This window comes from Helicoverpa zea, chromosome 2, assembly GCF_022581195.2.
Source record: "Helicoverpa zea isolate HzStark_Cry1AcR chromosome 2, ilHelZeax1.1, whole genome shotgun sequence".
Taxonomy (NCBI): domain Eukaryota; kingdom Metazoa; phylum Arthropoda; class Insecta; order Lepidoptera; family Noctuidae; genus Helicoverpa; species Helicoverpa zea.
The window spans coordinates 3532840-3655591 of NC_061453.1; the positions used below are offsets into that span (position 1 = coordinate 3532840).

The following is a 122752-nucleotide window of genomic DNA, read 5'->3' on the forward strand; positions in this document are numbered from 1 at the left end:
CCTACATACTTCAGAATTCGTGTGTGACATAGAAAGCTTCGATCTTGATGAGAATCTAGTGGCTATCTTAACATGGATCATGTTTATCTTTTAATGCGATAATGCTAGTGTAAAGATCAGAGATGACAATCTATTATGGCCATAGATCAGTTGTGGACATAAATATTTCTTGTTTTTACCTACGTTTGTCGATTGGTGGCAAAGGCGGAAGGTAATGCAGGGCGTAGATCTTTAGAGTACTTACAATGCTTTGAAAAGTACGATATACCGTTGGCTGTCGTATGTCAGATTAAAAAAAAAAGAAAACCCGTCTATTTCATTTCAAAATTGTAGTACACTTCAAAACTACAATTTAACATTCGACCTGTGGTTTGTCAGAAAAAATATAAAAATAAAACCAAAACTGAAGCAGAAACTATTTTATTGCAGAAAACCCAAATACAGATTACATTTGAAGCACCGAACAAGTGAATACGATTAAATACAGAATAATTTATCAGTTACAAGCAGTGTTACATTTCAGATTAAACATCGCGATAATAATGATTACAACGCAGCCTCGAGTGAAGGGATGTTCGCGCCGAGTGACACGGCCTTGCCCACTGAACTATATCATGTGCACGACAATACTTAGATAAACTTTTGAAGGATATAATATGCATAAAAATCTATATATTTTTTCTATAGAAGCTACTGTAAATTTTGATAATTCACTTGCAGTATTGACCCCTAAATACTACTACATATTCAGAGGTCAATATTACAAGTTAGCCTATGTAAAATTAGTGTAGTTAGCTAGCCATGCACCCATTGTAGCTAAGGCATGTGGGCACGAAGGCCCTGTCTCAAGGCTGCTCATCTATCAGGACTTGAAGGAAGGCGTCAGGGTCAGGGATGTCTTCCAAGAAGCCGGCAGCGTCACAGAACTCCGCGAAAGAGGCGCAAGGTAAGAGTTCGTCGGTGAGAGTCGTGACGATGCGCTCAGCGGCTTTGCCGTTCGCTTCGTCGTTGTGACGTATGTATTCGGCTAGTTTTATCGGCCACTGGTCTACTGTTGTTGCGCTTACGTTCTGTAAAGAAAGGATTTATTGAAGAAATTTCGATTCAAATACTAAGATACAAAATATAACGGCTTATTTCTATTTGAAATGTAGTTCAGTTTGTTTAGTATAGCCTAGGTAAGTATTTAAATTCTAAATACATATTATGTTCTAGATACTACAGCTTAACTTAAATATTGATTTGTAAAGGGGTACCATTATTGTTCTATAAATATAATAAAAAAGACACCATAGCAATATATAGATAGATTAAAGTCGAAAAATAGCAAGCTCTCAAGGCAAATATAATAGGCCTGAGTATCTAAAATCGCAGTTAATACATATTTCAACCTACCTTAAACATAACAGTATACAGCTGATCGATGATAGCCACGAACAGCGCATACGGCTTGTAATCAGCCCACGCGGCCACCGCACGCAGATCAGCCGGTAACGCCCGTATGGCGGGCCCGCCCGGCGCCGCGCCGCGCACATGACCAATCACGAGGAGACGTTTCAGCATGTCTAGTTTTACTGAGCGCCATCTAGTGGGGAGAAGTGGTTTAAGTGTAAAGAAGAGGTGTATGAAGAGGGTTTTCTTCTTTGTTGAGGCATTAGAAACGAAAAAAAATCAAGACACAGCCCCATAGTTTTAGTGCTGCTCGCGACTAACTTATCAGTATATGAACGTCCATCGTCACAGTCATAAAACGTTCACTGTTGGACAAAGGGGATTCTCCCACAAGCTTGGAGGATTTGCCTGTACAACACTGGCTAGGCGAGCTGTTGAGCGCAGTGTGAGATATTTTTAGCTTCAGAGATGCTCAATACAATGCCGTGGCTAATACACCCTGAATCGCAAATCTTCGTAGCGTCGATGTTCCCATCCGCCATTAAGTTTGGCACGACCTAAAACGTTGATAGATGACTCACTTGGCATGCGGATACAGCATAAGCATGAGCGTGGCGAAGTACAGTGGCCCCTCAGCGTCGTGCGCAGACTCCAGCAATCGCGCCGGCGCCCACGCTAATGCTGCCTCTAGCGCTGACACCTCGCGGGCTGCTACACGGCTCCTGTGGAACAAATATTGTGTTAGTATGGCGTAATTTTTGAAATAAATGTCAGCTTCGAGTGTTGAAAATGAATCGTTGATATTGATATATTTACAGGCAATAAAAAAGAAACAACTAGGTAAAAAATCACGTCACTTATTTAAATATCCGTTGAAACCTGTCTTATTTATTTTATATTTATACGTACTTATTAAAAAAAAGGTTACACATATTATTTTTGAAGTCGTGGTGGCCTAGTGGGCAAAGAACCAACCTCTCGAGTATGATGGCGCGGGTTCGATTCCAGGTCAGGCAAGTACCAATGCAACTTTTCTAAGTTTGTATGTACTTTCTAAGTATATTTTAGACACCAATGACTGTGTTTCGGATGGCACGTTAAACTGTAGGTCCCGGCTGTCATTGAACATCATTGGCAGTCGTTACGGGTAGTCAGAAGCCAGTAAGTCTGACACCAGTCTAACCAAGGGGTACCGGGTTGCCCGGGGAACTGGGTTGAGGAGGTCATATAGGCAGTCGCTTCTTGTAAAGCACTGGTACTCAGCTGAATCCGGTTAGACTGGAAGCCGACCTCAACATAGTTGGGAAAAGGCTCAGAGGATGATGATATTATTTTTGATACCTAACGATATATAATTATTTCTACGTATGACTTCGTTCTTTCAATAGAAAATACGAAATATCTTCTGCTGGGATAGCGTTCTCCGTGGCATCAACAACCGCAGCATGCTAAAATGTGCCTTAACAAACGAATGGAAAACACATACAATTGAAATTGAACAATTACATGGATTTACAGTCTGACAATATTACTTACGTATTAATAACATAAAGTGCCATATGTATGAGCGCGGGCACGAGCTGCATGTTGGACAGTGGGCCGCCGCCGCCCGTGTCGTCGTGGAACGTACGGCCACGAGCGAAACGCAACAGTAACAACTTCAGATCATGGAGAGTGCAAGTGTGACCGATGTCGCGGTGTCCGGTGCATTCCTGTGGCAGGAAAATAATTATTAAGTCAAGATCAGCTTAGTATTTTTTCAACTATGTAGGGGTCGGCTTCCAGTGTAACTGGATGTAGCTGAGAAAATAATCATTAAGTGTGTGTTCCGAAATAGAGTCATGTAAACTGGACAGTACCCATGACGCCATGATTCATGGCAGTATACATAACGATGCGTTTCGAAATACACTGGCCAGTATTGCCATCATTTAACGGTCGCACCATTTGAGAACAGTTTTTTATGGCTTGTGTTTAAACACCACCCAAAAAAGTACCTATTTTACTACCAAAAAAATTCTAAACGGTTACCAAAATGGATAAATGGTCACCAAATAACGTTTCCAAAAATATTATTAGGTAAAACCATTTTTTCGTATTATTGACTACTAAAAAAATATATGGACGCCTTTAAAATACACTTTAGACCAAATATTATATATTGTCACTACTTAGATGTTACCAATTATGTAATACCATGACTCCTAATTTGGTCATTTTTGTTAGACTAAAAAAGCTAACGATCGCTAGAATATTTCCCAAATACCAATTAATATACTGGGGTTCCCAAACGTACGTCGCTTATTTATTGTTATATGAATTTGTGTGTAACTCAGTAGTAAAATGTAAGCACGCAACATGCAGCAAGCATGGCTTCTGTCACGGCTCCGGCACTGCGGGGCTCCGGCGGTCCCATGCGAGCATATCGTCGCAGATGGTTTTCACGCTCACCACCGCAGCTACGGCTTGCTGGCCGGCTCTGCCGGCCAGCCTCAGCCGCGGCGGCGAGCCTTAAAAACTACCTGCGCCTCAGCTCGCAGGCCGCCTCGCCCCTCTGCGCCTACGCGGTTTTGAATTGCACTCTAGGGGTAGGGCAGACAAGACTACGTGGAGTCGGTTTTGCAGCGATTCGTTTTCGTCACTAACTTTGATTTTGGTAGTAATATTAATCTTTTAGTTGGATAGAATTTGGTGACCATTAATCCATTTTGGGAACCAAAAATAATATTTGTGCGAGATTTGCGTTTTTTCTGATGTTATTTTATTTTTTTTGGATCATAATATTATATACTTTAGTGCCCTTTTAATAAAGTCAATTTATTTTTTTTGGAGTTGTTTATTTTATTTGATGCCTCAGCTTAGAGTCTTAAAAATATTTTTGGTGATCGCCTAAATTATACCCGTTTTTTATTTGTATAGCCAATACATGCGTCACAATATTATGACGTCTGATACATGACGTCATACAGCCAGTATACAGAGTTATATTTCGGAACACTCGCTAAAAGATATACAAAGTAAGGCCACGTCCTCATCATCACGTCTCTCAAATAAAAGTTAATCAAACCTGTAAATAAGTAGTGTGCCTGGCTAGACAGCTAGCGAATGCAGACTCTGGTACATGCGGGCCCCACAGCGGCAGCAGCCCGTTGCAGCGAGTCGACGCGTTCTGTAGCGCCGCGCTCTCCCATTCGTCTCTGTAATATAATTGTACTGTTAGAGGACATTTATGCTACACATTATTAACATGACTGAATATCAAATCAAATCAAAAACCTTTATTTTCAGGCTATATGGGCCCATGAGATATACCTTAAAGACTGACATACATATTATATTATACAAAATTGTTATTGAATAGTTTTATGGTAATGATGACTAATGATGTAGTCTTGAGGTAGGTTGCACCAATTAACTATAATGCCAATTGAACCATTTTCAGTTGACAAACTGCCGTTTTTTCCAATCATCGGCAATTTCGACTGGTTATGTTTTTACATTATCCTACTAATATTATAAACGCGAAAGTTTGTATGTATGGATGTATGGATGTTTGTTACTCTTTCACGCAAAAACTACTGAATGGATTTTAATGAAACTTTACAATAATATAGCTTATACATCAGAATAACACATAGGCTACAATTTGTAAACATATTGTTCGAAATACTAAACCTGCGCAGACGAAGTCGCGGGCACCAGCTAGTATTGTATAAATAAATGCTTGCAGAGGCCATAGGGGGTAATCACTGACACTACGGCTTCTTGATTAAATCTGTAGCTCACTTGTCAAATATAAGTTATCAATATATTTTGCGGATTATTTACAAAGTTAGTTACGAATGTTGGACATAAGTTTAAGTTAAACCTTTGGACACAACAATAAGACTCTCTCTACTTCGTCAAGAGTATAAAATATTACGTACCTAGCACGAGCCAGCCTAACAGCAGCCATATGACACTCGACGTGCACAATGTTGTAGTGCGACACGGTGGTGTAGCCGAGCGTCTTGCGTGCGCGCACCTCGTACTCCTCCACGGGACAGCGCTTCGTGAACGTGTAGATACCCAGCACCTGAGGTAATGGGGGATATTAGTTCAAATTCAATGTACTGTATTGTCAAACAAAAACTTGGAATTGAAATTAGATGTCGTATTTTGACAAAAAATCGGCAAAAGCAATTTTCACAAAAGTCGATGGCGTTATCCAACTTAATTTCGAGCACAAATTCGTGCATGTGGGTATAACCACCCCCACCACTCGCCGACAGCCAATATCGGCACTTACGCAGCAACTCGCGCAGTGTTCCCTAACAACAAACAGTTTGACGAAAATATACCAAGCGTCTTTTGAGCACCTGTGACTCTTGAGCAACTTGAGCGTCCAGTTGCCAGTGACGCATTGCCGTGGAAAAGCGATTCTTCTTCTATTGAAATGTTGTATAATGATTACCTTGGTGGGCTGGTACTTGTATCCCTCGCGACAGATACAGCACACGGCACCGTTCTCCTCAGCCAGGTCGGCCACCTGCTGCGTGAGCGAGCACTGCGCCGTCACCTGCCCGCGCTCGTTACTGCGCATGCCCAGAGCGCCCAGTTGTCGCTCGCGCACTGCCATAGCGAGGCGTTTCTTCTCCTGTGGAACGTTTGAATTTAGAACAGTCGCAGCAATTATTGTTAACTGCCAGTGCTGCTTCTATAACGAAGGCAGCAGAAACGAAGCAACCATAGACACCCCGCCATTCAACCGTGCACCTCTGCTTGGAAGATTCTTTTTTCGAACGTAATTGTGACAAGACATGTTATAGAATGATTTTGCCGCGCTTAAGATTAATTTTAGTTGATTTTCATATTAAAAACAGTTCTTGTTATTTCTGCTGGATCTTAAAAATATATTTTTTTACTACTACAAAAATGTCTACAATGAATTTTGTTGCAAACAAAAGTGCTTGAGAAGATAGACGTGATTTGTTTTTTTTTTTTTTTTTTTTTAATATAAAAAGGCCAGAATAACTTAACAAATTCCAAATAATATTTACCAAAATTAGTCAGAAGTGCGTGGTAAAAATTCAGGTGAAAACATAAATACACGCGTTCAAATTAAAATCCCTGTTCAGACAACTTTGGGAAGTCAGACAAAAAGACCAGTTTACACAACAAAAAAGCACTGAAGAAAAACGTGACGGTTTCTTACCTGTCTGGTGAAGTCCCGGACTTGCTGCACTTTAGCAGCGCACTGCGGCTGCGAGCGCAGAGCTTCTAGAAGGTTCTCCGCGAGAGAGCCCACGTGCTCGCCGGATGATACTTGTTCGAGACGGTGGACGATCGGAATTACCTTCTCGCATACTAACATCTACGAGGAAAGTAGAAAAAACATATGTCATGTAGGCCCATTTTCACAACCTAAAAGTCTGTTCTTTTTAAAACAATTGTTTACTTTTAAAATTGAAAATTCTTAGTATACAGCCGTTTTAATCAAACTGATGCTTATGTTTTAGGTGCTCCTGGGGCTTAATAGTAGTTTGCAGTAACAGTTATATTTCGGGCACACGTTTTTTTACTGTCCTTGAATTTTAGAAAGACTAAGAAAAAGTTTAAGTTTTTATTTTCAGTTCTAGCTAAATTTTCAATCGAAAGTATGTGATATTAATAGTAATTTCCGTAGATTGTCACATAATTTTCTACCTAATTACAATAAAAAGTTTTCTTCGCGTCTAAATTAATCTTTCAACTTATTTTACATACATATTGCCATCAAGTTTCATATACTTCCGTAAAATATTTACCTGTGTGGGTTCGTGATCAGCGGCCAGTCCGGTGAGGAAGCGCAGAATGTACTTGAGTGCAGGACGACTGATGAACTCCTTAAGCTCGTCAGAGTCCGTGCACACCAGTGTCGGCTTCACACACGGCGCGTGTTTCTGTACCACAAACATATTCACAATATTAATACAACTCAATAAACAAAGCTCTTATTAAAAGTTAGTATCAGTAACAGTAAGTTGTAGTAAGCGAAAGATAATCTAAAAAATAATACAATGATTAATGCAGATTTAAAAAAACAGTCTGTATCAGTAGCCACTACTCTAATTTATTCATGCTTTATAATTATTTCATTCTTTTATGTACTCCCTTTAAGTACTTCCTTAAGTATTACTCCTATTTACCCCTGTTATCTTACTGCATAATAATATGTTTGCACTCCCCCTATCCTCGGCCTTATTTAATTTTTGTGCCTTTTGCATATACTACGCCCATGTACTTCTACATACACTCTCTTATGTATTTTCCCTATACAATTCCTTATGATTTAATTCCTAAATTCAAAATATCACTCACCACGATATACTCAAGCGCGTCCCTCACAACACCAAGCGAGATGAGGTAATCCTTCAACGTTCCACCGATAGAGTTCCTCTCGATATTAGCGCAGAACACACAGAACAGTTCCATACGGAACTCCTCTTCCGTCCACTGTTCCGAGTCCAGCCGGTCGAAATCGAGTACTGGCTTGAAGTGTTCTACTAGCATGGCCATCTTGAGATCGTTGCCGTAGACTAGGGCTGCTAGGACGCGGGTTAGGTGGCCGAGAGCCACTGAGTTGTTGCGGATTCCTGGGACAAAGAAAACATTAATAAATAAACAAAAACTGTATTTTTTAATGTATTTTATTTGTTTTTCTGCTATAACATTAAATAAGATGAAAACAAAAGTTAAAGATCTGTTTTATAGGTTATTACCTGGACATTCAGTGCAGTTGAGCAGGGCTTGCACGTATTCCGGACCGCCGAAGGTGAGCGAGAACTGAAGGAACGACTCGAGGCTCTCGCTAGCAGCCACCGACAGGATACGCTCCATGATCTACAAACACAATGTTGTTATTAACGTTGGTAACAATAAGCTTTATAAAAGCTTCTCCAAATCACCAAATTCGGAAGACCTGTTATATCCAATTAAGGGTGCATCTACACGGTGCTAGTAGCTTGCGTATGTTGAGGCACAAGCGCAGGTTACATACATTTTAAAACAGTGAGGGTCCAGCGACTCGCACATTTACCAATGCAAAATACCCACCTGAGTGCTCTTGTCCCTTGCGCATGACATAACTTGCTCCAGCTACATGCACGGTGTAGACGCACCCTTATGGAAAATAGACACGTGAACTATAAAGTTCGCGATTCTCTCACCTCCAGCAGCTGATACACGAGCTGAGCTCTGGCCATGTCCTTCTCCTCTATAGCGGCGAGGTGCAGCGCGTGCAGTAGCACGGGCAGTGCACGTGTCTCCGCACGCGTCAGCACGCGCACGCAGCGCCGCACGCGCGTGCACAGAGACACGAGACGGAGGAGCGTGGAACAAAGTGCTCGAGCGGCTCCTACACGTTGGATCGCGGCGAGGCGTTGTAGCATCACTTCTATACCACCTGTTAAGAAAATTGCATTGTATAACTTTTTCAGAAATAGCTAGAAAACTATTGTAAAAAAATTGTTTTCATTTATTAAAAAGAGTGTCCATTGAGTTTTTTGCCGGTTCTTGTCCTTGAGACCAACTCATTGGAACCGTGCAACTAGTTTTTCGAAAGGCTATTTGAAATAAAAAAAAAACGTCCTTGACTTTGAAAATAAATAAAAAATAGCATAAAATAAAACCAGAGGAAAGAAAAAAAAAATCATTACCAAGAGATTTGACAAGTTCAAAAAAATATTGGAGTGATATTTACCGCAATCAGCAAGCACGTTGGCCATTCTATACAGCTGTTCGTCATCCACGGCCTCCGCGTTGGCTTGTGTCAGGCGTTCCACGAACTCCTCGGTAGCGTCACCGAGGAGGCCTCGCATGCGGTAGACCACGCGCATTGCGTCTACGCCCTCGCCCGATGTACACCAAACCTAATGGGAGAAGATTTATGTATAGTCGCGGAACTCAAAAGACACGCCGAAAATTCGGAACGGCGTCGTTTATACGTATCGAAGAACAAACGGGGTCGCTGGATACTTAAAAAGTATGCACAACCATTCTTCTTCTTCTTCTTTCGTGTCGATGACATGTCTTATATTGAGACTACCACACTTACAATTACATAAGACAACTATTTGACAATTATGTAATTTGGCCTATGCTAACGCTTGTTATTTCTTCATTGGACCTCAAAACTCACCTTCTTATAAACATCCTTAACAGGCAGATCCAGCGACATGATCTTGTTGCAGACGAGCAACTCCATGCCGTTGTCGTCTTCGAGCAAAGCTACCAGCTCGCAGTCGGTACGGATCTTGTTTTTCACATTTCGCATTAGAGGACCCATGCCCGGTTCTAAAGATGAGTAGGGATTGCCTAACATGTGACCCTATTTATATAAAAGATACTGACCTTTTTGTAAACATCCTTAACAGGCAGGTCCAGCGACATGATCTTGTTGCAGACGAGCAACTCCATGCCGTTGTCGTCTTCGAGCAAGGCTACCAGCTCGCAGTCGGTACAGATCTTGTTCTTCACATCCCGCATTAGAGGACCCATGCCGGGTTCCAGAGATGAGTAGGGATTGCCTAACATGCGGCCCTGTTGAGAGAAAATGTGGTTACATACAAAAAAGGTAAAATATGAATGCAAAGATGTCACTTTGAATCCAACGTTTTATCAATGAAATGTAACAACCCGTCCTAGCTTCCATCTGACATCTTCTCTTGAATCACTATCTATTTGAAAGTAGTGCATGCAAATTAATTTCTTTTTTTGAGTTCGTCATCGTTATTCAGACGTTGGAAGCGTGAAGGACAGCATACCTATGTGGTTATTACATGATCCAACTATTTAATGATACTGTCAAAAGCAGGACACCTTATCCGGAGACCGAACAGGGTAAAATTATTTAAGAAATACAAAAAAATATCAAGAAATTCCTTACCTGCAAGAAGTCTTCCTGCTGCGGATCCTTCTCCAACGTAAGGAAGAACTCTCCGACATCGTTCTCTTCAGGGTAGATGATGGAACAGAGCCTCTCGAAGATAAACACGGGCGTGCGGTAGTCGTGTAACGGGTACTTTTGCACCGTTTCTATGCAGACCGCCATGAACTCTGCTGTTTCGGCTTCGGTACCTGTAAAAATGCTGATTTTTAAGGAACTGTACTCAGGGTAGGCACAGTTTTATTATGGGTTTGTATACTTTGGAGTAACACAGCAAACCGCTACCACCCCTTCGTTTGGGATGACAGAATTTTTGATGAGCCTTTTATATTGCACAGTTGTCTTCCATCCTATATGTAGCAAGAATACTGTACGTACAGTCCTGGTAAAACTCGCTGTCGTTCCAAAATTAAATTCCTCACATCACTCCACGCATGTGTTCATACCACTTCTTCACCCGTAACCTATACTTCGGCCGTTCAGAGAATGCGTTCCTGACACCTATCAGTTAGTCACGACTAGTGATGGGCACAACATAACACTGAGTTCGTTACCGTTCCTTCAAAATGAACCGCCGCATTATTTTAAGATTATTTTCGTTTTAAATTGGCGGAATCATTTGTTTTATATTTTAGTTATTTAAGTGGAAACCAAAAAAAGGTAATATTCATATAATAAAATTGTTTTATTTATTCTTTGTTACAAGTACATTGAATTGAATGTGCGAACAGAATATTAATCAGACTCCGATTTGCTTGAGGAGGTGGTGTCTTCATCATCATCTTCGCCTACATGTATAATTATATTATTATCAATAACAGAATCAATCCTGATATCTCGGTCTAACAAAAGCCGGGTAATCAAATAAAAACAGATCGAAAACACTTGAAAAACGTGGTCTATGCGCACGAAACGACAACGGACGACTGTTTTAGCGTCACAAAATGGCGGCCCATAACGCCATTTGGGGTTACCATTTTTAATCTAAGTATAAAAATGCGGTTTGGTCATAGTTTTATTTTTATATTTCATAAACGTTATAATTAAGTCTTATAGTCCATTATTTTCCAATTCTTAAAAAGAAAATCAAAACGTATTATTTTATATTATAACTGTATAAGAACAGATTACGATACTTGCCTGTTATTTTTAGCACAGCACTACAAAATATAAACCGCTGACATAACCTTGTAATAGCGCAGTATAGATTTAGAAAAATATTGTTTACCAAGTTATTTGACACTCAGTTTGGCACAAAATTATAACATTCATTGATTATTGATATAATAATGTTGTTTTAATGCTCCTCAATTGTTAAAACGGTAAACAACCAGCAAAAATATTTTTATCGTAACTGCAACGCCATTGCAAAGTTACGTCGTCAGTTCAATCGCGACGTGTCAGGAACGCATTCTCTGAATGGCCGAACTATACCGATATCTAGAACTCGACGATTTACCTAACGATAGACCTAACGATAACTTAGATATAGACCTAACGATTTCTGCAGTCACTCGCGCAGTCTTCAGCGACGACAAAAAGTTTGGCACTACACATACCAGTAGTCATCTCCTCGAGCAGCTCGAGCAGCTTCTCCTGCGTGTCGTCGGTGAGGCGCGTGCGCTGCACCACGAGGCGGCGCAGCGACAGGTAGCCGCCCAGCACGGCGCCCACCAGCCGCCCCTTGTACGTGCGACGAGCACCGCTTTCTTCCAGGAACATCGCGAGGAGCTCGGTTAGACGCTTTAGAGCGTAGCCTGGGAAGAAATAATAATAATTTAGACATTTCGAATTTCAGAGTTACCGCGACCACCAAGAACACAAAGGCCCGCCATACATGGACTCCTGGAGCAGTTTCCCGGTTATCAACATACACGGGCAATTCTTGCGGCCTGTACAGCAGTTCTGTGTTGCAGAACTGCAGTTCACTGCGCAGTCGCAGCTTGAAGGTGTTGCCCCTGACTGTTTCCAGCGGTCCGTGTATTGGCGGTCAAAGGGCTCCTCACAGCTGAAGGGGACATATGACAATTTCCCAAGACCAAAAAAAATGCATTTATTTACTTTCTTTTTTATTTTATTTATCTTACCTTGAGCCAAATCAGAGGTGAGAGTAGTCTCTTCTAGGCGATGCAGTTGTTCAATCTCTTTAGTCATAAGGTCAGCGATCTGCTGAAGAACTCCACGCAAAGCCAGGAATTGCTTCCATGGCGCTTCGGACGCCAGCGCTACAGATGGATAAATCAATTTTATTTAATAGTTCGATAAATTAAAAGAAATGTTTTGAGGGAAATTTTTAAAAAACTTACTCTGATAAAGTTGCAAGAACTGTTCGCTGGCCTCTCCAGCCGAACCTACTTCAGGTAAGAAGCTGGTTAGCAGAATTAGTACCTGTGAAAGGAAGAATGAATTCAAGTGTTGTCATTTCGATTATCGTGCCAATCACAACACTCAGCAGTGCTTTATAGCTGTGCAATTATGTACGCATTTTTTTATAAATGTTTGTTCTTATTTAATATAAGTTCTTATAATATAGCTTATACACCGTGACTTTTTAGTCGTCTTACAACGGCAGCCAACTTCATGTATCCAATGTCTAGTAAACGTTCATAGAAAAAAAATGATATTTATGAGATTTGAATAATTAAAATATACAAATAAATTCATTACTATGACGCATGACGTAGATTATAAAAACACCCTGTTGTCAGCGCGGCCCCCGAGTCTTGTATCAATGGAGCGGCGCGGCGTCTTTATCAGAGTTCATTCACCCTACAAAATAGGTTTCTTAGGCGGGGCGTCGCACGCGCGGCACTTGTCAAAGGATAGCGTTAGTCCACGTGGATCCTTTGACAAGTGCCATCGTCGTCTTTGACGGTGACGTCGTGCCGCACATCGAATGAATCTCATTGGATGACAGTCCACGTGGACTATGCAAGATTGGCTTACGATATTTTGTCTCGTAAAAAATGAAGATGGAACGATCACTCACTCGAGCGCTTTGAAGGTATCTGCTTTCTACCGTTTGATACGTAAACATTGTTTCTTATTTCTAATGTATTATTTATTTTTCTTTGCACCTATTCTCTTAATTAACGCTATAAAATTAATAATCATGCCTAGTGGTATTTTATGTCGGATACATTGAGTGGACCACCTTTGTAAGACGACTAAAAAGTCACGGCATATAGGCAACTTTTTATCCATGTGCATTACCTCCCTCGTGACAGCTGAAATATAAAATGAACTCACCGCTTTAGTCCTCTCGTAGGAGTCACAGAGCGACTTGACCATCTGACAGGCGGTGTCGCGCGCTATACGCGAGCTCGGGTCGAACATGACGGGCCGCAGCCAGCCGCCGTCCTCCAGCGCCAGGGGCCGCATGCCGTGGGAGAGCATCGTCTATTAGTGTAAGCGTTACAGTGTTGAATATGGTTTTTTGTAAAAGGTTAAAAAATAAAAGAAACAAAAAATAACAAAGAAATTTTGTAGTGCAATACAAAAAAATACACAAACGAATCAAATAAGGAAAATGGATAAGGTTTAGTCAATAAGCATCCAATACGCCCGTTCTAACTCAATCGACAGTGATTCAAAGTGACACAAGAAAAACTACAAAAAAAGGCGAAAATAAGCGATAAAGTTTCTATGTAAAACCGGAACGGAACGGTTGTATTTTTACGACACATTTAAACATTTTATCCCTTTGTACCACTGAAATCACTTTTTAATGTCACAAAACATCATCTCTTGTCTTCTTCCCATTCCATCCTACATTCATCATCAACTACGTACCCTCTCCCTCCACTTAGCAAGGTACTTGCTAGCGAGATGCAAATCCCTCAGCATAGTCGCGGCGACAGGCGGGCGGTCTACTCTCGCGCTAGACAGGCGACGCCACTGCGAGTGAGGCACCTTGCCTGCTAACCAGGCTGCGAGGTCGACGACCACGTTGCCGGAGGTTGAAGCGGCTGCTGTGCCGGTTGCTGATGTTGTGGTTGATACTGGTTCCTGGGAATGGAAATGGATTATGAAAGATGTAATTTTAAGCAGAATAAGCGTGTTAAAATGTGCTTAAAATGTCATAACACGCGTCAAAGGCAGACAAGAAAATCACCACAAGAGATTTTCTCTGATTTTCCGAAGCCTAAAAGTGAACATTTCCCTTTACACATCTGTGAAGGGGTTTTGATAGGCACAATAAAACTGAGAAAAATGTCCATAATTATTTTCTAGGATTTATCCTGATTTTATTTGGGGTAGGGCAGCACATTTTCTTCTTCAATTTGTATGTGTGTACCTGAGAAAAAGTACCATATGACGGAAGAAAAAAAAAATTCAGTATTGACCACAAACTGGCTGCAAATGCTTACCTTAGCAGCATCCTTAGCCTGGTCGGCGTCAGCGGGCGCGGGCTGCGCGGGCGCCGGCGGCTGCGCGGGCGGCGCGAGCGGCGCCATGAGCTGCTGCATGTAGCGCAGGCACGGCAGCGCCACCTGCTGCAGCGCGAACTGGTGCTGTGTGGCAGTTCACATACCTTAGCAGCATCCTTAGCCTGGTCGGCGTCAGCGGGCGCGGGCTGCGCGGGCGCCGGCGGCTGCGCGGGCGGCGCGAGCGGCGCCATGAGCTGCTGCATGTAGCGCAGGCACGGCAGCGCCACCTGCTGCAGCGCGAACTGGTGCGCTGTGTGGCAGTTCAAGACTACGGATCATGTAGATGTTGTTAATTACAACTAGAAATACTTGACGTTCACATAAAACAAAACATCGAATGAAACAATGAAACATCAAATTGAAATTAACCGCGAATAACGGTGCGTCCTGCGTGAGCGAATCGACGCCAACGCGAATCCAACATGAATCTATGAACGTATGCCACGCCGCACCGTAGCTCGCCACTTCAAAAGAAATCGACTGTTTTTTGTTTTCGCGCCGCGCCACGCACTTCACGTTCGCATTCAGATCGGTCACATAGGACTCAGCGATACATTTTTACAGTTTACATCAAATTCCAAGAAAGATATAGTTTTTATTTATTTTTAGTTATAAGACACTACGTAGTATAGTTCGGCCATTCAGAGAATGCGTTCCTGACACGTCGCGATTGAACTGACGACGTAACTTTGCAATGGCGTTGCAGTTACGATAAAAATATTTTTGCTGGTTGTTTACCGTTTTAACAATTGAGGAGCATTAAAACAACATTATTATATCAATAATCAATGAATGTTATAATTTTGTGCCAAACTGAGTGTCAAATAACTTGGTAAACAATATTTTTCTAAATCTATACTGCGCTATTACAAGGTTATGTCAGCGGTTTATATTTTGTAGTGCTGTGCTAAAAATAACAGGCAAGTATCGTAATCTGTTCTTATACAGTTATAATATAAAATAATACGTTTTGATTTTCTTTTTAAGAATTGGAAAATAATGGACTATAAGACTTAATTATAACGTTTATGAAATATAAAAATAAAACTATGACCAAACCGCATTTTTATACTTAGATTAAAAATGGTAACCCCAAATGGCGTTATGGGCCGCCATTTTGTGACGCTAAAACAGTCGTCCGTTGTCGTTTCGTGCGCATAGACCACGTTTTTCAAGTGTTTTCGATCTGTTTTTATTTGATTACCCGGCTTTTGTTAGACCGAGATATCAGGATTGATTCTGTTATTGATAATAATATAATTATACATGTAGGCGAAGATGATGATGAAGACACCACCTCCTCAAGCAAATCGGAGTCTGATTAATATTCTGTTCGCACATTCAATTCAATGTACTTGTAACAAAGAATAAATAAAACAATTTTATTATATGAATATTACCTTTTTTTGGTTTCCACTTAAATAACTAAAATATAAAACAAATGATTCCGCCAATTTAAAACGAAAATAATCTTAAAATAATGCGGCGGTTCATTTTGAAGGAACGGTAACGAACTCAGTGTTATGTTGTGCCCATCACTAGTCGTGACTAACTGATAGGTGTCAGGAACGCATTCTCTGAACGGCCGAAGTATAGTAAATTATTTAAGAATACTTACAGTTGGGCGAAGACGAGTTGATGCCCGGTATGCCAGCCAAAGCTTCGGCCTTCAGAATCGTATTGGCCGCCGGAGTTATGCCGGCCACTTCTGTCAGTTGAGGGCAACACCTAAAAATAACAAAAAATGAATAAAATAGAATAAAAAACCGAAGCTAAAAAAATATACATACGGATATAAAATATAAATAAAAATAATGCAGAAAAAAGTAGCTTTTTATAAATTAAATACTTACCAAACCCATAGTTTGACAATACAGCGAAGTCTTGACTCCCAACACTCAACCGAATCTTGAACTTTGACCAGAGAACCCAAGAGAAGAACCAAGGGCCGGACCTGAAACAAATGCACAACGTGAATCACACATCCAAACTAAAACAAATACAACCTGAATAAGACTCTTATGCCATAGAAATAAGGTTGATAATGGTTCAAACACTTACCGAATTGTTATGATCTTGCGAGGCAGCGTGTCCCATGAGCGAGAGAGTAATGCGTTGAGACAGTAAGTTGCAAAGATGTTCCGTCGCTGGAAGATTGTCACGGGTGACGAGACAGATCAATGCACGTACTTCCTCCTGGCACTACGAAAATACATAATCCGATTAAAACATTTGCGACATTTGGGAAGTTATAATAAGAATAAGGTTTTTGTTATAACCAATTACATAAATGAAGGTGTCTATTAATGTAATTACGTATGTGTATTTTATAAAATAAAAATTACGAAGACATCAGAAAAAAAAAAAACAGGAAGATAAATGGATAGATTTTTCTAAGCCTTAGAGAAATAAGATTACCTACTTATGTAAAAAAATGTCTTGACAATTAATAGACCTTCTTTGCATCAACTGATTAACATGATATATCTCACCTGAGGAGTACCACGGTGCAAGTTATGCTGCACCAATTCCTGCACGAGTCCAAAGCGACAGAGTCGGGTGCGATGTTCCGCTTGCGACGCGAGCGCTCGTAACAGTGTGAGGCAATGTTCCGCGCATGCTAGGGCGCAGCCATAGCAACCACCACCTGATAAGAAAATATTAATTAATCCTTGTTCTAGAATTAAAATGTTTCTTTAACTAAAAGAGAGGTATCTTTAAAATTGAAATAGTAAAGGTTTACCTTTAGTAACATCGCCGTCATAATTCTGCAGCAATCCAGCATAAACTGGTAGAGTATCGCCTTTAGTCAACTCACTCTGCGATCTATCGAATGCCACCAACTCTTTCCTAAAAACACAACACATAATCATATCAACTATCCCTATTATGTATTTATGTTATTTACTGTCAGATTCTATTCTATTTAACGTACTACCTATAGATTTTTTTAAATAATTTTATTTATGGGCTTTAACAACCTATACATTGAGTAACTGTAGTAAAGTTTCACTAACCTGCATGCTAGAACCTTCTGTATGATCTTAGACAAGTCCTCAAAGTGTCCTTTACTGTCGACGCAGTACTTATGCGCAAGAGTTTGTATGACGCGGTTGATCTGAGCGCCGCTGAACGAAGTGTTGCTGGCGTTGCTGTTCTCATCGCCTGTACGGCCTTCGAGTCGATGCTCACTTATTTTGTGGAGGAGAGACTGGAATACAAAAAGTATGTTAATTTTTTTCCTTTTCAGTTGTTTTATAGATTAACAGAGGTTTAAGGAAAACATAAACAAATAAAAGTACATGCTTTAAAACCCTGATTTGGTGGAAAGTAAACTACATTCGTGTAAAATAAACAAACAGTAAGATAAGATAAAAGAACCCTAAAGCAAAAACGACGCAATGTTGTTTATGTTATTTAAAAAATAACTACTTTAGTCGCTCCATGTTTCATTAATAAATATTAGTCTATGGTTTATGGCATTTAATTATACTACCATTTACAGGAATCTTAAATTTTATTTACTGACAAACCAGGTGCAATTTGCACAGAAAGCAACAGTTCACAACTCTCACCTCCAAAACAGGCTTATTAGAAGTCAACTGTCGATAAACCCGATCAGCTTTATCGAGCAGCGCCCCAATAGTCTGCACCATCTTTTTGCGTTCCTCATCGTTCTCAATAGTGTCGACGGCACAGCATGGCCGAGCTGTGAGAGTGTAGTCGAACTTGGCGTACTTGCAAAAACCGCACGCGTGACAAAGGAAGGGATCTTTCTCGTCGTAGTTTATTGCGCTAGGATAGAGAATGAACTTGTTGAGTTTTTTGCAGGTTTTGTGAAAGAATGTAGTAGGTGTATTTAGGTGTATGAGATCAATATTTGATGACGCCGCCACTGACAATAGCCGTGACCGTGACGTGGGAAAATATTGGGTCTTCAACATTTCAATGTAATTTTGATAGCCATCAGACCCGCAACAAAGAAGATATTTGAAGACATTGTATGTAGTGAATATTACAGGGTGACATTGTGGGATTTCACTAAGTAGACGCCAACCCAATGGTTTTTGCTACCAAAAATGGCGTCTATCAACATTATAAATAGTAAACGTTACTTACCGACACTTGTGGCATTGGAAGACGTTCTCTCCACAGTTAGCACAGACGCCAGGGTTGGCGGGCACAGATTGCGAACAACGAGGGCATTGCAGGGATTCGCCTATAACAATGTACATAATGAAGAAGAAAAACAAAATAAGACAAGAAACAATCAGAAAATTCTTTATTACAAGCTTTTATTTACTTTCACCGATATTTGTGTGTCTGTAATTAAATCTTGCAAAACATTTTTATTTTATTTTACTTACCGGTAGCCTGTTGGTTCTCATAGAAATCAGCATATTCCATCATGAGATTGCACGCCACGATAGGCAGTGGGAAGTCAACACGCACTTCCGATTGGCCAGATTGCAATTGAACGCGTTTAGCTTTGTGCCACATTCCTGTAAATTTATTATTGTTATAGAAAAAATAACAGGACAAAAATAAATACTTATAATTTTCTTCAAGTAAGAGACTACTTCAATTTAAACATAAACATATTTTTATAACTAATACTTAGCACATATTTACATTTAAAAGCACTACAAGGCTTGCTTTCTTTCTTTCACAAGCCTGTCCAATGCACATTATAAGGCGCCCAATGCGCCATGTAAATGCTTTAGCCCAATAGATCAAGATCAACACTACAGTCCACTATCAACCTTATCTCCTTACAAATAAAGTTCAAAATCCACTCACCAGGTCTATTCTTGAGCTCCTGAACTGCTTGTACAGTTCTATTATTATAATAAAAGTTGATGGTCCGCACCATCTTGCTGCGCTTAATGTCGCTGATCCGCAAGTTGATGCGGCTGATCATGTGGCTGTTGACTAACTTCACGATCTGAGTGGTCGTCGTGAACTTCGAGTCGATCTGCGTACAGTAGTGTGTTCAGCTCTTATTTAGATGGGTTAAGGTTGATTTTACATCAATATACATGAACATTATAAATATTACTAGTGAATTCCTAAATAATATAGTTGAAAAATATGTATTTTTTTTTTAATGTCTGAATACTGTGTTCTAACTTGTACATAGAGTATTTTAGATCTATACTCAACTAATTTAGGGGTTTCCTCGAGTCTTGAATTATGCTCTCTGTTTTCAATGACTATAATACACGTCTAAAATGCAGAGATAGTGTGGCATTAGAGAGTTATTCAAACTTTAATAATGGTGAAATATACTAGCAATAATACAATAGATTCATCCCTACTATTTTACTACAGCTTGCTTCACGCCAAACAGAATGGCGGCTCAAGGCAAACTTCAGACTGGTACGAACATGTGGTACCTAAAAATTGCCATAAATACTTTCTGCGCGTTCTTTAGCAAGAACCACCTTGAACCGCCATTAACTTCGGCGAGACCTATACCTACTACCTCTCCAAAAACAAAAGCAGTTCAAACCAACCTTGATAGTGGGCAGTTTGATGGTTGCCATGGGAACCTCAGGGTTGTTACACACGAGACAAGGCTCAGACTCCAGGTAGTAGCCGTCTAGTTCGACGTAGGAGCCGAGAGCGGCGTATAGGGCTGCGTTACCGTGGGACGAGAGGAGCTGGTTCTGATTGCGGAGTAGCTCTACGGCGCTGCCTACGTATTTCTGTTGAAAGTGGGTGTTAGATTTAGACAGATTTTTATGAAAGTGAAAGATAAAAATTCAGAACAACAAAAGTTCAGAAAAATATTTAATTTGTTCTTGATTTGATGAAAGTAAAGAAATATTTCAATATGAAACCAAAATAATTTAATCATGGAGATTTGAAACCATACAGATTTTATGTAGTTTTAAATGTGTTGCAGATTCTAGAGGAAGATAAACAAGATATCGACTACATAATCTTAGAATTTCCGAAGTCCTACATTTTTACAATACTTCATTAAAACACTTTAATTTAAAAATTCTCAGAATAGAAACAGGCAGATTATTTTATTTATTAAATACATATTTAAGTCATGAAACACACAACTTCTCTTACCTCAGTATCAATATTAGGCGTCTTGAGCGTGAAGTAGCCGAGCAGGTCAACGAACTGTGCGGCCTTGCGTCCGTACTGCGGTAGTGTAGGCCAAATGCCCCACAGTAGTGATACCAGCGAAGACTGGTCCGTTTGACCAGAGTTGCTGTTCAAAGAGATAGAGATTAAGTACCAGTTCTACATGATTATAGGAATGCCATTTGTAAGAAATTATTTGACATTCGGGTGAATTTGGTAACATTTATGTACTATTATATACACTAAGCAAAGACATTGATGGCCTATTTTGTCGAAAGATTATTTGCAACTGCCAAAACAATAAAGAAAACGAATTTCGACGAATTGTATTTAATTATTTCTACGAAGATTTGCTGAAAGATACATGTCATTGATAGTAAATAAACAAGTTCCCAATGTCACAAGTGACTTACTTGTAAATAGCGAGAAGCAAAGCGTGGGCTTGCCAACGCACGGCTGTCGAGTTGGTCTCCAGTAAGAATGCTTTCACAAACATCCTCAGTTCATCTTGGGACACCTAGAAATATACAATTATTAATTTTCTGAACACTATAGCTGTAAATACTATGTGTACTATCAAAAAATAGTACTAACTTGTTTCAAGATCTGTTGAACGAGTGGCCCAACTCTCTGCTCTTGGAATTTGGAGCCATCGGTCGTGAAAGCATCATTCTCAGCGCTGCGTTCGCGGTCCGGCCAATCAGCTGTGTTTTGCTGTAGAGAATTGGTTCATATAATATTCTGTATGATATAACACGCCGCACTGGAGTGAAATAATTTTGAAATGAAATACGTCTGTGAAGTGACGAGTGAAACCATTTTTTATCTTTATCCAAAAACCTTAAAAAGTCACGCTGCTTCGACTGTAGTTCCAAGTTGACTTGAGGGCTTCGAAAGCGAAATCTTAAGAATTAAATGAAATTCGCTTTGATGCTCTTGTTGGACGAGTGATACACGTAGACGTATGTATACAAATTATTTTAAGCGCACGGCAAAATGGCCGAGTATTCCGATATAGCGGGGCGCGTCAGCGTTTCTCGCGCTTTACCGTTGCACACATACACGGAGCAACTCCGTGACGATGCGCACGCGATGTTGGCAACCCGAGGCCAGCTGTGACGCGAAGACAAAACACTCGTAACATCGGATCATTTCCATTGTTCTACCTCTACCTACTTCCCCACTTCGTACCTTGTTCTCAGCAGGTCGCTGGTGATGAGGAGGCGCGCAGAGCGCAGCCTGCAGCAGCTGCAGCACGGTGGGCGCCACGTGCGGGTGCACGCGCCGCGCCACCGTCACCAGCCACGCCAGCGCCTCGCGCCGCTCCGTGGCGCACGTGTGCTGCCAGTTGCCCGTGCGGGCGCTCACTATCTCTGCGCAAGCCTACGTACAAAAAAGAAACTTTAAACCCCCTTCAAAATTAAATAAATAACTAATAAGACCATTTCTGAGCTAAAAAACGTTTGCGCAAAACTGCGCAACTTTGCGCAAAAGTTTTGTAACAAATTTTAACATTTACTGACTGTCCACTGCCTATAAGTAATTGCGCAAACGTTGCGCAAAACATTAACAAACTCTACCCACCTTCAAATGATCCATAAGTTGCACAAGCTTGTCGTAAGCCGGGTCTGTAGCGAGGAGTGCGCGCGCGGCGTTCAGATGCGTGTCGAGAGCGTGGACGTCACGCAACTGGCGGTAACGCTCGCGAGTGCCGCAGAGGAGGAGTAGGAGTTTGCGCACTTGTTTCCTAATATAAAAAATATATCAAATAGAGATATAGAAGTTTAGGTAAATGGCGGTAAAAAATGTGTCTAACTGATTATTATCTGCATTCACCATGAATGAACTAAGTGTAGTGTTTTTATGGTAAAACAGTACAGTAAAGAAAATGTCACAAGTTGAAAAGTGGTCTCAGCATTTTATTTACAGAAACTATATGCACGAAAAACATATTATTTTATCTCATAACTGGCATTTCATGTTTGCCAGTCAATTAAATCAATCAAAACATTTCTACTATAGTTCGGCCATTCAGAGAATGCGTTCCTGACACGTCGCGATTGAACTGACGACGTAACTTTGCAATGGCGTTGCAGTTACGATAAAAATATTTTTGCTGGTTGTTTACCGTTTTAACAATTGAGGAGCATTAAAACAACATTATTATATCAATAATCAATGAATGTTATAATTTTGTGCCAAACTGAGTGTCAAATAACTTGGTAAACAATATTTTTCTAAATCTATACTGCGCTATTACAAGGTTATGTCAGCGGTTTATATTTTGTAGTGCTGTGCTAAAAATAACAGGCAAGTATCGTAATCTGTTCTTATACAGTTATAATATAAAATAATACGTTTTGATTTTCTTTTTAAGAATTGGAAAATAATGGACTATAAGACTTAATTATAACGTTTCTGAAATATAAAAATAAAACTATGACCAAACCGCATTTTTATACTTAGATTAAAAATGGTAACCCCAAATGGCGTTATGGGCCGCCATTTTGTGACGCTAAAACAGTCGTCCGTTGTCGTTTCGTGCGCATAGACCACGTTTTTCAAGTGTTTTCGATCTGTTTTTATTTGATTACCCGGCTTTTGTTAGACCGAGATATCAGGATTGATTCTGTTATTGATAATAATATAATTATACATGTAGGCGAAGATGATGATGAAGACACCACCTCCTCAAGCAAATCGGAGTCTGATTAATATTCTGTTTGCACATTCAATTCAATGTACTTGTAACAAAGAATAAATAAAACAATTTTATTATATGAATATTACCTTTTTTTGGTTTCCACTTAAATAACTAAAATATAAAACAAATGATTCCGCCAATTTAAAACGAAAATAATCTTAAAATAATGCGGCGGTTCATTTTGAAGGAACGGTAACGAACTCAGTGTTATGTTGTGCCCATCACTAGTCGTGACTAACTGATAGGTGTCAGGAACGCATTCTCTGAACGGCCGAAGTATAGTCTGGGTACATACCTGAGCGGAGTCTGTTGGTTCATCATGTATTCACACAGCAACGTGCGCCAGCGCTGATCAAAGTGCGCCGGGTCGCAGTGCTTGTGAATTTGGCATGGAAGACGCAGTGCCATCTCCATTAGAAGTTGTGGGTAGTTATCGAACACGTCTAAAGCGTGACCTGGTAAAAAAGAATCAAATATATTAAAAGGATGACCAAATTACTCAGTTAGCTGAATATAATGATGCTACTATGTGCAAAATCAATATACAATCGATTAAACTTACTCTTGACATATTCCTTTACAAAGAAGGGCTGCATGTCAGGCAAAGGCTGTGGTGGTTGCGGTTTCAGCAATGTTTGGCCAGTAGTCGCCGCTCCTGAACCTAGAAAAATATTTCTTAATATTTATACCATTCAAGAAAATACTTTAAAGACCAGTTAATTCTTTCTGGGCATTTTGACCAAGTTATTATCAATAGATAATGTCGGGATACCTATTCACACATGGTCGGTTCATGGTGAGTTCTTAATTAACTTGTGTTATGGGGTCTAACACTACTGATAAACTATATATAGCTACATTTTTATAAATACATTTTACTTAATTAATTCGGTTTTCTCTTATTTCTTAAATCAACTATGCAACACCTATGAACAGTCGAACAAACAACTTACTGGAAGTCTTCTCCTTCCAATACGGCAGTAGCGCAGACAGCACGCGGAAGCAATGCGCGGGCGCACCGGCGCGGACCAGCGCGGCGGCTGCTAAGCGCGACACGTGCGCCGCGCAGGCACCGCCCGTGACTTCCGCGCGCGGCACCGGCCCGCCTGTCGCTGATGTCTTCCAACGAGCCATGAGGACACCTAGTGGGATGTTTACATGATTATAATTTCTGGCTGAAGTCCGTATAAAACTTGATTAGAGAAAAAAGCTAAATGCCACTGTGAACTGTAGTTTAAGAAGTGAATAAAGTAGAATTTAAATTATACGTGAAAAAGTGCTGTGTTAGTCGATTGCAGATACAAAATGGATTCAATTGACCCCTACCTTGCGGGGTTTGGTAAATCTTCAGTTCTATCGATTATTTCTACACTTTTAAATGTCATTATTCTGTAGACTTGTTCTTAGCGACAAAATTATCTACTACAGACCATACCCTAGTAATATACCTAGCAAAACCACAGGTGTACTCACTAAGCAGCCTCATAATAACCAACTGCAGCTCCCTCCTATTGGTCCTCTCATGTATCGGGGGCGGCGTCTCATCTCCGTGCATATCAAGCTCTGACACCAACAACTCTAAGCGCATAATAGCGAGTTGTAACTCCCGCCTGTCTGTACGTTCTTCTGGGTTCTCTTCGCTTTGTATGTCGAGTTCAGAAACTAGGAGTTCGAGGAGGCGGTCTAAGACTGTTCGGTCTCCTTCGACGCTTGAGTCTAAGTCGCCGGCTAGCATTAGGACGACCTGTCGGAGGAATTGATTTTGTTAAAAAAAATACTCTTGCCTAAACGTAAGGGATTCATGGTAGTTTAATTTTTTTCATTGCAGTTTTTGAGTAAATAGCGGCAATATTCAAAGAAGTCGTAATAGTTAAAGGTTTTCAAATTTTCGCGACTTGTTAACGTATGTAACACAATAGGGTTGTTTCCTAGTATTCATTTAGTTAAAATTAAATAAATGCAACGAAAGTTCACAAAACTAGAAACACGATAAGCTATATTATATTATTTATAACTGATCATATATGTTTTAATTAATTTATGAAATTTTAATTTTGAGCCTGTGACGTCACGCCATTAAAAACGACGAGAAGAGACCGATGACGTCATCCTTTCTATATTTGACAATGACAAGTGTTTGACAGTGACAGATATATCGAAATAACCTCAGAATTAATGTTTTGTTTATTTGCTTCTGTGAAGTTCTGTGTGTTAATTGCATTTAAGTGATACAACTGCTAAAGAATTATGGAGAAAGGATTTATGAAACCTGATAGTTCCAATCTGCCAAAAGTAGACTCTTTTATGGTCGCTCAATTCTTTGCCAATAACCAAGATTTTTATTCAGCGGTACGTGGATGAACAGTTTATTTAGAGCACTAATGGTCGTATTTCCACAGTCTCGCACAACACAAACCTTGTAGACATTCATTTAATTTAAGTTTTTTTAAAAAGCATCAAATCTTTTCGAACGCGGACACAAACATAACCTCAATATAAATAAACACAAACTTTACGTTTCTTTGCACCATTTCATTTTTCCGCGTACACAACTCAAAACATTTGAGGTATTTTATTTTTGTGCAAATGTATAAAAATAATCTATATGTATAAAATACTATAGTTTTTGTAGCTATTTTATGAAAATACATGATTAAAATTAAGAAATCCATTAGTTGGTATGTTAGTTTTTTCTCGTTAGATGTGCTTTAAAATGTAAAGGAATGAACAGAGAACGTTGACGTCACAGTCACGTGATCTAGCGTTTTCTGAGTAATATTTTAAGACAAATAGAAAACATGTACCTAATACATAAAAAATAAAAAGATTTGAGACGAAAAATGAAAGAGAGGGTGATCTTAAAATTATTTAGAAGCTATCTAAATAGATTTCCGAAAATTGGAAACAACCCTATTAGTCTCGATTGCGAACCAGTTCCTAATGGTTTTTCAGAAGTTTTTGCTGTATATTAGTATATTTCAGTATTTTGTTGATACCAATTGAAAATGTGTGGGGATTGTACCGACAGGTTGATACTTGTCTATATACTTTAGGAGATGAATTATACACAAGAAATTTATGTCGACTAATTTATTTCAACGGGCGGCGCCCTATTTATATGTGTACGCCTGCGACAGCGAAAATCAGCTTTTGAAAATTTAAAATTTTGAATCTGACATTTGAACTTCATTGTATTTTTCTTCATGACTATTGAAGGTTGCGAGTCGAAAAGGTCGTATGCGTTTCATGTCGCTACAATTCATAAGTTATAATATCCCCTGTCAAAGAAATCATGATATGTCCTGGTACATACCTGCACGAAGGGTATAGCCCTGACTCCCGGCAGGTATCTCAGAGACGGCAGGGCGTCTAGAGCGGCAGATAGTAGAGACAGTCGGAGCGCGTGTAACTTGCGCGTCTCGCTCTCCGCTTCCATAGTACGTGAGGTAGACGCTACTGGCTGACTTGACGATGTTGATGGTCCGGCTGTATAAGTTTATAGTTATATTAGGTATATTTCTTACTTTAGAGAAACGGTTTTGGTAAAAACTTTTGATTATAATGTCAGTTATTATAGTAACATTGGGAAATCCTAACTAATATTATCTAACTAATATTATAAATGTGAAAGTAACTCTGTCTGTCTGTCTGTCTTTTCTTCACGCCTAAACTACTGAACCGATTTGTGTGAAATTTGGTACAGACATAGTTTGGAACTTGAGAAAGGACATAGGATAGTTTTTATTTCAAAAAAAAAAATAAAAAATAAAAATAAAAAATAAAATTTATTCCGGACATATAGCGCCATCTATTGGTCAAACCAAAAATATGCCGGAAGTCACTATATCATGCGAACGAAGTCGCGGGCAAAAGCTAGTTAACCATAAAACGAAAATTAGCCTTCAAGAGATGTTTGGGGACTTGACCCATCAAGTTTAGTTCTCGGAATTAAAAATCAGAGCATTTTACACCAATCATGCGAAAGTATGCTTACTTCACTACTTACATTTCAAAAACGTATCTATCTTCACTTAATCCAATGAACAGATATATATTTTATTGAAGTCCACAACAGTTAAATGGCAACAGACTAATATTAATTTAACTTGTATTATTCAGATAGAGCATACAGCATACAAACCTTTGAAATATAACCCACCACCCAACATATTAGCTTCACTTAGGCTCATGTTCACCAACAACATAAACGCCCGTTTTTCTTAAATGAACAGTTTACTTTGAAAATTTTGTTTAAACTGACGCTCATGCTGCCGGTGAACTCGGGTGTAAGAAGCTTAATCAATCGATTAGTAAAGGGGTAACAACAATACAGTATTAGTTTACTAGCCTGCGATAGCAACAGGCGCCGCGATGATATTGGACGCAGGCATCGTCCCGGCGGACGGGGCCGACACCATTTCGCCTAGAACATTCCGTACCGTTGTAGCGTGTACCTTATAGTAAATTTGTTAGGGAACATATCTGACGTGAAATACGTCGCATATTATCGGTTGTGCAACGCCAGAACAGGCAAATACACTATGAAACATTCAATCATTCATGCTGATGATGCGATAGTGCGTCGATCGTACATATGCGGTCGTATCCGTCAAATATAAACTTTCCCTTACGGCTAAAGTCCGAAATGCGGCTGCATCTAGTTCGCATAAAGCCGGTTACGTCTAGGTGTAACCGGTTTAAACCTTCGTGTGGCCGCACTTCGAGCTTTACCCGTAACACACATTTAAACAATCGCTGCTGTGAAAGCCTTCCCAACCGTATAAAGATACCCATTCTTTCGGTTTAAAAATAACGTGCCAACGCGAGCCATCAACATAGTGCATTATTGTAGAAAATGACAAATTGAAAAAAAATCGTGTGCTAAAAGCTGTAGTCATACATTTTACATCCCCTTCTTTTGTGCACTAGGTTGATATTGTAGGTGCTTTAAAGATCGTAAATGCAAGTCGCTCCACTACTGACTTACCGAACGCATATTAGCTTATACCGAAGCATCAAATCACAAGCATTTGCCTCTTTTATTTAGATTTTCTACTAGCGACATATCTGAACATCACAGCTTTAGCAATCCCTCATATAATACCCTCACAATACAAGCACTCTTTATTTTGAGATGGTTCAAGCTTTCATGCTAACTATAAGGCCGTATACAGAAAGAAAGCTGTTAGCCGGCGCTGATAAGCGCTAATCCATTCAGTAAGTTACATTTGCTACACGTTGTTTCAATTTGCTTGCTTTATATAACTGTTACCAGAATGGAACAGCGCCGAAAAGCTGTAGTAGATCAGCATCGGCTACCAGCTTTCTTTCTATATACTGTCTACTCCAGTCAAACAAATATATTCCATATAAAACTTACCATAAGCACTGCTTCGTCCAGAAACCCCTCCGATGCTATCGGCGCCGGAGCCTCCGGATTCAGAACCGGCTGAGCCAGGTGGTTCGGCGGGAGATGTGCGGAGTGTGCTACCGTCTGTAGCGGCCGTGCTGCCTTCGTCGTCAGAACTGAGAGGATACTCTTATTTAATATTATAACAGGAGTTTGCGCGTTACGTGAAATATGTTTTGTTGAAATAATAAAACTCTTCCAGCTATATCATCAGCGTCCCATGTCCAGCGTTTAATGTCTCGTGGAAACTTCGCGGAACCGAACTAAAAGTAGTCTACACCTTCCCTTGATAAGTTGCATATCTAACAATAAAATATTTTTTCAAATCGGTGCAATAGCTCCCTAGATTGGCGGGTTCAAGGAAAAAGATGAACTGTTCAGCTTTTGTCTGGGTGGGAAACACTCAGGAGGAGTCCTGTTCAGTATTATCAAACCTGTCCACACCAATCAGTGAATACGGAACAGAACCGTTTCAAAAGGTCACAAATGATATCTGCTATACATAGTGTTGCACTCAAAAGATGTCATATTTTAAAATATATTCAAACTTGGAACATAAAAAGGTCGTACCCAGGCGGCGAGGCAGTAGCGTCACTGAACCCGGGCGCGGGTGGTGGCGGGGCGGAGGGCGCGGGCGGCGCTCGGCGCGGCTGCTCCTGCAGCGACAGAGCGATGGCTAGCTCTACCATCGTCTCGTCGTCCGCGTCCGGGGGGATGTCTAGTAATGCTTCGAGACCTGTGGGGAATAGCAACTAGTGTATAAGATACATAAAGATTTTTCATAGAAGTAAAGCTTCTGCATTGTGGTTTAGGTATACGAGTTTTGTCGGGGCTGCAGGATTCTTACCACAATTTACCGCAGATTTGGTTCACAAAAGGCTCCAGAAGGAACAAGGCGAGTTGTAGCCAGTAGGAGTGTATACACCCTCACGCTGCACCCAGTTCACATAAGTGTACGTAGGTGTTGTAAGTTTCTATGATGTGTTAAATTTCTGTATGAATACATGGTATCTTACAGGTGTGTTCCGTCTCTGAGGCATCGTTCAGACCAAACGTATTGTCGGCCGCTGACTGTGAGCGCGAGTTACGCAGTTTATTGCTTTTCCATATATATTGAAATTGTCGTTCACACCGAACCGACTATACGCTATTACGTCGTCTGTTGTCGCTGACTCTCAGTGGCCGATTATTTTACTACGCGACTATGCACGGCGGACGCGGATTGGCTACGCGGACGCAGTTGCCGAATAGCGCCGCTCCGCCGCGCCCGCACCGCCGCGCGCCTCGGCCGCAATACACTCGAGAAACAAACTTCAATGAGGACAGACGTGACACGTGACACCTCGCGATGTTCGACATCGAAAAGTTTATTGCAGAAGTACATTCTAGAGAATGTATTTGGAATGCGAATTCAGAAGAATTTAGTGATAGAAACTTACGAAGATGCGCTTGGGAAGACATAGCATCTGTTATGTATGAAGATTGGGGGGTTCAAATACTGAGCTCTTTTGTGTGTAGAATAGTCAGCCGCTCAGCGTACGCATCTAGTGTGAACCTACACGAGCCTATTCTTTTGTTCACACATGTAGCGCATCGTACGCTATAGCTTATTGTCGGCTTGGTGAGTACGGGTACTGCAGATTGAGTCGACGTTCACACTGGGGCAGACAGTGAGTATACTCACAGTCAGCGGCGGACAATAGGTACGTTTGGTGTGAACAATCCCTAATTGATACACATCGACTTCTCTATTCAATAACTAAATCTGTGCATGACAAATAGGGTTGTTTCCTAGTATTCATTTAGATAAAATTAAATAAATGCAACGAAAGTTCACAAAACTAGAAACACGATAAGCTATATTATATTATTTATAACTGACCATATATTTTTTAATTAATTTATGAAATTTTAATTTTGAGCCTGTGACGTCACGCCATTAAAAAGGACGAGAAGAGACCGATGACGTCATCCTTTCTATATTTGACAGTGACAAGTATTTGACAGTGACAGATATATCGAAATAACCTCAGAATTAATGTTTTGTTTATTTGTTTCTGTGAAGTTCTGTGTGTTAATTGCATTGAAGTGATACAACTGCTAAAGAATTATGGAGAAAGGATTTATGAAAGCTGATAGTTCCAATCTGCCAAGAGTAGACTCTTTTATGGTCGCTCAATTCTTTGCCAATAACCAAGATTTTTATTCAGCGGTACGTGGATGAACAGTTTATTTAGAGCACTAATGGTCGTATTTCCACAGTCTCGCACAACACAAACCTTGTAGACATTCATTTAATTTAAGTTTTTTGAAAAAGCATCAAATCTTTTCGAACGCGGACACAAACATAACCTCAATATAAATAAACACAAACTTTACGTTTCTTTGCACCATTTCATTTTTCCGCGTACACAACTCAAAACATTTGAGGTATTTTATTTTTGTGCAAATGTATAAGAATAATCTATATGTATAAAATATTATAGTTTTTGTAGCTATTTTATGAAAATACATTATTAAAATTAAGAAATCCATTAGTTGGTATGTTAGTTTTTTCTCGTTAGATGTGCTTTAAAATGTAAAGGAATGAACAGAGAACGTTGACGTCACAGTCACGTGATCTAGCGTTTTCTGAGCAATATTTTAAGACAAATAGAAAAACATGTAATACATAAAAAATAAAAAGATTTGAGACGAAAAATGAAAGAGAGGGTGATCTTAAAATTATTTAGAAGCTATCTAAATAGATTTCCGAAAATTGGAAACAACCCTATTACCTCCATCAGGAGCCAACAACACCATGGGCTCGAGAGAATCATCGACATCCATGAACTGGTTCTCTTGATGTTCGTCACGGGTGGCGCTAAGATCAGACTCAGATACCACCGCTTCGGTGATCGAGCTTGTCGGTTGCGCTGTGGTTACTGAGGAACCTGCGCCTGTGCATAAGAAATGGATATTCAAGATAGACATAAAAAAAATATAACGTGAAGTCAAAAAGTAGGAAAATAAACTTTTTCAAGTCCAGTCTATATTGTAAAATTAGTTAATGCCACAATACATTATATTCGAAAAATAGAGGGATGTTATATTAAACTTCCAGATGTCAAGTTTCTTATGCCTTCCTAAGACAGCATAATACCTTTTAGTACTTCTAAAATTACCTGTTCCAGGAGTATTAGGTGGTGATGGTATGTAGACGCGGCGCCTCTTCACTCGTGGTCTGAGCACACGCATCAGCGCAGCCTTCGCTCCGAAGCTAATGCTTTGATCCTCAGCCAGCAGAAGAGAAAGGTAGATTTGGTTGCCGAATTCCACCTGTTGTAATAAAATTGTAGTTATGTACCCAGTGAAGCTGTGCTAGGTGAATTGATATCTATGTAATTTACAATTTCAGATTGGAATAAATACTCAATTTCGACTGTTCAAACAATCAGTTTTTATTGTATAAGGCACTGCCGGCAATAATGCACAAAATCGTAATGCACAATATGTACTATCGGCCATGTAGAATCCTCAAACAAGTTTTGATAGATAAAATCAAATACAATTAGATCTAAATTAGGCAAGCGCTGCAAAGGATGTGATGATCTTTATTGTTTTGACTGTTTAAAACGATTTTTTTTATAAGTCGTTGATTGACACTGTACATTTGCCTTTTTTTATTTATAGTAAAAATAAAATGAATACTCACACACTCAGGTTCAGCATGTAACTGAAAAGCATGCACGGTATCAGCTAACGCATGCATCGTATGTTCTGGATGTCGCAGCCCATAGGACAGGATGCCCGGCGGCTGCGCCGTGGATGTGCGACAGGCGGCGAGGCGCCATAGTACGCTGGTTAGTAACGCGCAGAGGTGGGGTTCTTTCTCCTTCTCTTGGTCTTGGTTGTCGCCTTTCCAGAGGACTGACCAGTCGCCTGTTGGAAATAAAAGTTAATTTTAAATACCATGTATCTCTCAGGGAATAAAAGAACTAGATAGCACATCGTAACTTCAGAATTTGATTGAAATATAAAAAGGTATAAAATTCTCAGTAATAGGACTCAAGTACCAGAAAGTGCATAAGTGAACCATTATATAATGGTCTCACAATTTACGTGAACTGCTGGCGGAAATAATACAATAAAGACAGGCATTGTCAAAAACAAATGTATGATTGCGCTAAAATAGTGCGCAAACCGTTGCCTTCCATATCATTATTGCGCAAAATAATTTCTCCAGTAAAATAGCTACATTTTGTAAATTTTCTTACCATTCGCAGGTCTCTGCGGCGTAGGAGCACTATACTTCACAAGATGGTTAGGCCTAGCGACAGCCACACCTCTTGCTAGGAGTACCAGCCTGAAGTAGGCTTCAGGGTCGATGTTGTGAGGGTCGGCAGTGTCACGAAGTTCGCGCAGTGATGTGCACACGTATTTCAGGATAGCTTGATCCTGTTGAAAAAGGATCTTTTAATTTCTATTACGTGAACAAAAAAAAATTACCTATATTTTTGAAGCAGTAATTCAAAGATTTTAGCTGTCTTTTTATTAATAAGCGATTAAAATACCTCACTACATCAAAGAGTTTAAAAAATGGGTACAGTTACAGAATGTAGTAAATAGATTAACGTCAAAACAACAACACTTCATGTCAAAAGGCATTACACTCACATTATTTAAAAGATATTACAGTATTGAACCTACTCGTTTGATGTTACTAGCTATTATATTTTACCAAAGTATCATACCTTGTACTGATGATAATGCGTATGATGCAACGCTCTCAGCAAGCACTGCGCTCTGGCATGCAAATGCGGCGGCGCCGGCGCACATAACAATCGTCGAGCCGGCTCGGCGGCCGCGTGAACACCGGCGGCCGATGCGCCGGCGCCTAACTCTAGCGCTTCTAGTGCGGCACAGGCGAGACGCTCGAGTGGACTTGGTTTCCAGGCTCCGCCGGCGCCTTCACCCTCCTAAGAAAAGAAATAGGTATAAAAATTTGGTACTGAATCTGTAAATAGACCAAGATTCTAAAATGGTGTAGACATCACAAAATCTAATATCGATAGTTGTAGACACAATTATTATTATAGAAACATGTTTTTTACGAAACGTCAATAGCTAGGTGGACAGGTCAATGGCAACACTTACCTGAGCAACTTTGCTAGATGAAGGACAAGCTGATGGATCCTCGTTATCTTCGGGCCATCCGAATTGTTCCTTATTCTTTCCGTACACCTAAAACACCACAATAGTATTGAATGACTGCTCTTACAAATCTAACAATAAAAGAAAAGGCTTTCCGAGGAAAACTTACTTTGACAGAGTCAACCATAGTAACACCATCAGGATCTTGAGAGGGTCCAAAGTTGATAGACAGTTTCTTATCAGATTGTAGGGACTCTTCACGTGTAAGCGGAATATCGAACCAACGATTACGCACCACTATTGTCTGAATAATTCTGCCGTAAACCTACGAATAAAGAAAATATTTTAGTACAAAATAAAAGAGAACAAATCGCAATTATTTACTCGAAAATCGATATGTTATGGACCAAGTGATAAATTGAGCAGTATACATAATGCCCGGTCATTATGAAAAATGCCCAATATGAGAGCGCAATTTGATAATAATTATTCAAATAATCAAATTGACCGGGCACTATACATATTGCCCGTGACCTTTTGGGCAAAGTAATACAAGCAAAGTAATAACATATTTATATATTTAATTTTTTATTGTTATTGCCATTTAATTTAAAATAAACTAAATATTAAACCACTTAAATAATCAGCCTCATGATTTGGATTAATTATGAAGGACTTCTGCCTTAAAAATCCACTAGTTTTTGCATTTAAAAGTTAAGGAAAGTCATATTTAAAGGGTGCTTATTAAACAGGCTCCTTTTTAGGGTTCCGTAGCCATAATGGCAAAAACGGAACCCTTATAGTTTCGTCATGTCCGTCTGTCCGTCTGTCCGTCTGTCCGTCTGTCACAGCCGATTTACTCGGAAACTATAAGTACTACAGTGATGAAATTTGATGGGAATATGTGTTGTATGAACCGCTACAAAAATATGACACTAAATAGTAAAAAAAAGAATTGGGGGTGGGGCCCCCCATACATGTAACTGAGGGATGAAATTTTTTTTTTCGATGTACATACCCGTGTGGGGTATCAATGGAAAGGTCTTTTAAAATGATATAAAGTTTTCTAAAAAACATTTTTCTTAAAGTGAACGGTTTTTGAGATATCAGCTCTCAAAGTCGTAAAAAGTATGTCCCCCCCCCTCTATTTTTATAACTACGGGGTATAAAATTCTAAAAAAAATAGAGGTGATGCATGCTAATTAACTCTTTCAACGATTTTTGGTTTGATCAAAGTATCTCTTATAGTTTTTGAGATAGGTTGATTTAACTGTAATTTACGGAACCCTTCGTGCACGAGTCCGACTCGCACTTGGCCGGTTTTAATATAATTATTCGCCCCGAATAATGTATGTTGCCTTCTAAATTACTAAGTCAGCCACAATTAACGAGCATCTAAATAATACTATCTCAGCCACTCGTTATCTTCTAAGTAAACCGCTCTAAATACAACTCCGCATGATGGTTATTTTTTAGCATCTAAATTTGTAGCATGCGTTCTAACAGTAAACTTCTAAAATACTATTAAATGACATCATAAAATTTATTTATTTAGCTTCTAATTTTTTAACTCAGTACGTTTAAAATGTAAGCAAGCAACATGCAGCAAGCATGGCTTCTGTCACGGCTCCGGTGCTGCGGGGCTCCGGCGGTCCCATGCGAGCTTATCGTCGCAGATGGTTTTCACGCTCACCGCCGCAGCTTCGGCTTGCTGGCCGGCTCAGCCGGCCAGCCTCAGCCGCGTCGGCGAGCGTTAAAACTACCTGCGCCTCAGCTCGCAGGCCGCCTCGCCCCTCCACACTTACGCGGTTTTGAATTGCACTCTAGGGGTAGGACAGACAAGACTACGTGGAGTCGGTTTTGCAGCGATACGTTTTCGTCACATCATCCTCCGAGCCTTTTTTCCCAAACTATGTTGGGGTCGGCTTCCAGTCTAACCGGATGTAGCTGAGTACCAGTCCTTTACAAGGAGCGACTGCCCTATCTGACCTCCTCAACCCAGTTACCCGGGCAACTGTTACGTGGGATACGTTTTCGTCACTAACTTCAATTTTTTGCTTTATTATCAAATTGCCCAACTGTCATGTAGCAATATAATAATGCCCGTGCAATGTGATAAATAATGAAGTTAAGATAGTTATTAATCACTTGGCCCGATAAAGCTAGACATTATTCATAATGCTCGGGCATTATTAATAATGCCCGAATTAATCACATGGTCCATAACAGATACGATGAAAGTTATCGATGTTTTAAATTATAGATATCTTGTTTGCAATTTGTATGGACTTACCTCTACGTAAGAAGGTGTTCTGGCAACATCTTGACTGCCAAGAAGAACTCTTATACCACAGATGACCATATTAGGATCAGAGTTCATCACTTCCATAGCGAAACCACTCATCTTTGTCGATACGACGTACAGACCTATAGAAAGAAAAAACAAAATTAGTATTAATAAATCTATTAAATTGAAATTATTGGGCTCAGAAAATATAGTATTGACAATTTTAATTTTACAATATCTCAAATTATCAAATCATGTATTACTTTTACTTATTTTCTATACGTCATGTACTACTTATGTATGTGCTGTATCAATTTGAAAGGAAAGTTACCAGTAGTATTAAGCCGATGTTTGATTTGTGCAGTATTGTACACTTGCAACAAATCGTTTCCGCCAAATTCAATGTCGTTCATCGCAACGCAGTGCTCGAAGAAATCGATCGGGAACTGAGGAGCGCCGTTGGCATTCGATTTTGTTACCACCTAGAACAAAACATTCTTATATTTTAACTGCTATATATCGAGTATCAATACTAAATTGATGATGTTACATAGAATCCTAAAGAAGTCGTAATTGCGATCTCGAACTTTTTCATACTCGAGTAACGGTAACAATTCGTTCTATAACATAAAATGCAGTAAGACGCGAGATAAATTAAAATTGAATGACAAAATCTTTTCGATCACATAAATTAGACCAGTAGCCGACTTTCCTCATTCATTGTAATAATAAAAATTACCACATATTATTACAAACCTGCTGAGCCTTCCCCTTAGAATGATGCGTCAACAGTCTAGGCCGTCTCCTCGGCGCATGCGTAGGTTGTATGGCAGGCGACAGCCAGTACCCAGTATGATCGCTACTGGCCGCATACATGCGCAAACTGCCGTCTTCACACAGTAATATGAGAGTGGACTTCTGTTCACCACCACCACCGCACCAATGGCGCACCGCTACCATGTCTGTGATCTTGGCTTTGGCTGGTACCACCTGAAATTGGGGATGGTTTTGGATATATGGCCATGGGATGGATATTGGAGCCATAACACTAGGAAGCGTTGAAAGGCCCCCCTTTCACCGCTTCCTAGTTTTTGGGGGTGCTGTCTACTGTTTGACGTTAAGAATAACTAATTTAATTAGCTTACTTAACGTTTTGACTAGCACAATTTGGAGTTTTATGAATATTTATGTAAAGGATTAAAAAAATATATAAAATATTATGTGACAGTTTTTCAGAATCAGGGCATTTCTTCAGAAACCTTCAGCTTTTTACATGGATTTTCGTCCATCTAACTCACCTTAATCTCCTGCACGAATATATTAGTAGGCGTCAGCATCAACACCACTGGATTGTTAGAAGCCTGCATGACAGCTGTCACAAGGCCGGGATGTCCGGGCACTTCGGCCCATTGGCAGAGGGATTGTACTCCTCCTTGCTTGCCACCTCCGCGGCCTCCGCCCTCCTTTTGTGTGGAGGTTGTTGATAGGGTGATCATTGCTGTACCTGTTTCGAAAGAAAAGATGGAATTTATTCTAAGATATAAGTCTAAATACACTTCAAACTTGAATAGCAAGATTTAGATTTAAGTCTGAAGAAACTGTGTTTCTCTTGTCTGTTACGGAATGGTATATTGAGAAGTTATAATCAAATTGCGATTTTTTCATAAGCTTAAAAATAACATAAATCATCTACGTAAATACCTTTGAGGCTCTCTTCAACGGTGTTAAGAGGAGCCAGGAAACTCTTTCCTTGAGCATACGAGAAGAACAGCATCTTCAGGGTATGGGAGTAGTATATGGAGACTCCACCCCCTCCCACCAATCCCGCGACATCCTAGGAAGAAGAGAAATGACGATTCCGTAAGATTGTGACCAAGAGCGAAGATTTGGTCAATTGAATGACAACACCCAGCCAATTGATACTGTTTGTAACTACAAAATTTTGATCACTACGGGTTGTGTGTATGTAGACGACATTGGGCTGATTTGGCCAGATTTTTAAAGTTGACAACACCTTTAATGTATATCTAATATGGATTAGAATATGTATTCTACGAAATTCTATGAACTCTATTCTATCTGTGGGCGTACAGTCAGCTCTCGCCCTATGTCCTCCAACGCGATTTGCACATTGTTCCACGAAAATAATGTGTAGGAATCTATACAAATGCAGTTTATTTGTCGAGAGCAGTGTGCAACCGCCTGAAACCAAAAAGTGTGAATAACTTCCTGTAGGTTGATTACCGCTCACACAGACTCAAGAACATAATGGCAATTCGATGTAAACGGTAACTCTGAAAGCATGCAGAAGGATGTTGGCACAGGAAGAAGTTTAGATAAAGCCGTGTCTCTGCGTACAGTCGCGAACACACGGCTCATGCAGATAACCCACTGCACAGAGTAAAAAATCTCGCTGTGTAGTGTTTTACGTGCCTAACAACAAAACGAAAAAGTCTTGTACATCAAGGAACAACACCTCTCGTCTCTCAAGTATATCGACGAAGAAGCTTAATCCTTGATGAAGACAGAATTGTAAACCGGTTACCGCAACTTGCCTGTATATCCGGGTGCTCAACCTGAAGGATGTTGGTGACGTAGTACGGTGTGTTGGAATCCTCCAGTTTCTTGCTTATCGGCTTCCAGTAGATGTGGCCGTTCGGGCTCATGCATAGCGTGTGCATAATACCAGCCTGATTCACAAAAGTTATATCGCAAACTCAAACAAACATTATAACTTACCTGTATTTCCGGATGGAGCACCTCTAGCGTGTTGGTGACGTAGAACGTGCCTAGAGTGGCGCGAGACTCTTCGCTCATGGGTTGCCAGTAGATATGGCCGGCGGAGCTCATGCACAGCATATGCATCACGCCGTCTTGGTTGACGAATGTTACGTCGCGGACCTGACAAGGATAAAGTTATTACAGTATTCAGGTACAACCGGGCAGCTTTAGCATTTATTTAACAACTAGCTTTTGCCCGCGACTTCGTTCGCGTGGAGTACTGACTTCCGGCAGATTTTTGGTTTGACCAATAGATGGCGCTATATGTCCGGAATACATTTTATTTTTATATTTTTTTGTAATAAAAAATATCCTATGTCTTTTCTCAAGTTCCAAATTTTACACAAATCGGTTCAGTAGTTTAGGCGTGAAGAAAAGACAGACAGACAGAGTTACTTTAGTTAGGATTGAACTCCACATGGATAAAACAAAACTGAACCTAATGTATTCCATTTACGGTTCAAAATTCCATAACATTACCGACAAAGTAAACTAATACATTTACCTTTCCACTGGGCACAAGGAAGTGATGCATGGGATTGTTAAGATCCTTGCTCAGATCGTATATCTTGACAAAGTCTGAGGTGACGAGCGCCAGCTGCGTCTGAGAGCCGGGCAGCCATATTGCTTTGATGACGTAGTTGTTGCCTTCTAAGCCTGTGTTCAGGACTAGGTGGTCGGCTACGGCACCTATGAAAGTACATTCCAGGATAAATTATGTATGTTCTTATAGTATATATAGTATAGTGTACTGTACAGGACGAAAAATTTCTTGTTACTTTCACACAACAGAAAAAAGAGAAATACTTAGGGCAGTTGTAGATGTCTGCTGTAGCAAATTCACCACGTTGAATGTCTTCAGTTTAGACTTTACTTAAATGTGCTCGCTACCTTATTATAAAACATGGGTTTAAGAATTACCTGCTTTAGTAATAGCTTTAGTCCACTGATTTTGTTCGGAATTGTGGTACAAAAGCTGGTACTTTTTTAAAACCACGTTTTATAATAAAGTGGTTAGTCGTCATTTTTTTTTTTTCATTAACAAGACATGCACTATAAAACGATCTATTATTGATCAAGGACGCGAAGAACACACAGTGCTGAACAGACACTCTACCTCAAAACTTTCCCTACATTTTACAGAATACAATAGGTCACAAAAGAACTTACCGCCACTATTAAAAGTCAACACATGACACTCCTTCAATCCGCACACAGCCAACAGGTCCTCATTCCATGGGTTGCCGCTTAAACTGAGCACCATGAACGGTATGGGCGCGGATGATAGACGGGTCAGAGTTAACTTGTGCTTCGAAGAGTCCGCTTGTTTTAGTAGAGCTGATAGCTGAAGGACGGTGATTTTTCCTGTGAAAGAAATTCAATTTTAAAATGAGATTCTATCCATTTAGACTGGATGGGAACTTGAAACCAGTTAAATTGGGAGCGAACCTTAACCCAACAGAGATTGAGATCAAAATATGTAGGCATGATTAATAAAAATCTTATTGTACCGAGTGAGGGAGACAATAATTAAAAGATGTATAAAATACATAATGCTAGCGGCATCCCAGATTTTTGCAATTACAAACAATTATTAAAATTTAACGTGGATCATACCAAATATCCCATATTATTCCAATAACTTTCTACCTTCTATTTTCGTAGGTAGGTCTGACCTTCTCGACTTTATGTCGGTTTTAATATTCCCGTATATTAGGTATCCCGTTCCTGCAGCCCGCGGAAAAAAAGATACCTAAATAAAAAGACTAGAGGGGACCCTAGTCTTTTTATTTAGTTGGCTTAGATTTTCTTTTACTGAATATTTATAATTTATTATTATTTGCTCTAGACCTGAAATTGTATGAAATAAATGATCAATATATTCGACTCACCTTTCTCATGCGACACAGCGAGATGTTGTCTCCTGCCTTGCGGCGAGGCGAGGCAGCACATGGCTACACGACGAAGCTTGTGTGCAGACATCAGTTGACGGATAGTCTGTCCCGTTTCTCCGGTGTATGACATGCGAACGTTCTCGAATGCACCTTCTTGGGAACCTGTAGTATGGAAAGGCAGTTGTATTATTACTATTCAAGCTATTATTATATTAATATTATATATGTGACATGGCAATGTAAAAAACCTTATGTAAGCTACGCATCTCTAAGTACGTCTTGAAAAAAAAGCTAGATAAAAACTAAACTTACAAAAATAAATGACTACTATTTTATGTCGTATTTCAATCGCAAATTGATAGGGATTCAAATCTTGAAACGTTATAGAGTTTCTGTTGAACTGAGTAATGTTCAGAACGTCCCACATGTTCCTTGTATCATTATCAAATATTCATCCATATATCTGACAGTTATTTTCTACACTTTTTTCACACATACTCACCAAGAGTAGGCAGCATCAGATTATCAGTATGCGTAAACTTCTTCTCTCCCAGATGAAGTTGAGCTAGCGCTCGTTGGGCCCGGCCATGGGCCCCAGTGGGTGCGGCCCGCTCGCAGGCGGCGCGGACCGGGCCCGCTAACGCTTCGAGTAAGCGGCGTACACGCTCCATGCAGGTACCCCAGCCGGAGTATGAGGACAGGTATTGGCGACAACCTGGATAGAAATGGTAAAGTGACTTATGTAAACACAAACCGTCTTACCACAAAAACTTTTTAACGTCAGTTTAAGACTTGTCTAAAAAAATGTCAAATTATGACGTTGACATATGGTTCATTTTGGAGCCACATTTTTTTTAGACAAGTGTAAAACAGTGGTTAAAGTTTTTGTAGTAAGGCCAATAATCTTTTTTGTTCCCATGCATTGGTGCTGATATTCTAGGAGGTAAACAATCAATATTTTCATTTGTTTTTTTTTTTTTTTTTCTATTATTGTGATCTGTTCAGTGAAACATAAAATTTAAAATTCACGTCATTTAAATTCTGACAGTGCGGTTTCTCAATAAATTTTGTACTAATAGTATTAATAGCGTCCAGACCGATGATCGACGACGGTGACTTTTCTCTTTTGAAAAATCAGGCATCTACACACTGTGTGCTATAAATACCTTGTATATTAGATGCGAGCACAGGCCTGCGGGGTGGGGCGAGTATAGCGGGCGGCGCGGGGCTGGAGGGGCGGCGCCGCAGAGACGGCGCGGGCGCAGCCTCCTCTGTGCCGGCGCCGCGAGCGCCGCCCAGCGTCACTGAGCGTTTCACTAGAGCTTGGCAACTGTAGGGAAATTCATGACGGTTAGTATATGTATAGTGGTGGGCATTTTCTGTCACACAATATATCGATAGATTTAGATGTTCTAAATTTTAATTTATTATTAGGTACATGATTTTTCATATGCAAGACTAAAAAGCTGGGAAAAACATATTTTGGTGGAGGAAGTTTACAAGGACGAACATAAAACATATTACAATCAAATTAATATAAAACTAAATATAGACTACACAGTGTGTCACAGTGCAAACATATCATTGTTTTTATGCCTGACGATTCGGTGCCCAAGACATAGGTTTGCCTAGCGCAGGGCCAATTGTAAAACTTCTTTTACAAGGAATATAAAATATTTTTGTTTTATTTTATGACTTTATCCGCCCTTACACTAATTATCATACTACGTTACCTAGAATCGGGCTTGGCGCCGCAGTCACAGAAGAAGTTGCCGAACTTGGCGTAAGACACGTCGTGTCCCCTGTGACAGACTCTTGCGCATACAGTGCACACTCCCACACCGTCCACCATCTTGCACGTGTGACAGTGGTACCAGTGCTGGTTCATGAATTCTCGTTGAGTTACGGTAAATGTGCATAACTTGTATTGGAGCATTACGTCTTCGTCCTAGGAGAAAAAACATAAAAATCGATTAATCCGTTTTAATGTGAACGTTATCAATAAACAATGCTTCATTACTTCAGGAAATGCTCAGCTTTAATTATCTGACTAGATAGACCAGTGTACCAGATTACATGAAGCGACTTCTCTTTGTACTTTGCTGATGCTTGGGTAAGCTATATGTATAACTAACTATATACAGATACTCCTTAGTAAGATTGGTTGTCGGATTTTGGCTTACCCAATCAAAATTTGGCTTACTACCAAAGATGTTCAAATCATAGCCGGGATATACCTACTAATCTAACCTGGGTTCGCAACATGGCACACTCGCAAAGATCATAAACCGTGCTTTTTTGCATGAACTTTATAAAAAGTTTTACAAGGGTACTTACAGAATCATCAGCGCTTGTATCGTCATCGTCCTGTTGTTCGTCTGTGTAATCCAGATCGAATCCGAGATCCGAAGGTGATTCCCAAGTAGGACTGACCGAACGCCATGCTACGAAAAATAAAATGAGCAGTTATTTATTTATAGTTGTATACTAGGGTTATTAAGTGTGTATGAACGAGCTAAACTCAGAAAAAAAAACGACGTATTTTTAGATAGACTATTTATCAAGGAAAACTTTTTTCTTTTTTATACAATTTTGTTTCCATGGGATGCGGATGAAATTGCTGGTGGAATCTAGTCTTTAGAACAACAATTTTTATGATTATTGCTGCTGTGAATCCCATGATTAAATTACTACATAATAATAAAGGGCACATATTATCTAAATTATTACATAAAGTACTCACTATGTGGCTGTGTAGTATTGATGGCGTGCAAAGCGTCCGCGAGATAAGACAGGAGCACACAAGCGGACTCAATCTGCGGCGCCAGTGTGCCGTCCACTTGACCTTCTTCCAACTTGTCCAGTACTTCTTGACTGCTTAGATTCTCCACACTGGTATAGAAAAAAATATTATTATACTTTGCTTAAAATATGCATGTAAATAAAAAGTAGATAACACATCTGTTTGATAAATTAGGTGAAGAAGTTTTTTTTATACAACTTTATGTATGGACCAGAGAACAACTACCCCCATAGGGATATTCCACTCTAGGTTTTGCGATGAGACGCTGCAAGCATTCGGTCTGTTATTGTTCTTTGGGCAGATTTAAAAAAACCTTGTAGTCTTCTTCTTGTCGAGTCGATGGCAATCAGTCTTATAATTTAGAACAGATGTTTTTTGCCTCACCCTTCAAGTTCCGTTACACTTAGACTAACTCACCAAGCCGACAGCCAGCCGACAGCCGCCGGGAACAGCTGGCGATGGTCCCCGCCGGCATGCGCGTCCGCCAGGCGACACATCTCGCGCAGCAGCAGCGGCGAGCATGCACTCTCGCCGCACACACCGATCAGAGTCGTTAACATGCGCTCGCTTACTTCGTCACCACTGTGGAGACGAAAAATAATATGTTTAGAGACGATTTTGACATAACAAGACATTATTGAAGAGCCTCAAATCACACTAACATTGTACAGGCAAAATTTTGAGTGCTTCTTCAAGCGAAAACGGTTAATTTTGATGGAACTCGGTAGATGTGCATCTTAAGATTAACATATAAGCCACTTTTAATCCAAGTGCGGTAAATAGTTCCCTTAGGAAGCAGGTGAATCACTGGCGGAAGCTATATGTCTTGAGTTTGGACTGACTATGCACTGCTTGTCAGTTTCAGGCAGTGTGAAATGGTAAGTTTATTAAATTATGTCACAGAAACCGCTTCGTCTTCCTGGCGTTAGTCCCGTCTCGTATCGCGGACGTAACGTGGGTCCGCTTTCCGTATTCGCACCCAGTCACAGAAAACCGCTAAAAATCATTTAGGAAATAGTTATTTGTTATACAAGAGTGCAAAGTTGCTTTTTAACCGCGGGCTCAATTTTGATGACCGAGCAAGCGAAGGATTCTAAAATTGAAACACGAGCGTAGCGAGTGTTTCAATAATTAGAATCCTGAGCGATAGCGAGGGAATCAAAAGAGCACAAGGTGAAAAATCTTTGCACTCGAGTGCAACACGTAACTTTTCATCCCACCTCATCGAGGAAATTTCTAAACTCAAAAAACAAAATGGCGCGCACATATGAGCATCAAATTAAAAAGAAGTACCTATTAAAGTACATTTATTTGAAAACTCAGTTTAAAAATGAAACGAGGTTAAAAATCTATGTAAAAACAATAATAAATATTACTTAATTAATTGAATAATTATTTTAAGCGGTATTTTATTTGTTTAATATGTATTTGTTTGAAAAGTCTTATCAAGATTGTCACAAATGGAGTATTGCACACGATGTTCTAAATTCAAATCACTTTGCCGCTCTAGAGGATAAAAACGGCTTTTACACTCAGATATCAAAGGGTAAAACTACTCTTTTCGAGATGGTGGGATGAAAATGTTATTTCTCGTTGCTCACCAGTGCTGCACAACATGCTTGCATAGAGCCGATAATAACGCGGCATTATCATTGGCGGCGTCGGCGAGAGGCGCGGGAGTTGGTTCCGCAGTGGCCGCTGCCGTTGTGGCGGCGCCACCGCTGTCCTTACTGCCGTCCGACCAGCTGCAGCTTTCTGTGTGGGGAAATAACAGGATTATATTATTCCTCGGTTAACGAAATTGCATCTTAGGACACGGGAAATAAGTTTATTACTGACAATATTTTCAGATTTTTCCCATCAACGAAAGTAGCATAACCTCTATATCGCTTAATAGAAATAGGAATATGAAATAATTGTTCAAAAAATTATAACAATATGAAAATCAACAGATAGAATAGAGGGAACAGCTATTAGAAAGTCAACTTACCTGAGTTTGCAGATTGTTGCGCAGTATCGGATTGTGCTCTTGGAGCTGGAGAACTGTAAGAAAGGCACACATTTTAACCGTAATGCACTACTCTTTGTACAAGCTATAACTTAATTTACTTTACTATATAATAAATAAGCTATATAATAATAATAAATACTCACGGCGCATCAAACACCGGTAAATCCGAGTCATTCCTTTGCGCATTAGAATCATTGCGTTGCGCAGCGTCGCTCTCGCTGCGGAACACACTGCGCAAAGCGTTGCGCAACGCCAGGGAGGCGGGATTACCACTGGCTTCGGGAGCTGATGACGTAGGCGTCGGTAATTCTGTTTCCGTTGGAGTTCCGTTTGCTGTACCCGTGGTGCCGTTTGTTGATGTAGCTATAGAGTAATTTTGAGTTTAGAATACCTTTCAAAGTGTTTTATATACATTCCTCATACTGTTTAGTTAGAATTCGTGTAATTTGCAAATGAATTTAATAACACAGCTCAGTATAGTCAAAGATATTTAAACTACAGCAGCAGCTCATCACGAAAAGTTGTAAATCATAATTAACTTCTAGCCACATAAAAAAAAATGCAAATGCGAAATAAAAAAAATGCAACTGAAATTACTGCAAAGGAAGTTTTATTATCATTTTTTATTGGTAATAAAAATAAAAAAGCCAAAAATAAATAAAACAAAGCTAATACTAATTACCAGGAGCACCTAAACAGATGTGTGCCAGTAGAGTGGACAGCCGCTGTTGATCAGCAACTCCAATGAACTTGCAGACAGACACGCATAGATTGCCGTTGAGCTCATTCTCGCAACCAGTGAATATCTTGATGAATAACCTAGGAGAATAGAGAATAAAATAAGTTTGGTACCTACTTCGTAACATATCATTGCAATAACAGTTACATTGAGTAACAGGCAATTTGAGTAACATTTACGAATATCAAATTAAACTTGAAGTTGCTTTACACAACAGTATTAATAGTAGTTAGGTCATGATGTTTATTTACTTACTTGATAACCCTTTCAGCGTAAGGATTCCTGGCATTGGGAGCCGACAAAAGGATCTTTCCGAGAGAATATCCGGAGTTTTCAGCGAACACTTTTTCATAAGCCAATCTGCCGGCAGGGCGGTCCAATATCTTTTCCCAGTATTTTACCTACACAAGAAAATTCAAGTCATTCAAAGAGCTAGTGGTGCTCATCTATTTTCAAGCGTGTTTAGAAGCAAAGTAAATAGGTAGAGTACATAGGAGGGTATATAAAGATAGACATAGGAGTAGTACACAAGGGACTAGGTACACAGAGGAGAACCTAAGAAAATAAATAAGTAATACACAAGTAAATTCGGGATGTAGGCTTGCCCATTGTGCCCACCGGTATATCCGCAACTGAATTTGTAGACTATTTACTTCAGGTTCCACGTAAAGTGGTAATCACCAACAAAATATAGTATACAACACAAAATAATGTAACTACCCCTCACCATATGTCTCAAAGTCTTCTCAGTAGACGGCTGCAGATGTTCAACGAGCACGCCGTACGTAGTCTTGAGTATGTGTTCGTGTATCAATTGTTCAGCTTTCTGCACTTGTGGAACAAGCGTGTTTAATGTAGCCGCTAGTGGTTCTGACATGAATTCGAGACGGCCATCAGTCTGTTGCAACGAAAAAAATCATAAGAATACAGAATAATATTTCGTTAAAATCCTCCATAAGGCTGACAAAACACGAAAAACCATACACACGGAAAAATACTCTAAAATAAAGTTACTTCAAGTAAGAAAACTAAAACATTTCGTTCATATACATAAATCGAAAATCGAACAATTATTTTAATTTACCAACATTACACCAATAATTTATTCATCTTAAAACTTATTACACAATACACTTACCAAAGCCGGTATAACCAAGTCGAAAGTCTTCTTCATCAACTCAGGGTTATCAGCGAGTTTACTGGCGCCGACTTCTAAAAGCTTCGCTGCGGAATACGCGAGCATCATAAGCGACGGTCCGAGAGAGTACTTCGTGTTAGCTGTGATGAGTTCGCAGTGGGAGGAAACTAGGTTGAGTACTGCGCTTTCTGATGGTATTATGTGTGCCGCGTAGAATGCCTGCAAAGAAAGAGCAAGTTAATAAAATAATTAACGTCATTGTTAACTTTTGCGCTTACATGTCAGTGCAATTTTTGCGCAGAATGCGCTAACTCTCAGTCTTTGCGCAACATTGCGCTAAGCTTTATTTTGATAACAGAAAATTGGGACAACAAAAAAAAAGTTTATTCTCCTAACCCTGGAGATGTCAACTGCAATTAAACGCCATTAAATCTTACTTCTAATGCAAAATAAAAAGTTCCTTTTAAAAGTTTTGTAATCTACAAATAATTTAAATCATCTTTAAAACTTACCAAATTAATACAAGCCAACGGAGGCGGCGAACTCAGCCTATCCAACGCAGCAGCAGCATTTGAAGGCAGATGAGCCCTCAACCAGGCCCCTAGCGCCGGGGGAGGAGTACTACCGGCCGCATTACCGACGGGCCCGGAAGTACCGCATACTTGTAGACGAGCCTTGCTTACTGCAGCTTCGGATGGGTTGTTTGAACTCTCCATTAGGCCTTCGAGTTCGAGGCCTGCGCTGAGACTGGGAAGAGAATTCACAAATTAGTTTATAGGAAGAAATAAAAAAATCGTGCCAGTCGGGTAAAAAAGTAGGCTTTTAAATTGATTTCGGGACTTTGTGACAGAAAAGACAATGTCAAGGGCTTGGATTTTTTGAGTGATAGCCTGAAACTAAGCAAGGAAAAATATTCTAGGCTACTATTGATTATTGCAGTCAAAAAACTAAAGCTCGAAATAAGAACTCGTACTGATTCTGAAATATAGTGTAATACATCACGTAACTTACCGGCAACAATCAAGAATAGTTTCCAGCAAGTCCAATAGGTCTGGCATGAACTGATGCGCCTCCGATGGTGTGGCAGAATCAGCTAGGCACACTTTGAACCTGACCAGTGCCGAATCGCAGGAAATCACGTCAAGTAGTGATGGTAGGCCGTTTGCTGCAAAAAAAAAAATATTTAGTACCATGCAATTTTACGGAAATACATCGTTCAATTCTCATCCACGCCAAATATACCCGGTCTTGGGCAGTAATTACAATTAAATAATTCTACCCTAAAGTATAAGGACAGAGAAGTGATGTAAGCAATATTATTGGTATCTCTTGACTTACCAGTGACATTTTGCTTCAAATGTTTGATTGTCTCAGACGCCAACCACGCTGTATATTTGATGTTATCGCACGATGCGCTTACGCCGGCAAGAAGATTCTCAGCATACTGCGAAAAATTCAAACAATCATTAGTATTTCGTCAGTCATTTAAAAGTGTGAACAAAACACTGAATAATATTTAATCAACCGCTTTCGATTTCTTCATTCATCTTCTCTATTTTGCCCTGAAAAGCACTGTGTTTGTTCGGCTTTATCATGCATGAGCCGAACAAACCTTTTTTTTTTTTAATAACAGGCGTTTCGTCGGTTTCACCCACGTCCCGCGGAGACTACACACAGTACCCGGATATAATATCTGAATTTTTCAAGTTAGTTCAGTAGTTTCGGACCTTTTAAAGTAAACCAACAAACAAAAAATCCTTTATAATAAGTACAGATAAAGATTACCTGAGTATACATCCCCTGCTTAACCAGCGCATCCTTAAGCCAGGGGTTGAAAACCTTCTTATTGTCAGCGCGCGGGGCCCACACGACTGCGTGTAGAGGGAGCGGCGACGGTAGATCTGCTGCTGTGCCCGCTTGTAGCTTGTCCATGTGCGGGGTGGCGGGGGGCATGCTTATTACTAGCCTGGAGAAAGATTTTTTCTATTAGTATGTATTATAAAATATATACATAATAAAGTTTTATGTGTGGACGTTTGTACTCTTTTACACAAAACCAACTGGATGAATTTAGATGAAACTTTGTAAAAATACAGCTTACACATCAAATGAAATGACAATGGCTGCTAATGATCAAAGAATGATATCGAAGAACTTATTTACCAATCTTCATCGATTTATTTATTGATCTTTACCTACTCAAAGCTAAAACATTTGTAAATGATGATGATCCAATGGTAACGTTATAAACATACTGTATTGTGTGTACGTTATCCAGCCTATTAAGGTTCTCAATATATAATCAATCTACTTATTTCTTTAGGCTACACTAGGTACACAAATTGCCTTCCTACTCCTATATTTATTCAGTCTATGACTCACCTCCAAGCAGTCTGGTAGCAATAATGTGCGGCCGCCAACGCAGCAGGTGACCCGTGGTACTGCGAGTTATCGCATATACACGCAGAGTTCAGTAACGCTAACAACGCATCCAGTAGTAGCGGGTACTTCAGCTTATGTGGTGTTCCGAGCACGAAGTTGCAGGCTAGCCCGTCGAATTTCGGGTTTTCCTGGGTAAAATAATTAGTTTTCAGTCGTAATTCTTAATGAATTTCAATTTATTGAGGACACTAACGAATTAGGTTGTTATATTTTGAAAATAAATAAGTAATACGATTGGTTATCGACATCGTCAGGAGATTTCTTCTTCTATTCTTTTTCAAATCTTGACTTGTTGACTTGAATCTCAAAAAGCAAATGAATCGTTTGACAGTTTGACAACCGGGAGTTAAGTACATTTTGTACACGGTGGTTGATCCCTATATCCAGCAGTAAATACAAACTGAATAGGATCTTATATTTTTTCATGAAATAATTTCAAAACAAAGTACGTATTACACTATCATTCCACTAGAGTACCTAAATCTCCATCCTTACCTGATTATTAATATCAGCGCTAGTCAACGCATAGAACTTAGGCCTCATAGAGCTCTCATCCTGCGACAATCTTCTATAAGCCTGCTCAATATACGGCACTTCACAATAGATGCGCGACTTCGGCTGGCCGTTGGTGGTCGTCTTATTGCCGTTAGCGTTCGCTTCGGTTGAGGGTTGGGCCAAACCTGGTGCTATTACTAAGTTCCATTCGATCTGGGGAAGGAATTACAAGTTTTTGTTGGTGCTTATAATGTATGTATTTGGAATTTTCTACTGATAGTTACAGTTGTTTGAGCAATAGACCAACATAATAATATGCAAGACGGAAATATTTCGGAACACAGAAACGCATGCAAAGGTGGTCTGTATGAAGAAAAAAACACAAAGAAGACAGCAGAAAAGTTGCACCAGCATCAAAAGCAGTTCGTAATATTCCATCTGTTCGTTTTTTGCTTACTAGAGATAGAACATAGATAGTATATTGGGAACAAACATACATGGTTTGAACGAAATAAGAAATAGTACAATTCCAACAATCTTACCTGTTGCAACAACGTCTGCGGAGCATCATACAGATGTCTCATCAAGTACTCGAGCAGTAGCATCAACCTCGTAGTCAACATCAGCTGATGCGGCGCCAAATTCATTGCACGCTTCCTGTCACTGATGGCTAATGTCTCCACCACCTTAAATACAAATGATCTGTAGTAATATAACACAGAGAGAAGGCAAAAAAATCTTGATACTTTATGTATAAACACTATTTTATCATCATCGTCACAATTTAAATAAAACTACTTTAACGAATTTACGGGCGTGTCAGCCCGTGACCATGGATGCTGTAAAGGATCCGAAACGTCAGGATTAAATAATATTAATATAACCGCGACGGCTGGCAGGAGCTGGATGCGAGAAGCCGAAAATCGATCTCAGTGGCGTGCACTTGGAGAGGCCTATGTCCAGCAGTGGACTGCGATAGGCTGATGATGGTGATGATGATGAATATAACCGCGATAAAATCCGTAAACGTAGTTTTATTTAAATGTCACCACTATTTATCAGTTGAAACAAAGAGATAATGTACAAAAATCTTGATGGAAGCATAGACATACCTTTATGATGGCATTGGACGTCATAAGAAGAACAGACTTCTTCTGCATGAGCGTCAGTGAGTGGAATAGATATACCAAGAGTTGAGCATGCTCAACATTCAAGTCTGAAACAAAGATTTTAGCTTAATTGTTATAGAAAACTTGGCCTTTAAATGTTTTTTTTTAAATGATAACAGTTTTATTTTGGTTTGCACCATGTAACCATAATCAAACCATTTTCAGTTGTCAAATCGCCGATTTGACCAATGGGCGGCAAGTAAACGGCTGATAATTGTTTGGTTATCGTTATAATTAATTGGTGCAACTCACCCTCAATGTGTTACTTTTAAAATATAATGAAATGGTTAGCATACCTATATTAGCAAAGCCTGCAGATAACCGGATAGCCAACATTAAAAAAAGCATTCAAAAGTTAATGTCTAAAAATAAATGTTGTAATGCTAGGCACCGAAAGCCCCTCGGAGCTGTAGCGAAATGATAGAATATGCATGTCTGTTGACTTGTACGTGAATATATTGCCATCTCGGAAACAGTTCTGGCATAAACAATTTCTACACAACAACTAAATTATACATGTGGATATAATCAGTGTAACTTTGGTCCGAATAAAGTAAAGTTATACACTTAAAGTGTCAAGACTGCCCAAGTTGACGCGTAGTCGGACAGTTTTTAACACAAATAAAAATCTATCAAAGTATCAAGAAGCGTTGACAATCCGGACATATACTGTTATATAGTTATTATGTGCAAGAATTTGAAATTTCGCGTTTTCAGTGAATATAAAATTTGTATTGAGGACGCATATTTTGCCATATTTTATTGTGTCCACAGAAAAGTATATAAAACTAAATTGATAATCTAACACACAAAGAAAAAAACAGACTGTGAGTGGTGTAGTCTGGGTTTAGAATATGATATGGCTACTTTGGTCAAGACCCAGACTCCAACAAAGTTTTTTAATAACCAGGATTTTGGTATAATCTCTTGTCTGAACCGAAAAATTCCGTCAACAAACTTCTCTATTTAGCTTCAGTGGAGTCTGGGTCTAGGAGTTTCTACTGACATTTATCTCAATATTCTACACATCAATAAAAAAGTCACCGAAAAAGTTTTATCAAATACATACCTTCATAATCATGATCTTGAGAAGGTTGGGCTTGGAGTGCACATTCTTGCAGGGTGTTCACAATCTTATGCCACATAGCTAGGATGCTGTTTTCGCGTTCAGCTGCCTGCTTGCTGAGGACCATACCGCCTAGGAGTTTAACTACTCGAGGTCCAACCTGTTACCAAAATTGTACATAAGGTATTTGATATTGACTTCACGGGATTGGTAAGTTTTATTAGATTTTTCTGAGATATAAGTTTGAACTTGTTAGGCGTTCTTCTTCCACAAAAACAGACCACAAATCTGTAGGATAGCATTACATTCATCTTAGTAGGTGTTAGTAGAGAAGACTCTATTCATCAATAAATAAAACCAAATAATTATTTTAATGTTTTATGAAACTTCGTATCCGAATAGTACTCTCAAGTGACAACCAGCATACACGCAAGAGGATAACATCTTCCTGCCCTATTTCCAATTGACTTATTAAACGAATAAATAAATGTTCTCCTTACATTCCGCTTTCTCAGACGTCACACTAACACTCCATGTATTCACGTCCTACATACTAAACATGTGACAAACCTGCAAAGGCGTCATATTAGTCGTATTAGGCTGCCTGTGGATTGAGGAGCGGAGATTTTGTGCAATCCTATTGGTTAATATTTCTCAGTTTCTCCACTCCACAGCCTAGCTCCGCTCCGGTGGACAGGCAGCCTTAGTCACCCATCACACTAATATTCACCCTCTTTTTCACAATTTACATTATCAAAACATCTGACAAACCTGCAAAGGCGTCATATTAGTCCTCTCAGAGCCGGCGGATATCAGCTGCTGATGTAATGCGGGCTGTAACGACGCGAATGCGGGGGCGCCGCTCAGATTGTGTAAATAGCGCACTAGCGCCGAACTGAACGCCGCGTATAGTGCACCGAGGCGGGCACCGAAGCACGCTGATATTGTACCTGGGAGTGGATTTTGATACTTGAGTAAAACAGGCAGATTTTTTTTGTAGTTATGGATTTTTAGATAGGCTGACCATTCAAACTTCTTTGGAAATGTCTCCATTTGTGATCGTTTTGCCTACAGCCTAAATTGTATCTTCTAGTAAGGTAACCTACCAGTGTCAGTCCTGGCAGTCTCTCTATCCAGATCCTTGGCTAGCGCCGCCAGCAGCGCCTGATGAGCATCGTGTAGCTGCAGCGAGTGCTGGCCGAGACGCTCTGAACCCTCGCTTATGATCTCCTCGGTTAGAAGGGTGAAAACTTCTGTCGCTAGTGTTATGTACTGGAACAAAAGACGTTAAATAGAAATTGGTAAGTAAGTGGAGAGGTAATTACTGGTAATTTGCTCGACAAAATGACGTTACAACAATCCGTGGATGACTTTTGCTGCTGAGTACTTTAATTGAAATTATATTATTGGCCATAAAAAGCACTCTTGATGCTATATCCCCTTTCCCTCTAAATCTTGTTTTTGTGATTACATATACCTACCTACTGGCTGAGGCATCCATAGTGGATTATAAATATTCCAATGACATTTAAAAAACAACTCATCACTTTATCTCTGTCACACGTGAATTGTGTAACGTTGTACTTTCCTAGCTCTAAGAATAGGTTAGAAATTAAAAAAAAATACAAATAATTACAATAGATTTATTCTAAAATTAATAAAACACCTAAAGTAAACTAAAATAAATGAAATAAAAAATTATAATATATTAAAATTAACATAATTCATATACGGAACCCAATATTAATTATTTACACAAAGGTCCTCGTAACTATTGCGCCTACGCATCTCTAAACGGGTGAACTGGTTTCGCCGCGCGCGACGGTGGTGCCTCGAGTGCATTCGGGGCCGAGACGCAGGAGACGACCAAATTGCATCAGACGTGACGGCTGTGTCACACGTTTTTTTACTTGACCTTCAGTATTGCGTACCTGTCTAATTTCTACTTATTTGTGCTAGACAAATTATAATCGGAAATCCCGTTGGGGATTTATTTCTACGTTGGATTTTCTACGTTCGAGTTTTTACATTCTACTTTAAACCCTCGCTACGCAACGTTCTACCTGGCGGCGAGTGAAAGACCAGACCTGATCCTGTCTGGAACTACCTGGGTCCTGCTGGAGACCTGGAAGTGCAACCTGGGAAGGAGCTGGGCCGTCGTCGGAGCTACACCACGGTTCAGGCCAGTGTTCCCAGTGTACCTTCTACCTCGAGATCTATTCGTGGTTAGGGCAACAGAAGTTGGCTTAAATAAAGTCTCAATTTCTACCAAATTGTGTACTTTATTTGGACCCCTACCTACCTACCTACCTGTCGGCCAGCCTGACTACCAGCCAACCAACGGCCGCAATTGTTACGACTTAAAAACTTTTAAATAAGACTTAAAATTAAGTAACGTTTGAGTTGTTTGAGGTAAGCCTACATATCATATACAGCTCTTCATATAACACTCAGCGAAAAGGTTTGCTGAATGTACACTATTTATCAACAAATACTCACAGAATAAGGCTCAGCTTTATCCGGCACGATAGCCTGATGCGGGCGCTGCGGTGCATCCGCGTTATCATTATTGTCGTTGTTGCCCGATGCACGAACCAACCCGCTGTTGTCCGTAGCATCAGGTGCCACGAGCGTCGACTCGAACCACAAGCCGAAGAGAGGTTCGCTGTCTACTGGACAAAGGTATCATGTTATTTGTTGTGAAAATATATGGAAAGTGGTATAGTTGTTCTATGAGAGTCAAAGTCAACACTGGACAAAGGTGTATGTGTTATTTCATGTGGAAATATAATATTATGTAAGGTTGCTGTATGACGATTGCACTACAAGATTGCTGTTGTCTGTAGCATCAGCTACCGCGAACCGTAACTGAAGCTGTGGAGTGGAGGTACAGTACCATCATCAGTCTCCGAGTCCTCGGAGCACAGTATCATGTCCTGGAAGTAGACGGTGGAGTCGGAGCGGTCGGGGTCGGCGTCCTGGTGCTGCTTCTGTACTACCGCGCGCTTCAAGTTCGTCGCCTTACGGTAGCACACTACGCCTAACGCCACTAGAAGCTGTGGAGTGATTACAGAATTAATATAGGTGGAAATTGGGTCAAACATGCATTTTTTGAAAATTCCCTTATATACTTATTTATAAGGGAATTTTCAAAAAATGCTATTGAGAAATTGATCTGACATTGTTATGTACACCATACATTTTCTAGGTTCTCTTCATAATAGAATATGTGAAACCATTAGGGCAACACAATACAGGACAAAGAAGGTATATATAAGTAGAATAGGCGGTCTTTCCACAAGAAAACAATTTCTTTCTGACAACCTGTACATGATCAGTTTGAAACTACATATGAAAACAAAAGCAATTTTCGTGGCATATTTTTCCAGCTATAACTAATGACAAAAACAACTAGATTAGTTCTAAATAACATTTTATATCATTGAACATTTACCTGATGCAAAGGCGCAGCAGAAGCGAGCCTCAATTCCCTCTGATGCGCAGTATGTTGCGCTAGTATGTGCAGCGGCGCGGGAGTCGTGACCACTGCCTCGCCACAACTCAGCGCTTCTAGGCGGGCGTCGGATAGTAGCGCGCCCACCCAGGCGAGGCAGCGACCGCCTAGCGCTACCCATACTACGCCTAGACCTTGTTGCCTATGGAAAAGATAATAATACTGCAGTTTTGTTTGATATTTTATGTAAAAGGTGCGTAATAAATTACAACTTTGGAGATGACGATAACCTCACTATATATTTATATATTATTTATATCCATCCATATACATAATTTCAAGTCTTAAAGAAAACAGCAAAAACACTCAAAAATAAGAAGCGGCAAAGGGTTCGCGTTTTGGGGGCTGTCTTTTGTAAATTTTGACGATCAAACAGTGCTGTTTAGCAGCCAAGTTTGAAGAAAATTATTTTCAGTTTGAGATGATTGGCATATGGAAACTAGTAGAGGACGTTAACTTTACAATCCATATTTTTACCTACTTCCATATCAGGTGAATACAAGTTTATTGTTTAAGGTTTTGGTAGTTCCATTTGTCACGTCAACCTTATGTATAAGTCACACTTCTAACTTTAAGAAAACATAAACACCATACTCACATCTTAGTAAGATTGTAAGGCCTAGAAGGCGTTTTAGCGGGGCTCTTGCCGGGCGTGGTAGAAGGACAGGGGGCTCCTGCCAGCGCGTGATGCAGCCCGCACAGCAGCACCCAACCGCCGATCATTAGGTGGTTTTGATATACCTGGTAAATATTTTTTATTAGAGTGTGAACTAATTTTTAATTATAAAATAATCTGGCCGTGGGTCACAGTCAATAAAAGTCGCAGAAATGTTATAAGAGTCCGGTTTAAGCGATGCTGTATGTAGACGGTTATGTATGTACAAAGTTGACTGCTCTTTTTTACACGCTGAGTTATGATGATAGTATATGATAGAGAAATTTATTCGCTTAATTTTTCTGGCAGAAATTATGAAGATTAAACAGAACTTCGAGAAGAAAAAACCAGTTTATACCACTATCAGTTCGTTGTACAATGTTCTATGTAATATATACTTACATAACCACCAGCGCGTGTAGACTGTTTGAATGTCTCGCCAACAGTGTTGTAGAGGCTCAGTGCACTCTCCACCAGGGTGGCCGTCTGCTGCTCATACTCCTCGTCTTTCGGGTGGAGCGATGCCTAAGAAAAAATTTAAAATGATAATAATATAATTATAAGAAGAAGTTATTTCATCGAGTGGTTATCAACTTTATGGCAGTAGTCTGTTTGAAGTGGAGATTTTCGATCAAATTGTTATATCGTCTTGAAAAACTGTAAACATAGGAATGGCACACATAGCATACACTGATGAGTCCTTTCACATTTATATAGTACTTACATACAAGTACATTAATAAATGTATCACAACTGATTGAGATTTTAATAAAACGGTCAATACCTGCGCAGTGGCACACAGCAGGCCAGCGATGCTAACGTCACTGAGCGTCATGATGCGTTCAGGCGTGAACGGCTCCAGGCACGGCAGAGATAAAGCCAGGCGGCAGACGTGCACCTCGTTCACCAGGAAATGAAGACTGGAACAATAGTTTACACTGAATTATGTGTGTTTATTTAATGCGTATATATTACACATGGTATGACCCACAAAATGTAACCGCATATTTGATTATCACAGCTATTTATCCCTTTTAAAATACTGAAAAAAAAAAACTTCAAAATGTTTTAAATGGTAATGTATGTGATGATGATGATGGCATTCCGGCCGATTTTTGGCCACGGTGGTTGTTCTCATATTAGAAGATCAGTCAGTGGCGCAGGACATATTACAGGGTGCACAAGCATTTGTACTAGTAAGGAAAAAGTATTAAAATTTAAGAGACTGGTTCTAAAGTTATTTACTTACAGAAGAAGTCAAAGAATAACGCAAGATACAAGAGAAATAATAATGACTACTTACAGTGAGGCATCAGAGTTAAACTGTGGTGCAACGGCAGTCTCCTTAGCCGTCTGCCAGCGGTTGAGGTACCGCTGCAGACAGGGTAACGAGGAGCAGACCTTCAGCACCACGGAGCCAGCTCTCAGCTCCATTAGTAATGATGAGCAGGTTGATGCCACCCACTTCTGTAGGATGAAATTTTTTTTGTGAGAGGCAGTTTATTTGTGAACAGTTGTAGGCCTTTTTGTATTTATAACTGACTTCAAAAAAGAGGAGGCTTTCAATTTGTCAGAATCCTTTGTTGATTTAAATAAATTCCAAAATATGTGAGATTTGTTTGTGTAAATGGAGGCGAATGGTATCAACACGGCAGAGGCCGGTAGTGGCCGTCAGCACACATATAGTATCAGTTGAAAACACGACTGTACAAAACACTACTTCACAGTATCATTCATGTAACTAAACGAATACACAGTATCATCAAAACGAACCTTCATATCAATAGAAGCCTGTTGCGAAGCATTCCCATCTTTAGCGCTCTCCAAACTATCCTTACTCCCGGGCGACAGGACAGCCGTGGCCGGGGCAGCCTGAGATGACGTCATAGAAGCCACCGGGTTCCTCAGCGGCGCCGTCAGTTGTTCTAACAGTGCGTCAGAACGCCGCTGGGCGTTAGACGGCGGCTGCTTCTCAGTGGGCGTGGTTTGAGAAGCTAGTGACGTAATCGAGCTGGGTATGACTGATGATTTTGTTGTTTGGGACTCTGGGGATTGCATAAAAATAACGAAAAAGAAACATGAGTAACCCCTATGTGTCAAGTAATATGAGCAAATTGTGCCAAGTAATAAATGCTACCCTTGTTCTGGAATTAAACTTGGCAACTGTTATTGCAGCTTGCTACTTAAGATTTATTTAAACTATGACATAACAGTTTTAAGTGACAGATTTACTGAATAGTTATTTTCTTAAAATAAAGTTTAACATATACGATCTCTGATAGATCTATGTAAATACAATACATACCAGGCACAGAAACATGTGCAGGTAGTTTCGCATTTTTCAGTAGTGATGTCAGAATCACTAGGTCAGATTGGGGGTAACCCCCGCCGTCGATTCCGCATAGCCCCACAATGGGCAACAGTAGCTGTGAAAAAAAACATTGTTAAATAAACTTTGAAGATTAGAAACAATAGAAGCTTGGTCTGAATAATGTAACATCAATTTCTTAAAATTATTTTATAATATACAGCACTGTATATAAACTTCACATTGTAGTTACAATGTGTGCATATAATACATTTTATTACATGCCTTGTCGCTTAAACCTTTTCTGGACCTCTGCAAATCTAAAATAAGCCAAATCGGTCCAGCCATTCTTAAATCATATAAGTTTTTGTTTGTCTGAACTTACTTTAATACATAAGAAAAAGAAAGTATTATATGTGTGTTACAATTAAAACTAACCTGCTTAACAGACACATTGGGAGCAGCGGTTGTGTTGGTATCATCGCAGCTCAATCCGGCTTCGGAGAGCTTCTTCAGTATTTGTCGGAGAATCACTCTGAATGCATCTCTGGCTGTACTCAGTTGATCATTTGGTACTAAAACATCATTATGTATGTTTTTAACAAGTTTTAGTGAGAGGTATATAGAGGATAGTTTTTAAGATAAGAACACCTTGGCATTTCCCTAACTATGATGGGGTTGGCTTCCAGTCAGACCATATGCGAAGAAAGAGCGACTGCCCATTTAACCTGAGACTGGCAGACTTATTGGCTTCTACCCATAACGACTGCAGAAGGTGTTCAATGACAGTTTATTGTCCAAAACATAGGCACTAGTGTCCCAGATATACAAAGTTAGAATTATCATTATATGAAATTACCACTTATTTATTTTTTGAAGGGTTGATGCTTAGGGAATCCATTATGCACCAACTATCTCAATTTTAATTATTCATATAATTTTGTAAAAATATACTAACAGACTAAACAAGGACATGTAATTCATTCACATTAATAGGTAGTGCAGATTTGCAATAAGCTTACATGTGATAAAAGTTATATATCAGTAAGCAGGCATAAACAGGTTCGGTGACTCAACCACTTAGTTTCAAGTTCTATTGAAAATCTTTAACATACCTATGTAAAATCTCAAGATAAAGAAACAACACAATCATTAAGAGTAATGTACATTTGGAAACCTTAAAAGTTTGCTTCTATTCAAGTCTAGGCTTCTATGTCATGGTAGGGTCAGAAAGGAGCCAAGTTTTATTGTGTATTCCAGATTGCTTAATGTTGTGAAATTCAGTTATAAATTGAGATAAATATATACTAAAACTCTTTTTCATACTATTTGTAAGATAGTAAGAATTATTTCTAATGTGAACCATGAACTTCTTTTATAAATACTTTTTTTTTTCATGGTAGGGTCAGTGGATTGTCTTAGGGGCAGATTTAAGTGTACATTGTTGTGACTTCTATTGTAATTTTTCTCATTTAAATTAATTTATCTACTTACATCTAAATAAATAAGGATATACTACAATACTTACAGTTATTAGCATTCATGCTAATAAAATGTGCAGAGAGGCATGCAAAGCATGTGTAGAACAAGTCATAGATGTCTTCATGGTTCTGGAATTCACTTTCACTGGAAGCAAGGAAATTCAAACTTTCAGCATAAAGGAACTGAACCAGTCGCAAAGACATGGTATAAACCTTGGTTTTACTAAGTCAAATGTCGAATTCAAGAAACAATGGCGTCATGTACATAGAATACAATGAAGGTAGGAGTAAAATTTATAAAATAAATAAGTTTTCATTGTGTGGGGTATTTAGAAATTATTGTTATTGGCTGCCCCCAATAACTTCTGTGCATAGATAATGTGTCAGTCACATTCTGAAGACATCAAAGTAACGATCACGTCTAAACATTTCAGTTCAACGACCTAGTTTTTGATCTAAAAATCAAGAAAAGTTTATAAATAAATAGCTAACAAAAATGATTAATCAGGTGAGCAATCAAAATAAGATTTGTTATAACAGTTAAAGTACATTGATGAGGCAAACCTTTTGATGATGGCTTGGATGATTTCGACGGCATCGTTTTTGTCGAAAAACGGGCCGTAAAGAGCTGTTAATATTGGTTTAACAGTTGTAGACCATTCAATATTTCCTCCTGATGCGGCCATTTTCGGGAAGAAAATGACGATTGAGGATTCGATTTTTATGATGACAAATAATTTTTGTCAGTGTCAGACAATCTGTCAGAATCTTCCAATAGTTTCTATTCAGCTTTCAAGCTTTGTCTATGGTATGAATTCTACGCATTCTAAGGGTGCATCTACACGGTGCAATGTGTTATTTTACAATCTTTAAGATATTTTCTCTCATAGTTTTGAATAATAATTTGGATTGTATTTGCGGGACCTGGAAAATACAAAAAACCAACGAACGTTCCCATTTTATCCAGTGTTATTTATTTTGCAAACCGCAACAACCCATTTCTGCTCTAATCCCGCTAAAATATGTAAATAACGTTTCATACGAAAAACGTCAAAACATTGCTAGTACATACGTTTCATGTACAAAACAAGATTGGAGCATTCAATAACTTAGTGATACCATCATAGACTGGCCGGCTAGGCTGGGCTAGGCCTGCCCCGAAATGAAGCCGGCGCGCGGCGCGGCGGCGCGGCCCCTGACAGCGCCACCGAGACGCCGCCCGTCACTGGCCGTCACTTTGACTTTTGATTTTGTTTACTTGTGTTTTTTATAATTATTTATTGTAGTGTTTATAGTAGTGTTTTAAGTGTAAATAAATAAAACTAACAGATGCACGACGACAATGATGTGGTAGAAAGTGAAGGTCAATCTTCGGTATCACTGGATGCCGTGAAGAGATGTCCCCTGTGCCCCCAGGCACGCTTTTTTAAAGGTAAGCGGGGTTTGAGCGTACACATTGGGAAGGTCCATAAATCCCAGTGCACAGGGCCTACCAATGTGACCGCGCCAAACCCAACTCTTATCACAACTACACCAACTCTCGATCCTTTTTGGCAAAAGCTATCGAAATTCAAAAATTCTGTCCCAGTATTAAAGCGGGTTCCCCGTGGAGCCAGGCCTCTGGTTGCTCAACACTTGGCAGGTTGTGTTCGCCTGGCTGCACGAGAGAACTCGCAACGTGCCTGGGAGGAATTGCTCACCTTCCCCTATAGAATTCTGCATGTTCAGAAAAGTTTGGCAAACAAAAAGTCACTAACAAAACAAATTAAAGACAATTGTACAACTTTAGGCCATACAGATTTCGATACTAAATTATCGACTCAAAGATGCTCAAATATTTCACGCCTAGTGGAATCAAAGTTGAATGAAGGTGACATTCGGGGGGCTGCTAGAATTCTCTTCAGCAGTGATGTGGTGGCGCCGTGTTCTCCAGAGACACTCTCCGCTCTGGAGAGTAAACACCCTGCCCCTGCCGATGACCTCTCTTTTCCCGAACCTCCTGATCCGGACACAGATATCCTCACAGTTACAGGTCGACACCTGGTCACAGCCATAGGCTCCTTCAGATGCGGCTCTGCAGGCGGCCTCGACGGCTTGAGTCCGCAACATCTAAAGGATCTCACCTGCCCAAGCGCCGGGGAAGCAGGTGAGTCGCTCTTGAAGGAGCTTACGGCCCTGACCAACCTTATGCTCTCCGGCAAGGTGGACGAAACCGTCATCGACGTTTTGTACGGAGCCAATCTATGTGCTCTGCGCAAAAGGGATGGCGGTATTCGTCCAATTGCCGTGGGGACTACTTACCGTCGTATGGTAGCCAAAATCTGCTCTAAATTTTGTAGTGAGGAAGTTTCGGACAAATTTCAGCCCCTGCAGCTAGGTTACGGCTCGAATGGGGGCTGCGAGGCTGCCGTACACGCCCTGTCGACCTATCTAAATCATGGGAAAGGAGATGTCATCCTGAAGGTTGACATCAAGAACGCCTTCAACTCGGTGAATAGGGACACCTTGCTGGCAGAAGTCAAAAAAGAAATACCCAAAATTTACAGTTTTCTTTGGCAATGCTATAGATACCCAACAAAATTATTATATCGGAACAACCTATTAGAATCCGCTGTTGGCTGTCAACAAGGTGATCCACTCGGGCCTGTGATTTTTAGTTTGGCGATTAACCCAATTATTCGGCAGCTAAATTCTGAATTTAACGTGTGGTATCTCGACGACGGGACCCTGGGAGGCAACAGAGATACTGTTCTTAATGACTTAGTTTTCCTAAAAGATAAATTCCACGACATTGGCCTCGACCTCAACCTTTCTAAATGTGAACTTTTTATACCCGACTCGACTGACAGACAGACTATCCTTCAAAATTTCCTCTCAATAGCTCCTGAAATTAAACCGATAGACCAAAGTTCTCTTTGCCTCCTTGGATCGCCTATACTGGAAGATTCATTTTCGGATTTTATTGAGAAGAAAATTCAAAATTTTAATAATGTTTCGGAAAGGCTACTCAAAATTAATATGCATGCAGCCATCACCATCATACGGTACTGCTGTTTTGGACCAAAATTTACCTATAACTTGCGTGCTTCCCATTTATGGAAGCACACCAGCCTTTTGGACAAAATCGACGAAATTATACGACATACACTATCATCCATTTTAAATGTGGCCTTGGACGACAGAGCTTGGTCTCAAGCGACTCTTCCCATCCGTATGGGAGGACTTGGCGTCCGTAAAATTTCCAGTGTAAGTTTACCAGCCTTTATTTCCTCGGTCCATGGCACTGAGAAATTGATCAGGAAAATATTACCCACCACACTGGCCAATTTTGAGGTGCCAAGCCTGACTGAGGCTTTAAATGCTTGGAAAGTCGCATGCCCGAACACCGACTTACCCGCCAACCTGTCCTCCCAGAGACAGTGGGATGAGCCGCTCTGCAGAGTAATACGGAAAAGTTTAATCGATACGTCAATTACTTCTGCAGAGCGAGCGCGCCTACTGGCTGTGGGTGAATGGGAGTCGGGTCTATGGCTTCTTGCACTTCCGTCCTCAAACACAGGCACCATGTTTGATGACACCACCTTCAGACTCGTCGTTTGCCTCCGACTAGGTGCTCCATGCTGCTCTCCTCATCGCTGCCACTGCGGGGAAGCTGTCAACAGCCTCGGTCACCACGGCCTGTCGTGCAGCCGGAGTGCCGGCCGCATACCACGACATGCCAACATAAACGACGTGATCCGTCGCGCTCTTGTTGCCGTCGGCGTGCCAGCCGTACTCGAACCAAATGGCTTGGCACGCGACGATGGCAAGAGACCAGACGGCATGTCGCTATTTCCGTGGAAGGTGGGTAGGACTTTAGTGTGGGACGCGACATGCGTCGACACTCTTGCGCCATCTCACCTTCCCGGAACTGCATGTTGTGCTGGCTCCGCCGCTGCACAAGCAGAGAACCTCAAGCGGCGCAAATATAGTAACCTTATAGGCAATTACATGTTTGAGCCGTTTGGGGTTGAAACTCTGGGGCCGTGGGGTCCGAGGGCGCACCTTCTTGCCAGGGATATTTCCCAGCGCCTGGTTGACACTTCCCGGGACCCAAAGGCTGGCTTTTATTTCGCACAGAGGTTGAGCATTGCCATCCAACGTGGCAATGCTGCCAGTCTTTTGGGTACATTACCCAGTGACAGCGATGAGGAGCAATTTTTTGATGCACTGTATTAGTTTTAAGTTGTATATATATATATAAGTTTATTTTATTTTATTTTCAATTAATGTAAATATGTATATTGTGAATAATTAGTTATTAAACTCCTACGGTGCAAGTAATTTGGGCATGTTGAAGCACATGCGCGGGTTACGTGCTTTGCAAAAACGTGCAGGTCCAGGGATTCGCTCATGTGCCATAGCAAAATACCCACCTGCGATTCAATTACTTGGTTACTTCAGGGTTTGGATTAACGTCCTAGTCGTAGCTGTTGCTTATAGGACGATTCAGCTTCTTCAAAATAGAATTTAGAAAGATGAAGCTCTAGAAATACTTCGGATATGATCAAATATAGTCGCACCACTATTTTTGTCTATGATTGATTTCTGTCTGTCAATCTGAATTTGTTGTCAACGTTGTCAAACAAGAAACGAAAATAATCAGTAATTTAATTACTTAGTCCCTTGAAAAAGCATTCCCGGTACGCAGTATTAATTTTAAATATTCTTGCTACAATGGCTGAAGAACAAGTAAATGCTAAAAAGCGTAAGATCTCTGAGGAAAATGGCACGGAATCATCCGGTAAATAATCATAACCTATGACTGCAATGCAATTACAAACAGGCCCTAAATAAGAAATATTTTTTCCAGAACCATCGTCTAAAACAATACATATACAGTGTCCGTATTTGGATACAATCAACAGACATGTCCTGGATTTCGATTTCGAGAAGTTATGCTCGGTTTCACTAACGAGAATCAATGTTTATGCTTGTCTCGTCTGCGGTAAATACTTCCAGGTAAATAGAATTTTAATAGTACTCATCACACCGATCCTACTTATTATTGTAGAATACAGAAGCCAGAAAGCCTGACAACTAGTCTAATCGCGGTTTATTGGTTTGCCCAAGTAACTGGGTTGAGAAGTTAAAGTAAACAGTCATGAAACCCTGTAAAATGCTAGTTCTCATCTGTTTAAGCTCTGCTTGTATTTGTTTCCAGGGCAGGGGCACTAACACCCATGCATACACACATTCAGTGGCTGACGGCCACCATGTGTTTCTCAACTTGCATACATTGAAGTTTTACTGCCTACCTGATAACTATGAAGTTATTGGTAAGTTTTATTATTAAATGTGTTTTTGAAGATACTCTGTATGATAGAAGTTGCTTATAACTTACTAGCTGTTATCCTGCGGCTACACATGCCCCCTGGGAACTACTGCCCATACTAGGGTAAAATACACAGGAAGAGTGTATCTTTCCAACAGTGAGAGACTTTAAAATTGGTCCAATTGTTTTTGAGTTTATCCATTACAAACAAAAAAAAAAAAAATCCTCTGTATTATATTAGTACAGATTTAATTATACCCCTTCTTAAACTATATTGCTTAGTCAAAAGTTTAAATACCCTTACACTTAATGATTCTAAGGCTCAAGTTTAACAAACATAATCATCAGCTTACTTAAAGCAACTGTTTACTATGAAATTCATGAATATGCATAGATTTTCAAAGTAAACAGATTTTGAGAGAAATATAGAAAGTATATTTTTTTTAATTTTTTTTTATTTTTTTTTTGTTAATTCTCATTTATTTATATAGGTACATATAATTTGGTTTGTCAGATATGCCTAGAGACTTTGTTGTAATATTGTATTTATTGTTGTTGATTTATTTTAATATTCAATATTATTTTAGATTTTTTTAAATTGTAATTCCACATTATGATAATAGTCATAATAATATTTGCATGCCGGTTAAACGGCGAGACATGTGAAACACATACCTACTGTAACATCTTGTAATACCATACCATGTTTCTAGCAAATAAAATTTCTGATTTCAGATTTTCTGATTTCTGATTTTGAGACAAAAAGATCTTTATCAATGAAATTAGGCCCGCACAATCTCTCTTTCTTGCTATGTATCCACATGGTGGTGGGGTCCACTTTCCAAATTTTTCTTTTCCACTATGACATTTGCCTCGCCTGCACTATATAAATGATATTCATTTCGCTAATAGGTAGAAAACAAACTTATAATGTCTTTATTATAAAATTTCAGATTCATCTCTGAATGACATCAAGTACGTGCTGAACCCGATCTTCACGCCGGAGCAGATCACCCAGCTGGACTTCAACACCAAGATGTCCAGAGCCATAGACAGCACTATGTACATGCCGGGCATTGTGGGCTTGAATAATATTAAGGCTAATGATTATTGCAATGTTATATTGCAGGTAAACCATTTAATTTGTTATATAAAGTATAATTAGTAGATTTTCCAAAAATAGTAGTGTCACTTGCCTGTTCTAGGAAAAATATTTCATTCAACAATAATTGTCAAAAATAGACTAGAAGGAACAAAACAATTAGACCAATACTTTTTTTTCTTAATATTAGGAAATATTTAGTGTTAATTCTGCAAGACTTAGTTTAAAGTCATGGATTTCTGCAAAGTACTGTCTGAATCCATAAATTAACTTATGTTTTTATTTATAAATTGCACAATGCCACACACTTGCTTATAATTGGATATATCAACCATCTCCTCTTGTATCAGTCAAATACACCTATTTATTTCTAGTGCCTTTCACAAGTTCGACCTCTTCGCAACTATTTCCTCCGCGAAGAAAACTACGCGAACGTGAAGCGACCCCCAGGCGACTCCTCATTCCTACTGGTACAAAGATTTGGCGAGCTGCTGCGAAAGTTATGGAACCCGCGCGCTTTCAAGGCCCATGTGTCACCCCATGAGATGTTGCAGGCTGTTGTACTGTGGTCTAAGAAGAGGTTCCAGTTTATAAAGCAGAGTGAGTTATTTAGAAAAATATTTTTGGACATATTAACGTGAAAGTCAAATCATTTATATTTCGTAAAAAGCACTTATGAAAGTCAATTACTTAAGTAGGTAGATATGCTTATTGTTTGATAAGTATGATAATCCAGCAAGATAATTCACATATGCGAATAAAGGTTATTTCAATAAGTTTCAATAATTCAGTAAGCTTATTTCCAATATGTTTTGTTTTTCAGGTGATCCAATTGATTTCATGTCATGGTTTCTAAATTCATTACACATGGCTCTCAATGGAACTAAGAAACCTAACAGTTCTATAATATACAAGTCTTTCCTTGGCCATATGAGGATATACACCAGGTAAATACATTATCTAATAAACTATATAGAATTCATAAAACAAAACATGAGGCTAACTACATTTTTTAACTCTGAAGATACTAATTAAACCATTCACAACTTAAACATGCTCTCAAAACTCAAACTCATTAATTCATACTTGACTTGGCTTCAATATAGCACAGTTTGAACGTGAAAAATTTGAAAAGACAGCCCCCAAAATGTCTCCCTCCTAGGTTGTTTTTGATGGGAAGAAGAATTGGCGCACCAAATTCACCAGCAACACATCTGTCTGTACTCTCACAATGTCATTTAACTTATCAGTAAATCTTTTACATTTCATCAGAAAGTTACCACCAGCCGATGCGGACGACGCTGCGAAGGTGGACCTAAACAGTGAGGAGTACAGCGAGATGATAACCGAGTCTCCCTTCCTGTATCTGACGTGTGATCTGCCTCCAACGCCGCTGTTCACTGACGAGTTTAGAGAAAATATTATTCCACAGGTAAATAGGTTTTGTTTTTGCTTATATTTTAAGCTGAAGAGATTTTTTTAATGTGCTTATCTTGGAAGCTAATAATTTGATTTGATAAATTCTTTCAAGACACAATCAAAGAATGCTATACTTAGGCTATATATTTTTATTGGATTGTGCGAAGTAATTCTCTGAAAATGAGAGAAAAAGCTAGTGTTACTGTCACTAAATTATTTCTTGAAAGAAGGAAATTCGTTGCTTACAATCAATCAACTGCCTTTTGTTTTGTGCTGGTACTTAAGTAATGCTTTGTTCTTATTTTAGGTGAACTTGTATCAACTACTTTCTAAATTCAACGGACAAACATCAAAAGAGTACAAAACCTACAAAGAGAATTTCTTGAAAAGATTTGAGATCACTCAGTTGCCGCCTTACTTGATATTGTATATCAAGAGGTTCACGAAAAACACATTCTTTGTGGAGAAGAATCCTACAGTTGTTAACTTCCCAGTCAAGTGAGTTATTATGTACCTATTTATCTTATCATTTACGTGTTTTAAATGAATATCTATTTATGTAATCATATTTTCGCTGCATCGGTTAGACTGGAAGCCGACCTCAACATAGTTGGGAAAAGGCTAGGCAGCACTTACAAAGGTAACTGTCCTGTTTTATATTTTCATTGCTATATTGTTATTGTTTGCAGAAACGTTGACTTCGGCGACATTTTAACGCCAGAAGTGAAAGCGAAACACAATGGCAAGACTATTTACGAGTTAGTCGGCAACATTGTTCACGACGGAACTCCTGAGAAGGGGACCTACAGGGCTCACGTGCTACATAAACCTACTCAGCAATGGTGAGTGATACGATATCCTAGCAAGGTCCATTATTAGGTAAAGGGATTCTGTAGTTTGGACTTACTAAAATGTTTGTTCTAGGTATGAAATGCAAGATCTTCATGTGACCAGTATATTACCTCAAATGATAACCCTTACAGAAGCATACATTCAGATATATGAACTAAAGCAGGACTGAGTTTAGTTAAGTCAATAAAACTAAGTTAAGTACACTTGTGTATGTTTATTTATTGAATATACAAATTCCTGATAATTCTGAATCCCCATTTAACAAACTGTGGCCCTGGAATGACCTTTACACTTAAAAACAATAATTAATTATGAGTGTTACACCATATTTTATAAATATGTGGCGAGAATATATAATAATAATATATTAGAAAATTCACATCTACTATTTGACACAGTTTGAGAAATGAATCCCGTCATTTCATAGAAAATAGTTCAGATTTGTTTCATTTCATTGATGATAATGTGATATGAGTTTGATGAATAAATGCGATGTTTTATTACGTACATAGTTGCCAATATACTCTAATGAAGGAACAATGGTTCCTGCACCAAGCCACTTGAATTAGAATTTACTGAACACAGTAACACTGAACTATCTTCCATAAAGAGAATTATGCTAGTGGCTTTCTCCCTTTTTCCCCGCTACCCGCTTGAACTCTCCCATGTTAGTGGTAGAAATGGGTGATCCATAGAAGGCCAGGTGATCAATTTGCGTGACTTCCCCACCAGACTGGTTGTCTTTGATAAATAGTTGAATGTTCTGAACACTTTGGAATTTCACAAACTTCAGTGGTACAGGGTTGCCTTCAAGGTCACTTGGTGTAAATCTGAAAGGAATGGGAAGGCATTGTTAATGAATTTCTTGTTCCCCTTTGTGTAAAATGCTATAAGGAAAGTTTTGGTGACTTACTCAACATCCTGCACGGACATGTTGCCAGCAGCCTGGTCGAAGTCAAGTGTTCTTGGCTGGTTGATGAATATTTTGACATTCTTGGGCCCCTTGTCACCGGGAGCTTTGATTTTTAATGAGTGTAGCTTCACCAGCTGAAAAATAGAATTTTAATGTAATTTTTGTGATTACCTGTTAAGAAACTTTTGCATCATGAACAGTGAACATGAACTACAGCTATTGTAAGAAAATCTATACTAATATTATAAAGCTGAAGAGTTTGTTTGTTTGTTTGAACACAAAAACGCAAATCTCAGGAACTACTGGTCCTTATATATAATTTCTTTCAGTGTTAGATAGCCCATTTATCGAGGAAGGCTATAGGCTACTTTTTATCCCGGTACGGGAAGTATTTCCCACGGGATGCGGGTGAAACCGCTGGCAGAAGCTAGTGAAGGTATGTAATTTTAAATTCATTTATTAGCATTTACACTTTAGTGATCCTACAATTTGAGAAATAACTACAAAGTTCAGATCATACTGATAAAATTAAAAATAAATCACCAGATTATTCCATTCCAAACAGTAAAATTGCTCTTTTCCTATTTACCTGGTTGAAACTAATATTGATGATGAGCTGCTCATCGCAGTCGCTAGCAAGGTACCCTCCCGCGCTGGTGAGGCAGTGAGCCATGGGGTGGTTGTCGGCTTCATTCAGGCATTCACACTCACTCTTAGTTATGAATGTTGCCAGGTCCATCTGCAAATTAATAGTTTATTTATACAAGGTAATGTGTTATGGCCTCCTTTATAGAACTTCATAAATGTTTCTTCTATGAATGCACTTCCACAGCTATTCAGTGTAGTGAATCATTTGAATAATTTATTGGATAGTTAATTGACGTTATTGAACATAAATTGATTTTACAGATTGATGACCCTATCTGAATTTGTTTGATAACAATATTGTACAAAGGAAGTGCATGAAGTTATAGACTAGCACTAGATATGCTATATATTTTCCAAAATCCGATTATGTCTGCAATAGAATATCTTCTGGATTATTTTATTGGAAGTAGAACAATGTTTGTATTCGCCCATTTATATAAAGTTCCTGTCTTTCTTTAAAGATTGAATACAGCAGATTCAAAAGTTTACACCTTTATGATTTATATAGTGGTAGTACACTTACATGACCAGCAACGGTGTTGTCCTCATCTCCAGCTTCATCAGTACCATAATATTGTCTAACTTTAGTCTCAAGTGATGCAGGGTCAGCGCCCTGTAGCTGGTCAATCCTGGTCTGAAATGACACTATTCTAATAAGAATATAGTATGTAAACATGAAATTAAAAGGTACAGGTCAATAATTTTACTGAGTCATTACTATGAGTAATAACATTATGTTAATGTGTTTAATAGGAATATTATGTATACTAAAGGTAAGTAGATTCGAACGAAGATTTTTCGGTTCGGTAGTCTATAAGGTACATAGGGCCACGTACTCGGTTTCTGTAGAAAATGAATGTCGGCATCGCACTGATGCCTTGCGCGCTGGCCGTCTCCGCGCACCGCCCCACGTCCACCTTCAGGAACACAGCCCTGGGGAACTTCGCCGGCAGCTGCTCGAAGAACGGCGCGATCCGTTGGCATGGCGGACACCTACACAAACATAATCAATTATTTACCTACTGCAACGATGACTTGAATTTTTGAACCGAATCAGGTTATACTTACCAAGTCGCTGTGAAGTCCACTACGACGAGTTTGGTGCCAGCATTGGCCATTTCCGTTTGGAAATGTGCTTCGCTTTCAATAACAGTAGCTAAACCCATGGTTTTCTCTTAAATATTGCAATTTAAAACAAGAGTCCACAATGACAACAGTCGGGAATGATACTTCAAAATGGTTGTTTGACAGACAGTTCTCCAGTGTTGCCATTGCCAAGTAGTTTCTGTTGCGTTCAATTTTAAGAAAATAATTCAGCTCACCAGCCAAAACAAAGTAGAAATCGATTTTTAAAATTCGTCAATTAGAATGTCTTAATATAATGAAAATACAATTTTTTTGTTTGCTTGTTTGTTTGTACTCTAAAGGCCCCGAAACTACTGAACCGATTACCTACAAATCTCACTTTTGGCAAGCTACACTGTTTCTGAGCTAGCGATGGTGATAGCAGTATCCATAGCAGTAGATAGCGATTGCGATAGCTGAAATGATATGAATAAAAGTAATTAGTTTTTTTTGGGCCACCGTAAGCAGGCATTACGATGGGGTTTTGTGATATTCAATTCCTAGTAGGCGTGAAAAGGAGTTAAAAACTAGTATGAACCTATTGCTTCATTTAGGTACCTATCGTTATTATATTAAAAATCCCTGCAATGCAATACTCAATGAAATTGAAATGTACGAAGGTATTTAATTATTTTATTTAAAGGTAAACAAAAACTATTAAACGACAAAATCTGAAAAAAAAAAATAGATTATTCAAATTCAATCTCAGTACCTATAAGTCTTTTCCTCTTGAGAATAAATAATTCATTCATTCTTTTCCCCGTAATGATTATTTATAGCGGGATTGGTTGTGTATTATTCAAACGATTTGGAAAGGTAAACACCCGCAGCGCAGCTTATTCACAGCTTATCCCAACAATAATTTACGGAGAGCCGCAATACATTTTAATATAGGACAGTTTATTTTTTGAAGTGACTCTCTTGGGATATTTTTTTTTCTTTAAGCGCCTGATGTTTTTTTCGCTTGTGTTGTGTTGACGCAATTAGTTGCAATTTGTTTAATTTAAAAGCGATTTAAGATTTTTCAAGTTATGATTGTCAACAGCTTACCTTTATTTGGTAGGTGTAGGTACCATATACCTACCTAGCTACCTAATTATATAGATAGGTACTAAGAAATGTTTTGAATTCTGATGAGCGATTTACCTACTTATTTATAGAATCTCTCTATTATTGGCTTGTTTATAGATGTTTTAGTTGAATGAACATCAACATCATAATGCTTTTATCATTTTACTGCAAATTTTGTTTATTTTTTATTGTATAGTAACCTGTATAGGTAGTCGTGGTGGCCTAGTGGGCAAAGAACCAACTCCTCAAGTATGAGGGTGCGGGTTCGATTCCAGGAGATTCAGGCAAGTACCAATGCAACTTTTCTAAGTTTGTATGTACTTTCTAAGTCCAAGTATATCTTAGACACCAATGACTGTGTTTCGGATGGCACGTTAAACTGTAATGGCTGCCACTGAACACCCTTGGCAGTCGTTACGGGTAGTCAGAAGCCGGTAAGTCGGACACAATTCTAACCAAGGGGGTTGCCCGGGTAACTGGGTTGAGGAGGTCAGGTAGGGCAGTCGCTCCTTGTAAAGCACTGGTACTCAGCTACATCAGGTTAGACTGGAAGCCGACCCCAACATAGTTGGGAAAAAGGCTCCGAGGATGATAAATTTTTTTTATTATTAATTTAAATTTTATTAAATATGACGCCAAATAAGTTAGGTGTTGGTTCCGATGCCCTTGTAGCGCCCGTACTACTTTAAAGTATGTACACTACTACTTAATTTATTAATTCCTCTTCAATTGTTTATGAATATTTTATCAATATGAAATAATAAGGTACTGTGCCTTCATTACATACGCTACGAACATTGTGACTCACTGTACATGTCTTGTTGCGGGTGGAACAAATTGAAAACTCAAAGTAAATGTATCGAAGCTTTTTTTTAATCAGTGTTTACAATGGGTACCTAATTGATGAAAATGTAAGTACCTTACTACATAATGGAACTATGTGAAAATATCTCAAATACGAGTGTTCACTCACTTGTTCACCTTTAGTAGGTGCATCCAAACCAAAGAAAAATAAATAATAAGAATATTAAAATTTTATGTTAACTCACGTACTTAGTAAGTACTCACTAGAGTTTAGCTACCGATATCGTATCTGTGCTGAGTTAAAGTTATAGAAAAAGAAAAACCTGATTATTATCACAGAAAAATAAATTTGGATCTTTGTCTAAAAACTTTAGGTAGGTATTACTTTTCTGTTAAAATTGAAAGGCTCTTAATTTTTAGGCATATGAAAATTAAGAGCTTTCCAATTTTAACACGCAGACAAGCAGAGGTTGTCGTGATAAAGAAAAATTGAAAATACGTGGGCTTTGTAAGCAAGTAAATTGTGTGGGATCAGTTCGAGGAAAAATGTGGTCCATTTTCTCTCATCCTTATCAACAGATAAAAACAATAGTACTGGAGAAAATACGGCCAGTTCTCATTTGAGTTTGAACGTCGCACGTCTTCGCGAAATGATCAATCCGTTATAAGAATCAAAATCAATTACCATGATCCGTGTATCTACTGTGATTATATTTGTAGTTTTAACAACAATTGTTTCTTCGTCAAAAGTTAATTCCACAGATAAACGAAGAGAAATAATAGCGAATTTACCTAAGCTGGAGGATTTAGAGACATATTTGTCGGGGTTGGAAAAAGCGATTGAGTTTTGTTTACAACATAAACTTTATGTGGACTTGAATTTGGAGTTTGGGTTGTTTCTAATGGACGGTAAGCCAGGCAGTATCTACTACACTGTTTTAGTATTTTCTTTTGATTTCTAATATTTAAAGCTAACTAATCGAGTCCTAATTTTACGATCTAGCTATTTAACGCGATTGCGTCTGATAAACTGAAACAAAAAAAAAATACTTCATCATTAGCCTAGTTTATCAACCTGATGGAATTAAGCCCCCCGTATTACAGTTATGTATACCTACTGAAACAGTCTTTTATAGCAGAATTGATTTAACGAAAATCGTAATTTAGTAGGTATGTAAGTGCATTTTATACGTAAACGCTATCTGTCTTGAAATGAAACCAATCAAGTTTTTACGTAGCTTATAAAATCAATCTGTCTTGGGAAGAAATATGATTTACTTGAGCACCGAGGTTCTTTGTTTACATACACAATATTGTCAAGTAGTCATATAAAAAATAAATTGATGATACAACTTAAGTTTTAAGTTGATACTACCTACTTAAAATATATTTATTCTAAGCGTTAATTTTGACTAAAACTATGTTATTTATGTGTGTGTGTGTATTTTTCAGTGAACTTAAAAGATATTTTATTGAAGAAACGGGCCCATATACCAGCAAAGTATCGCTTTCGTTTAGAACAGCTGCTAATAAAGACAGAAGTACTGTCTGAGTATTTTCATTTCATGGTCAAAAAATTGAAAAAAGACAAAACGAAATATCCTCAGCACGCTCAGGATATAAAAAGTAAGAAAATACAGTATTTCTTTCCCGCGATATCACTCGAGTCTTTTGTGTACTTCTTTGTCCACCCGGTTATTTTTAATTGCCTTGCTCGATAAATGGTTGTTGTAGAATTATTGAATCAATGGGTTCTGTGATTAGCATATTGAATAATACAAACAAGCTCTTCAGCTTTATATTACTAGTACAAATCAGGGATTTATTGATTATCCGCCTATTGTATTTGTATTTGTTTTTGTATCGGTCCATATTGTTTAGTTAATAATAGGTACTGTATAATCCAGCCTGCTTTTCTTACCTATCGTCTACCTGTAGTTTTAACAGATAGTGGGTAAAAATTTAACTTACTGTGGATAACTGGGTTCAGTTTCCAGGATAGTTTTAATGTGCCAAAACTGTTATAAGATTTTACCTGACCTATGTACAGCCGCCTGCCTATACTACGGAAATAAGAATTCTTGGAAAAAATAAGTTACGCCTAAACACGTTTAACGTCAACAATGTTAGGTACATTAAGTAGGCAACTAGGTATTTTGTTATAGCATTGCTACACCTTTATCACCCTAACGTTTTCAATAAACAATAAAAGTTATTTATGTGGCTACCTATTTTTATGAACACGTCATCATTCCCTTACATTTTTCAGTAACTGAGATGTTTTGGAACAAGACCACGTGGTCTGTACCTTCAGTACCGTTCAATATAGAACTGTTGAAACAAACGAAGATCTACACTGCCGAGCAGTTGGAGAAAATATACGGCAAATGGGATACTTATGTCGCTAATATCAATGACTTTGAAAAATATACGCCTACCCCAATGGAATCAGGTAAACTATATTATTCGCCTGTTTTCTAAAGAAAACTTTTTACAAAAAAAGATAGGCACTAAACGTTATCATCGTTATTGACTGGGAGTGGCTTTGGACAATGGACCTAACACTTGTTTTATAATAGGAGGAATTCCTATTATTCAAAAAGTTAATAATAGGAGGAATTTCTATCATATAAAAAGTATTTGGTTCCTGCTTCTTTAGGAATTGCATAAAATTGAAATGTATAACCACTTTCTTACAAAAAATGTATCAATGGCCTAGTGGTTAAAACACCATCCTCTTGAGTACAAGTGGGCGGGTTCGATTCTTATAAAACATGGACACCACAAAAGTAATTAAAGAATGCATGTAAAGGAAAATATGTGGAATTTAAAGTCTGAAATCGTCAATCCACCAGCAAGCGTGGTGAATAATGTTCATCCCTTCTCTAAAGGAGAAGAGGCATGTGCCCAGCAATGGGACAGGAAGAAGGCTGATGATGATGATAACATGTGTTGCTTCAGATGGTTGCTTAGAAAACATAGCTCGCGTTCCTGCACATCGTTCAAGAAGAATTATGCCGAGTTGCTTAACCCACCCCCGGTGCAAAGTCACTTTGACGAAAGGCAGCGACTTCGGCTATGGTTTGTCACATAGGTTTGTCACCTTGTAAATTATCTTAAAAATGAATTTTGAAAAGCCAATTTCTGCTTCAGTTTATGCCTTGTCTAAAAAAATGTCAAATTATGACGTTGACATATGGTTCATTTTGCAGCCAAAATTTTATTAGACAACTGTAAAACAGGGTTTAAAGTTTTTGTAGTAAGACCATTAGGTTTCTACTCAAAACATTACCTACGTATGTACGTCTTTTAAAAATTATCTGTAGTCGATTATTATTCACAAATAACAGTTTGGTGCTTACGATAGTGCTGGCGAGCGCCGTCGCGCGTCATTTTTAACCGTTTTCCCAAAAAGGGAAGGGGTTCTCAATTCGTCCGAAGCCTTTTGGTGTTCGGTTAAATTTAATTAATTCTACTGTCAAAACTATCAATCTGTTTACAACCAACTAATGTGAGTGCTGTCATATTTACCCAGCGAGTCCTTTTCAGAATTTTGTTTATGGCGGCCGCTCGTTTTTCCCGAAGGTGTACGGTATTTTCCGAAGAAGAGGACAAGCAAATAATGGATAAATTCTGTATGAGGTCTTTCAATGAAGCTCAGTACATTGCATCTAACAGCTTTCTAGTGCCAGATCTCATGCTTGAACAGAGTAAGTGTATTATTTAGTTCAGTTATTCTGTAGTTTTGCTTGGGACTTACTGATGTAGTTTTTTTCTGTAAAAATCAAAGTGCCGTCAGGTCGTGAGCCTCGTAGATGCTTGGAAATAAAAGTTCGTCCAGAATCGGTGAAACATTCGGTGGTGGTGAATCGGTGAAAATACAGATAGGTGTATAGAATACACACCTATTTTTCTTACCAAATGAGACTAAACTTATAACAAATACCTACACTATATAGCTATTATTGTGGGGTTTAATCGACAAAATGACATCTGCTAATAATCTTTTTTAAATATCAAGTTCAAAGTTTTTTGAGTTTATTTTCTGCGAAACAGTTAAGTAGAAAGGAAAGCCGCTTAGACAAAATTCTAGATCCAACATTTGTCGAATTACTGATTTAATTAAGCAAAGATCTAACTGCTCCTTTAATCTTATTTATTTCAGTAGCCCTCTGCGGCCTGTTTGGGCACGTTCAATTTTTCCACAACAGATGGTTAAAAAGCCTCATGCAATTCCAAACGGCAGTAGGATGTTACTCGGAGAAGATTGGAGAAGATTCTTTCCAATCAACTGATGTTAAAGAAGATGAAAAGGAGGAGTGGACTATTGCAAATAGTAATCCTGTCATGAATGGACAATGCAACCCGCATCTTACCGCAGTGGCTGCCGCGTCACTCAGTCAAGCCGTCAGATATATTTTAGAAACATACTTTTGAATGAAACGAAGTACTTTCATTGTGATCTCAGGATATAGCCGGCTAAATTCATTTTTTTTCAGTTTATAAACGCTTAACAAATATTTGTCTTGTCATTTCAGTCTCAATCATGTCGTAGAGAATGTTTATTCAGGTCTAGGTACTATTTTCTAAACCTTTATAAGTTGCTTTTGTCCTATCTATATGACCACACTTATTAACCCTGTCATGATTTTGCTTCTTCTTACCGAGTCAGTGGCAAATAAAAATTCGAAACATTGAAACTGTGATTTGGAAACTAGGAACTTGACACTAAGATACTGGCAACTGATTAAAAACCGCTGGCAATAATATTTTATTCTGATGAAGTTTTCAAACTTGTTTGTTGCTCTCATAACAGTCATCGACTTCCTCGCTACTTAAGGTCCCTTCTCGAAAGTGACAAGTGCAGTCGACCTCCAATTCACAGGTCTGCAAGTACCTAGGTATGTGCTCCGAGAGCCAATGTCACCCACACGTTGACTACCATGAACACTCGCTCTTCCGGCTGCAGGAAGTGGTATAATGAGATCTATTTATTAATTTGAATAGGAGAACTAGTTCATTAATGTGACCGAGTGTAGGTCAGTGTGGCGGTTTTATGTCTATTTCTGTTCAGAAGGTAAAATGTGTTGGATTTTAAAAAGATCATTATATCTAATTCTGCTTACCTAATATACAGGAAATAAAGTTCTGTGGCAATGGGCATAAATGACGATACCCGTTTCAAAGATCTCTCATTATGTATTGAAAAAAAAAACAGCTTCTAAATAGATTTACGACCAATGAAACCAACAAAGCCAACTTGCAAAATAAATGAACTATATACCTATTGTCATTACGCATGATATAGCTATAACAATTTGAATTTTCCGCGTTATCACCTGAAACCACGCGACAGGCTTTTTGAAGCGCGTAGAAAAATCGAGCGAAAAATCCTTTAGTGAGATGCTGTAGGTAATTGAGTATTATGCAAATGTACTTCAATTTCATTGGGCCATTCAAAGTAACTATGAGAACAACGGAAGTATAATTAGAGGTATTATACCGCCAAATTTTATCTTCCGGTTAGTTACAAGTATCTATTCAATAGTTCGTGGTGGCCTAGTGGTTAAAAGAACCAACCTCTCGAGTATGTGGGTGTGGGTTCGATTCCAGGTCAGGCAAGTACCAATGCAACTTTTCTAAGTTTGTAAGTACTTTCTAAGTAATCTTAGACACCAATGGCTGATAATAAGGTGAAGGAAAACATCTTGAGGAAACCTGGACTATAGTCTGAAATCACCAACCCGCATTGAGCAAGCGTGGTGATTAATGCTCAATCCTTCTCCATGTGAGAGGAGGCCTGTGCCCAGCAGTGGGACGATAAAAAGGCTGTAACAGTATCTATTCAATGGTTTACTTAAAGCTTCATTGGAAAGATTCCCATTCATGGGTGAGACTTTAAAACCAGATCATCCATTTTATATTTAATCACTCGTTAAAATGTACATAGCAAATGCATTGTTGATCTAAATTCGATAAGGTTAATAATAGAGTGATCAGAAACTTAATCACGATTCTATTAGTATGTGTGAACAGCTCACACCGTTCAATTCACTCGCTTTTTTGGTTAAAAAATATTCAAATTGATTTTTTTTTTTCATTTGTTAAGACCTATTCTGTGAATTCAACTTTGCATAGTCACGTTTTAAATCACGTGGGAAATATTCAATGTTGGGTTAGTGAATTCTTCAAAAAATAAATAGGGAAAAAAATCTTATAGTTAATCTTAAAGTTTCACAGCAAAGTAACAGTTATCCCTATTGGGCGAGGGATTGGGCGGTTTAACAAGCTACTCCCACCTTCAGACGGCTTATTGTAGTAATACACAATGAATTTAGCCATTTAGACTTAGCTCCGCCCTCCGGCATATTCAGGATAAGGCAAATTAAAAAGGACTTTGATTACATAATGCTGCTAGATGCCGCTAGGAGTTGTTTTTACACCTATCTAAAATCTTTCAATACAAATATATCTCACAATATTGTTAAATATTTAAGTAGCAAAGTTGAGCTGCCGAAGTTGACGTTGGGAATAAGTATTCACTTTAAAACTACGCCAATTTTGCAATCATCGCACGTGATTACAATAAATATTCCTGCTGACAGCTAACAAGAATTTCATATCCCAAAATGATATCGTATGTGAATCGTATCATAAATTATCATAACAGAATACGTCCATACATGGCTGACATAATTAGGTGTCGAATTGAAATTCGGGCCATGATCCCAGGGGACGGTATACATTGACTTCTAACGGTACTTATTACCCACTAGCATTTTAATACTCTAAATGACCCTATAGTATCAATTTCGGTAAGGGACAAAGAAGTATTTTTTTTTGTTACAATAATTGTTTAGAGGAATAAAAGGCGAGTTACGTGACACGTCTACGAAATAATTGGAATGAAAATTGATTATATGCTCTAAGATAAGATGCGCGATGTATCGTATGTACCTAATCTCTTAGGCAAACTGATTTTGTAATAGGAAACGGATGCTATAAGGTACGAATATTTTACCATGAGTTAATTCAAGAGATTCTTAAATGTCATAGGTTAGGAGCTCAAATAAACCAACGTAGGTAGTCCTATTTTAGTTAAGTAGGTGTGTAATATTTAGTTTATGCAGTAGTAATCTATAATTAAGATTTTAAACACAATGTAATTCGACCTATAAGAATTGAAAACTGGATTTTTAAATATTTCTCGATGTATTTACGTATGCCTTAGCTTAACAACGAATTCACTATTTTAATTAAAATGCTGACTATCCAGCTTATATTATAAATACACTATCTGTTCGTTTGTCACGATCACATCATAACTTCTATACTATAATTTTCCGAGAAAGGAAAACGCATTCCTGGATCAAAAGCTTAAACGATCGAACTCAGGAAGTGTGGCATTGAATATCAGTCATTAATAATCATTACTAACGTATTTACTTGACGTATTTGCGGTCTGAATGCTCAAATGAATGAAATAGGCCTATTTAGGCATACCTGCTAGTACTCGGTACTATGATGGCCGACAGTTATGGTCTATTGTTGGGTAAGAAAGGCACAGCGATAATATTTATGTATCGTTCGTGGTTTTTATATTCAATGCCAGATTCCCTTTGCAACTTTGCCGGCAATGCGCACATAAAATATGTAGGCTTAAGCATTTTAACTCTCAGTTGATATATCAAAGTCAAAGTCAAATCATTTATTTTATTTAGGCCTTTACAAGCACTTATGAACGTCATAAATATAAATAAGTTTGATTGCAGTTTCCCATTCTAAAATTAGCTTCCTATGAGATATCGTTAGGAGAAGAACGGGTAAAAACTCCATGGTTACTCTTTTTTTTAATAGTAGGTATGGTATTACAGTTTGTATGTATTTATACATACAATATCAGTTCTGTAGTTTAAATAGATAATCTTAAATGCCGAGTATGTAAAGCGCGTGCCTACTGCCAGTGAGAGCAATGTGTGTCTCAACGTCTCAACCATTTTATAAGGATTAGGCTCGCGTAGCCGGCGTGCATCGTGCTCCATGCATGTCTTAAAGATGTTACTATAATTGATGGATCCCGTTAGAGCCTGCTGAAAGAAACAAATACTGTTTTGAAACATAAGGTAAAAAAAAACTTTGTGCCCTCAGTCTAAAGTATTTAAATGAAGGTTTCTTATCCCCAAAATACTCCTGTTCTATTTCTAGTCCCCGGGTTCAATAAGAAGGATTTGATCTTTTAAACAATGTGGCCGTGGAATAAATAAATAAATATATAAATAATGTCGGGATACCTTTTCACACACGGTCGGTTAGTCCCATGCTAAGTTATCATTTAATTTGTGTTATGGGTGCTAACACAACTGATAAACTACATATAGCTACACATATACATATTTATAAATACATATTGTAACACCCAGACCACGGCCAACAAGCATGCTCATCTAACAAATGTCGACCGAACCGGGAATCGAACCTGGGACCTCAGATTCGGCAGTCCGGCATGATGACCATTGCGCCATCGAGGTCGTCTACCTCCCAAATTATGTCACTTTACCAAATATAGTTTTACGTGAATTAACACATTAAAATAAACTGCAGAATTATTCACAAAAGTAAACAAAACTACAGCTTCATATCCGTAAACTTAGCAGAATAACAAATAAGGAAGTGAAGATGCGTTTACCAATTACAGCATCGGAGCGTAACGGTACACATGCACTATGGGAAACCGCTGGCATTTAGCTTTGTCGCCGAGAATGCATGCTAAGGTCACCCTGCTAAACATAGAATGTGTATTCAAATTGGGAATGAAAAAAATAAGCTTTTGTGATGTTTTACTGGTATTTTTAGGTATTTTTATGCACTTTCAGCGGTTTTAGCTATGACCTGGAAAAACTATTTCAACGACCAGACCCTTTGGATTCCGCTCCTATCTAAATGGATACGGTTATGTTTTGACAATTTTTGCTAAGAGAAAGATACTTGGCCGAATTTTACATGCGTTGTTCTATACCTAAGTATATAGAACATTTCATCTACTAATACATAACCAGTTTTTTTAGGAATTACCTATATCATGTTTTCAATTGTGTCCATATTGTCTCAAAATAAGAGTAAGGTTTTGAGCATCCGTAAGTTAGGTTGACTTTATGAATATAATGTCGCATGTTTGTCACCTTATGTAACCAATGTCACAGAACATTTCATGGTAAGACCTTACAAAATTGATTGGTAATTATCATTTAAATATAGTGCGTTAATAAGCTGTGTTCATTTGTTTATTCAATGTTTTATTGGCGAGGCAAATGTCATTATCGAAATAGAAGGTTGCCTCTCGGAATGTCGTCTAAGTATTTGGATTAGGTACCTATCAAACCTATCAAAGTTCTTTCTATGACAGGAAGTTCTTCCTTAAGCAATTTTGATTGGCTTTTTTATAAGAACAGAGGTTCAAATCTAAATATTCAAGGTCAGTTTCACCGACGGTCATTTATGTAATCGATACCTGGGTTAAACGACCACTGTGTTATATGAAGCTGGAATTCTCCTGAAAGTCTTAGTATTTTTTTCTCAAGTTTGCTTTGGGCATCAATCGCTTTATGAACATAAGTCCACTAGTTAAATGTCCCTCTTTGACTTTTTAGCTTCTTACTTATTGAAGTTCCATCTTGTTTGTGAAAATGGGTTTCAGTGGTTTTATTTCATATAAGAAAACATAAACAGAATACTCTGTAAAATACTAAGTGCTGACCAATTCTGAAAAAATAATCATACGGACTTAATTTTAAAAATATATATGCGGATAAGTTCCGCTCTTGTCTTGTCACCCGTTTTTAATCACTGATTACTATAAAAACTAAATGATTTCCTTAAGCAACTGTCTGTTATTCAATAGCTTTGACTAATAAGGATAGTTTTACATCTAATCGATAGGAAATTATCACTACATGCTCATTAAAATAATGATTTCCGATCAATCAGGATAACTCAAGTCAGGTCGTGACTATTTCTCTTGTAATGAGCAATTATTCCGTTTTTAATTAGTCGTAGAAGTCATTAATGACATAAAGCTCACATAATGTTACTTAATTAATCTTTTCAATTGCAAGGAACTGTTTGCTTACTTGCTTTATCATAAGAGGGATGAGGGAGGGACAATTTTCATTTATATTCGGTGTTTGTAAGTAGTTCATTCAAGATATAAGTCGTAGATAGGGATTTACTTCCTAGGGACCGTAACCAACAGTTTGTAGAGAAAAACATAGACTCTAGTCCAGTTTATTTGTTTCTTAATCATTTTAGATGTATACTAAGATAGTAAATAGAAGAAATATTTATGTTTGTTTGTTCGGCTCCGAAACTATTTAACTGAATTGAAAATTTAATTCACTTTTTGGAAGTTATACTATCCGAGTAGTATTATATTTTACCCAGTTACGGGAAGAAACTGATATGATAGAAAACGGACCTCAGTAGCCCTTGTCTGGTGTTTGATCCATGATTTACTGCTACTAAGTTCAATTTAACCTTGCAGAACTATCGACCCGTCTCGCCTAGCCATTTCATAACGAGCTAATTATTAACATGTTAATAATTCAGTTCTGTTGCAAATGTCACTGAATTTAATTAAGTGTGAATGTGATAGATCTGTGTCATCATTCTAATCTGAATTTTAAATTAACGGCACTTTTGTTTTACGATTTTAATTTAAATTCGATTAAAACTTATTCATAAAAATACGAGATGAATGTCATGTAGATTTGTTTTGATCATTGATCTAGTTTTTGAAGGTTATATTAAAGTTCAATTAAAGATTCAAAGTTCATCATACATAGATACTCGTTTATTAATTACCATATTAGGAAAAGCTATCATCTGTCAACATTTTACCAATTTCAGTCGTGAGTACTTTTAAGCATAGAAAGAAAAAAGTGGCAAAGAGAAATTATAAATAAACAGTTCTCAAGTTAAGCTCTCTGTTTTCAAATAAAAAAGGGTGTTAAAAAAGCGTGTTAAGAGAATTGAGAGATATAAAACTTAAACATATTTATGTATATTAAAATCCCACCCAAAACAAAAATGTGAAAGGCTGCCAAGTTCGATAATATGGAAATCCTTCGCCTATAAAAGAAGTGAGATCTGAATAAGTACCAAGTTCCATACACATACCTTTTTTTTTTTTTTTTTTTATCGACGTAAAATCATCAAATGACCCCTCCCGCTGTGGGTTAGCAGCGGTGAGGGAGTGTCAGACTCTTACTGACTAAAATCGTCGTGTTCCGTCATAGGCCTTTTATGTACCAGGGCCGCGGTATCTCTTTCGAACAACCCGCAGCCCCGGCAGGCCTTGGCCCTGCTGGGCCCCGCTGGGGTTGCTGACATCTCTTTGAGGAGCGCGTGGAACAACGCGCGCCGTCGACACGGGTCTGTCGTCTAGAAAGACAGAGGGACGATGAGCCACCCGAACTCACCGCCCACAGACCCACGCCTACGGTGGCCGGGAGTCATCTCGCGACACCCGGCGCCCATGGTGTCTACCTGGTCCAGCGCGGCGGCCGGGATGAGAGGTGCGAACTCTCTGGCGTTCCGCCTCCTCCTTCTCGAGCATGACCGCTTCGCAGAAGGAGGCGACGGCATCCCATTCCCTCTCGCCCCGGACCATGGCCTGAACCAGGGCCGGACGCGAGAGGTCGCCGCCGCCCAAAGCCTCAACGAGGACCCGGCGGTGCCCCTCCCATGCGGGGCACACCTGGACTGTGTGGTCCACCGTGTCCTCGGGGGCCATACACATACCTCAGTTAAAAATAGTTACTTTTAATGATGTTACTTGGCAAGTTTTCACACACCTTCTTATAAACCTACTAAACGCAATGAATCAAGTATTTCATTTTCTATTAAAACTTGCCAAGTAACATTATTAAAAAGTAACTATTTTAACTGAGGTATGTGTATGGAACTTGGTACTTATTCAGATCTCACTTCTTTTATAGCGAATGATTTCCATATTATCGAACTTGGCAGCCTTTCACATTTTTGTTTTGGGTGGGATTTCATTTATTTTTGTAAGGTTGTTTATTTTATTTTTTTCTTATGATTAAGTTAGTTAAGGAAATATCTCATTTATACTATCTTTCAGATTTTTGAATATGCACTATGCTTCTTACAAAGAAATGAACTAGATTAACTAAATGGACTAGATTTACCAACTGACTGACATGACATGTTATCATATATTATGTTCGTGGATCAAAGTTACACATTCGTTATTTTCGAAAGTGACTCACACTTGGCCGTTTTCAGATTTTTACTTTGACTAAATACAAACCTTTGTAACGAATTTCAGATCGGTACGACCATTCGAAGATATATTATATAAATATAGATAAATTTAGTTCGTTTTAGTTCCTTAGGGGTATAAATTTACACTGGGTATTTTACACCTTCATTATTTTGAAACCGACTCACACTTGGCCATTTTCAGATTTTTCCCTTTACCTTGACATAAAGACCTACCTCCATGCCAAATTTCAAGTCAATACGACCATTGGAAGTGGTCTAGGTTTTTGATGAGTGAGTCAGTGAATCAGTGAATCAGTCAGTGAGTGTATAGTAAAAATAGCGATTTTCTGACGTCAATATCTCAAGACCTACAATAGGTATATTAATGAAATTTTGTATTTTAGATAAGTGAGGGGGTCTCAACAGATACTAGAAATTTGAAATAATGTCTGGACAATAATGTCTGGACACATTTTCACACACGGTCGGTTAGCCCCATGGTAAGTTATTAATTAACTTGTGTTATGGGTGCTAACACAACTGATAAACTACATATAGCTACATATATACATATTGATAAATACATATTGTAACACCCAGACCACGGCCAACAAACATGCTTATCACACACATGTCGACCGTACCGGGAATCGAACCCGGGACCTCAGGTTTGGCAGTCCGGCATGGTGACCATTGCGCCATCGAGGTCGTCAATGAAATATGAATGAAAATGTGTAAATAAAATAGATTTTGAGTTATAGGGGGGTCGAATTTGGCCCGAAATGGTTCGTGTAATATAACCCACGGCCGGTGTGTCGGTTTTTTTGCTCGAACTTGGCGGACACACTGCCGTGTGTCTAGATAGGTATGGGTATATGTTTTTGTATAGATTCTTGAACAATATCGTATGGTACGCACAAAAAGTAACTGTTACAGTCTTTTTTATTGTACCACTGCTGGGCTGCGGCCTCCTCTTACAGGGAGAAGGATTGAGCATTAATCACCACGCTTGCTCAGTGCGGGTTGTTGATTTCAGACTTTATAGTCCAGGTTTCCTCAAGATGTTTTCCTTCACCTTTTTATCAGCCAAGATATAACAAAAAGTAACACTAATAATTTAAGTTTTTTAATGTGCCCATCACGTAAAACGTACGTGCGGCTCATTATGAAAATTATAATCTCTTATCGGTATACATCGTCTATTATCGTAAATCTTGTACCTTCACTATTTAGAGGAATATCAATGCAAAGCTTGTGTTAGGGTGACCATTATTTTTCAATTAAATACCAGACCTTTAAAATTAAGTTTATGATGGTAATAATTGGATTCAATGGATTCAATGATGATTGATTTTTGTATAAAAAATCTAGCTTTCTATAGAGCTTTTGCCCACGCCTTTTGAGAACTTCTCAGATAAAAAGAAGCATAAGCTGTCCTTGGTGAATGGGCTATTTAACACTAAACTATTTTTCATATCGGACCAGTACTTCCTGAGATTCCTGTACGCATTCAGGCAAATAAACAAACGAACTAAACGAACGCAATTTCCATACACACGCAAGCTCTCATCTACGGTAACCATAGCGTTTACCACACTTTATCATCAATCAAGTATGTTTAATGCCTAAGTCTTCATTACATAAAATCCATGGCAACCACAGTGAGTGCACGCATGTGCCTCGCTATTCAATATTCACTACGTGCGCAGGAGCGTTGACATCGGCGTGACACAGATTTCTTTGCGATGTCTAGACAATACTTCGAGTTATTTACTAACCGTATTTTATTCAAATAACTGTAAAATATATTGATTTTCAGTAGTGGTAGTCTTGTGTGTTCATTTTTCCGGTGAATTTTGCAAATTAATAACTTAACTTGTATGTGAAAAAAGTCGATGCAAATCGTCTCTCAAGGTTGGTTGTTTCTTCTGACATGTTACGTGAATAGTTTTTTTAATAATTTTAGAAGACATTGAATATGTACAAGATTTTGAAGAGGAGTGAGAAGATTACATTGAAGATATATAAGTACTTGCACGTCCCTGATGAATAACAACTTGGAAGGGCTTGTAAAGCTTCGATAGTTGGTACACTGCCTGGATCATTTCCTTTTTATCTGACTATAATAAATACCTAAACCTGGCAAGTATAATGCAGAAAACCTCACCTTCACAAGTAATTTATGTGGCGATTATCTTCTGAATTCCTTTTATCTTTTTAAACGACTTTAGAATCAAAACGAGTATTAGCTTTCTATACTTCCTGAAAAGATTTATGAAAGAGACGGCTATACATTCTAATGATTTTAGAGAGTTACTCAGAAATTATCCCAGAAGAATTAAATATAGACGTAGACTGAAATGCTTTAATGTCCTGATTTCTCTATTCTGATAACCAGACAGGCAAGGAGAACTAACACAGTTTTTTAAGTATATCTGTGAACAGCGTAAATGATAGAAATTGGTGAAAAGTTGGTGACGAAACCGTAAGTTAACCCAATTCTATTCTTTTCAGTTCCCTACATTATTAAAATGATCGTCTATCAATTCTTTTTAAATGCCAACTCTATCAATTGACAGCAATAAACAATAATCTCAATTAGAGAACGAAATTAATTACAAAACATTTAACCTTTTAACTTTTGATTTCAATCTTCATTTTATTAGAACTCATAATAATTTGCATATTCATTCAATTGTTTAAATAAAATGACGTAATCCCTACCAACATTATAAATGCGAAAGTAACTCTGTATGTCTGTCTGTTACGCTTTCACGTCTAAACCACTGAACTGATTTTAATAAAATTTGGTACAGAGATAGAGTTTACATTTAGAACGAACATAGGATAGTTTTTATAACGGACTTTTGAAGAATTCTCATGGAAACGCGATATATTCGACCTCTACGCGGGCGAAGCCGAGAGTGGAAGCTTATACTCCTACCAAAACGATGGGTTTCGATGACTAACAGAATCCTTGAGTATCGGATGCAACTCCTGCATACATTACTCGTTACATTCGCATTATCCGCGAGATTGCGCAGACGCCGCCATTGTTGTTGAACAATGCCGCGAACACCCACACGCTAGCAGCACACGTGTGCAAGGGCATACGATATTATCACATTTCAATTAAATTAAAAGAATACTGTTTGGGCTTTAGAACCTTTCTCATGGAAGCCCGGAGTCTTGGAGTTGGCTGTGTTCCACCCTCGTTCCTGGGAGGACACGTAAAGCTACCGTCTCCGAAGGCTACTCCGCAGCCGTCATTGTTACAAGTATCGTTAGTGTATACGAGAATTCAAGAAACCTCCTACACAAGGCTACTAAAGTAATTCCTCAAAAATAACTGGTCGTCCAGAGATAAGGAGACATCTCAGCTTGCATTCAGCACCAGAGGTCTCCAATTTGCGAGATTTTGACTTATGCAATATGCAACATAAGTATTGCTACTATGTATTGCGATTAACACTTTTTATGCAGTAGTAAATAATGTAAAGACTTTTGAAAACAATTGTGTTTCAAAAAGATGTTGTAACAAGGATATCCGCAATTCTTCGTGAATAAAAATAAAAGTCTCCTGACCTAACCTTCAGTGTTAATTTGTTTTCAAAATAACAAGAACCTGACTAAGTACTGTCTGACTCAGTTAATTCTAGTTATTTTTAAAGAGTCACTTGTTATTATTTTGGGGAATTTGAAAATGCAAAAAGTATATTCAAATTGTAACCTATCGTAAAAAATACTTCAGAACTACAAAGGACTACAGTACACTACAAAGGATCCTTAAAATAAAAAGAACATCCCACGTTCTAAATTCAAACACTGTAACAGCTCGAAAATAACCATAGAGTCAATATCGAAATAGCGACTTGACCTCCTATCGATACACACTCAAGAATGTCTATCATAAAGTCCATAGTCCCTACACGTTTAGTCTAGCATCCATCGGTATGCGCTCTATGGCATACTGTAAAATTAATCTGTGCAATGCCGTCGGCCTTGATGACGTCATCAGGAAGCCTGACCAGCGACTGTCACGAAATGGAACAAGAATCTTAGTTGCGGATTACAGTCATGTTTGTGCTATGGTAATATGATAGTGCTAATTGATGTTATGACATGTGTGAGTCATATAGGCTTGAGTCCGTGTACAGAAGTCAAGATAATTCTTGTCTTGAACGTAGATTGGGGCTATTTGATCACTTGATTCTAATTTTAAAGTTTGCTTTGGTCTTGCGTTCAGTTGTTAGGATTATTTTTGAACTTAGAACTAGTTTGAGTTTTGTTAATTTTGGTATTTCGAATACCTATGTCTGGATTTTGCATAATACTTATTATGTTTGTGTTGAAAATATGCTTTTATTCAATGTAGATCCAGTAGTCACACAGTCATGTACTAGAAGTTATGTCAGAAAATTATACCTTTAGACAGAATATGTTCAAGTTTCTGTGTATATGGGTACCTAAATATGTATCTATACTAATATTATAAAGCTGAAGAGTTTGTTTATTTGTTTGCTTGTTTGAACGCGCTAATCTCAGGAACTACTGGTCCGATTTGAACAATTCTTTCGGTGTTAGATAGCCCATTTATCGAGGAAGGCTATAGGCTACTTTTTATCCGGGCTCGTGCAGAGGTTCCTACGGGATGCGGGTGAAACCACTGGCAGAAGCTAGTGTATTATATTAATGAAATAGTAGTAGCGAAGCTTTGAGAATAAGTGACTCCTACATATTATAAAATCTCATCTTTACTGAATACAAATTAAAACTTTTACATCTGACATTTCGTGTGTTAGAAAGATCAGTCGATCGTTGAGTGTTTATGACAGATGAGCAAATTGTTTGTTAACTGCGGAAGACAACTAATTACAACAGAAACTCCATTACAAATGTCATGCCGAACCTAAATACCACGAAACAGAATCATCTTGCTGTTGCCAACTTGAAAATTATTGCCAAAGAGTAAACGTAAGAAGAAAATATGATAAAAGAAGAGAAAAGCATATTTTTTTAAACAAATAGGTAGTGTTTGATTTAAAAGTTTTTCGAAATTAAAGGAGCCAAAGAATTGCTCCCTGCTGTATCGAAATCCCTTATCAGCATTTTCTTTCTACTTACGATTGCCTTTCCAAATATTCAGGATTTTTTTACGTAGAAGTCCACGTTATTTTTACACCTGCAAACAAATCATAAAACAAGCATTCACCAAAACATAATGACATGTGATGCACCTCAAAACAACGTGTCGAGTCTGTCTGGTGACATTAATCTGCGCTGCTCCCCCCTCAAGTGACGCAACCCGGCCCAGGCACGCGTTGCGTAAAAGCCTTTTTAGCATGCCGTCTGCAAAGCTTTCTCGCCAAACATCGTATTCGAAGAAGCACCCGAATGCTTTGTCCCAACCGCGCAGGCAAAGAACAAAATGCCTTCGAGGGCGTGAAATTGACACACAATCATTGTCTCATATTGTTGTGCCTCAGGATGACGAATGTGAACGACGTAACCCAGTCGAAGACACCGTAACCGTTGTTATGGCAACTCGTTCTTATTTTGAAAATATGTAGATTCTTTTTTTTTAGCCAAAAAGGTTATTAGCACAGAGTACGGATACCTACGTCAGAAAGAACTAGCTCAGATTTTGCTCTAACTTTCTTATTAAGGTATTTAAGACAAAAATGGCATGGAATTTAGTATTGCTCATGGTTGCGGAATGTTAAGCTTCATTAGATTGATTATAAGCACACCTATTTAATATAAGTCAAGGTTCATTTATGTAATGAGGCCAACTTCGCTTGAGGCAAGTGTGAATTGCTCGGTATTTCAAGAACTGCTCTCAAAATGACGCCGTTTCGATTGGAAAATGATTTAAAGCTTGTTTTTCAATTGATTTGAATGTCGATTTGTTAAATTAAATAATATTAATGTTCGTAATTAATTGAGAAGACATCTCTAACTTTAAATTCCATCACAATTAATCAAGTTTGACCACAGATTACGTTTGGAGTTATTTAAAATGTTTGTATTTTTAAACATTTTGTTACGTGTTTTGTTTCCATTTTAGAGAAAAACCCAAGTACAGCAGTCTTTCTCAAAGAAAATACTGTTATAAAATCAATCACTTTACAAACTTCGCATGCTGAATGACTTATTTAACGACTGTCTATCACCTTTATCTATGGCCATTATTTTGGTGTTCAAACCGCAAGCCGTGAACAGTAAACACGGTACATTATACCTGCATACGTATCGTTGGCTAATCTTTATGTCTTTGCAAGTTGGCTTGGCCAAGTTTTTGGGCCAAACTAGTATTGGCCCAAACGCTGACACCAGTATTGGGAGTTGGGCGTCCCGTATCGGTTTTCAAGAGTCTGCACCAGTGTGTGCCAACAAAATACGCTTTGGTACAAGTGTTGGTGCCAATATTTTGAGGTAATGTCCATATGTACATACATGGTCCAACATTGCATGTATTATGTAAAGAAATGTTGAATTACGAGGACGCGGCTCACGTTCGAGTTCAGTCAAACGGTCGGCGACCTTTACAATTTTGCGAATGACTGCAGTTTAGAAGATACGACGTTTTTTTTACGACCTATTTGAACTTATCACTTTTCTACCCAGAAAGAAAATAAAAAACTTATTTTTTGTTATAAATAATATTGAAAAACATCATATTCTACTTTTAATGTTTCAAGATAACTTGTAGATATGAAATGCCAGGACAAATACATAAGACACCGAAACATTTTAAATAATTGGCGTGCTGTCTCAACTAAGTTTCTCTTCTTATTTTTTTTCTGTACATAGCTTATGTCATTCAAGTAGATTTGCTAAAAAAGTCTTAAGAATGTCACAATTTTTATTCAAAAGCATTACAATAATGCATCAGATATTTTTATTAAACTACCAAAAAAATACGGAACTAACCCCTAATTGTAGTACATAATTCCGCAACTCATCGGATAAAGCAATAAACGTAAAAATCACACGTTTTTATCACTGTTTATGCGAACATTTGTAAGCAGTTGCCATTTTTATTTTTATAATTTGAGCATTACAAACGCATCATGACATGCGGAAACAATAATTATAAGACATAGAGAACAGACTTGTCACGATAAAGGCGGTTTGTGCATGTAGGTCTTATACCTCCAGTTACGTCTTTATCTTAGATCAAAGCCTTCCTTAGTGTTTATTTATGTGCAGTCTGCATCTATTTCTGGTCGAAACAAACGTACGAAGCCTTATTTTAGCGTTGTTATTCAGACAGTTAAATGCACTCTATTGTCCCACAAAAGTTCATTGCATTGAACGTTTCCTTTAGTGAATGCTTTTTCCATATTTTATTCCTTCTGTATTCCTCTTTTAATATATTATTATTTTATTCGGTGTAAAGATCTATCTATGATCTTGACTAGGCACATGTTTTTTTATAGTAATTATCTTCTGCTTTTAGACAATGACGATCAGCTACAAAATCGTCTCGTCCACGTATCGTACCATATAACAAAAAAAAAAACACACTTTCGTCGCCAATACTTTCGTCAAGTTTCCGTGGGTGAGATACTATCATACACGATCGCAGGCGCATACTAATGTTCATCTGTAGTGTAGCTCCCAATACAATGGCCAACGCATTGCGTAATCAAACCTATCTGGTAACAGCTTGTTGGAATTTAAAACGACCATCTGATTATTCAATTTAAAGGAAAATCACTGAATGTCCCGCTTTTGACGAGTTCATTGATTCTGTTTGCCGTTTGTTTCTTAAGAATATGTGCGTTTCCGTCAGTACCTGTGCGTCATTTTGGCAACTGTTACTTGAAGCTTTGTTGAAGTCTTGGAATTAGTCGTAGTAGGCTGTACTTTGTGATTCATTAACCATCACATACAGATAACAATCTACCTACTGTTTGTCTACAGGTAACGTAACCACACAGAACTACTTAAACAGTACCTATAGTTAGCTGAACTAAGCTGCACAAATATTTAAGGTCTACTGACTGACTGTACTATCTAAATTTATAATTCTCTTAGTGATTACGAGTTTTTAGCTGACACTAACACGTTTCCTAACACGTGCGGATATTTATATAACAAATACGAGTTTTCCTATCACTGTCCACTCTCAGGCGACTAAAATAAAGTATTTTTAAAGCGTGTGGTCTAACATGCTTGTAGTCTGACAGACGGCCGATTAGTGTGTCTACCTTTGAACTTCTGCAACACTAAAAATCTTGATATTTACGCAACATACATATCACAATTCCTAAATGCCAGTTTCGTCACTTCACTATGGTACAGTAATTCATCTCTAACTTTATGATATTATTTAAGCTTTCGGTTATGAAAAGTATAAAGCACTAAATGATTGAAAAAAGTAATGACTGCAATCAAATGGTGCTTTATAATTATCTACTTACTTATGTAAAACACATTGCTTCTAAAATTAATGAAATGTAAATGTGAGAAATGAATCTCCCCAGTTTGGAGCCCTGAGGTCGAAAGTCTAAAGATCTAAAAACTAGAAAGTTATAGTTATTAACTTTATTGACATCGAACTCCAGGTTACTTTTTAAAACAATAAAATCTACTTTACGATTCCCTATAATTTACTGCAAAGGACCATCTATAGACTATACATAATTAACATAAGGTCATCAGGCAGAACTTAATCATTACACCAGAGTCATTAACTAAGTTAGAGCTAAGATGAATACTAGTATCATAATACTACTTAATTATATAGTTCTCGAAATGAATGTTAAATTAATGCTTGCGGTCATAAAGTTTGAAGACCATACTGAGCACGAAGTAAGGAAAGATGAGCGGAGATACCGTAATGCAGGTTCTAGGTCAAATAGGTAAAGTGGGTATGACCAAAACGATCAGTTACGAGTGAACTAACTAGGCGTTTGGGTCCTTTAAGATATCTGTCAACGATTTTTGGTATTACAAAAAATGGTTGAGTCCGAAGAAGGCGTCCCTCCTAAACCCGTGTTTTGGCGCGCAAATTTTTTTGAGATTCTCTGTTATAGCACCTCCGCTAGTCTTTTGTTCTCCATGATACTGAGATATGATTGGAATAAACTATTTATCCAGTCTCCGTGAACCTGTGAGCGGATGGAACTAAGTTAGCGTTAGCACCTTTCTCTGCTCGAGTTGACTGACATTTTGCACATTCGCGCGAGAATCATCGGGCGCGATACGAAACGTCTTCAGAATATTCACGAGTTCTTTATTCAAATCCATGAGACGAGAAAGTGATTTATCAACAAACTTCGATGCACTAAGAGCAGCTGCATACTGCAGACTAAACAGTCGGCTGACAGTTGAACATTTTTTTAAAATAAATTCTGGATTCCGATCTAAGCTTTTAGTCAGTTTGTTATCGGCTAAATAGCACTTTGTAATGTGCGAACTTTTTTTTTTACGACGTCAAAAATCATCAAATGCTGTGGGTTAGCAGCGGTGAGGGAGTATCAGACCCTTACTGACTAAAAACAGTCGTGTTCCTTCGTAAGCTTTTTGTGTACCAGGGCCGCGGTAGCTCTTTCGAACAATACAACATCCCCGGGTAATGTGCGTACTGCCATTCATCTTCATACTGATTTATGAGCCCAAACAAACTATCAGCCGACCAAAAGTTTGCAGTCTGCGAAAGTTTACATTTTACGTGAAATTATGTGACGTATCCTGTTTTTTATTTATCTTGGTGGCTAGCGATAGGCTTTTGTTTCATCATGGATGACATAACGTTGGCAGTGATGTGTGTTATGTGTCCGCGAATTTCTTTTTATTATCGTATGCAGGCTGTGTGCTGGGTTTCCGGTTTTTGCTGTTTTTTTTTTTGCAGAGTAAAGTTGGTTGTGCTTAGGTGGTAAGATTGAATATAAAGTGTAGTTATTTATGTGACATACAGATTTTTTGACATTATTTACTTTTATGTTTCTGAATAGTTTTATGAAACCTATCATTGCATCACTAAACTATATATTTAGATCACCTTTATAGATTAAGACAGTGCAGAAAACTAATTTGTTTCTTAAAAGCTTATTGAAACTACAAATTTAAGTACCTAATTGGTTTCACAAACTAAATAAGTGCACATCAATTAGATTAACCAAGTCAAATCCCCATTAAATCTCAACCATTCAATTAAAACGCGCTGAATCACGACAATGACTCACAATCACCAGTTTACTGTAGAAATTACACCTACGACGTCCTTAGGAATGTTTTGCGATAGTATTTGCCAACAGCCTTCTGGATAGATTCCAAGCTGACAGAAGATTGATAGCCGTTTTGATTCAAACCGAGTCGAAGCCACGAGCGCACGATCATTCGACTTATTGTAACCATTTTATTGAAATGCAAAGGATGGTACTGGAATTTTAATGGTGTTGGAATAGATGGGAAGAAAAAGCTCAAGGTTTATATTGCTTAGGCATATGAATTAGTCGATACATAAGATATAGTGTGCAGAAGTGATCTTCTTAAGTGCACGAGTTGCTCAGTTTTTGTGTACCTATTGGCTATCTCTGGTGGAAAGTATGAAATCTGACTAATATCTATCCAAGACTTCCAAAAATAGTCAATCTATAACGCAAAGGAAGTGTTCAAATCTTTTTTTCTGTAAATGAAAGTTCATTTCCCAAGAATCTGATTTCGAGTTTCATTTAAATTACATGAAGTCTTTTTAAGAAAATCGATTAATTAAAATAATTACTATAAACAGTTATTTCAATAGAGCCTTATCTGTAGCTGAAAATCCCTGTTGGACATTTTTTTGGAATTGCCACTATATTCGCATAAGATAAAAAGTCTCAACTTCCTACATGCTCACCTTCACTTCCAAATCCCACATTACCATTCACAATAAATGGATATTAATATCCTCAAAATTCATCATTAACCAACTGCCTGCGAATGCGCAACTCATTAAATGCCATACGAATATGTTCGATTAGCTAACGGTGTCTGGCAACACGCGTAGAATCAACTGTCCTTCCTCTGTGAAATTCGGAACGTCTCTGAATATTTATGTACAGTCCAAGGTCCCATAATTTGCTTTACATATCTATACTAATGAAACAAATATATAAAAATGAAACAAGTTTTTTTTGTCTGTTTGTTTGTATCCCAAAGGCTCCGAAACTACTAAACTGATTTGAAAGATTCTTTCACTGTTGGAAAGCTACACTCTTCTTGACAACGTAACATAGGCTATATTTGATCCCGGTTCGGGCAGTAGTTACGACGCGAGTAAAACCGTGGGAGAATGGCTAGTTAAAAATATGGCGGACAATAATGTCACCCGATTTACGTGAACCGGTGCCGTTAGAACTTATAATGAATGGTGAGTACGTTGTACGTGACTCGGTCCACTTTGGAAATAAAAGACTGGTTCAGCATATCGTGTCAAATGGACCCGGTTTACAGGACAATGGACGGTGACTGGATGTCGTCACTCTTTCAGACGAATGCATAATTGACGGATACTTGTTGCATAAATTATAAACGTGGGTTGCCACTTTGAATAAATTAAGCGAAGATGACGAAGGTTTTTTGCTAGCATTTGATCTTACGTTGATTTTGGGAAAAGAAATTAATTATAGCTGCAAAGATCAAACTGAATACGTGCTGTTTGATTCTCTTCAGTTACGAATTACTTACCTTCTAAATACAATTTACAAACAAGGACTCTTGTTTTTATTTTTGGAGTCAATCAGATCCTCTCAGAGCTTAGGATAACATTGCAAGCTTATAAGCTTATCCATTAAACAATCTAAGACATGCAACTCCCTAACCTATGCAATTCCTCTCTGCCATTAACACTGCTCATCATTAACAGTGGCATAAAACTGTCCCCAAATTAACAAAACAATTAACACACTGAACTAATAAAAATGTGTGACAAATAGTGTGTGTACCTAGCAGTAATATGTGTCAAGTGACTTGGTATCCTTACTGAGCGTGGCCGAGTTTCGAACAATGCGGCCCACTGGGTCTCCCATTGGGCAAAATGTCATAGTTATATCAGACTAGTGTAACGGAAGCAGTGTGTGTTGTGCCTTACAATTGCACTTGAACCTGCCATAACGGTTTCGTGTGCCCACTTTTCGTTGGTGATCTGATTAGTGGTTGACGGTGAAAATGGTCTAGGAATCTTAGATCTTAGAGAATTAAAATATTTTACGCCTAGGTTTTCCTTGTCATTGTTTATGTTAAATAGGATAATTTTAAGGAGAATATTATGCAAAACGTCATAACTGTATATTCCGGTCATGTTGTCTTTTTCCTTCTTATAACTCATCATCATCATCTTCCGAGCCTTTTCCCAATTATGTTGGGGTCGGCTTTCAGTCTAACCTGATGCAGCTGTGTACCAGTGTTTTCACTCTTTCTCTTATAAATATAAAAGCTACACGACATGATTTCATAAAATAAATATAAGCAGTCATCAAATAAATAGTTCAAGAGTCGGCTGGAATACTTTGCAAACCGATTGTTAAGTGGTTAGCCAATTGCATATAACAGACATAATTGCACGTTATGTATGTGAATATAGATTATTATGTACAATGACATCGCTACTTTTAATATTTATATATTTTCTGTCGGTCAAGAACAGTATTATTAAATAGGTTGTAAAGTATTACAAAATATGTTATTCAGTGATTGCTTGAAATTGGATTAAGTTTAATGTGTTATTGGTAACTCCGCCGTTGACGGTCCCAAGCCCGTATGTGAAAGGAGGAGGGTTGGCTGAGAGCCGACCAAACCAGCTGTAAAAGGTCAACGCCGAGTCTCGGGCGGCGGTTAACTAACCCGTATGATCTTCCCAGGAGGTGATAGGAAATGATCCCTCCAACCCGCTACTCCGTGGACTTGTCTACAGAATCGGGGACATTGACTTAACTGCCCGTGTCAAGAGGTTGAAAGCCTCAATAAAAATTCACCCCAATCCTACGGTGGGCACCGCGCCAATAGGATGAATGGCTGAGGGTCTCAGTCTTTAGCGCCAACCTTGGTGAACCTGGCGAACACCATTGTATATAGCCTTCTCACAGGAATGGCGTCACCCTGTGAGCGACAACCATTTCGTCCAAACTCGTGGGAACAATATGAGTAAACCTGAAAATAAAACACAAAAAACAACAACACAACAAATCTTTCATAAAGGATTATTTGAAACGAGACCAAGATCTTTTTCATTCAGCGGTTGCAATAGCAGTAATAATATGACAGAAGCACCTGTCTGTAAGGAAAACCATCAGAGTACACTGCAGGATAGACCAGGCAACCAAGCTAAGAAAGCCGATCAAACATGCTCTCCACTAAAAGAGAATGCACAGAATAGCAACCAATGGCAACTAGACCGTTTACCTCCTGCAAAGAGAAAGAGACAGGAAAGTCCTACCGGGCAACAGTCAGCGAATAAAGGAATCAATCCTTTGGTTCCTACACAAAACAGATTTGATATTCTTAGTGATGAAAATAACGAAACTGAAAACAACAAAAAAGAATATGTCCCAAAACCAGAGCCGATCTTTATCACAGGAGTAATCGACATAATCCCGCTGAGAGACATCCTAAATAAGGCAGTAAACCCAGATAAATATCAAATGACTACACTTAGATCAGGGCATATCATCAAGCTTATCCCAAGCGACATCGAGACTTATAAAATAATAAGAGATTACCTTATTGAGAAAGAAATACACCACTACACATATAAATTAAAAAGTGAGAGAGCGTACCGAGTGGTTATCCGAGGCTTACATGCATCCGAAGATATATCACTTATTAAAGCAGAACTCCAGGACAATGGGCACGAAGTGAGACAAGTCGTGAACGTGCAACACCGCACAACAAAACAAAAACTCCCACTTTACTTTGTGGATATAGAACAGCGGCCTAACAACAAAGATATATTCAATATAAGACACATCGGTCAGGTTAAAGTTACAATTGAGGCACCATACAAGAAAAGAGAAGTTATACAATGTAAGAGATGCCAAAGATTTGGGCACAGCAAAAATCAATGTTTTCGTCCCTTCAGATGTGTCAAGTGCGGAAATGACCACCCAACAGCTACTTGCACAAAACTTCCTGAAACAGACGCTGTATGCGCAAATTGCCAAGGTAGTCACCCAGCTAGTTACAGAGGATGCAACAAATATAAAGAATATAAAGAGAGAATATTAAAAATTAAAGTAAAACCAGACTCCAACAAAGCAACTTTCGTTCACACCCACCAGCCAAAAGCTACCCCAGAAGAACCCCAACCCTCAGCTCAACCGAGAAGCTATTCCGACGCACTAAGACATAGAAAAGAATCCAAAAACCTGACCGACCAATCATTGTACACATTACAAGAAAAACAAATAAATGACAACTTGACGGACAATGGACCAAACATTACTAAAATGTTAGACATAATGTTCAATCGATTCCAAGAAATCATGAAAACCATGATGGACAGCATGATGGACCGGATGGTCCAACTAATCACAGGACTGGTCTCACAGAGGGCATAAACCTCCGTATACTCACATGGAATGCCAACGGGATAACTACTAGACGACAAGAACTTGAGCTTTTCATGGAAATGGAGAAAATTGACATAGCTTTGATTTCCGAAACAAGACTAACTCCGAGGTCATACATCACATTTAAAAACTACACAACCTATAGAACTGACCACCCTTCTGGAAATTCACACGGTGGGACTGCGGTTATAGTGAGAAAAAATATCAAGCATTATGCCTTAAACCCATACAAAACAGATAAAATTCAAGCAACTATGATCAAATTAAATTACAAAAATTCAGATACAACTATTGCTGCAGTTTACTGCCCACCAAGACACTCTATCAGTGCGGAAGAATTTAAAACATTTTTTGCGGAGCTAGGACCGACATTTATAAGTGGAGGAGATTGGAACTCCAAGCATACCTACTGGGGCTCCCGATTAATCAACCCGAAGGGTAGACAACTATACAAAGCCACAGTAGATATGAACCTTGATTGCATATCTCACGGTGAGCCTACATACTGGCCAAAGGATTTAAACAAAATACCTGATCTATTGGACTTTTATATAATAAAGAATATCAGCAGGAACTACACTAAAATAGAGAAATGTGAGGACCTATCGTCAGACCACTCCCCGGTTATTCTTAATCAAACAAAAGTTGCCATTCCCTCTGAGCCATCGACACGAATATACAATCAAAACACTGATTGGGACAAATACAAGGACATCATCTCTCAAAACCTAGAACTAAACATTAAATTGAAAACAACAGAGGATATTGAAAACAGTATTGAAAAATTCAACTACATAATTCATATGGCAGCCATCAAAACAACCCCTACAAAAAATACAAATCGCCCTCATAGAGAATATCCAAAGAAAGTAGTAATGAAAGCACTAGCGAGGAGAAAATTAAGGAAAGAGTGGCATAGGACTAGATATCCTTCGGATAAAACCAAATTAAATAGAGCCTCAGAGGAATTGAAGAAAATGATTAGCGACTATGAAAATCTCAGCTTTCAAAACTACTTAACTCGCCTGACTCCTAACAAAGACACTAATTATTCACTGTGGCGCGCGACTAAAAACCTCAAACGACCTGTAAACCACATCCCGCCAATCAAAAAAAGAGATAACACCTGGGCCAGATCAAATTATGAAAAAGCGACAGCTTTTGCTGTTCACCTCAAAGATGTCTTCACCCCTCTTGAGACTAGGAATGAAGAAAAGGATAAAGAAATTGGGGATTTCCTTCAATCACCCAACCAATTATGCCTACCACTAAGAGCAGCAACCCCTAAAGAAATTTCTAGAGAAATTATATCACTACCCACTGGAAAAGCGCCAGGGTATGATCAAATTGATTCGACCCTAATAAAGAACCTCCCGAAGAAGGGCATAATGTTTCTGGTGATGCTCTTTAATTCATGCCTAAGACTGAGCCATTTCCCATCCCAGTGGAAGATAGCACAGGTGGTAATGGTGCCTAAACCGGGCAAACCAGTAGAGGAAACCTTATCATACAGACCTATTAGTCTCCTCCCTCTCTTGGGTAAACTTTTTGAGCAAATAATACTCAACAGAATGTACGCCCACTTAGAAGAAATTCTCCCAGAACACCAATTTGGCTTTAGACAGAAACATGGTACTATAGAACAGGTGCACAGAATATCAAACACCATAAGCCAAACTATTGAAAACAAGCAGTTTTGTTCAGCAGTTTTCTTGGACATAAGTCAGGCCTTTGACAGGGTTTGGCACATGGGTCTTCTTTACAAAATAAAAAATCAGCTACTACACTCATTCTACTCCATTTTGGCAAGCTACTTAAATAAAAGGTGCTTTGAGGTAAAAGTTCAAAATGAAACATCAGAGCTATATGACATTAGCTCAGGAGTCCCACAGGGCAGTATTTTAGGCCCAGTTCTACACCTCATATTTACTGCTGATATACCAATAAAAGAAGATACTATGATAGCCACGTATGCAGATGATACTGCTATATTATCGGTGAACACCGAGGCTGCATCCGCATCAGCAACGCTACAAAGGCATCTCATAGAAATTGAAGAATGGCTAGGGTTATGGAGAATAAAGGCAAACAACAGTAAATCGGTCCATGTCACCTTCACTCTTAGAAAAGGCGATTGCCCACCAGTTACCCTTAACGGAGAGCAAATACCGCACTCTGACAACGTCAAGTATCTCGGTATGCACTTAGATAGGAGACTGACATGGAAAAGTCACATCTGGACTAAGCGGAAGCAACTGGATACAAAATTCCGAAGCTTGTATTGGTTGGTAGGCAAAAAATCCCAACTGTCTAATGAAAGCAAAATGCTAATCTACAAAGCAATCCTCAAGCCAGTATGGACGTACGGCATCGAACTATGGGGCACAGCATCCAGCAGCAATATTGATATCTTGGAAAGATTCCAAACCAAGAGCATTAGGTGCATGTATAACATACCTAAATGCATCAGCAATAAATATATTTTACGAGATCTAAATCTTAATACGGTGAAACAAGAAATCTCCATCAGAAGTTCCAAGTATCAGACCAAGTTATCGAAACATGTAAATGCCTCAGCTACTAAACTAACAGGCACTGGCAGCGTTCAGCACTCAAGACTGAGGAGAAACAGTGTTCCCTCCCTCAAAAACCGTTTTCCAACATTATAAAGAGTGAAGTCAATGGACCCCTCTTTAAATTAAAGACACACTCAGGCTGAGGTCAAAGAAAATAACAGCTAAATGTGGAAAAACAGATTGCTGTGCTAAGCAGGATTGAGAAAAAAAAAAAAAAAAAAAAAAAAAAAAAAAAAAATGTGTTATTGGATAATTTCTAACGATGCAGTAAAGCTTTTAATTTATGTGTATTAGTACTACAACGTTTAAAGTTTAATAATAGCGTCCACGGCCGATTTCGGCCACGGCGGCTGTTCTCACGTAAGGAGATCAGCCAGCTGCGCAGGACATATTATAGTGCACGAGCATTTGCGCAGACACAGGTGCACTCCCTATTCCTTCACTCTCATAGCCCGATGGGACGGCAATCCGACACGACCGGAAAGAGATCAGGCGCAGGGCCGATTTACGTGCTCTCCGATGCACGGGTGAATCAATCACCAACTTCCAGACTACGGGCTGCTTTGTGAAAGTTTAAGAAAACCCACAAAGCGATTTCGTTTAAAACACACGAAACAACGTTTAAAGTTTAATGTTAATGTGAATATGACAGTTTTTACTTACAACTATAAAGTTGCGATAAAGCTTACAAAAAATTCAAATTGTCTCCACGATGACGCCTTCACAGTTGTTCAAAACTTTACGAATATTTTATAAGAAGTTGCGTTTCCAAACATAAACTAACGTTAAATGTCAATATTCAATTAACATTATCGGCAGAATATTTTCAGTACCAACTATAATAATGCCAAGTAACTCTGTAAACGCCTTAATAGCAAATTGATTAAAATTACATTGAATTTCATCCGGCAGTGTGAATATAACAGCAACATATAAAATCTCGGTACTTGAATATAAGATATTAATTACCTCATTGTCATCATTATTAGATATTAATTAAGTATCTAAAAGTTTAGGATCAATAAAAGAACATCCAACAATTTATTTTCAATCATTACGGAGATCGTTAATCGAAAGTAAATACTTACTTTTAATTGTTTCACGCATGTTATTACTAAAAGAAATATTAATGTATGTACAATTACAATCGACCTATAGTTATGCAATGGTGAAAGCTCATCACGAACTGCAGAGGCAATATAATCAGCTGTTCTCTGTTCTGTGGTGGGGATGAACTTAGAGAAGCTCTGTTTGTGCCGACTTTTAATCACGGCTTTGTATTGTACCACAGTTCTCGGAAAATGTTGTTACTGTTGCGAAGTTGGCTACTACTGAATTCACTATAGTCAAAATGTATGAACAAAACACTGCTGCGCATGATCGAGCCATCTCTATTATCATCTATCTAGATATCTGATTTTAGAGGGGCACAGCTTTTTTACAGGGACTGAACCAACACGAGTGCATAGATAAAGGTACTGTAACTCATTTAGTTAGAAACTCTTTTGTTGTAAGGTTTTATTCATTAGATATATTTGGTACTGTCCGGACAATCATTTTAAATGTGTTCTATAAAAAGAATAGATTAGGATTTTTATATTGAAGTATGTCACTTCACCACTCGAGCCCGTACAATAAACATCGTGATATTGATCCAGTTTTTCATTTGAGCAAGCGAGTTGTCTCCCGGTCCTACAGTACACAGTGTACTTTACATTGCAGCATTTTTATGACTGTGGATGTCATACATAATCAGGTGTTTGACTGAATTTGAGTTACACATGGAAGCAAGTACAGGTTCTAAGTATACCTATGTCTCTATAACCTATTCTATTTTCCTACCTATTGTATTTTTAATTGGCAATCAAGAAAACAATATTGGGTTAAGGTTGAGCCTTTGTAAGTATCACGTAAAACGATAAAGTTATCAGACCGATTACAATAATAAAAATTGCTATTAAAATGTCTTTAACTCTATGCAAAGTTATTGGATATTTTATTTGGTCTCGATGACTAGGAAGTAAAGTTTAATTATTAATAACGCCTCCATTTTTATTTTAAAATTATAATAGTGCTTATAAACCATGATGTCCAGCTGTGGACATTAACAGACTTATGGTAACTGAGACGCATCACTCAAGGCGGACCAGCGATCGAAGGTTATGACACCAGATACAGCGAGGTGAGGTTCAACACTGGCCACTTTTTTATTTCTCTTTGCAAAATTTAAAACAGGTTTTACTATGCATCCATACACAAGAACATATCCTTGTTGTTAAAATAAATGCGACAGTCGACAGTATGTCTGTTTGACGGTTTATTTGACAGTTCTTTGCTGTAAAATGGCTGATCTAAATAGGAAGCTAAATGTAGATTAAAATCTAAGATACATATATTATATATGTGACAATGTGCACTCTCTTTGAATGTGCGTGAAGCCGCTAAAGTTATTACCTACGTATAATTCTTTATTAGGTTTCGACATAAATAAGGAAAACAAATGATATCATACATTAATACTCATGCTATTATTAGTTCCAATCATTATGCTGTTATATGGCTTTGCTTTCCGAAGGCTAAGTGACCGGTTTACCCAGTGACCTATATTGAACATCCTCGACCTAGTTCCATATGCATATATGTACACACATTCTCAATGAAGCAATATATTTGGTATACAAAATGAAGCATAATTTCATAATCCATATCATCAGCTTTAGATAAAATATTTAATCAAGTAAAAAAAAAAAATAGTTAGATTTTGCCGTTATTAAAGTAACTTCAGTACACTTTAAATCATAAAAGAGATGTTCTATTTTTCATTACACTGGCAGGTTTACTGCCGAACAAGAAAATTGAAAAAACCGAATTACGCTTCAAGCCAAAAGAAATTGCGCCAGCTATTTAACCGCAATTATTTTCACTTCTTTTACTCACACTTGACTTTTAACACCAAACATACTTAAAGCATGTAAATTGCGAAATAAATATTAAATATCGTCTTGTAATTATCAAAAAGGGTTTATTAAATAAAAATACGTGTATAAATCAAGGCGTGACTGCAGTTTATCGCTGATCGTCCGAGATGACCCGATGCCCTTGGTGAGCCGACAAAAACCTATCCGATCAACTTCAGGATTAATTACCAAGCACAAGATATCCGATTTTGATGCACCTTGACCAATATGGACTGCCTTTTTGATGTACTTACAAAAAAGGTGGGTTTTTTTTTTATCTGCGACGGGCATATTTTTTTATGTGTCTGCATCGACTCCTCAGTCATTTGTTTACCGATAATTTATAAGAGGTGCTAGTAACTAAATATACTCAATTTTAAATTGGAATACAACAAAAAAAAAATGATTTGTGCCAGAGTACCCACAGAGTATTGCAGACTAACCAATCATCCGACAATTGACCCAACGGTTGGTCAAAGTTTTCAGTCGGTCTGATAGCGGCTAAATACCTGATCTGTATAATGTGCGTATTACCATTCATCTTCATACTAATTTATGAACCCAAACAAACTATCGGCCGACTAAAAGTACGCAATGTGCGGGTACTCTGTCAAGCAAAGAAATGGTGAAGATTAGGATTTTCTATATTCTATATACTAAAATAAAGAGGAAAACTTTGTTTGTTTGGTTGTAATGGATAAACTCAAAAACTACTGGACCGATTTTAAATATTCTTTCACCATTAGAAAGCTATATTATCTGCGAGTAACATAGGCTATATTTTATCTCGGTGCGAGCAGTAGCTCCCACGGGACGCGGGTGAAACCGCGGGAAAACGGCTAGTATAAAATATATTTGTATTATGAACTTAAAGTTATTTTCTTTTGGTATATAAATAAGATGATTTTTTCACTTCTGCCATTGGACAAAAATGATCATAATATTTTGAAAGATATACTCAAATCAATCAAAGACCAATTTGAACTTCATAGTCAAAACAAAATTAAACATCAAAATGTTTTTTTTTGTTTTATAGAATCAACAGAAGTAGGTAAAGTTTCAAAACCAAGAATGGGTATTTTAAGCATGAATTATCTATACTAATATTATAAAGCTGAAGAGTTTGTTTGTTTGAAGGCGCTAATCTCAGGAACTACTGGTCCGATTGGAACAATTCTTTCGGTGTTAGATAGCCCATTTATCGAGGAAGGCTATATGGCTACTTTTTATCTGGGTTCGTGCAGAGGTTCCCACGGGATGCGGGTAAAACCGCTGGCAGAAGCTAGTTTAAAATAAAACTACATGGACATGAACAAAACATTTATTTTCAGCTTAATTCTAAGATGACTAGATTTATTTTGGTTGCAATGCATGAACCTACTTATTTATCAACGTAACCTTCTTGTACCTTTAATTAAAGGAATTTTAAATGCTAATTATAGTTTTGGGAAGTAAATTAAAGAAACTGACGTTAATGCAGTTTTCAAGTTCACACACTAGTAGAGGTGAACTCGATTGAATGCGCAAATATGTTTTAAGGCCGTTGTTCCGAGCAGTGTTAAATATAACCAAAACGGAATTTTAATAGTTAGGTATGTATAATTTTTCCGCTGTGAGTTAGCAGCGTGAGGGAGTGTCAGACTCTTACTCTTGCCAAAATCCATCATGTTTCCTCTGAAGCCCTTTATTTAGTAATTGGATGCGGTAACCCTTTCGCAAAATTCCGCAGCCCTTATCCCTTGAAATGCAACTTAAACTTGAAAAAAATAAACAAAAAAATATCGTTTGTTAACCGACTTCCTAAAAGGAAAGAGATTTTCAATTCGGATTTACTCTCCGGCTATATTTTCACTTTCTGTCCTTAATTTAGCCATTACGCTAGATCATGTAATACCAATATTTGTCTATTAACATCTCCGATATAATACAAGTCTGCCTACACTTGTTATTAGAGAAATCCGGTCACAGTGCCAGTATATGTAGGTATATAACATAAGCCATATACATATACCCGCATATAGCCGCAGGGCAGATGCCCTGCGGCTTTGCTTGCGTGAACTTGAATATTGGGTAATATTCTTTATGACTTGCTGCCGTAACTGTTAGATCATCGATCAATAATTTGTAGGCCTGAAGAAGAGAATAAGTTGAAATATTATTATTTAAATAAATAGTGGTAATAATGAGTAAATCCATTTTTTATGAAAATGAATTATACTACCCTTTGTTTGTATTATTAAAGCTTCTTATCATCCTTTTGACTTTAAGAAAAATGTAAGTTAATACTATTACTCTAAATTTTTTTAAACAAGTAAAGTGTAGTGATGAATAAATTATGAAGGTTTTTAAAATTTTTGCCAAAATCTTGAATAAATAATTCAATGTCGCTAAACACACATTCCGTGTCATTGTAGAATACCGTTTGAATTTGAATAATGTTTCTGAAAACCATTCGATGATGTATTAGCATAATTATATTTCCGGGTTTTAAGGAAGTATTTAAGTAGTGGCCATCCGATTATTTTGAAAAAATCTATGTTGTAAATATTTCAATTCCTATAAAATATTCGGTATTTATTTTGAAATTAACGTATTGCGAACTTGAATTTCTAAAATTGTATGTCAATTGTACTCACTTCACTTACTATCACTATAAAAATAATAATCGTCGTCGCCACCGTTTCAGAAAACATGCTCCCCCAAAGTTTTCCACTTCCGCGGTTTAAGCGATAAAAATAATGTTTGGTTGAAATGAAATTCCTATAATAAATTAAATAATTAATCGTAATCAAATAGGATACGCAAATGTGCTAATCTCTATATTTGTTGAAATACTCTAAAATTTTCGAAAACACGAGGTCAGGTGCTTTTAAATCCCATAGGTGATTATGATGACTCCAATAAGGTTCTGGCACTACGTAGTTTTCTACTAAATTAGGCAGTTTAGGCGCTAAAATATCGATATCTTTCAGTGTTGATAGTAAATCACTTTGAGCAGTTATCAACAAGATTGGTGAAGTGATCTGAGACACGTTATATTGGGGTGGCTTTCGAGTACCGTACCGTTCCAAGTTCCCTTCAGAACCTTCATCGTAACGCTGAAATCTTCCGCTTAGAATCAACTGGGAAAAATGTGCCAAGTTCTTAACAGAAGTACCGCTTAACTCGTGGGCCACAGCCACAGAAATATCTTTGAGGGGTATCGAACCTGGCTTATAACCAGTTGACAAAGACAGCCCTAAATCACAAAAACTGGGAACTAATCCACAAATAAACTCTAGAAAGAAATGTACTAAATGCTCTCTACCCAATATTTCACTGATACCCGCATTCTCCGAAAAGGCCTTTATTGCCATGTAATGTTGTGCACCAATGCGGGCTATGGGATGTCTTAAATTTTTCATCCAAGCCACAGGACCCAGCATTGCTGCCAACCTTATCTTATCATTGTATTCAGGTTGCATAGAAGTCAGGACAAAGTAATCAGTTGTGCCTTGAGAATGTCCTACGAAGAACAACTTCGAGTGTCCAGTACTTCGAAGAACGTAGTCTATAAATGTAGGCAGATCATAGTTCCCATGTTCATCAAAAGTGAAATTCCAATACTCTTGATCTTTATCAGGATCAAGTTTGACGTGTTTCCGTGAATAATAGTTGCCTCTGTGGTTAGCTGCCCACACGTCGTAACAGTTATCAGCCAGCACATATCCGAGACCATTCCTTGTTCCAGGAACTACCCACAAGTCTGTGGTATCAAATATACCATGTAACAACAACACTGGGTACTGTTTATCAGTTTCACTGCACTTTGATAATATTCTGAACACTTTTAAAATGTAACCTTCGGCGGTTGTCACTGTATGCACTTCTGTTGGGTAGTCGTATTTGGCGGTTAGTTCTGTGAAGTTCAAGTAGACATCCTCGTTGATCCCCAAAGCCTTCTTGAGCGCTCGTTTCTGAGGCAGGGAATACGATACGAGTTTATTCGGCCGAAGCGGAGGCCTTGACGTGTCGATCTGCAGTATGCTCTGTATCAGTATCAAAAAATATAGGGTCCATACAATGGGATACTGTTCCATCTTTATTGTTGTGTCACGGAAAGTTTAACAGCGTATGTTTTCATTGTAAACTAGTAACCAGTTTTATAACATTCGATTGACCTTACAGGAAGGTCTTAAAGATAAATATGGAGGCGTGTAAAAAAAACTATATTTATAGAGATGAGTATTACCTATTTATGTTTTTATGTCGATACATTAGAATACAATGTGATAGGCGCGAGAGGTGAGCAGTTAAACTGTTTCTCTTGAACTTCCTGGTTCCAGTGCATGTTTCTTGACGTTTTTGCGAGAAGCAACTGAATTCAATAAGAAATATGAAAATATTTTGCATTCTTAAAAAAAATGTAGGGGAAATGACCTTAATGTGAACATGAATCTTAACTGTGCATCACGCATGCACGTCAAGCCTCATTCTTCATTCTCATTTAATTGCAATTTGCATTTTTTTATGTGTACGAACCCCTGAAAAATTATGTCTATAGTCTATTGGTGACTTATTGGTTAAATTATCAAAACAAACCAACAGGAGGTAGTTTTTGTATGTTTTTCTGCATTTGGAATTTTCATGGTCAGTCATCGAATTGAAATTAAACTGTATACGTATATTCATTTATTTTTGTAGAATTGACCTTCGGAAGTCGAAGATATCAAATAAATATAGTGGCGAGGAGGAACTAGGAATTAATTAGACATAACATACCATTATCAAAAAGTTGCATTTTGTATTTTTGTCTAGGAATTATTTTGAAATGACGTTTTACTGAAAACTCTACGATGAAACTACTACAAGTTGCTGCTTTTCACATTTATGTGCCAATTGTGATATATTTTAGGGTTCTGTACCCGAAATTTACCTAAAACGGGACCCTTTGACCAAGACTTCGCTGTCCGTCAGTCACCAGGTTCAATCTCAAGAACCATAACATCTAGAGAGTTGATATTTTCACAGATGATGTATTATTATTGTTGCAACTAAAACAACAAATAATGAAGACTAAGATATAATATATTTTTGTAAGAGCATTGAATGGTCGGTGCACTAGTCTAACCAAGGAGTATCGGGTCACGCGGGTAACTGGGTTGAGGAGGTCAGTTAGGCAGTCGCTCTTTGTCAAACACTGGTACTCGGCTGAATCCTGTAAGACTGGAAGCCGACCCCAACATAGTTGGGAAAAAAGGCTCTAAAGATGATGATAATGAATTGTCGGTGCTTTATATTTTTTATGATTACTTGATGGTTTTTGCAACTCTTCTTGATTTCCACTAGACCATGGGGAATAAGTGTGATCATGATTTAATTGGTGTAGAATAAAGAATCACGAGTAATATGTCATTGATATTTAATAACTGCAGTACAAGGTGTACAAGTGTGATGGTACTAATTAATTATAATTGTTGGCAAGGTAAAGTATAATAAAAATATCATACCATAGCCAATTAAAAAAAATTGTTACTGTAATAATATTCATACCTTCAAAAATATGGCAGTTTCATGAAAAATATTGGTCTCATTAATTTTTCACAGCTGAACAATTTATTTTTCAAGATATTTTCCAAAAAAAAATTACTAATAGAGTATTTACTATATATTCAAAATATTGCCATACTATAGCCTAATACTGAAGATTTCATAACAATGGTAGTATTATAAATATACATTTTAACTCAAATACTCTAAGTGCATTGTCAGACTGTCAGACATAAATATTCCATGAGGTTTTCAAATGGTCTTTAATGTTGATAGCCGCGTTGACCTTGCTGGAGGGTTGTCCCTTACGACAATAAATCCTTTTTTTTTTAATTCTGTCTTTTTCTGAAATATTAAGGGTTGCTCTATTTAACTATAACGATAACCGAACCATTTCCAGATGCCAAATCCCCGATATGACCAATAACTACCCGTTTAACTATAATAATCCGAAGTAAAAAATATTAATTTAGACTCTTACTGTAACATTGTTTTATTGAGCAGTTAAAACAAACAAACACTTGAATTGAGAACCTTGGGAAGTAATAACTAATTTATTATGAAAAAAAAAAAAACAAATAGTGAAACGTGTTCCTCAATATCCACAAGGAGCACGGAAATAAACTAAATAGTTATTTTTTCTAAAGGAAAAACCTTAAAGTCATATTATATAATGTCAACCTTGTCACATTATCTAACAAAATGGCACTGACGCTCATACATACAGACATTACAACTTGTAATACATAATAATGTAAGTATATAGAAATAATTAAAAAAATGCTATGCATTAATTACAGGCGCCATCAGATTATATATAAGCACTAATTTTATCTTACCATGACCATGGTGAACTTTAGAAAAATGCCTTGGACTTAAGGGGTGTTCCTATTTTTACTGTTAAGTAATATGCAATCTATAATACTAAATTTAATAAAAAGCAAATACTTTTTGTTTGTTTAACGATGCCTCCACCAATAAGTGGAAACCGGGAAACTATTTTCTACGTGGCATATTATATCATCAACGATTATATGAATGATAAAAATAGTTGGTCGCCATGAAAAACGCAAGACAGCTACATTATTTCGATAACTTTAATTTCTCCCATATAATCGCTAAATGACAAAATTGTATTATTATTATTTAATTTTTTTAAAGGTTTTAAATTTTTGACACATTAGATACATTCCTTTGCTTTCAATCCAATTCCAATGCTTTGGATTTTAGTAAATAAGGACCACTACTTAGCGCGAACTATAAATTTGATCTTGATAATGAGTTGTGTAGCAGTGAGTACGTCATGCTCCCTTAGACGGCACTGCTTGCGGTAGCGTCGGCGGTCGGGTTGCCTCCCTCCCTCAAAAATGTGCGAGGGGGGCAATGGCTGATCCTCGCGTTATGCTCGTGAACGGGTGCTGCTTGTGGTGCCAGGTCGTCTTACTGACTATATAATTGTTTTAATTTTGTAAACTCTTTTTATTTTATTTATGTTCTGGCTGAGCGGTCTAATTTACTATGTAGATTACAATATAATAGCACATGTAGGTGGGCACTCTCTTATATCCTATTAAGTGTAAATAATTGGAGGCTATAATTTTAATCTTATCAAACATATTCAATGCTTGAGTTAGTTAAGGTATGTAGGGCTAGCATGTGGTGGTTGTATAAATATTTTTTACTGTTATTGTAAATCAATATTGCATATTGTCTTACATTGTATAATTTTTTTTATATCAAACAATATTTAAGGTTCTTCCAACCTACAGACAGACATGTGTTGCTGGGGAGTTTGTTGCGCCACTTCTTCTTCCCAGCAATAACACATAGGAAGTGGTGAAGGGTGGGCGTTTTGGGGGCTGTCTTATGTAAATTCCTGACGTTCAAAAAGTGCTGACTTGCAGCCAAGTTTGAATAAATTATTTTTGATTTTGATTTTGAATAATAAATTACTACTACCTTCTCTAGAGTCTCTAAAATTATTAAAACGATTTAAAATAATATTTTATATGTTCGGAAGCTGTACTATCCTATACGACATATACTATATTTTTATCCGGGTACGGAAAGAAGTGCCCGATCCCATTAAGTTAGAATAGAATAAATACATATATACATAAATAAATATTAAATAGAAGACAACTTCGCCTTAACTGATATAATTTTTCCAATGACCGTGACGTGAACTCCGACATTAACCTTTGTGACCAGTTATATAAATTATTAGCACTTCCTTGTTGAGACTTGTTTTTTTTTATAATATATTTAATTGGGTCCTGCACATCACCTTCATCTTCACAGGAATTGTATAAAGGACATCCACGATAGCTAGAATTTGATATAGAGTCACCTATTACAGGTGGGTATGTTTTTCTTGACTTTGATCCCTCCAAGCACATAAAGAAGAAAAAATGCAGCACAAAGTCCTTATTCTGGCATTAGATTTTCCTAATTAAATACTAGGTCCAATTAACGTAGTGCTTTGATACCATAATTGGCAACCCATATAACTCCACATTTTATCAAACACTATCCGTTTTCTCGCGGTTTCACCCGCGTGCCCAGGGAACTCCTTCCCGTACGCAGATAAAATATAGCCTATGTTACCCAGGGTTAATCTCTTTGCAATAGTGACAGAGTTTCCAAATTGTCTCGGTAACGTCAGAGCCTTTTAGTGTACAAACAAACTAAACATTTTCTTCCACTTTATAATATTAGTATAGAAGTAGGACGTAACGGGCATCTAAGTGACACGTATTTGTCGATACGAATTGAGGCATCACTTCAAGCCTTACATTACGTACACATACAACGTAATGTCGAGTTTAGATTCGCAATAATTTGTGACGCGTACATTGAACAATGTTTCCCTAAGGCAACACTTTTGATTTGGGACGCGAAATATAACCGGTCATTGGTTTTTCTTGGAAAATACGTCATTATCCTTTTAAAGATTTATATATTATTTATTTAGGCTTTTTAATTCGATCGTAAGGAATTGGTAGCCGTTTTCCTTATACCTATTTAACTGGTTGTTCTCCGCGTTCCTTTCCTCCGTTCACCCACGTCTTGGTTAAACCATATTCCACAACGGGATGAAAAGGGACCTCTGTCCTTGTTCAGGCTCTATATTATCTATGTATCTAAATTTATTTGAATCGGTTCAGTAATTTTCATGTTAACCCAACAGATAGATAGACCTACAGACATAGTAACATTTGTATTTAGTGGGACACCCTTATATCATTCACATTTACATTCATATCAAGCTTACAATACTAACGGTAATTTCAGTCAAGAAAGATACAAGTAAAAATAAATAAACTGACTTAAGGTTTTGTCCATCCATTTTCATGATTACACATGCAGAATGAAAGTATGTTGACCCCTGATGCAATATCTAAGTCATGTTTTATTTCTGCTTTGCATTTTGTGGTGCCTGACTTAACTTTTAGTGTACACTGCAGACTAAACAGTCGGTCGACAGTTGCCCCGATGGCAGGTAAAACATGTTTTTTATAAAAACCTTAATTCCAATTAAAGTCTTCAGTCGGTTTGATACCAGCGTCGGTCTGATCTTGCCGGGGCTACGGGATTGTTCGAAAGAGTTACCGCGACCCTGGTACATAAAAGCCCTATGACACTCCCTCACCGCCGCTAAGAAACAGCGGAAGGGGTCATTTGATGATTTTTGACGTTGTTAAAAAAAAAAACCAACTATATGTTTACCTTAGGCATCGTTCAGACCAAACGTATTGTCGGCCGCTGACTGTGAGCGCGCGTTACGCAGTTTATTGCTTTTCCATATATATTGAAATTGTCGTTCACACCGAACCGACTATACGCTATTACGTCGTCTGTTGTCGCTGACTCTCAGTGGCCGATTATTTTACTACGCGACTATGCACGGCGGACGCGGATTGGCTACGCGGACGCAGTTGCCGAATAGCGCCGCTCCGCCGCGCCCGCACCGCCGCGCGCCTCGGCCGCAATACACTCGAGAAACAAACTTCAATGAGGACAGACGTGACACGTGACACCTCGCGATGTTCGACACCGAAAAGTTTATTGCAGAAGTACATTCTAGAGAATGTATTTGGAATGCGAATTCAGAAGAATTTAGTGATAGAAACTTACAAAGATGCGCTTGGGAAGACATAGCATCTGTTATGTATGAAGATTGGGGGGTTCAAATACTGAGCTCTTTTATGTGTAAAATAGTCAGCCGCTCAGCGTACGCATCTGGTGTGAACCTACACGAGCCTATTCTTTTGTTCACACATGTAGCGCATCGTACGCGAGAGCTTATTGTCGGCTTGGTGAGTACGGGTACTGCAGATTGAGTCGACGTTCACACTGGGGCAGACAGTGAGTATACTCACAGTCAGCGGCGGACAATACGTTTGGTGTGAACAATCCCTTACCTTTGTAATGTGCGCACTAATTCATCTTCATACTGATTTATGAGCATAAACAAACCATCGGCCGACTAAAAGTTTGCAGTGTGCGGCGTAATCTGATTTGGCAAACCAGTTAAATAATGATTACCGATACGTGCCAAAAGATTTCGTTACCCATATCAGTGTCATATATTATTATGATAATATGGACCGATTCAATAAACGGTCTTGTTGCAAAGTGACAGCCCCACAATAAGATATTAATTTCTTAATATAACAATAACGATTCCTGAGGAATCATAATATTGCCAATCATTGATTCAAATTAGTTTCATTTTTCAGTTCATTCATGAACGAAAGACGATTGCATTTTAATAATTTTTATTGGTACATCCTCACTCGATTGTCATATGTTTTGTATTGACTTTACAAGTATTTAACAGATCACATTTTACAAAATGCGCGAAGTGGTGATCTCAGGGTCCTTTCATAAACGAGCCCTTTGAAAACCCATTCAAAAATACAATCATATTTAATTCATATTTTCACAACCGCTAAGAGGTACTCTTAGCAACTTGATTTATCTTCAAAAGCCAATATTTATTTTTACCTTAACGGGCCCTCATTTAAATTCGAAAAATAAACTGACTGCCAGCTCATCCCTTCACACTGAATACGGATATATCATACTTGTGGGTCACTAACCGGCTGAGTACTGAACTGACGACCTTTGAATGTGCGTGCACATCTTCAAATGCCAGCCGATTGAGTAATTACAAGCCGTGTCAGAGGAGCATTGATGTAATACTTTACGTATTACTTTGTACATAAGCCCTACATACCATTTTTTTATTTACATTGAAACATTCATACTTCCACAAGCATAATTTTCACATACAAAAGCAGCAATGTATATCATTGTGTGAACAACTTAGATTGTCGTTAATGTTACGTGGTTATTATTTGACGAGAAGCTGATTGTTGACAATTGTGTTTGAAATCGTGTGGCTTATAAATATACTTAAAGGTTTATACATAACTACCTGGTGCCTGCGACTTCGTCTGCGCAGGTTTAGTATTTCGAACAAATTGTAGCCTATGTGTTATTCTGATGTATAAGCTATATTATTGTAAAGTTTCATTAAAATCCATTCAGTAGTTTTTGCGTGAAAGAGTAACAAACATCCATACATACAAACTTTCGCGTTTATAATATTAGTAGGATTCATCGCGTGTTCACGTAACTTTGCAGTCGTGTTAACTGTAACGGAGGCACACATAGGTTTCTTTGGTATCTTAGAACTTACGAATTACTTTATAATTTATAAGGTCAGGAGAATCAATGTGCTACTACATTGGAACAAAAGTAGTGGTCGGAGAATAATCAGTTGGAGACAAGAAGACGAAGTTTTGATTACTGGAACCTTATGTTAACAGATTGCATTAGAAAGAGTATTCATGTTTTTTATTCTGCCACATAAATAAAATATTGATTTTTGAGACATTCATCACAAAGATAAGCCTTAATTTAGAATAACAATCTATGTGATATCAAGAACAAGTTTGTCCTACTTTTTAAACATAGCATTCAAACAAAACAGGAAACCAATATATAATCCTTTATCACAACTTCTAAAGGCAATAAAAATAAAACTATTAGGTAAACGACAAGTTACGTCATTATTATTTCTTCTCTTAGTCATCGGCCGGTTGTTAACATTATCTAATTTGTAATCAAGGCTAGGGAAACGAGGTGATTCTTAATGATACATTTCTTCATTAAATTAGGTAATTAAATTCCTTCTAAGTACATTCTGTATTGGTATTACAGGATGTGATGTCATTTATTACCAATAATTTTATTAATTGAATGAATTATGCTGTCCTAGTACTTTACTTTTGTTGTTCTGCGGCATTCCGTAAGTTGGTTTTCGTCTAATCACTCCCGTCCCGGGAATCTTACTCGCAATTTTTTTTTCCTTATTTGCTCACCGTTTAGACCTACCCTGGACTACGACAAACATTTTAAAACTAAAATCAGCTCAATCGGCCCAGCCGTTCTCGAGTTTTAGCGAGACTAACGAACAGCAATTCATTTTTATATATATAGATGACTTAGTGACATAGTTAAATAATATGTAGAGCAAATAATAGTGGGTTTATTTTGAATTTTTTACGCATCGTTTGGTAACAAATACAACTGCATACAATTTAGGGGTGTACGAGTATTTTTTCTTTAATTAATTTAAACAATTAAAAAATATATATTAATTACACAGAAATTTCTTTCTACTGACCTGAATAATAAATATATTTCAAAGCTATAATTTAACTTTTTCAACAGGCTTTTCCATAATTTTACCTGTGACTTAGGGTATAGTAAGTAGGGTATCTTCTCAATTAAACTTTTACTAGGTCTAACATTTTAACATTGCATCAATTCCCTTTATCTACGAAAACGTGGCAAAAAAATAATAATATCAAACACTACGCTTTATAAAAATTAATGAAAATCCCTATTATAAAAGTACAGTATCAAGTCAACACACCTCGTAACTCGATACACAATAAATCAGTAGGAAGTGCGCACACGTCGCGACTGTGCACAATTTCGTGCGCACAACCTTTATGAATATTAAGCGCGGGGTACCGTTTTACATCAACTTATTGGGATCGGCTGACTTATTGCCATCGACTATGGCTTCTCGGGAAGCAAGTGTATGGTAATAAGGCTTTTCATTGGAATATTATATTTATTTTGTTTGTAATTTGGTCAAGACTGGTGAACTTGCCAATATAAGTAAGTAGGTACCGTATGTACCTAAGGGTTTAGGTTTCCATTTTACAGTTGGTGGTTGGCAATTTACAGTCAGGTCACTTAAATATAAAGCTAGTCTGTATCACGGTTATCTCTAGAAGTAATCAAGGAAGCAAGAAAGATCTATATTTTTTTATCTAGGGATCCTCAGCCTCAGCTACTCAAAATCAAACATGATCAAAAGTAAGGAGATTCGTTAAAAATTTGGACATGTACAACCTACAATATTTTAGAGTATATGTAATTGATAAATCACACTGACTGCGATTCAGAGTGCGAGATAATTTATGCAGAAATACACATTCATAGTTTCTACAATAAATAAGATTTCTTAACCTGTCACACAAAAGCATTTAAATTAAAAACCGTAACAGACGTACAATTTCCAAATAGCTGAGGTTATACAATTTCTTTGTAAATAAATAGAGATGAAAAAGGTACCCTATTCTTAAAGCGTTTCACAAAATGAATTTATTTGTCATCAACGGTTGAATACTATAATTTTAGTGGTGATTGTAAGTTTAGGCATTTCGCCGTCACCCGGTGCTACCTTCCGCATACTGCACATAGCTGCGCCGGCGCAATGAGGCAAACATCGCGGTGACAACGGACAAAGATTAAGTTATTTTATAGATAAGATTTGCTCTCGCTGTGCGGATGCTTTGATCTTCTAAATAACGCAACAGATTTTAATACAGTCTTCAACTAAAAATAGTTTTATATAACTATTTATAGTTTTGAAATGTAATGGAGTATACTACAATAGGTTGCCAGCTCATATTTGGTTTTGTAAGCTGCTAAGAATGACTCGTTTCATTAATTAATAGGCGTGCTATCATAATTTAGAGTGAAAGTTGACATTTTGTGACATTTATCGTGTTCTTAATTTTTTGAGTAACTCATTAGTTATGCTGTTATGGTAATGCCTTGATTTTTTTGGAATCCTATTAAAATATGCAATCTATTTATAGGTCCCGATTAAGAATCTATAACAATTACAATAAAATAAATTACAATAAAAAGTTCCTAAAATACCCGTAAGTAGGTATTATTTGAGACACAAATTAAAATCGCTCTAAGGTACTAAATCGATTTAATCACCCAAATAGACAAGAAAGATGAATTACAAACTAAGAAAAAAATCCCATGACAAAACATTTGTGTAGGTACCGATTGAGCGGCTGTACAAAATGTAACATAGTGTCTCTGCGAATAAAGATTCTTACTAGGTTCATACGGATAAACTGCCACATCTGCACTTGCATAATCGTTGCCTTACCGTAAAACCAGCAGGCCTTCGCGCCGGGCGCGGACGGTCGTCGACTCGCTCCTACTCACATCCTTGTCCTAAATATACGCACTTATCGTATGCGTGATCTTATCGAGCGGTCACCATAATACTATTACTATAAAGGTATGCTAGGAAATAGATACCAGTTATGTTGTGGTTACTTGTAGAAGGTTTTGGAGAAGGAAAATGCTGTGTGTTTATTTGTTTCTTACCTAGACGGCTGCAAAAATTGACTTTTATGTAATTCATAACTATAGATGTTGTCAAATCTAATCGCAATTCAACCAGTATTTTAAATATTTGGAATAAACTGTTATTATAACTAATATCTACTGTGGTACCAATTTTCCAACACGACCTCTGTTCGTTATTTCTGTTAATATGTTGGGATAAGGCAGGAGGATGATGCTGGTGTTAATTAATGTATATTTTGACGCAGATAAATTCACAACTTATAAATCTTTAAGTATGCATAATTCATCCTCCGAGCCTTTTTCCCAATCATGTTGGGGTCGGCTTCCAGTCTATCCGGAATCAGCTGAGTACCAGTGCTTTACAAGAAGCGACTGCCTATCTGACCTCCTCAACCCAGTTACCCGGGCAACCCGATACCCCTTGGTTAGACTGGTGTCAGACTTACTGGCTTCTGACTACCCGTAACGACTGCCAAGGATGTTCAATGACAGCCGGGACCTACAGTTTAACGTGCCATCCGAAACACAGTCAATGGTGTCTAAGATATACTTAGAAAGTACATACAAACTTAGAAAAGTTGCATTGGTACTTGCCTGACCTGGGATCGAACCCGCGCCCTCATACTTGAGAGGTTGGTCCTTTACCCACTAGGCCACCACGACTTTCCCACTAGGCCACCACGTTTTTTTAGAAGTATGCATAATTAAAATAGCTAAAAAGACAACTAATATAAAAAAAAAATATATTAAATACACACATCTATGCAAAAACATTAGTTATACACGCATCTAAAATGCAAGTATACACCAAAACATATCACATTTAATTTTAGAACCAAAACACAATAAGAACATAACTCTTTTGACGCAAAAAGATTTCTAAGCTACGATAAACGGGTTATGAATGAAAAAAATATGAATCAAGTATTTTATATACATCCGTAGTGAGATCAATTAGAGATTTTAGTTAAACCTTGCGACCTAACCTTCGTTATCAACCGAGTGTAACACTAATACTATTGTTTATTAAATTATGGGAATATATCACTAACTTTGTCCTGTGAATTCACTTCCATATTCCAAAAAATTTGAATAGTTCATCGACTTAAAACAAACTTCATAAACTAAGTTACACTTATAGGTGCTTTCGGAAACAAAATAAGATTATTTTCTTATTCTATTTTTCTAATTGTGCAATAGTGATCGTTTTTTCACGAGTTCAATTAAAATCGAATCTCTATGGATGCATCTGTGGCAAATGATTTCAATTGTTTTTTCCTATTACATAATAAGCAGCTACAACACGATAAATAGATATAAGATGATATTAATAGGCTAATTCACTTATGATACAATACAATATTGACTTAATTAAAACAGACAGACGTTTTACATTTGACTGTATAAAAGTTGGATGATATCAACCTGCAATAAAACTGCACCTTAATTGGTATAACCTCCTATTATAGTACAAGCATATCCGTTTATGGAATACTAGCCGTTATCCCGCGGTTTCACCCGCATCCCGTAGGAACTACTGCTCGTTCCGGAATAAAATATAGCCTATATTACGCGAGAACAGTGTAGCTTTCAAACAGTGAAATAATGTTTCAAATCATTTCAGTAGTTTCCGAGCCTTCAAGATACAAAATCTTTTCACTCGATTATACTAATATAGATACCTATGGATATAGGGAATATAAAGTCTCTTTACATCCAAGATTCGGTCAAAAGCTATCCATCAAATTGAACGTCATTCATCTCGGAATACACTTTCGCCGTCTGTGCGCAGGTGGAAGATGCATATGATGAAGTGGACTGAGTTTACTGCTTGAGTAAACTCGAAATGTCTTCGCTGGATGGCTTTCATTATCATCTTATAGTATGTTGATAATGTATGGGGAATATGGTAAATAAGTGCTAGATAATGTTTGTAAATATGGAAGAGATATGAGAGCAAACCCGTAAGCGGTTCTGCCAATGATCAATTGATATTAAGATATGTAAGAATATAGCTCAGATGCGTCATATGTTTT

The 122752-nt window shown here is 38.1% G+C and overlaps 5 protein-coding genes across 5 annotated transcripts; 2 read left to right on the forward strand and 3 right to left on the reverse strand.

The window, feature by feature from the left end:
- Positions 1 to 404: 404 nt before the first annotated feature.
- LOC124636667 (protein purity of essence) lies at positions 405 to 61577 on the reverse strand. Its single transcript, XM_047172832.1, has 97 exons — positions 61425 to 61577; positions 60908 to 61005; positions 59818 to 59954; positions 59377 to 59497; positions 58845 to 59116; positions 58375 to 58538; positions 57856 to 57991; positions 57474 to 57596; positions 57015 to 57157; positions 56357 to 56558; positions 55799 to 55958; positions 55402 to 55571; positions 54009 to 54174; positions 53674 to 53852; positions 52906 to 53062; positions 51780 to 51883; positions 51210 to 51353; positions 50668 to 50880; positions 50113 to 50300; positions 49516 to 49696; positions 49069 to 49174; positions 48742 to 48895; positions 48243 to 48477; positions 47731 to 47949; positions 47320 to 47490; positions 46848 to 46993; positions 46536 to 46672; positions 45997 to 46216; positions 45833 to 45885; positions 45444 to 45597; positions 44260 to 44424; positions 43783 to 43931; positions 43377 to 43483; positions 42773 to 42987; positions 42206 to 42369; positions 41542 to 41754; positions 41037 to 41201; positions 40315 to 40509; positions 39650 to 39834; positions 39103 to 39264; positions 38065 to 38197; positions 37662 to 37867; positions 37120 to 37353; positions 36695 to 36845; positions 36370 to 36503; positions 34246 to 34401; positions 34080 to 34166; positions 33677 to 33901; positions 33200 to 33380; positions 32638 to 32864; positions 32108 to 32261; positions 31721 to 31882; positions 29514 to 29679; positions 28914 to 29059; positions 27882 to 27956; positions 26847 to 27019; positions 25007 to 25277; positions 24487 to 24675; positions 24096 to 24194; positions 23829 to 23988; positions 22414 to 22576; positions 22021 to 22212; positions 21424 to 21543; positions 21243 to 21346; positions 20812 to 20956; positions 20244 to 20435; positions 19528 to 19702; positions 19095 to 19229; positions 18847 to 18946; positions 18303 to 18522; positions 17745 to 17938; positions 17471 to 17577; positions 17220 to 17374; positions 16789 to 16929; positions 16581 to 16681; positions 16346 to 16455; positions 14832 to 14977; positions 14090 to 14305; positions 13547 to 13696; positions 12604 to 12685; positions 12385 to 12522; positions 11857 to 12054; positions 10298 to 10488; positions 9763 to 9951; positions 9113 to 9281; positions 8580 to 8815; positions 8133 to 8253; positions 7732 to 8006; positions 7179 to 7313; positions 6587 to 6745; positions 5846 to 6028; positions 5319 to 5467; positions 4460 to 4589; positions 2929 to 3104; positions 1974 to 2114; positions 1396 to 1585; positions 405 to 1070 (listed from the first exon to the last, which is right to left on the reverse strand). Exons 1-97 carry the CDS (start codon positions 61544 to 61546, stop codon positions 846 to 848), a joined length of 15777 nt encoding a protein of 5258 aa, XP_047028788.1. The 5' UTR covers positions 61547 to 61577; the 3' UTR covers positions 405 to 845.
- Positions 61578 to 65451: 3874 nt separating this feature from the next.
- Positions 65452 to 69750, forward strand: LOC124641398 (U4/U6.U5 tri-snRNP-associated protein 2). Its single transcript, XM_047179474.1, has 10 exons — positions 65452 to 65643; positions 65713 to 65861; positions 66064 to 66178; positions 67128 to 67303; positions 67651 to 67876; positions 68100 to 68223; positions 68549 to 68708; positions 69003 to 69193; positions 69385 to 69537; positions 69620 to 69750. The coding sequence occupies exons 1-10, from the start codon at positions 65577 to 65579 to the stop codon at positions 69714 to 69716; spliced, it is 1458 nt and encodes a 485-aa protein (XP_047035430.1). The 5' UTR covers positions 65452 to 65576; the 3' UTR covers positions 69717 to 69750.
- Positions 69747 to 72360, reverse strand: LOC124641407 (thioredoxin-like protein 1). Its single transcript, XM_047179482.1, has 6 exons — positions 72177 to 72360; positions 71945 to 72101; positions 71632 to 71742; positions 71050 to 71199; positions 70461 to 70594; positions 69747 to 70377 (listed from the first exon to the last, which is right to left on the reverse strand). Exons 1-6 carry the CDS (start codon positions 72272 to 72274, stop codon positions 70167 to 70169), a joined length of 861 nt encoding a protein of 286 aa, XP_047035438.1. The 5' UTR covers positions 72275 to 72360; the 3' UTR covers positions 69747 to 70166.
- A 2385-nt stretch (positions 72361 to 74745) lies between these two features.
- Positions 74746 to 78626, forward strand: LOC124642553 (UPF0764 protein C16orf89 homolog). Its single transcript, XM_047180985.1, has 6 exons — positions 74746 to 75017; positions 75561 to 75734; positions 76378 to 76560; positions 77070 to 77202; positions 77658 to 77818; positions 78274 to 78626. Exons 1-6 carry the CDS (start codon positions 74795 to 74797, stop codon positions 78543 to 78545), a joined length of 1146 nt encoding a protein of 381 aa, XP_047036941.1. The 5' UTR covers positions 74746 to 74794; the 3' UTR covers positions 78546 to 78626.
- A 29163-nt stretch (positions 78627 to 107789) lies between these two features.
- Positions 107790 to 110616, reverse strand: LOC124644102 (lipase 3-like). Its single transcript, XM_047183317.1, has one exon. The coding sequence runs from the start codon at positions 110561 to 110563 to the stop codon at positions 109295 to 109297; it is 1269 nt and encodes a 422-aa protein (XP_047039273.1). The 5' UTR covers positions 110564 to 110616; the 3' UTR covers positions 107790 to 109294.
- Between the last annotated feature and the right edge of the window lie 12136 nt (positions 110617 to 122752).

Coding starts and splice junctions, on each gene's coding strand:
- LOC124636667 (XM_047172832.1), bottom strand. CDS start 61,546: ATGGCCGCATCAGGAGGAAATATTGAATGGTCTACAACTGTTAAACCA. Junction 53,063..53,673: donor CTAATATGACGCCTTTGCAG/GTTTGTCAGATG, acceptor TTTTGGTAACAG/GTTGGACCTCGAGTAGTTAA. Junction 18,523..18,846: donor TTCCAATGCCACAAGTGTCG/GTAAGTAACGTT, acceptor TCTCTATCCTAG/CGCAATAAACTACGACGAGA.
- LOC124641398 (XM_047179474.1), top strand. CDS start 65,577: ATGGCTGAAGAACAAGTAAATGCTAAAAAGCGTAAGATCTCTGAGGAA. Junction 69,194..69,384: donor GTTGTTAACTTCCCAGTCAA/GTGAGTTATTAT, acceptor TATTGTTTGCAG/AAACGTTGACTTCGGCGACA. Junction 69,538..69,619: donor CATAAACCTACTCAGCAATG/GTGAGTGATACG, acceptor TGTTTGTTCTAG/GTATGAAATGCAAGATCTTC.
- LOC124641407 (XM_047179482.1), bottom strand. CDS start 72,274: ATGGGTTTAGCTACTGTTATTGAAAGCGAAGCACATTTCCAAACGGAA. Junction 72,102..72,176: donor GTGGACTTCACAGCGACTTG/GTAAGTATAACC, acceptor ATGTTTGTGTAG/GTGTCCGCCATGCCAACGGA. Junction 70,595..71,049: donor TCAATATTAGTTTCAACCAG/GTAAATAGGAAA, acceptor TCTATTTTTCAG/CTGGTGAAGCTACACTCATT.
- LOC124642553 (XM_047180985.1), top strand. CDS start 74,795: ATGATCCGTGTATCTACTGTGATTATATTTGTAGTTTTAACAACAATT. Junction 75,735..76,377: donor GCACGCTCAGGATATAAAAA/GTAAGAAAATAC, acceptor TACATTTTTCAG/TAACTGAGATGTTTTGGAAC. Junction 76,561..77,069: donor GCCTACCCCAATGGAATCAG/GTAAACTATATT, acceptor GTGTTGCTTCAG/ATGGTTGCTTAGAAAACATA.
- LOC124644102 (XM_047183317.1), bottom strand. CDS start 110,563: ATGGAACAGTATCCCATTGTATGGACCCTATATTTTTTGATACTGATA.